At 35.4% G+C, this 144179-nt stretch overlaps 2 protein-coding genes across 7 annotated transcripts in view; both read left to right on the forward strand.

Annotated features, from left to right (window-relative positions):
- Nucleotides 1-3583: 3583 nt before the first annotated feature.
- LOC123531449 (uncharacterized) lies at nt 3584-110791 on the forward strand. 6 transcript variants are annotated; one of them, XM_045312433.2, is made up of 25 exons: nt 3584-3989; nt 22139-22431; nt 25106-25921; nt 33951-34222; nt 35049-35242; nt 35719-35825; nt 36371-36467; nt 37312-37378; nt 38648-38806; nt 39165-39212; nt 40130-40231; nt 41271-41438; nt 46726-46770; nt 49587-49727; nt 50115-50238; nt 56298-56412; nt 56839-56997; nt 60024-60152; nt 60436-60504; nt 60829-60917; nt 64807-64947; nt 91334-91415; nt 93239-93390; nt 99165-99252; nt 110605-110791. In XM_045312433.2, the coding sequence occupies exons 2-25, from the start codon at nt 22190-22192 to the stop codon at nt 110734-110736; spliced, it is 3738 nt and encodes a 1245-aa protein (XP_045168368.2). In that variant the 5' UTR covers nt 3584-3989; nt 22139-22189; the 3' UTR covers nt 110737-110791. The 6 variants fall into 6 exon arrangements, with proteins under 6 accessions (XP_045168368.2, XP_045168360.2, XP_045168387.2 ...); XM_045312425.2 differs by having other exon boundaries at nt 3585-4001; XM_045312452.2 differs by lacking the exon at nt 40130-40231 and having other exon boundaries at nt 3585-4001.
- Nucleotides 110792-138282: 27491 nt separating this feature from the next.
- The window catches only part of LOC123531445 (bone morphogenetic protein 2-like), a 15367-nt gene continuing 9470 nt past the window's right edge, over nt 138283-144179 (forward strand). Inside the window, exon 1 of the mRNA XM_045312411.2 lies at nt 138283-138900. The gene's annotated coding sequence lies outside the window, so the exon portion shown is untranslated. The remainder of the gene's footprint in view (nt 138901-144179) is intronic.

Here is a 144179-nt window from a genome sequence, read left to right on the forward strand (position 1 = left end):
ACCCATTAATGACTCTAAACATGCTTCTCTGATATCGTGTTATAATGTTCTATTTTAACTCCAATATTAAATATGTTCTTCCAGAGTTTTGCTAAATATTATCCAAAATTCAAATTTATGTCCGCCATATTCACGCATGTGCACTTTTAACAAAGGTTTCAGACCAACACCTGTCAAGAATTAAGAGGTTTTATGGTGATAAAAAATTGTATGCAGACTATTATTGTCCAAACATTTTTATTGTATAGAGGCTTAACAGGAAATTATGAAGTAACACTTGTTTTGGTTTGAAACCCTTGAAGATTAATGTCGTTACAAGAGGATGCTGATATTTCACTGGTTAATGTAAATTTGCATATTTAGTTCTGAAATGATTTTATTGGTGAAAAATTCTAAGCCTTGTATATTATATAAATACCATATGGCAGCGTGTGTGACATTGATATTGTCAACCCGAGGGCAGAATGTCACCCGAGGCGATAGCCGAGTGGTGACATTCTGTTCCGAGGGTTGACAATATCAATGTCACACACGCTGCCATATGGTATTTATTTTATTATACCGAACAAAACTAAACACATAAAAAAGTTTTAAAAATGTTTCTGGTTCATTTAATTCAACAGTTTCATCTTTAGCGCGGTAATCAGTTGTGTACACACTGAATAGCGACGTCATTACAATATGACACTGTGTACAAGGGACGCAATCATATGGCTAAAAACCTGAAGCAGTTATTTGCCCTTATATGACATTCAAAATATCAGCGCGGTCACATGACCTGACAGTCACTTTTGCTTGGTCACGTGTCAAAAAGACTGAAAATGTTTCTGATAGTCAAAATATCTCCTTTTCGGGTAATGGGATTTTACCATTGTAGACAAAAGTGAGGTATAATAATATTCAATATAACATTGTAGTCAGTTTTTTTTAAACTTGGTTCCCCAAGGTGTTCGCATCAATGATTTTCCATAAGAATCAATAGCCAGTATTTAAAGGATGTGTTTGATTTACCAACATAGGAATTATTTTGATTGTTATTACTTCTGTTGGACTGTTTTATGTGTAATTTATGGGCTTGTGATATTTCTCACATAAAATAATATAGAAACAAGAAATATAGACTGTGTTAGTTGTATTTCTACGCAACGGTATTTATGCCGGATATCCGTGCATGGATGGAGAGTAAACGTGTGTTAACAGAAAGATTCTCGCGCTCACGTGCTGTTAAAACACCTTTTTATATACGCACGTTCCGTGGCAAAGCGTAAACGTTCAATGGTCCCATAACGGATAATTCAAAAGGAAATGACGTCAGCGTGATAAAATAACACTGACATTCTCACATTTAATGACGTTGATGATCAATGCTTTCATTTTTTCAGATTTTGACACGTTTTATGCTAGAATGTTATCGTTAGTGCATGTTCATTTCAATCGGCCTGCCGGGCTCGGACACCAATCAATCCCTCTGGATTCTGCAGATGTTAAAATATAACACGAAAACAAAACACATGCGTTATCTCTATATTGTAATCCAGTACAGAATAACATACAGTGTGCTATAAATGAAATCTTAGAATAAGACAAAATTCGAAGGTAGTCTTAGTTTATATAGGTAAAATCAGATAATTATTTTGATTATGAGTAAATTGTACAAAGACATTTTATTCTTTTGATATTTTTAACTGCATTCATGATCAAAGAATCAGTTAACCTTTAAATTTCTTTCACTGTATTTGAGTGTAAAAATCACACTTAATTGATTCTGGTGTCTTTAAGAAGATGTTAATGTATCTTTAATTATTATCGATCAATTGTCATTAAAACATCAACGATCATCGGCGTAGCGCCCTGTAGGCCCTATAGGCCCGGGCCTACATTTTTCCAGCAAAAATGAAAAAAGTTAATAGAACTATGTAAAAATGCAATAAAACCAGAAAGGGTGTGAGCTGAGGGACTTAATTTATAGGCTTTACCACCTAAATAATATAACTCAACAACTGAATAATGCTGTAAAAGATATCATAAAATTAAGCAATTCTTAAAACAACAACCGCGCAAGTATTTAAGGCAGTAATATAAGCATTTCGTGCTTATACACATAATAAGTATTGCACGCGTAGGTGTGGATAATATTTGATCGCTGGAACATCTCGAAAATGGCCCTTGCATCAAGCCCGGATTTACAGCGGTTCGTAGGAACGTTTCTCCAAGCCAGCTCGCAAATAATGTCTATTAAATGCCGCCATACCAATGTAAAAATTCATCTGCAAATTTTATTCCTTGGCCTGTGTCGGTCAAAAGAAGACATTCCGGCTTGCGTTTCTAAATTGGGTAAAAATCTCACAGCAGACATAGTCGGCCGTGACTCGACCCCCTAATGATGAATTCAAAAGATATCCATATAAATTGAAAAAGGAAAAGAATTTCTGTTACAATTCGTTTGACTTCTTTAGAATTAGTGTGTGACAGTGACGAAAAACATTGAACGGAACAGACGCGTGTAACAGATAACTTAAGTTATAACTTAAGTCGGTATTTTTTTTTTCAAATTTCAAAATTTTCTGACAATGTTGAATGGTTGTGGTTTTTGTTTTCGAAATTCTACACTTGTGAGATTGTTGTGCACACAACTTACAAAACTATGTGAAGTCTTCTTTACATTTCCTAGCTTAATTAAATGCATTATTTTACTTGTTTGAATTCAAATTTTCCAGAACCCCCTCTCCACTACATAACTGCCACCACGTGCCATGCTTTTTATGCGCTAAGTTAGCTACTGTTTTCTTCAGACAAACAGTTCTATATTTTCAAGAAATTTCGTGGACGCCGTGTACTTTTCAACCAGATTTGCAACATAAATCACAAATAGTTTTGTTCAATATATCTTAAATAGCCTAAAATGCACCATTCTACTTCTAAGATTTCAAAATTAATCACAGCCCTCCCGTACCTACCCCACCCTGGCGTCTCAATTCGTCATGCTTCCGGACTCAGGCTTGTTGCAAAAACACGTTATTCAGATTCAGAAGCAAGCAGTAGCATAATGATAATGAAAGTTTCCAATTGATAATTTAGAAACAGTTATCAGTACACTAAAAGTATACGTCGTTGTCAATGCTTGTCACGTTAGGGTCATGCGAACGAATAGTCCATTTGAAAATTCAGAGGCTGAGCGCCAAACTTGTCATACATACAGTAATTCGCTACTTAACATCAAGTCGAAAATAAATCAGAGAAATTTTAATCCGAAATGCGCTAGACTGCGCCATTTGAAAATAGATACGGGGGAGCATGCCCCTAGCGAAATCTTCTCAGCAGGCCTACAACTTCAAAATTCTCAGCTACGCCCCTGACGATTACCTTTAACAAAGAACTATAGCTCTTTGCCTTTAAGCATGTAATTTTTTATCATTCGAGCTTGTTAAACTTTTTAAAATAAGGTTTTTAGATTTACAGTTCTGAGTAAAATAGTTATGAGATATGAAAAAAAGTTATAAAAATAATATAAAACCGTGGACATTACTCCTCCCTTTTGGCAGGCGGAGTATAAAGTCTCGTGTTTGGGAGGAGTTTGGACTCAGGGTGCAATGACCCGGAAGTGTAAAGACCTGAATTCATGGGGATTCACGGAAACATGATAGTTTACAGCTGGATACGACCAAAATTGTCGAATTTTATATAAATTTGTTTGTTTGTTTTGGGTTTAACGCCGTTTTTCAACAGTATTTCAGTCATGTAACGGCGGGTAGTTAACCTAACCAGTATTCCTGGATTCTGTACCTAATGGCCTAGGTAATTCTATCTTTTCTTTTTTTTTTTTTTTTTTCTTTTTTAATCACTTTTCTCTTAGTGGTCTCTTACCTCACGAATAAGGTACGAAACACATGGGTACGAAATATTGTTGCACGAATTAACATGGAAACAAAATGGCGGATGAAAACAACTTTTCCGTAATTTGGTAAAAAATGAAAATGCAGTTACTGCCAGTTAGTACTAGCGTAAGTTAAGCAAATTAACATAAGACCGAAACATAGAAACGTGTTGAATGATGATTACATGATTGTTTTTATATCTTTATAAAAGCAGGTGCTCGTTTTTTTTTCGAACCAAAGTTCTGGATGGAGCAGTTTTGGACATAGGCATTCGGCACATTTGTTTGGTCAATAATAATGCTATATATATGTTAAAAACACAAATAAACAGTCGAAGACCTAAAATAAATCCAGCATCCATTTACTATATATTGATTAATTGAAGGTGAACAAATCATTAGTGCTGTATTTCACGGCCACCTTCATTTCACCCTCATTTTTCAACCAAAGAAGATATGGCCAAATGTTCACATGCCAACAACACCCATTGCATATATCTTTAAGTTCCTGAGTACTTTGTTTACATGTTGTCGTTCATTTCTGAGAAATAAGTTTGTAAAAATTGACCAAATTTGACAGTTGCATTAATTAGTCATAAACGATTGTGGTTATGCGACTGCCATGTTTAAACGGGGGAGGACGTATGGTGGTATGCTGTAAGGATTAAATGAGCGAAATGTATCACTGTAACGAAAATGGCGGAAAATTTAAACAGAAAATACACATGGCAGAGATATTTTTGACTGGTAAGTAGGTTTTTGCTTCACAATTCACGAAGTAAATATGCCAGTGCTGTGGCACAAATGTTAATGTGGGTAGTTGAAGTAGAACCATCAATTTTGGTAAATAGGCACAACTACATGAACGGACACATATAACATGCAGAAAAGTGTCATATTTACAGGGGCATAGGGACGATTTGAGCATTGGGGTGGCGGAGGGAGTGGGTTTGGGAGGGGGTATCCCCCTCCTATCAACGGGGTACTGAGAGGCTCCGAGAAAAAAAATGCATGTATCTAGAGTAAATGGTGCAATCTTGCGACTTCTTGGACTGCTCAGTTGCTGTTGAACATACTCGTTTATTTTTGAGTTTTCAACCCTATTTACAGTTTACTGTGTTTAAACACTGTAACAGTGGTCAGGGTTGGCAAAAACCCGGGTTTTAAGCATAATTGCCCAGCCCAGTGGGTAATACTGGGAAAACCCGGGTTTTACTGGGCAATAGTGGTCAATACTTGGCAATATGATATTTCAGTTCAAACTTCAATACATAGTTCAACCCTTTAGTTGACTAACAACCAGATATAGTGATAGCAGTGACACCTGCATGCCTAGTGCTATAATATCTATAAAAATCTATTGAATAGACATTATTATGATAATGATTGAGCAATTATAATATTGAGCAAGATTAGGGGATTAAAGTTAGAACTTAGAAGTGTGAACAACTTAAATCTGGCCATTTTACTCATGAAAATCAGTTTAGATCACATTTTCATTTCTATCATATAACCATAAAACCTAAGGACCCCATGTGGAATTGTTTTAATGTTACTGTGGATGATTAAAAAGACTGCAAAATGTAAAGACTGTGGTTAGTGCCAAAATTTTAAAATACGATTAACTTTCATTAATCAATGTATCCCCTATAATCAGAGTCGGCGGGGCGTGAAAATACACCAACCTTGGTCGTTGCGGATTGTCGATTTTGTACAATACCCTGTCACCAAGGTGATCCATTAAGATGTCAGCGATATGACAAGATTCCATGTACATATCGCTGACATCTTACTTTTAAAAGACAATGTAGCTAAAGAATAGGCTTTGTGTCACAGCACTGGCATATTTATTTCGTGAAATGTAAAGCAGAAACCCACTTACCAGTCAAACATATTTCTGCCATGTGTATTTTCTGTTTAGATTTCCGCCATTTTTAGCTCGACTACTTGAAAAATAAGTAGAGCTATCCTACTCACCACAGTGTCGGCGTTGCCGTCACACCTTGGTTAGGTTTTTTGTACCAGTCCACTTTTTGACAAAGTCTTTGAGATAAAGCTTTGAAACTTTCAACACTTGTTTACCATCATCATGTCCAGTTTTAGGCAAGAGTACATAACTCCATCAAGAATTTTGGCTGAGTTATGGCCCCTTTTAACTTAGAAAGCTTGGTTAAGTTTTTCGTACCAGTTCACATTTTGTGTAAAGTGTTTGACATATGGCTTTGAACCTTTTATCACTTGTTTAATATAACAGTCTCTATCTGTAGGCAAGAATACATAACTCTGTCAACTATTTTGGCTGAATTATGGCCCTTTTTGGACTTGGAAATTGGTACAATTTTTGTACAAGTCTATTTTTTGTCAAAACAAATTGACATATGGCTTTGAAAGTTTGAACAATTGTTTATCATCATGATTTATATTTTTAGGCAAGAGTACATAACTCTGTCAACTATTTTAGCTGAATTATGGCCTGTTTTTGACTTGGAAATTCGTTCAGTTTCCGTACAAGTCCATGTTTTGTCAAAATTATTTGACATATGGCTTTGAAACTTTGAACACTTGTTTATTATCATGATTTCCATCTGTAGGCAAGAGTACATAACTCTGTCAACTATTTTGGCCGAATTATGGCCGTTTTTGGACTTGGAAATTGGTACAATTTTTGTACAAGTCCATGTTTTGTAAAAGCTATTTGACATATGGCTTTGAAAGTTTGAACAATTGTTTATCATCATGATTTGTATTTGTAGGCAAGAGTACATAACTCTGTCAACTATTTTGATGGCCCTTTTTTGACTTGGAAATTTGTTCAGTTTTCGTACAAATCCATATTTTGTCAAAATTATTTGACATATGGCTTTGAAACTTTGTACACTTGTTTATCATCATGATTTCCATCTGTAGGCAAGAGTACATAACTCTGTCAACTATTTTGGCTGAATTATGGCCCTTTTTTGACTTGGAAATTGGTTCAGTTTCATACAAGTCAACGTTTTGTCAAAGCTATTTGACATGTGGCTTTGAAACTTTTAACACTTGTTATCATCATGATTCCGATCTGTAGGCAAGAGTACATAACTCTATCAACTAATTTGGCTAAATTATGGCCCTTTTTGGACTTTGAAATCAGTACCAGTCTGTATTTTGCCTAACCTGTTTTGTCATATGGCTTTGAAACTTTGACCACTTGTTTACCTTCATAGTCTACTTACCTAGGACAAGGACTTTAGCTCAGTTATGACCCTTATTTGGACATAGAAATTAGTTAGGTTTCGCATACCATTTGATATTTTGTCTATTAACTGTTTGATATATGACTTTGAAACTTTGAACACTTGCTTACCAACATAGTCACACATTGCCATATAGTGCAAGACTTATCCAGTTCCACAAATGCAGGTATATTGTTTGTCTTATCTGTTCCTTTTCTTTCGTCTGAAAATCTCTGGTAATATTTTGACCCTATACTTCTGTCAATGCTTCGAATAGTCGAGCACGCTGTCAACAGACAGCTCTTGTTTTGTTACAGCGATACATTTTGCTCACTTAATCCTTACAGCATACCACCATACGTCCTGCCCCCTGACTAAACAGCCATTCAGCAGGTTCCAGAAAAGTCACAAAGTAGCTATATAGCACAATCTGGCTGTATATAGCTAAAAATAACTATAAAACGATAACAGTTGTACAAATATGGCAATATCAAATAGAAAACAGTCATTATACCATCCAATTGTTTTATGTGACAAAGGACAGTCACAAAGAACTGAGACCTGTACCGTCTCAATTTCAATAATGTTGCCAATTTGTGCGATAAATCATTACTAAATTAGTCTTAAGAAACAGTGATTCTCACAAGTGACACATATTCTTTAATGATTTATTGAAAAAAATTCCTACATTTATTGAAAATGGGACATCAAAGATCTTAGTTTAGTGTTCTTTCATCTTGTAAACCATTGGGATGCGATTATGACTATTTTGCATTCGATTTTGACATATTTTGCATTATTCTAGGACCAAATTCCTGGACTGACGTACCATCACATAACTTAAACCTTTTGTTAAAAGAAAGCAAGAACACTTCTGACTATATAATACCATTTATTTTTCGTTTCGGGTAAGTGTGGATTTAAAGACGGTCATAGTAGCATCAAACTTCAAACGTTAAATGGCGAATGAAGTTGAAAATCCTCACAAAGGGAGCGACCAGGGCATGCCTAAAAGAATTTGAACCTTGTTGCGCTAAAACTATGGCACAAGCATTATGCCATAAACTATCCCCGTAACCCTTGGTACGATTAACCAGGTAGAACCAGGCACCCCCTTTGGTACCATGCAAGAACCAGGTACTGTCATGTACCATATATGGACCAGGTACCCCTTTGGTACCATACAAGAACCAGGTACCCCTTTGGTACCATACAAGAGCCAGGTATCCCTTTGATACCATACAATAACCAGGTACACCATGTACCATATATGAACCAGGTACCCCTTTGGTACCATACCAAAACCAGGTACTTCCATGTACCACAAACGAACCAGGTAACTGTTAGTACCAAGGTAACACCATTAGCGCAACATAAACCTAATAACCATAAATGTAAAAAATATAACCTATGTAAATGGTTGAGCAACTATAAGAACGCCTAGCCCTTTTCGCTCTCTGGCCAATTCTTATATGCTCGAAAAAACGAACCAGAAAAATTGAATTTTTGAACCCATGAGTGTCACCAACCCCGTTGAATGGCGGCGGCTGGTCAGGGACCCATGAGTATGCAAAAGAATTTAGTATTTGACATTATTAACAGCTCAGTATGGCATGTCCTCAGTCGCACCCAGATGTAAGAATTTTCCGCCACGAAATAAAAAAGAAACGACTCAAATTTCTTTTTATTTTCCCCAAAATTCTTATAATACAAGTTTTAAAAGGCACTCTCTTAAAGAATCCAAGTAAAATTCCAGACCAACGTCCGAAAGATGAACACCATCGACACGAAAGAAACCCGGTGTCTGCTCATCGATGTCTATTTTAAGGACTTCATCCGCCGAACTGCGCCCGAACTGATTGATCCGTTTACGTTTCGTTTGTATGCTCCTAAATTTATTGTTCGGGACTCCCCATTGAAGCCGTGGTAAAATGTCTGTCCACAGTATTCGGGTCTCAGGAAAGGCTTGTCTTATGTATTCAAAAGAGTCCTTTATAAGTTTGAGTAAGAACTTTACAGAATGTTTGGTCATGTCATTTCCCCCCCCACGTGTATGACAATTACCTTAGGGGAATTCCGAAACAGAGCCGGCAGCTGCATGGCGTGCATAAGGTCCTGCATATCCCATCCCTCTCTTGCACCACCAAGCGATTGACAAATTTTGGTAAGTTCAAATTGACCATGTCTCTGTCACTGGCTCTTGACCCGGCCCAGTAAGGGATAGAGTCCCCGACTACCCAGATATCTGAAAGAGCCATTAAAGAGTGACGTTATTACTGGACATATATGCCTTGTTAGAACCGAATGTATGACTTATATGAAGAAGACCGCCATCTACCTAATTTCATAATGGCGGATCCCGGAATTCCCCTACTAGCTAAGTCAGAAGCCCTGCCAATACGAAAACTGTGAGTTTGAAAATGATTAGCCCTAAACCTGGAATGAGACATGCACTTGCGTAATATAGCCGAAAACTGGTATCGAGTAGCGTGATCACCATTTTTGTGAACAAATAGTGGGCCTTCCAGACTCTGTCTTGCCTTCAAATAGTTTCGTAATGAACAGACGGGACAAACTAGCTTGTTGTTTTCGCACGGTATCCTGATTGTAACCGGGATATGACATTGGTTTGTTTTAAATGAATGCATTGTGATCTGAACCGAATTATTATCTTTGAAAACAATGTCTTTAAACTGAATTGTATTACATTGTGCTCGTGATACAACCATTTCACCAACGCGAAATAATCCGAAAAAGGCTAAACAGAACATGGCCTGGAAAAGCTTGGACTCGTAACCATTATAACAAATAGTAGGTAATAGTCTACACATTTCCTCTAACATGTTAAGAGTAATAGGTGCTCTATTATTGGTTGAAGGGCGTGATCTGTGACAGCCTTCTAAAAGTTTTTTAACAATAAAACATTGTGTAGAATCTTCCCAATTGTTAATTTTGTGGAAAAAAGCTAAACCGGCAACATACGTAGAGATAGTTTTTGCTGAGTAAGATTTTTCAAAGCAATATGTGATAAACAGTGATACATGACTTAACGGAGCTGGCCATAAATTCGGCAAGCTATAGGTTACTCTAAACGAATGAAACCTATTTAAAGCTGTTTTATAAGTCAACGCAGTATTTCTCGCTAATCCTGCAAAAACCAACTTTTTACATCTACTTTGAAGATGTTCCAAAGCATGTTGGGTACTGGTGTCAGGTTCGGGTCTGTGTCTGGAGCCAACACTTTGAACCGGGACAGCTGAAATCGAGACAATGCATCACTTATTTCATTCTTTTTGCCCGGAATATGCGACACCTTAATCAAACAGTTGAAACGAAGGCACAAAACTGTCAGTATTCTAAGTAAAGTCAGTACTGAAGAGGTTTTAGCAGTTTTACTGTTTAAAATATGTACGACTGCTTTGTTGTCGCAATTAAATCGTATTTTCTTGTTTTTTAATTGATTGCCAAAAATGCATAAAGCCGCTACGATAGGGAACAATTCCAAAAACGTTATGTCTTTTGTAAAACCGTTTTCTTTCCAATCTGTGGGCCACCGAGCCTGACACCAGTGACCTTTGAACCAAATGCCGCAGCCAACACCACCTGCACTATCCGCGTTAAATTGTTCGTCATCATTGGAAACCCAGAATTGATCATGAAACACTGACATACCATTAAATCTTTTAAAGAAATGTAGCCATAACTTCAAGTCTGTTTTTATCTCCTTATTGACACGGACATAATGATATGCGCGTTTCACACCCCATATGGAGTTAATCAACTTTCTGCAAAATGGCCTGCCAATCGTAATTGCCCGACAGCAAAAATTCAACGACCCGATTAGGGACTGCATTTCTTTCAAGGTAACTGACTTTTTAGATAATGTGTATTGAATTTTCTGGATGACTTCATGAATTTTTGTTAATGGTATACGAACTTCCATTTTAATTGAGTCCAGTTCTAAACCCAAAAACACAATAACCTGTGTCGGGCCTTCTGTTTTTTCATCTGCCAAAGGCACGCCTAACTCCTGCATAACAAATTGAAATATTCGCATCAAAGCCTCACATGAAAAGTAATCTTTCTGGCCGCCTAGGAAATCATCTAAATAGTGTAGGAGGCGGCCTGATTTCATTTTGCTTTTAACGCAATACTCTAAAAAAATTGAAAATTTTTCAAAAAGACTTGGAGAGATACTACAACCAAATGGTAAGGATTTATCATAATATATTTTGTTTTCAAGCATAAACCCTAAAAGTTCGTAATCTGTTGGATGAATGGGTAATAAATGGAAGGTGTTCCTGATGTCCATTTTAAACAACAAACAATTTTTTCCAAGGCTTTGGATCATTTTAACAGCCTCGTCAAATTCGGTATATTTAACAGAACATAAATTTGGGTCAATGAACTCGTTAATAGACCGACCATCAGGGTATGACATAGGCATAGTACTAGAGCCGATTTACGCAATCGAATACCGCCGGAAGTAGAACATTTATGTCAACACCGGTTTCGTATTTTCACGTGAAAACGGCCGAAAACTGAGAGGTTATCAACAAATTATAAGTTTACGGGTACCATGAGGATTTTTCATGCATTTAAACGGTAAGTATAATGTTTATGGATTATTCAATACAGTATGAAAGTAAACTGTTACGCTTTAAATGGAAATTATGAAAGAAAAGTCGATAAGAATATATTGACTTTCTACTTTCACTTTCATTGTCGCTTTTTAAATTGCCCAAAAATGTTCTTTCTATTAATTTGTTTTTTCTTGTTTTTTGTTTGTAGATACATAATCCTATGGCAAATTAATGTGTGAAGTGACAGCTTATTTAAAGCATCTGTTATTAACTGGGCCTAAGTTTACCGATTTTTCCTTTTAGAGTGACCTTTGACCTTATATTAGCTTATAGTTTGTTCTATGTATTTTAGCTGTAGTCAGAACAGAATGTAATTGAGATACAATGAATTTTCAAAATAAACTGTTGCAAATTGTAGGAAAAGAATAATATAATATATTTATTATAAGTTTTTGAAAATTATATTATAATTACCTCATTTCAGAAAGAAGTACAAGCGAACAGATGACACATTAAAGTGGCAGCAGAAGCTTGAAAAGTTAAATAGAGCAGGGGCAGTCAAAACAGTGGGATAATGCTTCTATGTAATTTCTTTTTAAAAGGCAATTTATACAGGATGGAAGGGTATCTCATACAATGTTTTACAATTTACATGTAGATCTAGTTTTATCTCTCTTTATGATGTTGAGAGTAAACAAGTCAGTGACATCTAATTAACACTTCGTCATGTAAACTATTGACAGTTAATATATATATATATTAGACAACATTTGATAAAATGCAATTGCCTATCAATATTAAAAAGAGCAAACAGTTGACAATTAACAGGCAGGTCATTCTTTAAATGACACCATAAATAAACTTTCATAATTTGTTTTTCTTCAACTTCTGGATTTAGACTGGAAGCCATTCCAAACTATGAACTGGTGAATTATATAAGGAGTCATGTAATGATTATGGATGGGATACATTATATGTTAATGGACAATAATAATTTGAAATAATAATATTTTTTAAGATCAAGGTGTTAAGGTGATTTTATAAAGATGGTGTTATGGTTTTTACATGATGATTGTTAACTGTTCACAGATTTTATCATTTATATATTTCAGAGGGTCCAACATGTCTAGTAAGGCTGACAGAAGTGAAAGATGGTCTGATGGTACAATGATGTACAAATGATACTCTTTAACAAGTTGAACATGTCAAGGGTAATAAAATGCCAGTTATTAAAATTATATTCCCCTAAACATTTAACAGATACACATTGTAAATGTCATTAAAATGATTTTATGAAGTTTCATGAAGGATGGTACAGCCAACCATTTTGAATCGAGAAATTTTGACTTAGGTAAAGATATCTATTCAGACTTCTTATCTCTTAGCCTTTCATATGATACAGAGATAAAAGAACTTCTATTGTCAGCCACTAACCGTGTTTCAAAGCTTTTAAATACACTATAGCATTAACCATTTTGTTTAAATATCTTTTTAATGCAATGTTTTTTTGATTTCTGTCACTTGATGTTTTCAATGGATTAGAGTCCTAATTTAATGTAAAATCTGTAAATTTCAGTAACTGAATTACAAAATATGTAGGAAGCTGTTTCTTTATTTCAGTGTAAAATGTTCTGTGGATTCATATGATGAGAATGCCAGTGTTGATCTGTATGACTTAATTAAACACAGATATTGATACCTTCAGGTAATTGTTTACAATATTCAAAGAGTTACAATGTAATTCAGTTATTGATTTGGTATATATCACTTCTAGAGGCTTGTGTAAAGTTTATTTCACATGAGACCAAGGGTCAAGTATGATATATAAACTTTACACTTACAAAAAGAAATTATACAGTACCAAAACAAAAAGAAATTATACAGTACCAAATAATTACAGACTTATGAATGTAACTTTCCAAATATCTTACATTTTTCTCCTGAAATTAATCAAAAAGGTAAACACAATTCTATTGTTATAAGCTTAAAAAGGTGAATGTAAGATATAAATTATGAAATGTCAAGTAAAAGGTGTGTTTTTTTCAAAGTATTTAAGATATAGAATAAAATATAGCCTGCCATCATAATATTCCAAAATAAAAAGTGTCATACATATATTTTAGGTCAAATAGTAAGGTCAAGTGAGTGACTTAGGGTCACTATTGGCCTCTTCATATATTGTACTAAAATGGGTCTTATACATAAGATATGTTGAAGTTTTATTAATCTAGTAACACTTTTATTCTACCTTATACTCAGAAATATACATATTTTGAATATTAAAGAGCTGCAGACACCTCGAATACAGAGTAACTACAATATGCATTTCTTTCTTCAGATATATACCTGTGAAATCTTCAGTGTCACCGTTCAGCTATTGTTCAAGATCAGTGTCTGCAGCTTGCACAGTTTAGTATAGAGGAGCCTTCTGAATCAACTTTGTTACATATTTGCTGTTATTGTAGGACACGCATGTAGAGAGCAGCAAGTCCTGTTCAGCCGTGCATGTAAATGTGATTCAGAAACTTTGAGAATATGTAAACATTACACTGTTATAATTTTCAAAATACTGTGTCTTGTAGTGTATCAGTACTGTTTTGTCTCAGTTTATAGCACAGTATGTTCACAAATCAAACATAAGACCATAGTGATCAGTATTATTAAAATCATTAATTATTTGTATGGTGACAAAATTTATTTTCATGCAATACCACAATAAAATGATTGATAATTTTCGCTTTTAAAGTTGTAAGTTTAAGGTTGGCATAAATTGTTTTTTTTTTCTTTCATAAATCTAAAAAGTGATTGGTCATTATAACTGCAATATTATTTTAGTATGACAAAGTTTATATTGAACTAAAACACTTATGTAAATTTTTTAACTAATCAATACATTTTCTTCAGTCTTAAAACATTTGTTTATCGTACGTGTCATGGCCCATAACTCCTCCATATTACTTGTGTTTTTGTACTTGTCCTTTTTCATTTCACTGAAGAATAGGTAGAGGTATTGCACATCCATTTTTTAGCATCCTGATTTTGTAAAGTGTTGTATGTAAGGTTTTCTCTCGGAATAATGTCTCATCTAAAGGTGGGGAGAGGTATTGTTTATGCCTTCTCGTCTATCCGCATTAAGCCTGTCTGGCTTAAAGAGGACAAGCTGCTGGCCAGATTTTGATGAAATTTCACAGGACTGATCAGTACCAAGCATAGTGTTGGCATATCGCTTGCATGTTTCGTTTTGATGCACTAAATTGCAGCCATAGCTAAAAATAGAAAAATCTTGTCGGCTTTCACAGGTTAAAACTACTTAACAGATTTTGATGAAACTTCACAGGAGTGATCAGTACCAAGTATTTTTTGCATATCACCAACACTTTCCATTTTGCTGCACAAAATAGCCGCCACAGCTAAAGGTATACATAGGTGGGAGACATGTTTTGTTATAAAAATACCTAAAGCACCTTCCACTTTGTTAATGAAAAATGTAACAAACATCTTACAATTGCAAACTGTAATAATTTGACATTAAATGCACTATCTATAGCTCCATAACTACATTTGGCTTTTTTCATAATTATTGCCCTTTTCTTACCATAGCAATATTTTGTGTAACATGTTACCTCATTAAGCATCATAAGATCAGAAAGTTCTATGACTCAGACATGTTGGCCCTTTTGTACTTGTCATGAGTATGTTTTCAGTATTTTAAATTGTCATTACTTTTTGTTGTGCCAGTTTGCGGAAATGAAGACTTAGTTGTCCAAATGGTGTGCCTGTGCCTGTGCCTGTCCTGATTTGTTTGTCTGGACAATATATTATTGATTAGTCTTCACGAAACTTTGCAGGTTAATTTCCTGAAGTTCCCTGTCAACTTGGATAGTGGCATGGTTACTTTAGAAACACTACAGTGATGTAACCCTGAAACTGAAACTGTTTTATTTGATTAAACGCCTATTTTTACGGAAAACATATTCAATGGCGTTCTACAAATACTTAAAAATACAACAAATAATTAAGATATTTAATGACATATAACATAAATGAGCATAAATATCATTGTGAATAAACTATTTAGTAAGCATTAAAAAAAAAAAAATATTAGAACATTAAGATACGATAACCACTGTACTAGTCAAACGTTTTGTATTTCAGATTTTATATCACATTACAGGCTACTGGTCTTCAGCAGCCTCCATAAAACTTTCATTAAAGTTTCCAAAAATGTTGTATTTTGATTTGAACTGGCATTATTCAAACAGTAAGAAGTAGTACTATAAGGCAACATGTGACCTCTTTTCCAGTACTTTTTGATTTTCTCTGTTACTATGAAATTGCCTTTTTCTAGAAATTGGTTGGCTTATTTTTGATGATCTTATGTTTTTAATCAATTGTGGCTATGTTCTTTATCTCATGAAAAGTTCCATTTTTGTATAATTCATATTTTTTACTGTCAACAAAGTGCAATACCACATACTTATCACTTTCATTAACATACCTGTACTATTTTCATAAAACATTATATAAATCATTATATTTCATATAAACAGAATTAAATAAATATTTAAGAACATCAGTGTTTTCTTTGATTGCTACATGAAACAGACCATAGGTCAATTTAGGGTCAATTCTGACACTTTATATGCAAATTGATAAGGGAGATAACTAGTACTGTCTTAAGTAACCAATATTTAGTTACACAGTTACCTTTCCTTTACACAGGTAGGACTATCTGTTGTTGATCATCTTTTGAACATTATCCATTACTGATGACAGAACATTGAAAATAAAAGTTGTTGTATCATGCAATGACATCATATATGACAATATTTACTTTTTTATTCCATTTTTTAAATATTCTTTAAATTAGGTACAATGCCTATATGACAGGTGATGAATTAACCTGTATTCACCTGGTGTTTTCTTTGGCACGACGCCAATAGGCGAAATTTGTAAGTTTTCTAACGGTGAAGTAGTGAAAGGGCCAGCTACACGCCCCGCATTGATTTCTTTTTGAATTTTCTTTTTTGCAACTTCATGTAGTACTTTTATGGATTTAAGATTTTTTGACCAACGTGCTTGGCGAGGACCAGAATAATTTATTTTAAACCCAAACTTAAAACCGTTAAGGAGAATATCTGCATCGGCTGATTATATAATTTCAACCAGGATTCCAGGGCATGGATATTTACAGGAGAGAATGCTAGCTGGTTTTCGTGCTCTACAGGTAAAACTTTAGTTTTTGCTTGTGCCTCGTTGGAAGCGTGCACGACCCCGCTCGCGCCCGGTTCCAAAGGCCCGAAAGGAACTAGATTGCCCGGTTTGTGAAGTTTTGTCGCCTAACTTCTCCTGCAATAATACATTTTGCGCGGTTTGAGGCTTCGAGCCTGTATAGCAATTCAAAATCGGGTGAGAGCGCCCACAGTGGTAACACACATGCCTAAACTTACAGTTCTGCCAGTTGCAAGAGCCTTTATTGAACGCTACACAAACATTTGCAGGTTTTTGCGCTGCTGGCGCTAGGTTCATGGTAACTTCGCTTCTAAAAGGCAAGCATCTAATCCAGAGGTCCTGATTGATAATAGCCCATGAAGAGGGCATAACGGCCTGACGTAAGCAAAACTGCTGGTCATAAATCTTCCAAAACTTGCCCCCATGCCGAGACGCGCATTCACGAATGATGAAGGAATAGTGTAATAGTTCATGAATTTTGTCAGGATGAACCGAGAGGTATATCGATTGAACCAATGTCGTCTTTACACTCGTTCGGACGACATTCTATCGTACCGATGTTTGAAAGTTTTAAAGTGCTACCGGAAGTGAATTCCGCAAGTTCCACCGCACCCTTCAAAAGTAATGCTAAATTTACGTATTCACCCCTACATATTTTCTGTTTTAGACTTGAGGGAACATGCAAAGTGATATCGTCCTGGGGTAAACGTGTTATATTAATATTTTGCATCATTGAACTCGAGGCGAACGAAGCTTCGTCAATGAGTAATGGAGTCTCAATTCCTTGGTTTGCAATAGGCCTTTCGCGGTCCGAAGTACCGCAATTTGAAGCAAAATTCTCACCGGGCACATTCGCCCGAGTACTACATTCAGGAACAGCATTTCCAGACTATCTATTCTGAATGTCTGCCGACACTTGAGACTCGCGAATAATTTGTTGGAAATCAATAACATTACCTCTGTCTTCCTCTGTGCCATCATCTGGCGCCGGTCTGCGGCGTTTCTCTCGACCCTGGGCCTGGGCCCTTGTCTCCACCCTACGCTTAGCACCTCTGCCACGTGGCATTTCTTTAGCTAGTTTGCAGAATACGACTTGTTCGTTCAACGTGCTCGTGCTGAATGGCCAATACGGAAGTATAGTAAACACGTGACCTTTTTTTTTTTTTTTTTAAATTTTATTTAAATTATCGTCTGCTACGAAATTTCGCGATACTAGCCATAGCAATGATGCAGCGTTGTGGCAACTAAACCTAAACTATAACTAAACCATACTTTCGGATTTAGGCCAGAATAAACAAGATTAATAGAAAGAATTAATCTCTGTTATTGTTATTGGTTTTGTAGCTAATTCTGTATATAGCTAGATTTAGCTATATTGCTAATTTATGACATTTCTGGGACCTGTTTAGAAGCTAGGTCTACAAATCAGATGCAACCACATACATGTAAGTTATAACAAATACTTATAATTCATAAAAGCTTCTCTTACCTGGCATGTGCCTTGCGAATGAAATATGACTTTGTTATAAATATTGTTCATTTTTGAGAGAATCGGAACGTTTGTTTTTTTAGCTCACCTGAGCAATGCTCAGGTGAGTTTTTCTGATCGCTCGATGTCCGGCGTCTGTCGTCCGTCGTCTGTCGTCTGTCGTCCGTCGTCTGTCAACATTTAGCTTGTGTATGCGATAGAGGCTGTATTTTTCAATTAATCTTCATGAATATTGGTCAGAATGATAACCTTGATGAAATCTAGGCCGAGTTCGAAAATGGGTCATCTCGGGTCAAAAACTAGGTCACTAGGTCAAATCAAAGAAAAACCTTGTGTATGCGATAGAGGCTGTATTTTTCATTTAATCTTCATGAATATTGGTCAGAATGATAACTTTGATGAAATCTAGGCCGAGTTCGAAAATGGGTCATCTCGGGTCAAAAACTAGGTCACTAGGTCAAATCAAAGAAAAACCTTGTGTATGCGATAGAGGCGGTATTTTTCAATTAATCTTCATGAATATTGGTCAGAATGATAACCTTGATGAAATCTAAGCGGAGTTCGAAAATGGGTCATCTCGGGTCAAAAACTAGGTCACTAGGTCAAATCAAAGAAAAACCTTGTGTATGCGATAGAGGCTGTATTTTTCAATTCTTCTTCATTAATATTGGTCAGAATGATAACCTTGATGAAATCTAGGCCGAGTTCGAAAATGGGTCATCTTGGGTCAAAAACTAGGTCACTAGGTCAAATCAAAGAAAAACCTTGTGTATGCGATAGAGGCTGTATTTTTCAATTGATCTTCATGAATTTTGGTCAGAATGATTGCCTTGATAAAATTTAGGCCGAGTTCGAAAACGGATCATCTCGGGTCAAAAACTAGGTCACTAGGTCAAATCAAAGAAAAACCTTGTGTATGCGATAGAGGCGGTATTTTTCAATTGATCTTCATGAATCTTGGTCAGAATGATTACCTTGATGAAATTTAGACCAAGTTCGAAAATGGGTCATCTGGGGTCAAAAACTAGGTCACTAGGTCAAATCAAAGAAAAACCTTGTGTATGCAATAGAGGCTGTATTTTTCAACTGATCTTCATGAAATTTAGCCAGAATGATTACCTTGATGAAATCTAGGCCGAGTTCGAAAATGGGTCATCTGGGTAAAAAACTAGGTCACTAGGTCAAATCGAAGAAAAACATTGTGTATGCAATAGAGGATGTATTTTTCAATTGATCTTCATGAAATTTGGTCAGAATGATTGCCTTGATGAAATCTAGGTCAATTTTGAATATGGGTTATCTGAGGTCAAAAACTAGGTCACTAGGTCAAATTAAAGAAAAATCTTGTGTATGCGATAGAGACTGTTTTTTTTAATTGATTTTTATGAAATTTGGTCAGGTTGATTGCCTTAATGAAATCTAGGTCGAATTTGAATATGGGTCATCTGAGGTCAAAAACTAGGTCACTTGGTCAAATCAAAGAAAAAACTTCTGTATGTGATAGAGGCTGTATTTTTCAGTTGATCTTCATGAATTTTGGTCAGAATGATTGCCTTGATAAAATCTAGGTCGAGTTTGAACATGGGTCATCTAGGGTCAAAACCTAGGTCATGTCTAAGAAAATGCTTGTTTTATCACAAGAGACCAATTTTTTGGTCCAATCTTAATGAAAATTGGTCAGAATATTTGTTTCCCTGAAATCACTAGGTCAAACATGTTTTACACTGTTATGGAGTGTTTCTTAGGTGAGCGACCTAGGGCCATCTTGGCCCTCTTGTTTGGTTTTTCTTGTTCAAATATCTGAAGGGAGTAACTCTTACGTTACTGCGATCGGAAAAACGAAAGTGAACATGACTTGAAACAAATTAAAACTACATTCGTTAAAGGTGTGCAAGGTAAGCATAGCTTTATAAATTATAAGTCTTTAATGTAACTTACACGCATGTGGCTGTATTTTATTTGAAGAAATTTTGAATTGCTGTTTAGTCATGACATTTGCATATCATACAATTGTTTACGACTAACACAGTTGTCAAATTTTGTCAATTTTACAAACATTTGGCCATATCTTGATGATTGGTGCTTTTGGATTTTTTTTTTCATTGAGATGGGACCCATATTATTTGTCAGGGACAGATTTAAAAGTTATGAGTCCCTAAAAACATTATTTAGATATATCTTAAATTATTACTGAGAATCATATACCAGTATTTGTTAAAACCATAGGTGATAGTTCAGTTTTTCTGTAATATCTTTTTAGCAGGACTAGGCTAAGTGAAATGATTATTGTTATCACCCATTCATCAGTGTCCTCATCACAAAAACATTTGCATGTAAGCAGATTTCTTAGAAACTACAAGGCTGAATGCTTCAATTTCCACACTTTAAGTATTTAGCATTAAGAAGATGGCCCTTTAGGGCAAGTTTTAAGTTTACAAAATTATTTGCCTTATTAACTTATGAATTTTGTTAATTTTGATTAAAAGTTTTGCATGTAAGATAAAGAAGGTTTATCCCAATTCTTTCAAGTTTCACACAAGTCTTTGGCATCATGAGTTGATCTCACATGGCCAGTTTCATAACACTCGATTATATTAAAATAGTAACCATTTTTAACATAGAAATTTTGTGAAAGTTTTGCATGTAAGCATGTTTCTCAGAAACTACTTGATAAAATTTTTTCAAACTCAACACAAATCTTTTGCATCGTGATTTGATTTCTCCTGGCAGATTTCATTCATAACTTACTTAGATTTTGCCAAAATTGTGCTTGTTTTAAACTTAGAAACTTTGTTGAAAGTTTTGCATGTACGTATGTTTCACAGGAATTATTGTACTGAACATGCTGAATGCTTAAAAAATCTTCATAAATTATTGCATCGTGAATTGACCACTCTGGGCCAGGTTTCTTGACTCCAATATAGTCACTGTCTTTAGCAGAATGTTACTGGATATTTAGTTACTGCCTTAGGCAGATTGCTACTATAGATATAGTCACTGCCTTTAGTGGATGGATATTGGATATGTAGTGATTGCCTTTGTCAGATGGATACTGAAGATGTAGTCACTGTTTTCAGCAGATGGATACTGGAGTTTCAGGCACTGCCTTTAGTGGATGGATACTGAAAATGTAGTCACTGCCTTTAGCAGATTGTTACTGAAAATGTAGGCACTGCCTTTAGCAGATTGTTACTGGAGATATAGGCACTGCCTTTAGTGGATGGATACTGAAAATGTAGTCACTGCCTTTAGCAGATTGTAACTGAAAATGTAGTCACTGCCTTTAGCAGATTGTTACTGCCTCTAGCATTTATGCATACTAGAAATATAGTCATTGCCTTTAGCAAATTGTTTCTGGAGATTTAGTTACTGCCTTTAGTGCTTGGATACTGGAAAAGTAGTCCCTGCCTTTAGTGGATGGATATTGGAGATGTAGTACTTGCCATTGGAGAAGTACTTACTGCCTTCAGCAGTTTGATACTGAAGTTGTAGTCATTGCCTTTAGTGGATAAATATTTGAGATGTAGTCACTGCATTTAGCAGGTGGTTATCGGAGATGTTGCCATTGCCTTTAGAAGATAGTTAATGGAGTTGTAGTCACTGCCTTTAGTTTTTATTTATCAAAGTGTCAAAGAACTGTCTTGAGTGTATAATGGAAGTGACTCTGTATAATTATACAGATAATACGCTGGTAGTTACTTCTTTAAATCATTAACAGTTCTGTTTTCTTCTTGTGTATTTTCAGATGAAACAAGTGACTTGATCAGTTATACCTCTAAATCAAAGCCCATGCACAATGCCAGCCTTCATTGCCCCCATAGAGCATACACGGGCGGCCTTCTTAAAGCACCCAGATGGACTGAGGTTTGGCAATTTTGAAGGGGTAGTACATTTACCACCTGTGCCTGTGGATAGAAAGCAGGTGTCCCGGAGTTTCTCCACTCTCAACAATCAGCAGATATACAAGACTGTATGTGAGTGGTATGAAGTCTGGAGACCATGGCAACAGAAAGTCTTATTGTGTGGCATTGTGGACAGGTAATTAAAAACTCAGTGTTTTATTAAACGATTTACTGTTTATTTAAACAGTGTACATTATAACAGTCGGACATACTGATATGTCAAACAGTAAGAAGATTTATGATTAAATTGCTGGGAAAAATTTTTTTCCTTCTTTTGTTTTTTAGTTACAGCAGAAAATAAGAATCTGTTAAAGAATAAAGACGATATAATTTTTAATTGTGTTTTACACTCTCTGTCATTGTAAATTTGCACTGATATATTGTTTAGCTATAGCTTACATAAGTATATTTAAAACATTGTCATAGTTATGTAAGGACCTTGCTGTATATTTTGAAGTGTTTGAGTATTATGAACAAATACAGTTGATGTACTAGAAAGAAATACAAGTAGAGGAGATTAAGTTACATAACTTTTGATAAATTAATAGCTGTTTTCTTGGCTGTTATATTAAACAGATAAAACTACAATTTATTTCTTATTTTTAGCTCACCTGTCACAAAGTGACAAGGTGAGCTTTTGTGATCGCGCGGTGTCCGTCGTCTGTCCGTGCATCAGTGCGCCCGTGCCTCCGTAAACTTTTACTTGTGACCACTCTAGAGGTCACATTTTTTGTGGGATCTTTATGAAAGTTGGTCAGAATGTTCATCTTGATGATATCTAGGTCAAGTTCGAAACTGGGTCACGTGCCATCAAAAACTAGGTCAGTAGGTCTAAAAATAGAAAAACCTTGTGACCTCTCTAGAGACCATATATTTCACAAGATCATCATGAAAATTGGTCAGAATGTTCAACTAGATGATATCTAGGTCAAGATTGAAACTGGGTCACGTGCCTTCAAAAACTAGGTCAGTAGGTCAATTAATAGAAAAACCTTGTGACCTCCCTAAAGGCCATATTTTTCATTGGATCTGTATGAAAGTTGGTCTGAATGTTCATCTTGATGATATCTAGGTCAAGTTCGAAAGTGGGTCACATGCGGTCAAAAACTAGGTCAGTAGGTCTAAAAATAGAAAAACCTTGTGACCTCTCTAGAGGCCATATATTTCATGAGATCTTCATGAAAATTGGTCAGAATGTTCACCTTGATGATATCTAGGTCAAGTTTGAAAGTGGGTCACGTGCCTTCAAAAACAAGTTCAGTAGGTCAAATAATAGAAAAACCTTGTGACCTCGCTAGAGGCCATATTTTTCATGGGATCTGTATGAAAGTTGGTCTGAATGTTCATCTTGATGATATCTAGATCAAGTCCGAAAGTGGGTCACGTGCCATCAAAAACTAGGTCAGTAGGTCAAATAATAGAAAAACCTTGTGACCTCTCTAAAGGCCATATTTTTCATGGGATCTGTATGAAAGTTGGTCTGAATGTTCATCTTGATGATATCTAGATCAAATTTAAGGTGGGTCACGTGCCTTCAAAAACTAGGTCAGTAGGTCAAATAATAGAAAAACCTTGTGACCTCACTAAAGGCCATATTTTTCATGGGATCTGTATGAAAGTTGGTCTGAATGTTCATCTTGATGATATCTAGGTCAAATTTGAAACAGGGTCATGTGCGGTCAAAAACTAGGTCAGTATGTCTAAAAATAGAAAAACCTTGCGACCTCTCTAGAGGCCATACTTGTAAATGGATCTCCATAAAAATTGGTCAGAATGTTCATCTTGATGATATCTAGGTCAAGTTCGAAAGTGGGTCACGTGCCATCAAAAAGTAGGTCAGTAGGTCAAATAATGAAAAAACAATGTGACCTCTGTAGAGGCCATATTTTTCATGGGATCTATATGGAAGTTGGTCTGAATGTTTATCTTGATGATATCTAGGTCAAGTTTGAAACTGGGTCACGTGCCATCAAAAACTAGGTCAGTAGGTCTTGAAATAGAAAAACCTTGTGACCTCTCTAGAGGCCATACCCTTGAATGGATTTTCATGAAAATTGGTCAGAATGTTCACCTTGATAATATCTAGGTCAAGTTTGAAACTGGGTCACGTGCCTTAAAAAACTAGGTCAGTAGGTCAAATAATAAAAAAACCTTGTGACCTCTCTAGAGGCCATACTTTTCATGGGATCTGTATGAAAGTTGGTCTGAATGTTTATCTTGATGATATCTAGGTCAAGTTTGAAACTGGGTCAACTTTGTTTAAAAACTAGGTCAGTAGGTCTAAAATTAGAAAAATCTTTTGACCTCACTAGAGGCCATATTTTTCAATGAATCTTCATGAAAATTGATCTGAATGTTCACCTTGATGATATCTAGATCAGTTTCGAAACTGGGTCACGTGCGGTCAAAAACTAGGCCAGTAGGTATAAAAATAGAAAAACCTTGTGACCTCTCTAGAGGCCATATTTTTCATGAGATCTTCATGAAAATTAGTGAGAATGTTCACCTTGATGATATCTAGGTAAAGTTCAAAACAGGGTCACGTACCTTCGAAAACTAGGTGAATAGGTCAAATAACAGAAAAACCTTGTGACCTCTCTAGAGACCATATTTTTCAATGGATCTTCGTGAAAATTGGTCAGAATTTTTATCTTGATAATATCTAGGTCAAGTTCAAAACTGGGTCACATGAGCTCAAAAACTAGGTCACTATGTCAAATAATAGAAAAAACGACGTCATACTCAAAACTGGGTCATGTGGGAAGAGGTGAGCGATTCAGGACCATCATGGTCCTCTTGTTTAAATTCAGGTGTTCTGTGCGGCAAGTGGATATGCTGGCAACCACACTAGAACCAATCCGTCACAGAGACTACACCGTAGCAGTAAAACATCATTACCCCTCCACCCCACTGAAACATATCCAGGATAAACAGGGCAGGAAGAAAAAGAAGAAAAAGGTGAAAAAGAAAACTGTACGGAAGGAAGGTAATGAATATCAAAGATCACTTAATGTTGACGGAACTTTAGCTGGTGCTGTGACTCCGGAATCTGTTATTGATACCAACCAGGAAATCCTTGCCTCACATGATCAGAAAGACTTTGAAGATAAACTTGCTGATGGTAAAACACATCAGAAGAAACAGTTATCTACCATACCACAAGAGAAAACAAAGGAGTTTACTAATGTTGACGATGAATTCAGTGATATTGACTCTTATGCTGATTCTATAGCTAAAAGGATCATAGAAGAATCCATTCCAAAGACTGTACAAGTGTTTGAACCATCTGAACTTTATGCTCAGGACCTTGCAAGTAGCATAATGCAACAGGCAATGGCCCATGTTGTTGATCACATGGATGAAAGAGAGAAATCTATTCAGAGCAAAATAGAAAAGACAAGACTACCAGAATTAGAATCTGAACAGCCTGGCCACATTGATGGCCCCAAACCAAATGAAAAACGAAAGGAAGAAGTCCCAGTAACTGAAGCAAAGGATGCTACTGCAGTAGTACCACTGCCCAAGCATCACCATAGTCAGAGTTATAAAGACAACTACACAGAGACAACTGTAACAGTAGCAGAAGAGAAACCAGTGGATATGTCAGTTCTAGACAAATACAGGAAGTAAGTTAGAAATAGACTTTTACATTTATCTTGTCATTTGATAGAACATCACATATCAATAGGTGTTTATCTGGCTTTAGCTCATATGTGCTGCATTGTTAGCTCAACCGTTTTAAGAACAGGTAGAGCTGTTGCACTCACTCATTCATCAGTGTCCACATCCTCGTCCCAATTTGGTTTGAGCTTTGTGTGTAAGCTGATATCTCAGTGACCACTTGTAGGAATGGATCAGATCTTAACACTCTTGTTCACTGTGTTGATCTGATAAATTGATTGAAACTTCATGCACTTGTTCACTATGATGATATGACTTGCAGTGCACAGGTCCCTTAATTTTGTTTTACCTCTTCACAAAGTAATGCCCTTTTTTTTTTTTTGGTATTCATCAGTTTAACTAATAACTTAACTAGTAACATGGGTTGTGAATAGTAAAGTGTTGCTGTCCTCCAACAACTCTTTTGATTGCTATTTAATAATAAGAATGGTGTTGCTTGTATCTTAAACTTGATTTACATATAGACTTTTACTCCACTTCTTTAATTAAATATACAGCCTTTCTATGACTCAAAGTAGCCTTGTTTTACAAATGTGTTAGATACATAGATTCAGAACACTATATTTTCAGCTGAATAACAAGTTAAGCTGTAAACAAAAGTAATTCTTTAATTATTCAATTATTAACTATAGTTTATAAACATCAAAATTGAATATGTTTCAATTATAAACACATTGTATTTATTTTATAACTCCAAAATAAATGACTCAAAACAAACGTGTAACACTTGTTTTTTATTCTGTCTAATACTTTGCTTTTAGGGAATATACAATATCAGAATCCAATACATTAATCATTGATACAACAATTAAAGAGTGGCATGTTGTGGTCACTCAATAAATCTGTCGGGGTGCCCCGCCAGATTGTTAGAAATTCCGTCGACCGAAAGGAGACCGGACGATTGCTTTAACATCAACGCTATCAAAGTAGGAAATTAATATGGTGGCATGACCTTGACAGCTATTGGAGCGGTTCACTATACAGCTAAGCAACGCGATGCTAGTTTAATACCGATGCGACACTTTGGTATCACCCAGGCCAACTATAACGGACACAAAGGCTATGATTTCATCAGGCAAAGCTAAGTAGATATTGTCTCAGTACTAGGACAATACCTATGCAACAACATTATTATGCAAACGTCGGACTGATACAGCAATTATAAACAGCAATACTACGTCAGCAGCCATAAAACAACAACAGCAATACTACGGCAACAGCAATACTACGTTAACAGCTATGTAATCCACGCATTAGCCACCGGACAAAATATTTCGCGCTACCCGGATTGTAGATCCCCGACCCGCGCGGGTGCCCGGCGCCTGATCAGAAACCTGAATCCGAGAAACATTTAGATTCATGATCTTAATTTTGGCGACTACTAACATTCAGATTTTAACAAAAATATAACACATTCGGTCACCCTCCGATCGACAGAATTTTTTCGGCTAAGATATATATATGTACAGACAGTTAAATGAGTGACTTAGTTCATAGATCTTATAATTATCCTTAAGAAGATGCCTGTTTTTAAAGTTACTTCTGTTACACACTAAACAAAAAGTAATAATATTTCACAATTAACGTTTTTCAGCTATAACAAACTTATATTGTCTTTGACACTGCACGGCACGGAATATATGAAGTCACGTATAGTAAAAACATACTGCACCAAATGAAGTTCATGATTTAAATCCAAATGAATGCTTAAATGTTAATAGATTTTATCTCTCATGGACACATGTTCTTCTGAGCACATCCGATTCATCTCTGCAGTTTAACGTCATGCATCAACATTTGACTGGATTGTGTGTGACGTCATTATCTCCTAATCTCAGTTCAACAGCAACTTCCTGGAACATACAAACTAACAAAAACAGTAAATTTGTTCAAAACAACTTTATGATTAAACTATTACTAAACATTAATGTTGTTAAAATCAACAGAAAAGTTTGGGGTGTGGCGGGTGGGTTAAAGTTTAGAGTGTCGTACTAGACTTCTGTCTTGTGAAAATTCGACTGAGACATTACACGTGTGCTCGAGTTTTTCTTTACATAGACTGGTTCCCACATACTACGCTCAAAAGATCAAAATAAAACAAGCCGGGAATCAAAACCGGTTTTGTGACTACAAGCGTGACAATCGCTCTGCAGTGGCGTAGCTAGTATTACAATGGAACACTATTTTTCGCAAAAATAAAATGAATTATTTTTATTCAAAATAATTTTAATTATTTTATAACTCCAAAATAAATGACTCAAAACAAACGTGTAACACTTGTTTTTTATTCTGTCTAATACTTTGCTTTTAGGGAATATACAATACCAGAATCCAGTACATTAATCATTGATACAACAATTAAAGAGTGGCATGTTGTGGTCACTCAATAAATCTGTCGGGGTGCCCCGCCAGATTGTTAGAAATTCCGTGGACCGAAAGGAGACCGGACGATTGCTTTAACATCAACGCTATCAAAGTAGGAAATTAATATGGTGGCATGACCTTGACAGCTATTGGAGCGGTTCACTATACAGCTAAGCAACGCGATGCTAGTTTAATACCGATGCGACACTTTGGTATCACCCAGGCCAACTATAACGGACACAAAGGCTATGATTTCATCAGGCAAAGCTAAGTAGATATTGTCTCAGTACTAGGACAATACCTATGCAACAACATTATTATGCAAACGTCGGACTGATACAGCAATTATAAACAGCAATACTACGTCAGCAGCCATAAAACAACAACAGCAATACTACGGCAACAGCAATACTACGTTAACAGCTATGTAATCCACGCATTAGCCACCGGACAAAATATTTCGCGCTACCCGGATTGTAGATCCCCGACCCGCGCGGGTGCCCGGCGCCTGATCAGAAACCTGAATCCGAGAAACATTTAGATTCATGATCTTAATTTTGGCGACTACTAATATTCAGATTTTAACAAAAATATAACACATTCGGTCACCCTCCGATCGACAGAATTTTTTCGGCCACAATAAATTGACGCCAATTTATCCCCCAAAATTCTGAGCACTTATTCGCAGAGTAAGGAAAGTAAAAGTATGACACATACACCGACAAAATTGAACAAGAAGCCAGTTTAATACGTATATACTATTCAGTAACTTATTCATTTATTATGAATTTATTTTTAATTAGGATATATGTTTTACAATAATGTCCTTAACGTAGTCTAAGTAAAATTCCAAGCCTACATCATTCAAATGCACACCGTCTGCACGAAAAAAGTTAGTTTTATCGTCTATATCTGGAGATACATAGTCTCCATTGCCCGATTCTAGAACAATCCTGCGTGCTAAACGGTTTAGTCTTTTCCTTTTTTGTTCAATAGGTTTGTAGCCCATATTGGTCCCCCTCCATGACTTTCTTTGGAGAATGTCTATCCAAATGATAACTGAATTTGGTAAAGCATCTCTAAGGTAGGTTACCTCCCTTTGAATGATTTCCCTGATAGCTGGTGTTTTTAGGTAAACTAAATCATTCCCACCTAGATTGATTATGATCATTCTTGGTGGTGAGCATAGAAGGACTTGTGATTCCACTTGGTGTCTAAATCCCTGCCAGCCAAGACCTCTCACACCCCACCAGCCTATCTTCACATCATTTAATTTCAAATTGGGTTTGCCAGTAGCCATGGCACGAACTCCAGCCCAATAGGGAATGGAATCCCCTAAGATCCATACGTCTATAGAAAGATAAGACAAGATTAGTTGAGCCCTAATTGTTAACATAACAAAGGCAATAAGAAACACGACCAACACATTCTTAAGCTGTACACATGGTTGAAAAACTGAGGATTTTGGCATATATAAGTCTGGTAAGGATCTGTGTAAGTGAAATTAATTTCGAATATATAATTTGTAACAATTAGACGACCACCTTCCCATCTTCATAATTATCTCCGAAGAAACACCTTGAATTGCCAGATCAGTAGCCCTGCCTATTCTAAAACTATGTGATTTAAAATTACCCCCTCTATAACATGTTCTGCTTATAGCTTTCGACAAAACGTCAGTGAACTGTGACCTCGTGACTACTGCACCATTCTGGTGACAAAACAGTGCTACTTGATACATTGGTCGTAATTCCAAAAAAGCTATGAGCTTTAAAACCGGACATATAGTCTCATTTTGCCTTGGAATTTTTATCAGAACTGGCTTTCCTCTTTGATTTGTCTTGTAATGGCGAAGTTTGATAATGACATAACAGTTATTATGCATGAACGATACATCATCACGAAGCAATGCATTACCTAAATGGTATGTACGTGGCGCTACTAGTTCACTCACACGAAATAAGCCAAAATATGCTAGCGTAAACAAAGCTGAAAATAGTTTTGTTTCATAATTGTCGTTACAAAATGTTGATAGCACATTACAAACTTTCTCCAGAACATGTTTCCTTAAAGGGGCTCACTCATCCCTAGTGTGCCTATTTCTGTGAGTCCCCTCTAAAAGTTTATTTACTATAAATACTCGGCTAAAATCAGTGAAACCACGTAGTTTATGAAAATAATTAATACCTGCTAAATAAGTTGCAATTGTTTTAGGGGACAACCCTCTTTCAAAACAGTTGGCTAGAAAAAGTAAGACGTGGGACACGGGGATCGGCCACAACTTTGGAAATGTATAGTTTGATCTAAATCTTTCGAATGAATTCACCGCCGTATGATACGTCAGTAATGAATTATGCGCTACAGCTGTGTCGAGGAGCTGTCTAGCTCTGAATCGAAGACGTGCCATAGAAAACTGGGTATTTGATGCGGTTCGGGATCCGCCTCTGGTGCCAAGTCCCTGAATCTCTGTAAATTAAAGCGAGATAAAGAGTCGCATATGTCGTTATTACTACCTGGGACGTGAGTAGCCTTTAACCATATGTTTAGTTCTAAACATCTCAATGTTATAAGTCTAACCAAACACATAACCTTTTCAGATTTTGAAGTCAGTTTGTTTAAAATGTGAACAACTGCCATATTATCACAGTTGAATTTGAGCTTTTTGTTCGCTAACTCGGAGCCCCATATAAATAATGCTACCATGATTGGAAAAAGTTCCAGAACCGTAATGTCTGTGGTTATGCCCGACTCGTGCCAGTCTGAAGGCCATTTAGCTTGGCACCAATGACCCTTAAAGTATATGCCAAACCCAAGACCTTCACCACCTGCACTGTCTGAAAAGAGTTGCACATCTGCGTTCGAGACCCAAAATTTGTCATGAAATAATGAGATACCGTTAAAGTCTTTTAAGAAAGTAAGCCACATTTTCAGATCTAATTTGATTTCATTTTTTAGCCGTAGATGATGATAGGGTTTTGTTAACCCACAAATAGAGTTTATCAAACGGCGTGAAAATGGTCTGCCCATAGGTATTGCGCGACAGCAGAAATTCAAAGAACCTATGAGAGACTGCATCCTTTTCAGTGTTGTATTCCTATGGGGAAGCATTTCAGTGATCTTATTAATAACTTCCTGAATTTTCGATACAGGAATTCTAACCGTCATCTGTATTGAATCTAATTCCAAACCCAAGAAAACGAGTATCTCAGTAGGGCCCTCCGTTTTTTCATCCGCTAACGGGACACCTAAATCAGACATAGTGTCTCTAAATATTTCCAAAGCACGGGTACACATTTCTGAATTTTTTGCCGCCCCTAAGAAATCATCCAGAAAGTGAATACGCCCACCTGACTCTAATTTTCGTTTTACACAAAATTCTAAAAATCTTGAAAACCTCTCAAAAGTGATGCAGCTAATGGATGCACCAAAAGGTAGTGCTTTATCAAAATAGAAATTACCTGAAAAACAGAAACCAAGTAGTTCGAAGTCTGACGGTGTAATAGGTATCAGTCTGTAAGCGCTGCGAATATCTGTTTTAAACATTTTACAGTTTTGACCTAGATCTTGGACTAGCTTGACCGCCTCGTCAAAACTAGTGTACTGAACCGAACACAATGCCGGATCAATATAGTCATTAATAGATTCGCCCGGAGGGTATGATAGATGATGAATCATCCTATAATCTCCGGGTGTTTTCTTAGGGACAAGACCAATAGGTGAAACAATCAAATTTGGCAGCGGACGTTCTGAGAAAGGACCGGCAACTCTGCCTGCTTCTATTTCTTTATTAATTTTGGACTTGATAATTTCCGTATTCAACAACGAAGATCGTAAATTCTTAGCATCTCTAGGAAAACGCGGACCTGTATATTGGATAGAAAAACCATGTGTAAAATCGTTTAAAATAAAATCTGCCTCAGCCTGATCGTAAAATTTTAAATAATGCTTCAAAGATGTGATTTTTATTGGAGTTTTGGCTAAATTATGAATATCCAGATGACTAGGAGACGTTAGCGGGGTGACCCGCTCAACGTCTTTTGTCCGAGATGTGCATGCCTTAATTTTTTCTTGGTCCTCTAAATGAGCCGCGCCTAGCGAAAGGCCTTCCGCGAAATGCGTTTTGGCTTTGGTGTGTTTGTGCTCGAAACTGATTTCCTGATGCGCCTGACCTTACACAATTGATTTCTGGGTGTGGTGCGTTACATTTTGCACACAAATGGGCAAACCTACAATTAGGCCATGAGCATGTACCTTTATTGTAGTCATTACAAGTGTACCTGTATGGATTTGAAGCATTTTTAAGGACCGGTCGCATTTGCATGCAGCGCCACCAGAGGTCGTTATTTATCTTTGACCAGGATGAAGGAGAAATGGCCTGGCGCAAACGAAATTGCTGGTCATATTCCCGCCAGCTGAACCCACCATTTCTAATAGCGCTTTCTCTGATATTAAACATGTAATGCAACATTTCATACACTTTGTCCGCGTGAGTTGACAAATAGATGGACATGTAAATAATGAAAGCATTCGTCCATTTTTCAATATCCTCAATTTTCTCCCTACATTCTTTTTGCGCCGTTTCAACCCGACCGTCTGAGCTAAATTTAACTACTGTTCCATTGCAATAATCTAAAAGTTCAATTGCGCCCTTCAATAATAACGCTAAATTGACATATTCGCCCCTACAAATTTTTTGTTTCAACATAGCTGGCACGTGCGCTGCAATATCATCATCAGCCGTGCGGACTGAAGGTAAACAGGTAATAGAACTCGACACGGTATCCCTTGCAAATTGTGATAAATGGTTCGGTACATTAACATTCGCCACGTTAGCATTGCCACACCCTATTTGACAAGTATTCCCTGGAACTTCATGGTTTCTGGTAGAACCTGTGTTAATAAATTGTGATTCCTGCATTAATTGTTCAAAATCTATAATAGGGCACCTACCGGTATCGTTCTGTAGCAAGGGATCATTGCCAAAATCGTCCAGCTCTGCATCATCTGACCTTCGCTTCCGGCCCCGGTTCAAGTCATCCGCCGACGGGGTGCCCCGCCCGGCGTTCCTCGGTTGTGGGACTCTTCCTGCCGCCTCTAGGCCTTGTTCGTCATCAGTGTCAGGTCTTTCAGGTACTGGTACTGGTGCTGGTGCTGGTGCTGGCGGTTGAACACGAGCTTGTGCTCTCGTCCTTCTAATTTCTGGAGCCGGCGCCGGCATTCGTCTATTTACCGGCACTGGTGCGTGCTCTCTTCTATTTACCTCACGCTGTGGTGGTCGTCTTCTCTCTCGCCCGCGACGTGGCATATTTAGCAAACAAGATCGAGTTTGAATTTTTTAAAGTTTAGAGTGTCGTACTAGACTTCTGTCTTGTGAAAATTCGACTGAGAGCGTTACACGTGTGCTCGAGTTTTTCTTTACATAGACTGGTTCCCACATACTACGCTCAAAAGATCAAAATAAAACAAGCCGGGAATCAAAACCGGTTTTGTGACTACAAGCGTGACAATCGCTCTGCAGTGGCGTAGCTAGTATTACAATGGAACACTATTTTTCGCAAAAATAAAATGAATTATTTTTATTCAAAATAATTTTAATTATTTCATTTCTAGGTTTAAACCACCAAAAGAGGGAGACAAGTCAAATAGGTTTTACAAAATGGAAGGTAGGCCCAAATCTTTGGTACGAATATTGATACCTGACGGGAATGGTGAAAATGGCGAAGGGGAAAGTAAACGTGCTGACAGTCCTCGGTCAATGGTGTCACGGAGCTTCTCTGCAGTCACACACAGTACACTAAGTAACCTTAGGTATCACCTGTTTGGTTCCCGGTCTTTGAAAACTCCAGACTACTTCAAGAAAGATGGTGTTGCCAGTTTAGAAGGTATTTTACTCCACTTATTGGAATGCATATATATCTTGGTTACATATTCAAATTGATTTTTACTTGCACTGTAGTCCGGATACTGACATCAATGAAAAAATGATTGCGTTTAAACTACAATGTAAAAAGTAAAAACTGTATTTATCTAGCATTTTGTATTCTGCTTTGTTAAGGTAGTTCTGCACATTTGATAAACCGGAAGTGATGGCGTAATGTCATTTATCTGGAAAACGTAGAATAAAGCCTGGATTTGGGGGACGGAAATGAAAATCATTTTATAAATAAATGGCAACCCGCAACTAAATTTATTGCAATGGCACTGTTACTATCTTCCTAAAGTTAAAATATGATATTAAAACATCTGACACGTTCATTAATTCAAATAATGTCTGAAAAGTAGCTTGAAATATGCGGTTCACTTTTAATTTATCATGGTCAGGTATCTCAAAAATAACCACACAGACCTATACATTTTATTTCATCACATTATAGGTCATATGTTTATTTACAACTGAGAAGTTTCATTTAAATTACATTGTAGAAAAATTTCTATTTGCGAAAAATGTTATGGAAGTTGAGATTTTCCCATAGACTCCCCTATAAAAAAATTGCGTGATGTCTGAATTTTTCAGATTAGTCTTGCAAAAAATCAAGCACAGGACTCTATCTTTTTTATTTGCTGAATTTTCTAAGTATATTCTGAAGTTTTGATAATTCAGAGTTTTATAAAATTCTACATTGTAGAAAAAATTTGATCTAAACATGCAGAACTACCTTAATTGAACAATACCACCATATAACACATTTCAAATGTAACTTCTTGTAGGTGGCTTGCAGCATCTACGGTCAGGTATTGTTAGAAGGCCTGTTGGGATGCACAGTCTCCCAGTACCTATCTCTAAAATGTACAAGAGTGTGAAATGGTGGACAGAGCTACCAGAAGATGGTAAAAATCTTGTTCCAGCACAGAAACAGGAACTTGGTGCTTACTTCAAGGACCAGCTTGAACAAGTCTGGAAGGTAGGTGATTAACCACCTTAAATCAGTGGTTAACAGTTATATTAAAAGGTTTTATTTTCAGTACTAATTGTGCAGTTTTTTACAAATCATTTAATTTTGTTAGCATAATACTTTGCACTTATGACCTTATAACTGTTTCATCTGGACATGAATTTATGAATTTAAGTATTTAAAGATAAAAAGATTAATGTGAGTTAGTTGGGATTCAATTTTGATGGTAGGTGAAAACTAGTTTTCCACACAATTTTATACTAATGATTTCACAGTAAATTCAAGTGGGTTTTTTTTTCAACTGAAAGAATTGGTTGACAAGTGCTGCAAATTATAAAGGATTGAGATCAGATCTTCACTGCTAAATTAGGGCAGGGACAGACTGACTCTTAGATTTGAGGCAGATACTTTTACTATGGAACTTCCTGTACACTATTAAAATCAGTAATTATTTAATCTCTATTACTTTATCTTTGATAATTCAGTGGATGGAATTATGGGAGGATTTTGAAAAAATAGCTTTACTGAAAGAATTACTCAAGTTGTGTGGACCAGAGGACTTGAACTTCCTGTGTGGACATCTCGAACAAAAGTAAGATCAGTATTTGGTTTAGTCCCTGTGTTTTGGTTGATCAGTTTTTCAACAAAATTGCAAGTTAGAGTGGCATGAAATGTTATCACACTGTCAGTATAAAAGCCTGATGGACAATTCGCTGTTAGTGCTTAGCAATATCTTTATTTGAGCAGTGACAGGGAGCTTCAAAATGCAGTGTGTTTTTAGTTTGTTTGTTTTTTTTCTGGAAAATAATCAGTTTTGGACAACATTTCTATGTTTAAGCAAAATTTAACTTTGCATTTTAAAGTTGCTTCATTTGGTGTGCAGTTAACTAAACAAAAGCCAATAAAAGTCAGGGAAATCTTTCTTAGAAGATACTTCATTATTGTCAACATTTTTAAAAAAGCAGAACATCTTAAAGTGTCCATAATAATATAAAATGGCTAGATCTGCTCTGTGATGCAATTTATAAAGTTTCTGTATGTCATTTCTTCTTTCTGTGCAAGTTTGATTTTGGTAGTGATTTGACTGATATAAATGATAAAGTAAGGGTATGAAAAAAATATATAAATTCTTTTCAGACTGAGGAATGCCAGAGATATCAATAGGATGTCAGACAAACTTCTGCTGTACATATTTTCATTTATACCAGCTGATGAAATATCTAGAGTCAAACGGGTAACACTTGTTTTATTATTGTACACAGATAAGACCACAGGAATATTCTTTAGATTGTACCCTTTCCTTCAGGTCTATTCCATAAAGGTGTCGGCCACTCAAGCCGGTGGTCATGGGTTCGAGCCCCACTAGGGTCATGACCATGACCTCTCATATGACACCAGTATTAGTTTTTCCAGGAACTGGACTTGAGAGTGGTTCAAATAAGCTTTAAGCTTTTATAGCAATCAAGCTAAAATAAATTAGTACAAACTAATCCTACCAAAAACTGCTGGTGTAATATTGAAATAGTTTACAGAAATGTTCCTTGGGTAGCCCTCGTCAAGATTCTTGTTTTAATTGGAAATGTTTGTTGGATGACTCTGTACCAAAATCCTTCAGATCATTTTGCTTTGCTACAAAACGTGACCACCAGGGACGGGACAGGTTTTCTCTATATAGCTATAGTGGAAAATTTGAGAGTTGTCTTTATAATATCATGAAATACTTCAAAATATTTACAGAAATGATTCTTTGGTGACAACATTTTACCTTGTCATAAAGTGCTGGCTTGGTTTGAAAAAATGCTTGCCCGATTTTAAAACAATTTTGCACAAATGTTCCTTAGATGACCATTTACCAAGATTGTTCAAATTATTCTGATTTGTTAAAAAACGTGCCATTATGGGACCAGGCTAATTTTCCCTGTATGGCTGTAAGGAATTCTAAAATGCCCCCTTGATAATGATACTAATGGCAGTTTTGTGCTGGAATGCCTTTAATAGATTTATTGATAATGTATAACTAGATTATAACTTTGTAAGGTCTACTTAACTTCATAGAATATGTGTGTGTATGTTTGCAGGTGAGTAGAAGATGGAGATACTTGTGTGCCACAGATGATCTCTGGATGGTGAAATGTCATGAGTTAGGTATGTACAAGATAGTGTTGTTTTATGTCAATCACAACTTTCACAGCTGTCTTTTGAGATCAGACATAGTTATAATATTAACATTGACATACAATGAGATTTTAAGAGACCACTAGTAGCTACTGTAACATTTGCAACTTGAACCAAGTCTTCCAAACTAAGGTATATGGCTTCTGATTTTTTTTTTCATACGAATTGAAAACAAAATGTATACCACTTGTTTACCAATTTTCATTTCATTGTTTTCATATTTTTTACCTTTCTGTTTTTAGCTCGTCTGATTTTTGAAAAAAATCGTAAGCGGTATTGTCGTCACTTGATCATCGGCGTTGGTTAAATTTTTGTTTAGGTCCACCTTTTGTCAAAAACTGCAAGAGCTACAGCTTTGAAACTTTCCACACTTGTTTATCATCATTAGGGGACTATGTAGGCCAAGAACCATAACTCTAATATGCATTTTGTCAGTATTAGGCCCTTTTTGTACTTAGAAAACTTGAGTTTCTAGGTTAAAATTTTTGTTTAGGTCCATCTTTTCTCAAAAACTATAAGAACTACAGCTTTGAAACTTTGCACACTTATTTATCATCATTAGGGGACTATGTAGGCTTAAAACCATAACTCTGATTTGCATTTTTTCATAATTATGGCCCTTTTTGTACTTAAAATGTTAAATTTTTTGCATACCTAGGTCACCTTTTCTCAATAAATTATAAGAACTACAGCTTTGAACCCATAGGTGATGCTCTTGTTATGAGCTCACCTTTACTTTGAATGGAGTGCTATCCTGTTTTGATGCACTTAAATTTTATCTCTCTTATTACTTGATGGATTTTCTTCAGACTTGAATAATTGTACCTTATCATCACCCGCATTATATGACAAAATGGCCATAACACTCACACCAGTATTTCATGCATTATGCCCCCATTTTACTTAGAATTATAGGTTAAAGTTTTATGCTTTCTTTCTATCTCTGTCATTAATGAATGGATTTGATTCAAACATAAAGTAGTGGTTCCACATAATTATCCATTGTTTCTGCTTGACTGTATTCAGGGGCTATTCAAGCTTCAAAAGAAAAAACCTACCCTAATTTTTTAAACAATGTCTTTTTATGAACTTTTTTATGGATGTTTTTATAGTTTCTTACCAATGAAAAATGTAGTGTGAAAATACCAGATATATTACACTCTTCTATTTCAGTTATTCACTGGAAAGCATGTAATAAAATTCTTGCTTACACTTAACATTGTATGGCTTTATACATAGGATTGGCTGAAGGCATCAAGAATTTAGACAAGATGATTGTAAAAGCTAAAGGCTATAGAATGGTTATCGACTGGAAAATGGCATATGATGAAATCAAGAGAATTACCTACAATATGAAAATGGGCATGAAGAAGAAAAAAGTGAAACCAGTCCAAAAAGGTAAATTTGTTCCAAAAAAATTAGTCAAAAAATGAATAAAATGTAACTTTTCTGAAAGTCAGTTAAAGCTTCAACCATTCGAACAATTTGAATTTATACATGATCCAATTCAGATGCCTTTATTAATGTTATGCTAAATTCAAAAGAATATCTGACAGAATTCTTGGAACATAGTTTGCCTGTGTTAGAAAAGCCTTCAGTGTCTGTTGAAAATACATCTGCATGAGTTTACAGTCATGGATAATTTCATGTGGTTAAACGGTGTTTGGCAATATATGACTCATTTCAACAGTTCATTAGAATGTGTGCATTGGATGAATAACATTATATATGTTCCATGTTATTGTTGCAATTCTAGGCCGAACTGTTGAATTCAAGGAACAGCTGGAATTGTTGAAACAGAAAGGTAGGGCTTGTCTTTAATTAACAAGACCGGCATAAAATTATTTCTAGATTAATATACATAGATGATAATAGCATAATTTATCCTGGACAAAGTATTGAAGATATTCCACACTGCAAAGGCAGAATAAATTATTGTGGTAAAATATCCTTGTTTTTATTATGAGATTTAAAATAGTCATATAATGTTTTATTCTCATAGTCGTGTATGGCCAAGTGAACCATTTACAGCAACTTTTTAACAAGATTGACAGTTACTGAATAAACGTTTTTGAATGATAATTGGATGAACTGAAGTGTCTTATTTTTCCCTATTGCTGAGAAATACTCAGAGGCTGTGATAAGGTCAATCATTGCAGTGAGATATTTTAGTCTAGAAATTATTTCATACTGTTGTTAAAGATTACTGTTTGATCCGCCTGATCTGTTACAAGGTATTTTGTGAATTTCTGCATTTTAAAGATCTCCATCAACATCTAAATAGAACAGCTGAAAAGACCTGCCCACGTTCAATTGTAATTCGCCTTCCAATAAAAATTCAGTTCCTGGTTTTTATTTGAAATATCATTATATTTAGTCAAAATTTTATATAGTTGTGTCCATTCAGATTTGAACTTTACATTTAGAAAAAATTTGTTTAAGCCATAATTTACAGTTCTTATTGACATTTTGGTGTCTAATTGTGAAAGGAATGTTGTTTATGCGAAAATACAAGTCTTTTTCTTTCCACGCAAAATATATTGTGTATGTAATATTCTAATATAACTGTTTTGTATCAAAACATATATGTTGAACAGACAGTCCAATACTGTATATGAAATTACTGTCACATGTGTGAGGTTAGAATTTGACTGTTGTATAAAAGGTTATAGTGCTAATTGTATTATACTTGGTATAACTGTATTAGATATGTTGCTATAGATACTACAGAGGATAATCACCCGAAACCTGTTGTCAAACAAAAGCTGGTACACCCTGAGATCTTTGAGCTTCCAAAATTTGAGAAACCTAGACAAGTAGCGTGTGAGTTACGATACAAAATCACCCTTCCTACCTCATTGTGCCACACCCAGTCTTGTGCTCACAGTAGCTGTTTCTCTTTTATAGGGATGTCTTTTTCAGTTGCACAGTGTATTAGGATGTTTTATGAGCTTTCTGCAGACATGTGATATTTTGTATTTGTAAACTGACATAAAACTTTCATTACTTTTTTTAAACATTTACTCTCTGATACTTAATTATTGAACAGAATGAACCTCCAGAAAACTTAGAAAGGAATAGCAAATAATAATGTTGTTTATATTGGAGAAAATCAGTTGCTTCTGGTGTAAAATTTAGAAACACTTAGAGAACAACTGAAATGTTCACAAAAAAAAATGCATTTAAACCAACAAGTCAAAAAAAAAAAAGATATCCTGATATTCTTTGGATAAAGAGTTCAACAGTTACTGTAATGCAAGATATCACATGTCAGTCTTCGTGTTTCAGCACTATAGTATATGTTTGACATTTTGTACTTCCATACCTGTAAAACAACAGTAAATCCATTTCTATACCTTTTGTTAACTTACAATATTTATCCTCTTATTCTACCATGAAGTTATTCGTGGTGAGTTTCTATGTATAAATTGCCTTTATTAATCAATTTGTGTTTGAAGTAACATCCTTAACAGTTCTTTACTAACAAGTTTTGTCTTTCTTATTTATCCTGTATTTATTACAAAACTTTTATCTTAAATATATCTTAACATAAGTAAAAGACATAAGTAATGATTTTCAGGAAATGTTTCAAGTTTAAACACTATTATTTCATACAGATTCATAATTAAACAATAATGTGGAATTGTTACAAGTTGCTGTTGTAGTCAGTATAATGTAGATTAACACAAAATGGTTTGTATGAACTGTTGAAAATAGATTATTCTGTCTGTAAACTGGACTATGGGCAAGTTACTCTTGTAGTGAAATATTTTTTTCTGTTTTAATCCCCATATTATTTGCATGCAGACTTTGTGTAAATTTTGCTGTTGTTTTCAGTGTGTTTGTGTTCTTGGTATTTCAGCTGAGTGTTCGTCCGACAGTCTGTTTTCTGAGACCGATCTAGACACTTATGATCGACCTAGATTTGAGTTTAGAAATCGTATTGTCCCTACACATGAGATTCCTAGAGGATCTCTAACACGGGATGAACTCCATCAAATGATTAAGAAAATGATATTTGAACCTGAAGGTATTCAGTTTAAAACTTGATGCACACTGCTTGTTGCAACACCCTGTTACATCTAACTGAGAGAGAAAACCTTTGTTTTTTCCATTTTAATCAAACCATTGTTTTATCCTGTATAATCTATTTTATATTTCAGGTGTCTTGTTAATATTAACATTTTCAAAATTATTTAAATTTCTCTTTTGCACAATGCTTGAGTTTGCATTTTGATGTAATCATGACTCTTTATTTAATCATGAGTTTTCTGGCCTGACTGGCTCTTTCTGTAATCATGAGTTTTCCAGCCTGATTGGCTCTTTCTGTAATTATGAGTTTTCTAGCCTGACTGGTTCTTTCTGTAATCATGAGTTTTCTGGCCTGAATGGCTCTTTCTGTAATCATGAGTTTTCTGGCCTGATTGGCTCTTTCTGTAATCATGAGTTTTCTAGCCTGTGACTGGTTCTTTTTGTAATCATGAGTGTTTTTTAAGTAATCATGAGTTTTCTAGCCTGACTGGTGCTTTTAATTTCAGATTAAATTGGAAATCATAAAATTAAGTCTATAAAAAGTCTTAATTATTTTTCACCATTACTTTTAATCAACTTTTTTTACATTCATTTTGATATAAGAACCATTTGATTTTTGGGGAGGTCTTAACCATGTTTAAAAAAATCTGATTATTAAAATGGGGTATCTAAGTGAGCTGGAGGGTTTGGTGGTGTCAAAAAGATGGTTTCCACTCAGTAACTTTAGTTTTGATGGAACTGTTGTCACCAAACTTAGTTTGTAGGTAGCTTTTATAGAGAAAGTGGTTTGGATTGTATGTATGGTTACTCAGGTCAAGGTCACTATTACTGAAAACAGGAATATGGTGGCCACTCAATAACTTTAACTTGGTGTGAGATATGTTTGTAAAACTTGGTATGTAGGTAGTTTAGGTAGAAATGACAATTGGAATTGCATTTGGGCTGCTGGAGTCTAAGTCATTATTACTAAAAATAGAAAAATCTTTAATTTTGGATACACCTATTGTCATCAAATAGGTGAATAGATAGCTTTTAGCAAGACAAAGGTTTGGATTGTATTTGGGATCATGGCTCAAGGTCAGGGTCATTGTAAAAATGGAAAATGGTTTCTGCTCAGTATTTTTAGTTTTGACAGCTTTGTGATCACCAAACTTGGTGTGTAGATAGCTTTTATTGAGACAAAGTCTGGGTAGTGTTGTGAACTACATTTGCTCATCAATGGTGATATACAGTACAACTGTGCATTTGCTTGCATTATGTACATTTATTTTCATACCAAAGTGTCATATGTCAGACATTGAAAACTTGGGAATTGTTCCCACTTTCTGGTATGTATGTTGCAATAAGGGTCAAGTAGGCTGCTCTTTTTTTTCAGAAATACTTCTATTCTTTTCTTAAGAGATGAATGATCAACAAGCTTTAAAAAACATGTGTATTTGATAAAAAAAAGTGTTAATGGAAGAACTTTGAGCATAAACTAAAATGATAAAGGTTAGAAGGAAATGTTGGGTTGTTTTTTTTGTTTTTTTTTTAAAGAATCAAATTGTACATTTTTAAACAACCAAAAATAGAGTGGAGGTTTGTAAAACATCTTCCAAAGGAATCTTCGGTATATGTATAATGATCGTCACCATCCAAGATGCCAAACCTACCTTTTCTGCAGTTTTTAGGATACCGCAAGAATTCATTTAGCATATCGCTCGAAATGGACAAATCCCTGATTGCTAATCCAATCTTAAGAGCATAATTTGATCATTTAATAAAATGCTAAACCACAATTTGTTGGTCAAAAGTAAATGCAAAAAAGCAAACTTGCCAAGGTATCTTAAATATGAGCTGGAATAAAGAAAGTCAGAGACAAGATTGTACATTTGTGAAATGAACATTTACTTGCTACCAGTTTATGATTTTTATTTAAAGCCATTCAGAATTTCCCAAACCTTCATTTATTTAACTTTGCCTTTTTTGCATATTTTTGAGAAAATAACAAATTTGTTTCTCTGGAAAACTGAAGATTGTGTTAGTTTAGCATCTTGAATGTTGACCATCAGCAAGCAGATCATTTCTAACATATTATCCTGCTTATTAAGCACGTTTTTATTTCACCATGTGTTGTTTAGAAGCACCCATTTTTGCACCTCTATTGTGACAGTTGATGTCTTTCTATCTATATCTCATTTCAGACCAGTGCTAGGATGGTTCAGTGTAATATTTATTTTTTTGTTACCTGCTTTTTAGAGATATTTTCAGACTGTATATCTACATGCCAGTTTTAGAGTGTAGAGACATTATGCTAGTAGTAACAAGAAGAAATATATTCACCAGTGTCACTGTTACTATGACTACAAACAGTGATTACAGACTTGGACTTAATAGCCTTTAAGCTTTTCAGCCAGCAATTCTGTTGGAATATCTATAAATAAATTTGAGGATTATTCAAAAAAAAGATCAGCACCTACAACCAGATTAACAGAACAATTTTACCTTCAAGACCTGTATTATGTTTTGTATCCAGGACATCACAAGTGCTTGAGTCAGACATTTCGGCTTGAGCTTCTTATGTATACTAAGTTTTCAGTTTGCACCATTTTCAAAAAATTATTACCTTTTTCACAAAAAATGAATAATAATTTCTTATAAGTAAAAAAATATGTTTTAAGCAGTTCATATCAGTGTAATATGACAAAGAGTAACAGCATGAATTCTTAGAGATTTCAAGTCCAAAGTCGCAGTTCCAGGCCAAGAATGTTGCTGAACCTGGGCCCATGTCTTCTTAAAATGCAATTTATTATGTCTCCCACACCGCTGTGGTGGAAGACATATTGATTTACTCCTGTCTGTGTGTGAGTCAGTCGGTCGATCTGTCACAAATCTTGTCTGCACTCTAAGTCGAACATTTCTCATCCGATCTTCACCAAACTTGAACAAAATGTGTTTGTCAATAAGTCTTCAGCCAAGTTCGATAACTAGCCAAATCGGCCCAGGCACTTCGGAATTATGGCCCTTGAATTACCAGAAATCGCTAAAAATCGCTGCCAGTTTCCGCACTTTAAGTCATTGGTGTATGGTTGATGCCAGTATCCGCACTCTAAGTCATTGGTGCATGGTTGACTCAGATACATAACTATTCAGATGATTAGGCAGTTGTGGGAGACATGCGCTTTTCTCAAAAGCAGCTCTAGTTTTCATCACTTTTTATGACAGGATTAAGCACCAGAGTAGAAATGAATAAATATGTTTTCAATACAGGAAAATTTTCACTATCAACATTTGTTTCATGCAGTTTTATCTCGATGAAAAGATGTAAGCAGAAATCTGCTAGTAAATTTTGAATGTAATTTTATTATTTTTTGTTCAACTTTGCTTTTATTAGACATACCAAAGTTTAGGCATTGCTTTTGTTTTTTATCAGAACTTCTATCTAGGAGATAGCATGCAGAATTCAAATGAAAAAAGAGAGTTTTAAAATCACCACAAACAGTGTTTTATATTCCTTGTTATATCAAAAATTGTAGATACAAATTTACACTAGATCATATTCTAGCATAAAACTGCTGTTATTGTCAATTTTTGGGGGTGTTTTAACAAGAAAGAAAACGTGTGTTAACAGAGAGATTCTAGCGCTCACAAGCTGTTCTAACACCTTTTTATATATGCGCGTTCTGTGGCAAAGCGTAAACGTATTACGGCCCCAAAACAGATAATTCAAATGGAAATGACGTCAGCGTGAAAAAACAACATTCCCGCGCATTTCATGGAAATTTAAGGATGTTGAGGTAGAATGAATTTATTTATTAGGTTTTTTTCGCGTTTTATGCTAGAATAGCGTAAGCGCATGTTCATTTCATGTTATAACATCTGCAGAATCCCTTGGGTACCAACCAATCCCTCGGTATTCTGCAGACATTATAACACGAAAAAACGCGTTATCCCAACATTATATTTATTTAGGTATACATGTCTGTTTCAATTTCATAAATGTAGAGAAATAATTGTAAGCGCTTATTATGTAGAAAATTTGTAACATACCTTTAGAGTAGTGTTTACTAGATTTTAAATGTACTTGATATAGAGCAAAATTACTGCTTATTATGATTTTGAGATTTTAAAAGCATGCCTTTTTTGTAATGAAAATGCTTCTCTTAAAGTTTTTAATCATTTAGCTTATAATATAGATTGATAAATACTGCAGTATTTTTAGCTCATCTGATTTTTTGAAAAAAAATGATGAGTTATTGTCATCACTTGAGCGGTTGTCGGCGTCGGCGTCGGCGTCTGCGTCAGCGTTGCCTGGTTAAGTTTTATGTTTAGGTCAGCTTTTCTCCTAAACTATCAAAGCTATTGCTTTGAAACTTGGAATACTTGTTCACCATCATAAGCTGACCCTGTATAGCAAGAAACATAACTCCATCTTGCTTTTTGCAAGATTTATGGCCCCTTTTGTACTTAGAAAATATCAGATTTCTTGGTTAAGTTTTATGTTTAGGTCAATTTTTCTCCTAAACTATCAAAGCTATTGCTTTGAAACTTGGAATACTTGTTCACCATCATAAGCAGACCCTGTACATCAAGAAACATAACTCCATCTTGCTTTTTGCAAGAATTATTGCCCCTTTTGGACTTAGAAAATCAGTTTTCTTGGTTAAGTTTTATGTTTAGGTCAGCTTTAATCCTAAACTATCAAAGCTATTGCTTTAAAACTTGCAACACTTGGTCACCATCATAGGCTGACCCTGTACAGCAAGAAACATAACTCCATCCTGCTTTTTGCAAGATTTATGGCCCCTTTTGGACTTAGAAAATATCAGATTTCTTGGTTAAGTTTTATGTTTAGGTAAACTTTTTCTCTTAAACTATCAAAGCTATTGCTTTGAAACTTGTAACACTTGTTCACCATCATAAGCTGACCCTGTACAGCAAGCAACATAACTCCATCCTGCTTTTTGCAATAATTATTGCCCCTTTTGGACTTAGAAAAATCATTTTCTTGGTTGAATATTATGTTTAAGTCAACTTTTCTCATAAACTATCAAAGCTATTGCTTTAAAACTTGCAACAGTTTTTCACCATCATAAGTGGACACTGTACATCAAGAAACATAACTCTATCCTGCTTTTTGCAAGAATGATGGCCCTTTTTAGACTTAGAAAATCATGGGTAGGACAATATTTCTATTATACAAAAAAAATCAGATGAGCGTCAGCACCCGCAAGGCGGTGCTCTTGTTTTGGATAGTATTAAAATCTAGATTGCATGGTCTGTATACATAATATTTATTAACACAGAAAAACAGAAGCAACAAGCAATAAGTCGGGGAACACCTGTCATAGGTAATGTTGCTATGGTTACAAGAGTGATGCTTTGCTGCTTAGTGTCCTTTAGAGCTTATATATTAATGCTTCTTTATAATATATTGTATTTACAGCTTTATATATATGCATGAGCTAACAAAAAGGTTCTGAATTGTCTCTTATTTCAGCTTCTCACATCAGAAAGCTTCTTTTCTCACCTATCCTAAACTCTCGAATTTGCTGTTTTAAAGCTTTTAACTGCATCACAATGTCTTTTAAGAGACTGCAAGGAGATATTTTAAGCAATGCATGATTTACTAACATTGAAAAATAGTCGAAAGCTTATTTTTGTCGGACTTTCCTATCTTTGTCTTTGAACTTCTAATCTTTAAATGAGCCGCGCCATGAGTAAACCAACATAGTGTGTTTGTGACCAGAATGTGCGGATGCGCAGGCTGGTCTGGATCCATGCTGTTGGCTTTCAAAGCCTGTTGCAATTAGAGAAACCGTTAGCGAACAGAATGGATCCTGACCAGACTGCGTGGATGCGTGTCCACACAGTCTGGTCAGGATTCATGCTGTTCGCTTTCAAAGCCTATTGCAATTAGAGAAACCGTTAGCATACAGAATGGATCCAGACCAGCCTGCGCATCCGCGTAGTCTAGTCAGGATCCATGCTGGTCGCAAATGCACTATGTTGGTTTTCTCATGGTGCGGCTCAAATGGTTTAAAGCCCCAATATCTAGCATATGATATAGCTAGGTTAGTGACTGATAGCTTGTGATTATTCTGATAGTTCTATGCACCATTAACCTGTTTCCCACAATTCATTCACTGTTTTAGTGTAAAAGATCAGTAAACTGGTAATATTCACAATCTTTCAAAGATTACAACAGAAAACCTTAATCAAACAGAACACATACATGTTAATGATGTATCTATGAGTGTAAATATCTAAACAAATACTGTCCACAGACATTATCTTACTGATTACCGTACAAATATGTCATTGTATATACATAATCCTACGGCACCTTGGATATCTTCGTCACCACAGCACTTTATTTTCACCCCGAATCATGTTTAAGCACTTGACTCAATCACGTCAGCAGTTTATGCTCTAAAGAGATTTTCTCTGTCTCAATAAATCACGAATTCTTTAAACATATCAACAAAATTTATGTTTTTAAGACTTACAGGCTGAGGATTGTGTTCTTTATGAATTAAAAATAAATTTTAACTCTTGAGTGTTGTGAAGACCCTGTACTTTGTACTGATCCTTGTTTATTTGTTTGAATGCAACTCAAATATGGACTGATTTTTTTCTTTTCAATTTTCTGTGCTTTGATGTCTGTTAATATTGTTTGAACCAAAAATCAAAATGTCCAAGATAACATTGTTTAACAACTAATATATAGTAAGTTTGTATTAAGATGAGACATTTTTGTAAACAAATAATTCTAGGATGTAGTAATAAGGGTACAATAGTATACTGTTATATAAAGTACAAGAGTGTTTACCAGTAGTGATGTAATGTACTATAGAGGTACTTTGATATTATGAACAAGAGAGATACTTTGAGCCGGAAAAGTAAGACTTTTTCTCTTTCATTTGTGTAATTTCATCGCTTTTGTTTCACATGATTAGTGTCTTTTGTTGTTCATTTTTATGCCCCCACCACTTTGGGGGGGGGCCATATAGATTTGCTCTTGTCCGTCCGTCCTTCCGAAAATGTTGTGTCGCGCGTAGCTCTGAAAGTATTTGACTTAGAGTCACAAAACTTTACAGGAATGTTGGTCAGCATGTGTAGTTGTGCACCTGGGGTTTCGCGTCCGGATTCATTCAGTCTTGTAGAAGTTATGGCCCCTGACTTTGTAAAAATTGGTCATTTTAATGTTGTGTCGCGCCTAGCTCCAAAAGTATATGACCTCGAGTCACAAAACTTTACAGGCGTGTTAGTCAGCATGTGTAGTTGTGCACCTGGGGTTTCGCGTCCAGATTCATCCAGTCGTGTAGGAGTTATGCCCCCTGACTTAGTAAAAAAATGGTCATTTTAATGTTGTGTCGCGCATAGCTCCAAAAGTATTTGACCTACAGTCACCAAAGTTTACAGGAATGTTGGTCAGCATGTACAGTTGTGCACCTGGGGTTTTGCGTCCGGATTCATCCAGTCATGTAGGAGTTATGGCCCCTGACTTAGTAAAAAATTGGTCATTTTAATGTTGTGTCGTGGGTAGCTCCAAAAGTATTTGACCTAGAGTCACCAAAGTTTACAGGAATGTTGGTCAGCATGTGCAGTTGTGCACCTGGGGTTTCGCATCCGGATTCATTCAGTATTGTAGGAGTTCTGGCCCCTGACCTGGGAAAAAATTGTCATTTTTGGCCCCTGACCTGGGAAAAAATTGTCATTTTAATGTCATGTAGTGGGGGCATCTGTGTCCCATGGACACATATCTAGTTTCTATTACAATAGACTGTTTAACCTTTAGCCTGCTGGCCGCAAGTGGTTTTGCCTTTGCGACCAGTTGCTATTCAGTCAGTAAATTTTCAGTGAACACCACTTTCAATAATAAGTGGTACTACCCAAATTGAATGATGGACCAGTCCATTTCAGAAATTTAGCAGGGTAAAGGTTAACAATATTAACTTTATTCTATTCATGTTTTAGCATTATGCTTTTTTCTTTCTAAGGTTGTAAACATTATCATTTCTTTATTTTTACTTTGTGCATTTGTTAAAAAAACTAACAAATATGACTAATTTAGTATGATACGTGCATGGGTGTGACGCAGTAACAAATTGAATGCTTGTTTTCATCATAGAACATATTTGACTGTAAGATTTGTGTATTACAGTTGAGCTAGAGGTACACAGGGGAACGGTATCAGCAATACGGCGACTTGAGAAGGGAGAGGATGATGACGCACACAGTGTCCTGTCCGAGGATCTCAGGGAGTTTGATGATGAATATAAATTACAGTGGGAGAAAAAAGCAGGTGGAGAATTACATTTTTGCTCTGTATTAATATAAATTGTGAATCTCAGAATGAATGAATATTTTATTTTGAATATTGGAAGTTGACTTTAATGAAATATGTTATAATGTTATCAATGGACACTTATGATAAATAGTATACTTCAGCAAAGTGTTGTATTTAATCTAATTGTTCCAGAAGTGTCATCAAACATCTGAAAAACTTTAGCAATGATTTGAAACAGCAATACTGAATTTGAAAAAAAAGTTCTTATGGTCAGTAGAGAAAAAGATTTAAGCGGATTAAAAAACTCTGTAGCAAAACAAAAGATCATGACATTTGAAAAAGTATCAGTTTCATGAAACTGGCATTTTCACCATTCAAAACAAATAAATTTTATCATGTCAGAGAGAAAACCAGGATATTCAAGTCAGGAACCTCTGCGAGCTGTATCTACTGAAGGTGGAGTGGAGATTTTATCCAAATCTGAGGACAGGTTTGATAGGATCAAAAGAATGCAAGCAGGGATGACGTAAGTTCAGGTCTTAAAATCTGTTCAGGGCGGGGGGTTTAGATTCCAGGACAGGTTGGATAGGCTGAAAAGAGTGCAAGCTTGGATTATATTTGATGCGTAAAAAGTCTTTTGAGGTTAGGGTTGAGATTTAATCAAAGTCTGAGGACAGGTTGGATAGGATTTAAGTTACACTAATTTCCCTTAGTGATAACATGCAGCTGTTCTGAAGATGCCCATGTGTAGTCAGGGACAACATTTCTTAGATGCTTAATTATGGATTTGCCAATCATATTCTGTCATTCATTTCCCATGAGCTCAGAAAAAATAATTTAATTTCTTAATTTATCCCCCCGCCAAAGGCGAAGGGGATATTAGAAATGCCCTCCGTCCGGCAAGAACAATAACTCTACCTTGCCTATTTTTTGAGTTATTCCCCTTTATCATATTTTCTTAAAAAAATTTGTCCGGAGCAGAACTCCAAAACTACTGGAGGGATTTTCTTTAAACTTCATACACTGATAGAACACATTGGGAGGAAGTGCAGTGTGCAAGAACAATAACTCTACTTTGCCTATTTTTTGAGTTATTCCCCTTTATCATATTTTCTTAAAACATTTTGTCCGGAGCATAACCCCAAAAGTACTGGAGGGATTTTCTTCAAACTTCATACACTGATAGAACACATTAGGAGGAAGTGCAGTGTGCAAGAACAATAACTCTACCTAGCCTATTTTAAGCTCACCTGTCACAAAGTGACAAGGTGAGCTTTTGTGATCGCGCGGTGTCCGTCGTCCGTCCGTGCGTGCATCCGTCCGTAAACTTTTGCTTGTGACCACTCTAGAGGTCACATTTTTCATGGGATCTTTATGAAAGTTGGTCAGAATGTTCACCTTGATGATATATAGATCAAGTTCGAAACTGGGTCACGTGCCTTCAAAAACTAGGTCAGTAGGTCTAAAAATAGAAAAACCTTGTGACCTCTCTAGAGGCCATATATTTCATGAGATCTTCATGAAAATTGGTCAGAGTGTTCACCTTGATGATATCTAGGTCAAGTTCGAAACTGGGTCACGTGCCTTCAAAAACTAGGTCAGTAGGTCTAAAAATAGAAAAACCTTGTGACCTCTCTAGAGGCCATATATTTCACAAGATCTTCATGAAAATTGGTCAGAACGTTCACCTGGATGATATCTAGGTCATTTTCGAAACTGGGTCATGTGCCTTCAAAAACTAGGTCAGTAGGTCAAATAATAGAAAAACCTTGTGACCTCGCTAAAGGCCATATTTTTCATGAGATCTGTATGAAAGTTGGGCTGAATGTTCATCTTGATGATATCTAGGTCAAGTTTGAAACTGGGTCACGTGCGGTCAAAAACTAGGTCAGTAGGTCTAAAAATAGAAAAACCTTGTGACCTCTCTAGAGGCCAAATATTTCATGAGATCTTCATGAAAATTGGTCAGAATGTTCACCTTGATGATATCTAGGTCAAGTTCGAAAGTGGGTCATGTGCCGTCAGAAACTAGGTCAGTAGGTCAAATAATAGAAAAACCTTGTGACCTCTCTAGAGGCCATATTTTTCATGGGATCTGTATGAAAGTTGGTCTGAATGTTCATCTTGATGATATCTAGGTCAAGTTTGAAAGTGGGTCACGTGCCATCAAAAACTAGGTCAGTAGGTCAAATAATAGAAAAACCTTGTGACCTCTCTAAAGGCCATGCTTTTCATGGGATCTGTATGAAAGTTGGTCTGAATGTTCTTCTTGATGATATCTAGGTCAAGTTCGAAACTGGGTCATGTGCGGTCAAAAACTAGGTCAGTAGGTCTAAAAATAGAAAAACGTTGTGACCTCTCTAGAGGCCATATATTTCATGAGATCTTCATGAAAATTGGTCAGAACGTTCACCTTGATGATATCTAGGTCAAGTTGGAAACTGGGTCACGTGCCTTCAAAAACTAGGTCAGTAGGTCTAAAAATAGAAAAACCTTGTGACCTCTCTAGAGGCCATATATTTCACAAGATATTCATGAAAATTGGTCAGAACGTTCACCTTGATGATATCTAGGTCAAGTTCGAAACTGGGTCACGTGCCTCAAAAACTAGGTCAGTAGGTCAAATAATAATAAAACCTTGTGACCTCTCTAGAGGCCATACTTTTCATGGGATCTGTATGAAAGTTGGTCTGAATGTTCATCCTGATGATATCTAGGTCAAGTCTGAATCTGGGTCAACTGCGGTCAAAAATTAGGTCAGTAGGTCTAAAATTAGAAAAATCTTTTGACCTCTCTAGAGACCATATTTTTCAATGGATCTTCATGAAAATTGATCTGAATGTTCACCTGGATGATATCTAGGTCATTTTCGAAACTGGGTCATGTGCGGTCAAAAACTAGGCCAGTAGGTATAAAAATAGAAAAACCTTGTGACCTCACTAGAGGCCATATTTTTCATGAGATCTTCATGAAAATTAATGAGAATGTTCACCTTGATGATATCTAGGTAAAGTTCAAAACAGGGTCACGTACCTTCGAAAACTAGGTCAATAGGTCAAATAATAGAAAAACCTTGTGACCTCTCTAGAGACCATATTTTTCAATGGATCTTCATGAAAATGGTCAGAATTTTTATCTTGATAATATCTAGGTCAAGTTCAAAACTGGGTCACATGAGCTCAAAAACTAGGTCACTATGTCAGATAATAGAAAAAACGACGTCATACTCAAAACTGGGTCATGTGGGAAGAGGTGAGCGATTCAGGACCATCATGGTCCTCTTGTTTGAGTTATTCCCCTTTATCATATTTTCTTTAAAAAAATTGTCCGGAGCATATCTTCTTCATGCATGGAGGGATTTTGATATATCTTGGCACAAATGTTTACCACCACGAGGCGGAGTGTCATGCGCAAGAACCAGGTCCCTAGGTCTAAGGTCAAGGTCACAATTAGAGGTCAAAGGATACAAGAATGAAAACCTTGTCCGGAGCATTTCTTCTTCATGCATAGAGGGATTTTGATATAACATGGCACAAATGTTCACCACCACGAGGCCGAGTGTCATGCGCAAGATCCAAGTCACTAGGTCTAAGGTCAAGGTCATACTTAGACGCCAAAGGTCAGATACAAGAATGACTGTCCAAAGCATTTCTTCTTCATGCATGGAGTGATTTTGATATTACTTGGCACAATAATACACCATCATGAGACGAAGTATCATGCGCAGTTCCCTTCTTTAGAATTACTTCCCTTTGTTGTTACTTTAAATAGCTTTTATTGTAACTTTTTCATTACTAGTCATAGGGAAAAATCGAGACCACTTTTCTGTAGTACAACATGCATGCTATATTCAATTTTGAGGTGTATTTTGACCGATCTCTACCTGATAAAGATTTTTGTGTGGACTTGCAATTTTTTTTTTTTTTTTTTTTTTTTTTTTTTTTTTTTTTAAAGATTAACTACCCTTAGTTGTTACTATAAATAACTTATATTGTAACATTTTTATAATTGACTGTAGGGAAAAAAACAAGACCACTTCAGTGGTACAACATAGATGTTACTCTCCAATTTTAGGTGTATTTTATTATATATAAGGTATCTCTACCTGGTAAGAAGTTTTTTTGTTGCTTTAAAAATACAGAAGACTTACAATGATTACTAAACAACCACAAAATTAACATTCCATTTGCAAATACAGCTGCTAGAGTAAAGAAATTTGTCGCTGTTAGCTTTCCATTCCTTCTTTTTACAGTAGCCATATAGAAAAACATCATAGCTATACTGTTCATGAAAATAAATAAAATTTAGCAGTAAACCACCTCACTACTGACTTATTCTTTCTTCCACATCTTTAAAACCCCTGATGCGGACCACAACTAAACAGTTCTTCAAAGCTTTCCCCAAAATTAATACTTTCAGACATTATAACTTGCCAGGAACTTTAGCTTTCAATTATAATATGCCCGGCAGGGGAATTAGCTATGTGTAACATGGCTTTTGTTACATTGTATATTGCATAGTGTGTATTTAAGGGGACGCATATTGCTACATTCACAGTTCATACAGCAATGCGGAAGGGGTGCATATTCAAGAAATCGATGGTGGGAAAATAAAAAACATATTCCTAAACTGATATAATACTGATGGACACCTGTAATATTCAGTATTTTGTGGATAAGGATGTGGTACTATGAATGTAATAGGAAAACAGAGGTCATTGTGAAAGTACATTCAACACAAAATATTAAGCTTTTGTATAAGGAAAATACAGGTTTTTTACAATAACAGTGTTCCAAATAATGTTGAAGGGATGAGATTTTCTTTCTAACAGACCAGGTTTGCTTAAACATGTAAAAATTTAACGCCACGTCTTTTCATCTCGGGATGGACGCCATATTTCTCATTGATAAAAAATGTAAACAAAAAAATCAGAGTGGGATTAGCATTGCAAGGGCATAACATGACATTCTACACAATGAATACCTTAGAACAGATATCTAAGATGCTACACAGGTCAGGCGGGTTAAATGCATAATGTCGATCACTTGAAATTCATCTTGAAAAGGTGGTTAATTTTAGTTTGTTTACATGGTTTTTAATTTTCCCATGACTTCTCGGCGATTCACTGCAATTGTATTACTGCGCCGGACGAAAGGTAACTCTAATAAACAACGGGAGACAACTTAGGTGTCAGCACGTGTACTATTTTTAAAAAAAACATGTCGATGATTATAATTTCTTATCAAACAATGAATCCTATTCAGATATTCATCTTTAATATTAGAAAATGATTAATTTCTGTGGACATTTGTCAAATAATATTACTTACAGTGGACTACTTTGCGCATCAAACTGGTTTCCGCTTCAGTTGTGAGGCACTTCCATTATACTTTTTGACAACAATAACAAAACTCAAAATGAGTCAATAAAGTCACTTATAAACCGACTGCTATTTAAATCAGTGTAAGTAAAGTTGTTGTTACAACATTATACATGTTCGTTACGTTATGAGATAAAGTTTATCTTGAACTGCATAATCCATTAATTACGTTTAGATGATATTGCATTTACAACTTATTTGACCCCGTTTTTTTACGTGAATGACAGCATTCTCGTGCAACTCGTGCAAACAGAATTATGAAAAGTATGGTGGAGAATTCAAGGACAAATTATAAATGACATTAAAGTGAGGATAACTGTATTTTCGTCCAGTTTTGATCATTGACATTCCTGCTGTTTATTAGTAACTTTTGTGAACAAGATTAGAATGTTGCTTTTGCACATATACACATTGATTGGACCTCTCAACCAAATTTCATACCTTATTTTAGGGATTTTTAAGACAATACAATTCAAAAGTTTCTTGAATGTGTTTTGATATTTAAGTGCATTGTAGTTCATGAATACCAAGTTAAAAATTAATAATGGCAACATTTCTAGGCCTTTATTGTAAGCCACTAGACTTCTGTAATGATAAATGTTTAATGTATTAAGGGGAATATACTCTTTTAGTTTTGTAATGTGGCATTCCTTGACCACCGTATCTTTTCTTATGCACTACTTTGTAAACAAACTAAATAATGTGTTTTAGCTCACATATGGGAAATGAAAAGCAAGACAGTGAACTTATTTCACATTCTTTCTTTAAATTAGAATCTGTAGGACATTGATAAATGTTTGGACAAAGTGAAGCACTATTATTTTCGCACCAAAAAGTCTTAATTGTTGACTTTGAATGTACACAAGAAGTCTTATGTAATTCAACAATAACTTTCTTGTTTCAGTTTTTCTCATTTTTATTTTAGTGAGCAAGCCTTTGTGTACTTATAACAGTTGAAACAGTATTCATTTCATTTAGCAAAACCTTGTACTTTTTTGCAGGTAAATTTTATAATACCCCACCCACTTTTTTCTAATTTCAAAGTATGCGTCCCCTTAAAGTCAGAAACTTTATGGTGGTATTGCAGTGGTTTGTCAGTATCTTTTTAAGTTTATGCTATGAAATGAAAAAGTGCATCTAAAGTTCTAAACCTTTTTTCTTAGTTCAAACTTTTATCAATATGAAGAATATTATTTTTTGGGCAGGCCAAGAGCAGGTCCGTCAATTCTAAGGCGTCGGAAGGAGATGGCTGATGATGCAGGGGGTGATGACGCAGCGTATGATATCAGACCTGATCTAGTACCTGCTGATGATATACTGGTAAGCAACCTACAGTATTTCTTGTTGCAAAAAAGGCTATAACTTAAAGACATTTGAAATTCAATACAATGTATTGACTTTTAGCTGAGTCAGATGTAGGTTATTGTTTGTTTGGTTTTGCTGTTACTTACATAAAGACCAAGAGATAAAAGATTTAACCTTTAACCTGTTAAATTTCTAAAATGGACTGGTCTATCATTCAGTTTGGGCAGTACCATTTATTACTCGAAGGGGTGTTGACAGAAAATTTTCTAACTGAATAGTGAACAGTGCAGACACCATGATTGGTCTGCACAAAGGCAGAATCACTTGCCGCCAGCAGGCTAAAGGTTAATCAAGTTGTGAATGTGTTTCTTTCATATAGATCAAACCTTAAATAATAAATTAGATGCACTTTTGGATGATAATAAGATCCGGATTTTCTAGGGTAAAGCAAAGCCTCATATGAGTTTGGAGTGGCGAGTAGAAAGTAAGAAATCTCCAAGAGATGATGAAGATGAGGAAGAAGAGGAAAGATCCAGAAGGAGAAGGCAGCCTGTGTTTGTAGGAGAAGTTAGAAGTGTTCTCAGGGCGAGAAAATTACAGGTAAGTGGTACACAAGCTGTGTTTATAGAAGTTAGGAATGTTGTTTGAGGTAAGAAGTAATTTTTGAAGGAAATTAGAAGTTTTCTTATTGCTAGAAAAATAGAGGTAAGGAAGAGACGGCCTGTTTTGTGTCCCCCAAAATTTGGGTGGTTGAAGGGTGGCGTCACACTTACCTTTTCCATATTATGTCTGTCTGTCAATCTGAAAAAAGTATTTGCCCTAAAGTCATCAAATATCATAGAATTGCTATTTAGCATGTCAAGTTTTGCACCTAAGGTTTGATTTTGGATATCACTTAGTGAAATCAGAGGTGTACATGACCCTTAACTTAGTCCAAAATATCTTTTAAGGTCTAAAAGTTTGTGTCATATGTATTTCAAAAGTATTTTACCTAGAGTCATGAAACATTGCAGGATTGTTTTCAATGTTATGCACCTGGGGTTTTGTTTGGAATTTCACAAAGCCAGACCAGAGCTGAACCCCTTGAGTTAGTCAAAAATATGTGTAAAGGGCATAGATATGTGTTGCATTTATTGCAAAAAAATGACCTACAGTCATGAAACCTAATAGAAATGTTGTTAAGCATGTGAAGTTGTGCATCTTGGGTTTTATTTGAGAAGTTTGGAATGTTAGAAGGGCTAGAAAGTTACAGATAAGAAGAAAAGAATGTGTGCTGAAGAAGTTGAGTGATGATAGGGCTAGAAAGTTGCACATACAGGTGAAATGAAAACAATCTTTATTGTTTGTCTGAGAAGTTAGGAGTGACGTAACATGTTAAGGGGACACAGTCTGTGTTAGTGGAAGTAGTTATCATTGTTCTTAACTCTTACCCTGCTAAATTTCTATAATGAACTTGTCCATCTTTCAATTTGGACAGTTCCAGTAGCTGTTAAAAGGGGTGCTTACCAAAAAGGTAAAGAGGAAAAATCCTGTTTATACGACTGTTCTCTGAGCAAGAAAATAGCAGAAAATGAGAAGACAGCATGCATTTTCTAGGGGTAGTTATAAATATGCTGAACCCAAAGAAATTAGAGGTTTTAGCTGTACAGTCGAGACTGTTTTAAGATACTTCTCTTAGGAGACAGCAAAAAAGGTCACATATGACAGGCAGCCTGTTAAAACAGTCTCACTGATAATCGCTCAACCAGAGATTTGGTCTGTTTGAAATACAGTTTCTTTAATTACATCTTAAAACATTAAGCATACTTTTTACCATTCATATTTTGCATTTTAAAACATTAAAGGAAAAATCCTGATTCTTCAAAGAAATAAATATGTAACTGTCATTTTAAAATATTAAATTTTCTATATGTTGCATTTTAAAACATTAAATCCTAGCGACGTCGTTTTGTTAACCTGGGACATTGTATCACCTACAGCTTTCTTTTTGAAGATTCTGAATCTGTGTCTTGCCAACCCCAAATTCTTCAGCAATTTTGTAAGCTGGTTATGCAGATATAGCAACTCTAATGCATTAGCTCGCTGTTCTAATGTCTAAACAGTAACTGATTTTTGCCTTTTTTATGCCCCCGAAGGGAGGCATATTAGTTTTCAACTGTCTGCTCGTTCGTTCTTCACAACGTTAACTTTTTGCATGAAGGCACTTTACGCGCGAACCACTGCACCCAGGACCTTCAAACTTCACATGCTGATAGTACTTATTGAGTACACGACCCCTACTGACTTTGGGATTACAAGGTCAAGGTCACAGGGGTCAATGTTAACTTTTTGCATGAATGCACTTTACTCGCGAACCACTGCACCCAGGACCTTCAAACTTCACATGCTGGTAGTACTTATTGAGTACACGACCCCTACTGACTTTGGGGTCACCAGGTCAAAGGCCAAGGTCACAGGGGCCAATGTTAACTTTTTGCATGAAGGCACTTTACTCGCAAACCACTGCACCCAGGACCTTTAAACTTCACATGCTGATAGTACTTATTGAGTACACGACCCCTACTGACTTTGGGGTCACCAGGTCAAAGGTCAAGGTCACAGGGGCCAATGTTAACTTTTTGCATGAAGGCACTTTAATCGCAAACCACTGCACCCAGGACCTTCAAACTTCACATGCTGATAGTACTTATTGAGTACACGACCCCTACTGACTTTGGGGTCACCAGGTCAAAGGTCAAGGTCACAGGGGCCAATGTTAACTTTTTCCATGAAGGCACTTTACTCGCGAACCACTGCACCCAGGACCTTCAAACTTCACATGCTAAAAGTACACGACCCCTATTGACTTTGGGGTCACCAGGTCAAAGGTCAAGGCACTGCGGGGGCATTTGTCACCATTAGTGACAGCTCTTGTTCAGCTGCCATTTTTGTAAACATAGGAACATCTTGCCTCAAATAGCTTCACGCGAGATCAAGAACTGAACTGTTGTTGTGGCAGAAAAAAATCTGAGAAAGTCTCAAAGTCACTAAAAACAGTGTATTATAGATTTGGGAACAGAAAATCACGGTCGCTTGTCGCATAAGACTGGGGGTCGCTTAATTCAGTCAATTTATGTAGTAAATTCCGTTGGGAGCATAAAATAAAGTTGTATATGACAGGGAGTCGCTAAGGCACACTTGACTGTATTAAGAAGTTAGGAATATTCTTAGACTCGGAGAACATTCATGGATCAATAAGGCATATCATCAGGGCCAAGGATATAAAGACAAGTTGTCAAATGCAAGTCTGAACATTTCTTAATGCATGATATGAATACAAGGAACTTCAGTTTTAACACTTAACTTGCTAAATTTCTATAATGAACTTGTACATCTTTCATTTTGGATAGTACCATTAACTGTTAAAAGGGGTGCTTTCCAAAAAGATACTGATTGAATGCCAGACAGTGCAGATCTTGATCAGACTGCACAAATGTGCAGGCTGATCAAGATCTACACTGGTTGCAAAGGTAGAGTCAATCCTGTCCAGCATGATAAGGGTTAAAGAACATAGTTAAATGGTAGTCCTGCTAGTAGACAGTATTGGAAGATTTATGTTTCATTGTCATATCATTGATTCATTTTAGGGTCACATGAGTGGTATAACATGTGTACAGTTTGACCAACGTAGACTGATCTCAGCTGGACTGGACAGGGTCATCAGAATGTGGGATATTAGGAGTGGACGCAGTCTACACAAATTCTTTGGCCATAAGGTTAGTTTACATTTCATTGGAGAAATTTCAGAAGAATACAAATTGTTACATATGTACTTACGAAAGGAAAATAAAGATTTTGAACCGATTAGCATAAATCATATCCTTTGTAAAACTGTTTATTTTTGGAACATATAGATGTAAGTATTGTTTATAACTGAATCTATAAAAAGATACTTTGAAAGCTTAGAACACGACTAAGCTAAAAAAAATAGCAGACTTGGTTTGTTTTTGTTTATGTACAAGTCAGTCCTCAATTTTCAGTGCCTGTTGTGTATTTCAGGGTGGTATTAGATGTTTACAGTTTATTGGTAATGAGCTAGCTACAGGCTCCTGGGATACTACAGTCATGGTATGTTAGTTAATTTCTTCTCTTAGGCTAATGTATAAACTATAAGGGAAATAAATTTATATCAGGAGACATTTAAAAAGTTGGTTTTTCTGTTCTTGAAGCTAGTTAAAAATTGTCATCAACAAATCAAGTAGTCAACGTCAAGCACATGTAGAAAGAATTACTGAAATTTTATGCAGAGATCCAAATTTGGACTGGAGTGTTGTGCAGAAAATGTTTTATGATTATTTAGCTTCAATGCAGATGCCAGTTTGTCTAATTCATGTATCTTTTTGGTGATAGTGACTCCCCAAAATCATGCAAAAGAGTACTTTCTACTTGTAGATTTGGGATTTGCGGAATTTAAGCCGTCGCTACATCCTTACCGATCATACAGACAGTGTTACATGCTTGACTATGAATCAAGACTTCCTGTAAGTATTCTTTCTAGACTGGTTACCAAGAATATCTGTAAGTACTCTCTCTAGACTGGTTACCAAGACTTCCTATAAGTACTCTCTCTAAACTGGTTACCAAGACTTCCTGTATGTATCCTGATTGTGTTTTGATACGTAGCTAGATACAGAAATTGTGTGGCTTTCACAGAGCGCATGTTCCAGATGACTCGCTTCAAGATCAAGGTCACACTTAGGGGTCAAAAGTCATATCAGTTTGTTTTGTGTCCGCTCTGTAACTCTTGAACTGCTTGAAGGATTTCAAAGAAACTTGGCAGAAATGTTCATCACACTGAGACGATGTGCAGAGCGCATGTTCTGGATGACTCACTTGAAAGTCAAGGTCACACTTAAGGGTCAAAGGTCACATATGACTTTGCTTTGTGTATATTGCTCTGCATTGCAGTGCTCTTGTTTTTATTTGGCAGATCTCATTTTTGTACTTACAGTATTTTTTTTTTAATTACTTCCCTTTTATGTTACTATAAATAGCTTATTTTGAAACTTTTTTATTATTGGCCGTAGGGAAAAACTGGGACCACTTTTCTGTGGTACAACATGGATGGTACTTCCAATTTTTAGGTTTATTTTTACATACCTGTACCTGATAAGGATTTTTTTGTAGACTTTGAATATTTTTTTTGTGGTCTTAGATTTGTTTTTTGAAGTTTTCCTTTTGTTGTTCCAGTCCTTTGGGCTACAACAGTCAAGTTCTTAAAATTTTCCACCCATCCTATGATGTAAGCCTTCGGGCATATATTGCCCCGCTTAGCGTCGCTCTTGTTTAAAATTGTGGCATATTCTTAGTTTATGAAAATGTTATAGGCTACAGTGTAGTGGGTGAGTATTAAACAAGAGCTGTCGGATGACAGCGCGCTCGACTATTCGAAGAATTGATTGAAGAATGGGGTCAAAATATTTCCATAGATTTTCAGACTAAACAAAAAAATGGATTAAACAAAAAATGTTCCTTTATTTGTGGATTTCGATTAGTCTTGCGCTAAATGGCAATGTGTGACCATGATGGCAAATATGTTAAGTTATATGTTAGGCAAAACATGGATTTATATGAAAAATTTAACTAATTTCCAAGTCCAAAAAGGGCCATAATTCAGTCAAAATAGTTGACAGAGTTATGTACTCTTGCCTACAGATGGAAATTATGTTGATAAACTAGTGTTAAAAGTTTCAAAGCCACAGTTCAAATAGTTTTGACAAAATGCTGACTTGTAAAAAAAACTGAACAAATTTGAAAGTCCAAAAAGGGCCATAATTCAGTCAAAATAGTTGTCAGAGTTATGTACTCTTGCCTAGAGATGGAAATCATAATGATAAACAAGTGTTTAAAGTTTAAAAGACATATGTCAAATAGTCTTGACAAAACATGGACATATACAAAACAGAACCAGTTTCCAAGTTCAAAAAGGGCCATAATTCAGCCAAAAAAGACGAGAGAGTTACGTACTCTTGCCTATTGATAGAGACTATTATACTGAAATAGATATAAAAGTTTCAAAGCTTTATCTCAAAAGACTTTGTCAAAATATGAACTGGTACGAAAAACTTAACCAACATTTCTAAGTCAAAAGGGGCCATAATTCAATCAAAATGCTTGACAGAGTTCTGTACTCTTGCCTATAACTGGACATGGTGATGGTAAACAAGTGTTGAAAGTTTCAAAGCTTTATCTCAAAAGACTTTGTCAAAATATGAACTGATACGAAAAACTTAACCAAGATTTCTAAGTCAAAAGGGGCCATAATTCAGTCAAAATGCTTGACAGAGTTATGTACTCTTGCCTATAACTGGACATGGTGATGGTAAACAAGTGTTGAAAGTTTCAAAGCTTTATCTCAAAAGACTTTGTCAAAATGTGGACTGGTACGAAAAACTTAACCAGGGTGTGACGCCGACACCGACGCCGACGCCGTGGTGAGTAGGATAGCTCTACTTATTCTTCGAATAGTCGAGCTAAAAATCATAGTTATCCAAATTGCTGTTCGATGTATGCGCGTTAGTTAGTGCATTAGTGCGTGCATGCGTCCGTTTTTTTTGTCCGGACGATAACTTTGACATACATGGAGCAATCTTGTTCATATTTGGCATGTCAATGAAACCGAGTGTTATGCGCAAACCCCAGGTTCCTATCTCAATGGTCAAGGTCACACTTTGAGGTCAAAGGTCATTTCAGATCTTGTCCAGGCCGTAACTTTGACATGCATGGTGCAATCTTGTTTATATTTGGCATGAATGTTTACCTCAATGAGACGGAGTGTTTTGTGCAAATCCCAGGTTCCTACCTAAAAAGTCAAGGTCACACTTAGGGGTCAAAGTTTGTCCATGCCATAACTTTAACATGCATTGAACAATCTTATTTTCATTTGGCATAAATGTTTGCCTCAACGAGACCGAGTGTCATGCGCAAACCCTAGGCCCCTATCTCAAAGGTTAAGGTCACACTTACAGGTCAAAGGTCATATAAGATATTAGGGCATAAGTATCAATCAATCTTTTTTAGCTTAAATTAGCTCGACTATTCAAAGAGTAAGTAGAGCTATCATACTTAAAACAGCGTTGGCGTCTGCGTTGCATCAGCGTTACACCTTGGTTAAGTTTTTTGTACCAGTCCACATTTTAACAAAACCTTTAGAGATAAAGCTTTGAAACTTTCAACATTTGTGTACCATCACCTTGTCCAGTTTAAGGCAAGAGTACATAACTCCATCAAGGATTTTGGCAGAATTTTGGCCCCTTTTAACTTACAGATCTTGGTTAAGTTTTTCGTACCAGTTCATATTTTGTGTAAACTGTTTGACGTATGGCTTTGAAAATTTTATCACTTGTTTATTATAACAATCTCTATCTGTAGGCAAGAGTACATAACCCTGTCAACTATTTTGACTGAATTATGGCCCTTTTTGGACTTTTTGGTACAATTTTCATACAAGTGCACGTTTGTCAAAACTATTTGACATGTGGCTTTGAAAGTTTGAACGCTTGTTTATCATCATGATTTCCATCTGTAGGCAAGAGTTCATAACTCTGTCAACTATTTTGGCCAAATTATGGCCCTTTTAGGACTTGGAAATCAGTTAAAATTTTCATACCAGTCCATATTTTGCCTAAACTGTTTGTCATACAGCTTAGAAACTTTGACCACTTGTTTACCATCATAGTCTACATATGTAGGCAAGACTACATAACTACGACAAGGACTTTAGCTCAGTTATGGCCCTTTTTTGACATAGAAATTAGTTTAAGTTTGGCATACCATTCCATATTTTGTCTAAACTGTTTGATATATGGCTTTGAAACTTTGATAACCAGCTTACCATCATGGTCACACATTGCCATATTGTGCAAGACTTATCCAAATCTGCAAAAACAGGTATATTGTTTGTCACCTATCTCTACCAGACTTTTTGTGAACAATTGTTGCCATTAGATAACTTTAGTTTGGGTCAAGATATTGAAATGAAACTTGTTTTAATTGGCTGAAATGTTTGTGTGAAAAGGCGGTGTGTCAGCAGATAATGGGCTCAACATTGTTGCCCTTCGGGTTGTAACATTCTAGTTTTGTTTTAGTCCGTGCTGTTTTTTAGTCCACATCCCTTCTCTCTGTCCCATTTAAAAACCAACTAATAATTTTAGCCTTCCTTTCTATGTTTCTCCATTACTCAGTTTTATTTTTAGTATCCCCAACAAACTTAACCTCGCTTCCCTCCCCATTTTCATTCAACCTCTAAAAAAATTTTGTTTGCATTTTTTTTTATCAATTTACTGTGTTTTCTACATATTGTTTCTGAGTACCCTTCCACTTTTTGTTTAGCTACCTCATAGAACTTATATTTTTTTCTGTTTATTATAGAATATCAGGATCTGTTGATTGTACAGTTCGGGTATGGAGACGCAGTTCATATCTATGCTGTAATGTCATCAGAGGACACAAACAGGCAGTTAACAGTTTGGCCTTTGATGGAACACATGTTGTCTCTGCCTCAAAAGACAGGTAAGTCAGTAATTCTGGAGTTTTGTTTATTGTCATAACTACCATCTTTGAAAGGTTTTGGAAAGAACTCGGCATTAATGTTCACCATTAGCTGCTTTGTCATATGCTAAACCACGCTGTTAGTTCTAATGTCAAGGTCTTATCTGGGAGTCATAGGTGTATAGCTTACTGTTTATTGTCCTTTAATGTAAATGCAACTTGTAAAGGAATTTGGAATAACTTTGCGTAAATGTGTTCAATAAGAAGGCATGTTATGCTAAGCAAAGAAGCTCATAGCCTAAAGTTCAAAGGTACTATTCATAGTGTTAGCTTTGCTTCATCAACAAATTTTAAAAAAAAAACTACTTTTAGAAGATGAATTAAAGACTGAATTTCTGTTTCTAAAACTAAAGTTCGAGGTTGCACTTTGGGAATAAAGTTATGTTGTTTTTTTTCCATTTTCCATGATAAAAAAAGGTCTAAGACATTTATCGAAACATTTTTTAACCTGCTTGTTGTGGAGTTCATTTGCTATGAGCCGACCTTTGTCCTCACATTGGTCCTTTCACCTAAGTCACCTTAAAACAAATAGGATGCTCAACATTGTTGTCATTTTGGTATCCAGCCTCATTGTTTAATTTAAAAGAACTCTGAACTGTATTTGAATAATTTTACTAAAATGCGTTTTTTTTTTAAATAAATAATAGTTTCTTAACAACCCATATTTATTTTCCACAATTTTGATTGTATGTAAATAGATTATTGCAAAATGGTATCCCTTCTAACTGTCCAGTGTAGTTGTGGCATGTGGTCATAAACAACTAAAAGAAAAATGTTGCCATGCATTTATCTTACATAATTATATTGAGAATAGATTTGAACAAATAGTTATGTTTAAATAAAATCAATATACTGGTATCATTGGAAGTAAAAACAATATTTTTATGAATGAAATTATGATAAAATAATAGATAAAAGTCAGAAAAGTAGCATAGCTTGATGAGTGGAGAACTATTAATCAGTTTTGTCCTGTTGTAGGTTGTGGGTATAAGAGTTGCCTCCCTTACATAGTGCTTTGTGTGATATATTTGGTTAGTTACCTGTGCAGCTGTTGGAAGGTGATTAACCATGCATGATCTTTCATCATAAGGTTTCTGTTACTCCACAAACAACATGTTATATCAATACCAATTATATACCACTTATTCTTAATTGTTTACAACTTCTTTCTACTTATCTTGTACCAATATTTACATGGTCAAATGTCAAACAGCATTCCGCCCTGCTGATTATGTTCCCAGGTACAACTCATGAAGGCTTACCACCAGATTATCATTCTTTCCAGTACATTTCATTAAATCTAATGAATCATTTATTTTCATAAAAAAACATGATTAAATACACCAAGTATTTGGCATGAGGGTGGTTTTGGGTAGTTACAATATAAGATCTGTTACGGGAACAAAAGCCTAAGAGCTTACGAGATTTTTTTTCTCCTTATCTTTCCCTTACATTTGGGAGAATACACTGTCCAGATTAAAGTTAATCAGAATTTAATTCTTAGTTATTATAATTGTAAATTGAAGAGTGTATTAACAGACAAGGATGTTTACTCTAGACATAATAACAAATGGAGGGTCGTAATCAGGCTGTACTCCCAGTATTGTAAATGTATCCAGATTATGTGTATGTGTTTTTGTGAAGCAGAAGTCTGGGTTTCTCTAGGTTGATAGATTTATGTTGATTAGAAACTCCTTACTGATTACATTTCTCTCTAAAATATACTTCAAAATTTTTGTAAAATGTTTTAGACCTAAACATACACAGTGCAGATATCTATAATTAACTGTTAATTTTCCATCAGAGATTGTTTACCCCATAGAAAAACAGTTAGAGATTTTTTTACTATCCAACAAAATTTTATGTATAACATTGTAAGATTTCTGTAAAAATATGTTCAGTAATTTGATTTTTTTTATCAGAAGTTTATTTATGACTCATGAAAAGAAATATGGTAGCTAAATATTGAGTATCTTAGATATTGATAAAAAGTTAAGATTATTTTTTTTACTTTCAAACTAAAACGACATTCCCAAATTCATTTATTTTGCAATACAGTTACTTTTTTTTTGTTTAATTAACATAAAAAAATTACCCAAAACAACTAATGTGATTTTGTGATCAAGATGTCAGCAATAAATTATTTCCCTTTAAAAAAGATATTTATCTATGATTTTTAAGTTTACAATAATTGTTCCATTAGTGTAAACAGTTTGTTATAAAACCATGAATGAAATACTTTACTGTAAAACTTGAAAAAATGCCATGTCTGATGTAGATTTATCATGAAGATCAGTTAAAATGTATGTATGTGATAAAAGGTTGATATGATCAGATATACCATTGCCTTCAGGATAAACCTTGTCTGTACAGCATGGTGAATTCTTTTTCAAATATAATCTTAAAACAAATGACATTGGCCTAACATCGTTTAATGTTTTTGTGGCAGTATTACAAATTATGTATGTAATGGTAGGTAGATAATCCCTGCTTTGTGCTTGTAAACATTTCATCATTCATTGATAAATTAAAAAACTCCTGTTACAGTGAGACTTGTCATCAAACAATAATTACAGAGTATACTTAAAAGTTATTTTAAAAAACTGTTTGTAATGATCCATGTTAGAGGATATGTTTACTTTTGTTTTAAATGATTTTGTGTAAGAAACGTAGAAACTAATCTTATAATGTGATCTAAGATTGTATTTTCAACTTACCCTCATAAATTTGAACAGTTAAACAAAAAAAAATAACATAACTTGTTTGTATTGTAGAACAACATCTTCTCAGTGGTTGCTAGCTTTTGTAATCTAACATAATTTTAAAACTGAAATAAAAGGTCATGTATATGTATATAAAATTCTCATTTCAAACATTGATGCATTTATCTAAAGACGTAAATTATTACTAGTCAGCTGGAAACTAACTTGAAAAGATTATTTAGCATACTAGCTTACTGGTACACACCAGTGTCTGGTAGTCTCAGACTAGGTTATTTGTGCACATCAGTATTGTTGGACTAACTTACTGTCATGGACAAGCTTACAGGGGCACACTGGTAGTCACAGACTAGCTTACTTGTGTACACTGGTAGTCATGAACTAGATTACTGGTGTTGAACGGTAGTCATGGACTAGATTACTGGTGCACACTGATAGTCATGGACTAGATTACTGGCACACACTGGTAGTCATGGACTAGATTACTGGTGTTTAGTGGTAGTCATGGACTAGATTACTGGTGCACACTGGTAGTCGTGGACTGGATTACTGGTGCACACTGGTAGTCATGAACTAGATTACTGGTGTTGAGTGGTAGTCATGGACTAGATTACTGGTGCACACTGGTAGTCATGGACTAGATTACTGGTGCACACCGGTAGTCATGGACTAGATTACTGGTACACACTGGTAGTCATGGACTAGATTACCTGTGTACACTGGTAGCCATGGACTAGATTACTGGTGTTGAGTGGTAGTCATGGACTAGATTACTGGTACACACTGGTAGTCATGAACGAGATTACTGATGTTGAGTGGTAGTCATGGACTAGATTACTGGTGCACACTGGTAGTCATGGACTAGATTACTGGTGCGCACTGGTAGTCATGGACTAGATTACTGGTGCACACTGGTAGTCTCGTGCTAGCTACTGGTGCACACCAGTCTTGTAGTCTCGGACTAGCTACTAGTGCACATCAGAGTCTGCTAGTCTCAGAGTAGCTTACTGGTGCACACCAGAGTCTGGTAGTTTCAGACTAGTTACTGGTGCACACCAGAGTATGCTAGTCTCGGACTAGTTTATTGGTGCAGACCAGAGTCTGTTAGTCTTGTACAACAGAGTCTGGTAGTCTTGGACCAGCTTACTGGTGCACACCAGAGTATGCTAGTCTCGGACTAGTTTATTGGTGCACACCAGAATCTGGTAGTCTTGGACTAGTTTACTGGTGCACACCAGAGTCTGGTATTCTCACATTAGCTTACTGGTGCACACCAGAGTCTGGTAGTTTGAGGCTAGCTTACTGGGGCACACCAGAGTCTGGTAGTCTCGGATTAGCTTACTGGTGCACATCAGAATCTGGTAGTCTTGGACTAGCTCACTGGTGCACACCAGAGTCTGGTAGTCTCTGACTAGCTACTGGTGCACACCAGTGTCTGGTAGTTTTGGACTAGCTACTGGTGCACACCAGAGTCTGGTAGTCTCAGACTAGCTGCTGGTGCACACCAGAGTCTGGTAGTCTCACATTAGCTTACTGGTGCACACCAGAATCTGGTAGTCATGGACTAGCTTACTGGTGCACACCAGAATCTGGTAGTCATGGACTAGCTTCCTGGTGCACACTAGAATCTGGTAGCCATGGACTAGCTTACTGGTGCACACCAGAATCTGGTAGTCTTGGACTAGCTTACTGGTGCACACCAGAGTCTTGTAGTCTCGGATTAGCTTACTGGTGCACACCAGTGTCTGGTTGTCTCGGACTAGCTACTGGTACACACCAGAGTCTGGTAGTCTCACGTTAGCTTACTGGTGCACAGCAGAATCTGGTAGTCTTGGACTAGCTTACTGGTGCACACCAGAGTCTGGTAGTCTTGGACTAGCTTACTGGTGCACACCAGAGTCTGGTAGTCTCACATTAGCTTACTGGTGCACACCAGAGTCTGGTATTCTTGGACAAGTTTATTGGTGCACACCAGAATCTGGTAGTCTTGGACTAGCTTATTGGTGCACACCAGAGTCTGGTAGTCTCACATTAGCTTACTGGTGCACACCAGAGTCTGGTAGTCATGGACTAGCTTACTGGTGCACACCAGAGTCTAGTAGTCTTGGACTAGCTAATTGATGCACACCAGAGTGTGATAGTCATGGACTAGCTTACTGGTGCACACCAGAGTCTGGTAGTCTCGGACTAGCTTATTGGTGCACACCAGAGTCTGGTAGTCTTGGACTAGCTTATTGGTGCACACCAGATTCTGATATTCTCTTTCAGTACAAAATCATTTGAGCTTAACCTGTCAAGGTTATTTGAGTACAGTGCCTTGAATGGTGATTTTTTAGAGAGTTCTCCCTGTATTATATCTGTATCAGAAAGACCAGTGAGTAACTATTAAGTGACAGTCATTTAGTGTTAAGAAATCAAGTGTTAAAAGACAGAAACAAATAAGACTTTTCAGACTTCATAAAATCGGTAACAAATTAAAAAAACAACTAGGATTTATTGTAATGACTTCCTGGAACTAATTACTTACACAGAGTTTTATATGTCTTAATTATGACAGTGGAACAATCATCTTATTTCATTTAATTTCCTCCAAGAGATTTTATGTGCTAGTAACAGCATGTAAGATATTCAGTAGAAGGTAAACAATTAATCTGTTTGTGGCCTATGGGTATAAGGTGTGCACAGTATCTCTTTTGAATAGCATTAAAACACCTGTTCTCTTAACTTGATTTTTTTTTTCTCAATTAGTGTTCAGTTACATAATAATGGGTAGAAATATTTCATGTATTTCAAAGTGGTGTGTACTGTATGTACAAGAATTCTAATATTGATGAGAAATAAATGACCTGACACAAGTAGGAGCAATTATCTCCGTGGCTCCCTCAGTGGTACCAGCGACACCTGGGGATGCTGTATGTTAGCGTGCCAGAGAACATCAAACTTCATACCTATCTCATTCAACATCACAGACTGCATGTCAGAAACTATTTTATCTTACATGTCATTAGTGAAAATAATTTTAGCTTTCAAAATTCAGGATAAAACAAACAAAAAATGTTTTCAGTCAGGCCAGTGTTTGTTTGTTGTTCAGTGTCCCACTAGATAGGATATTATATTCAACTAGAAATAATTACTGTCAATTTATAATAGTGCAAGTAATCCATTTGAAAGCATCAGTGTTCTCAGTTGAAGGCAAATCTGCCTTGGTGGAAATTTAAAGCAGCATATTCCAATTTCTTTGTTGAATGGTGAAACAGTACCATTTGCTTATTCTTTGATGAAGCAGTACTGTTTCCCCATTCTTGGTGAAACACTTCTGTTTCCCCATTCCTTGATAAAATTATACCATTTCCTCATTTGTTGGTGAAACATACCATTTCCCCATTTTCAATCAATCAGTCTATTTTACCCACTCTTGATTAAACAATTCCATTTCCCTACACCTTGATGAAAAAATTCCTTGGTACAACATGATACAATGTCCCAATTCCTTGATGAAACTTAAACACTTCTTAATTCATTGATGAAGCATTACCATTTCCTCATTCTTTGATGAAGGAATATCATTTCCCCATTCTTGATAGATTAATCCCATTTACCCATTCTTTGATGATACAATAACATTTTCCCATTCTTTGATGATACAATAACATTTTTTTCCATTCTTTGATGAAGCAATTCCATTTCCCATTTTTTATGAAATCATACCATTTCCCCATTCCTAGATGAAACAATAAAGGAAGATTGACTGTGGTCAGTAGATGACCCCTATGATTTTGGGGATCAGTATGTCAAACATCAAGGTCACAATGACCTTGTCAGGTTGAGGCTGAAAGTGGTTTCTGCTCAATAACTAAAGAACATTTTTGCTTATAGTTGTCAAAATTAATAGGATAAGATGATTGCATGTGGTCAGCAGATGCCCATTTTGTTTTGGGGGTTAGTAGGTCAAAGATCAAGGTCATAGTGACCTTGAGACTGAAAACAGTTTCTGCACAATAACTAAAGAACATTTTGGCCTAGTCATCAGCACATGTGTTTCATAAGCAGCTCACGATTGTGCATCAGCACCAGTTCTGCATTCCTCTGTGTAACAATGCCATTTCCCTATTCCTTGGTGAAGCAGTACCATTTTCCCATTCTTTGACAAAACAGTACCTATTCCCCATTCCTTGGTAAAGTATTACTATGTCTCCATTCTTTGATGAAGTTATACCATTTTCCCATATGTTGATGAGGGGGTATTTTTCCCCATTCCATGGTAATTTCCCCACTTCCCCATTCCTTGTCGACACAATACCATTTACATATTTCTTGATGAAACAGTAACATTTCCCCATGCCTTGTTGACACAGTACCATTTAGCTATTTCTTGGTGAAACAGTAACATTTCCCCATTCTTTGTTGACGCAGTACCATTTACCTGTTTCTTGGTGAAACAGTAACAGTTCCCCGTTCTTTGTTGACACAATACTATTTACCTTTACCTGTTTCTTGGTGTAACAGTAACATTTCCCCATTCCTTGTTGACACAGTACCATTTACCTGTTTCTTAGTGAAACAGTAACATTTCCCCATTCTTTGTTGACACAGTACCATTAACCTGTTTCATGATGAAACAATACCATCTCCCCATTCCTTGGTGAAAAAAACTATTTCCCTATTCATTGTCGTTATAGTACTATTTCCCCATATGTTGATGAGGGGTATTTTTATGCCCCCAAAGGTGGGCATTTTAAAATCGCACTGTCCGTCTGTCCGTGCGTGAGTGCGTGCGTGTGTCCGGTAAATTCTTGTCCGGGCTGTAACTCTACCATCCATAAAGGGATTTTGAAATAACTTGGCATAAATGTTCACCATAATGAGACGAAGTGTCATGCGCAAGACCCAGACTCCTAGCTCCAAGGTAAGGTCACACTTAGAGGTCAAAGGTTATCATGGTCTGTTTTTTGTCTGGTCCATAACCACACCATCCATGAAGGGATTTTGAAAGAACTTGGTATAAATGTTTACCATAATGAGACGACGTGTCATGCACAAGACCCAGACCCCTAGCTCCAAGGTCAAGGTCACACTTTCAAGTCAAAGGTTAACAGGGTGTGTTTCGTGTCCAGTCCATAACTCTGCCATTCATTAAGGGATTTTGAAATTACTTGGCATAAATGTTCACCATAATGAGACGACGTGTCATGAGCAAGGCCCAGACCCCTGGCTCCAAGGTCACACTTAGAGGTCAAAGGTTAACATGGTCTGTTTCTTGTCTGGTCCATAACTCTGCCATTGATGAAGGGATTTTGAAATACTTCGCATAAATGTTCCCAATAATGATATGAGGTGTCATGTGCAAGACTCAGACCCCTAGCTCCAAGGTCAAGGTCACACTTAAAAGTCAAAGGTGTTTCTTGTCTGGTCCATAACTCTGCCATTTATCAAGGGATTTGAAAATGATTTGACACAAATGTTAACCATATTAAGAAGATGTGTCACACTTATGACCGAGGCCTCTTAGGTCAAGGTCACAAAATGATATGTGATTTTTTGCGAATACAACTGTGGCATTCTTGGGCCTACTTCGGGGGCATTTGTCACCAATAGGGACAGCTCTTGTTTCCCCATTCCTTGGTAATTTCCCCACTTTTCCAGTACCATTTCCCCATTCCTTGTTGACACAATACCATTTATCTATTTCTATGTGAAACAGTAACATTTCCCCATTCTTTGTTAACACAGTACCATTTACCTGTTTCTTGGTGAAACAGTAACATTTCCCCATTCTTTGTTGACACAGTACCATTTACCTGGTTTTTGATGAAACAGTAACATTTCCCCATTCTTTGTTGACACAAAACTATTTACCTGTTTCTTGGTGAAACAATAACATTTCCCCATTCTTTGTTGACACAGTACTATTTTCCAGTTTCTTGGTGAAACAATACCATCTCCCTATTCCTTGGTGAAAATACTATTTCCCTATTCCTTGGTGTTATATTTCCCCCATTTGAAAGGACATCCTACTCCTAGAATGCAGATATGATTTAAACAGTGCTATAAATGATGCTGGTACCTGAGGCTATGAGAGAGATTGAACCATTCTGAGTTTCTTGAAGTCTGTTTATCCATTTATTTCAAGAAGTAGCCATAATTATAGCCCAGTCTTAGTAACTAGTACTGTTCAGTAGGAACTAACGTTGTTTTTATATAATCTAATTTCATTTTGAATAGGGAGAGCGCCGATTTACAGATTGTGGGGTCGTGAGTTTGATCCTCTGGCGGGTAGTATGTTCTCTGCGACGATTTGATAAAAGACATTGTGTCCAAAATCATTTGTCCTCCATCTATGATTCATGTGGGGAAGTTGGCACTTACTTGCGGAGAACAGGTTTGCACTGGTACAGAATCCAGGAACACCGGTTAGGTTAACTGCCTGCCATTACGTAACTGAAATACTGTTGAAAAATGGCGTTCAGCCCAAAACAGACAAAATAAAATTTCATTTTAATGATTTTAAACATTGAAACTAACAATATTTTTATGTAACCTTATTTTATTTTTAAGATGGATTGCCAGAGTCATTATTTCATTTTGACATTATTATCAGCAAACAGTAAGTTTTCTGTTTAACATCAACCATTCTAATGAATTTGATAAATGCTATCTTTGAAAATCTACCAACCCTTTCATGAATACTGTAGTGGTTTTTTAAAATTATTAGAGAAATGTTGAATTTGGTGGTGCTATGGAAAAAATGAAACTGGAAATTATATTTGGATATACCCTGTACACTGTAATGCACACAAATTTACAAAGGATTACCAGTATTAGTTCTCACAAGTGATATGCAGTTCACAGTACCAATACAGTATAGCCTAGTGGTAGAGCGTCCGCTTCGAGTGCGGGAGGTAGTGGGTTCGATCCCTGGCTGCGTCATACCAAAGACGTGAAAAATGGTACCAGTAGCTCCCTTGCTTGGCGCTCAGCATTAAAAAGGGAAACTGGCCTCTTCTCTCATACCCTCGTGGCAATGGATTCCATCAGGAATGAGGTGTCAAGAGTGATTAATATAAGTTGTAGAACTTCCTTCACAATCGACCAAAAATAAATTATGTATAAACTAATACAGTATCTGTACGTGCAGTTAACTCACTATAAAATCTATGTCTTTATTACAAGAATTTTCCCATTTTAGTTAGAAGTGAATTCTTTGTGAATTAGAAACCGATATGGAGGGAAACGGATTGAGCGGAGTGACCAACCAAGGTTTCTTTTTCACAAAGAATTCACTTTATGGACTCTATCTGACAAAGTGTGAAATCTACGTTTGACCAATCTGAATTGCAGAGTCAGTTGTGTTCATTTAATTGAGGTTTACAAATTGTATCAGATTCTCCACCTACCTTTGACTGACACCTCAAAGTAACAAAAAATGTGTTGGCTTCCTTTGAAATATTAATGAAAGGGGGTCATTGGTATGCATGCGCATTCAGTAGACGCTCTTCAGCATGTAGAGCCATTCTTCAAAAATTATTGCTACAATCGGGAAAAAGAAGCCACATTGTTTTAAAAATAACGTGCTCTGATTGGTCAAAAAAGTAGAATGCACACTATGAATAAATAGGGCCAAGGTGTCATAATTGAGCCCTTACAAAGGACAAATAGAATCCAGGTGATTGAGTCCCTTGTAAGAACATATAGGACAAAGGTGATTGAGTCCCTTGTAAAAATATATAGTCAGTGTGATTGAGTCCCTTGAAAGAATATACAGGGCTGCGATAATTGTGTCCCTTGTAAGACTATATAGGGCCAAGATGATTGAGTCCCTTGTAAGAATATAAAATCCAAGGTGATTTAACCTCTTGAAAGAATATATACTGTCAAGGTGATTAAGTTTCTTGAAAGGATATATAGAACTGAGATGATTGTGTCCCTTGTAAGACTATATAGGGCCAAGGTGATTGAATCTTTTGAAAGAATGTATAGGGTCAAGGTGATTGAGTCCATTGAAAGGATATATAGGGTCTTAATAAGTTTTACCAAGCATCACTTTTACTAATGTTTTAGTATTTTCAAACTTTGGAAGTGGTCTTTAAAAAAGGCAATACAGTGCAGGTTAAAACCTTCTTGGCGTTGATGTGTGTGCACATGTTCACTATAATATAATTTGACTTTTACTAAATTTTTTCAAAACGCATTATCTTTCAATCAATTATGCGTTTCTTTGATACAAAAAGATGTAACCCTTTTGACTTTTTGATGAAGGAAATATGTTTTTTCTCTAATTCTTTCATCATCTAACATAAGTTAATATATATTTAATGATCAAGAGCCAGCTTGCAGAGAAAATTGATTTTAACTACTGCACATATATCTCCATCCATACACCACTCATAAAAACCCTAAACTGATCTTGTCATGCCCTTGTGATCACAACATTTAAAAGATGGAAAATTAAGATGTTACAATGTAGCAAGAATGTTGATCGAGATTTCTTTATGTTGTATATTATGTTACAGTTACGATATTTCATTTGTAATTGCATCAACTTTTAACTCTTCTGTTTGATTTAATATACCTTGAATAGTACATTAAAATTTCATTTTTGATGGATAGATGTGATTAAAGTCATGTAGGTATTGGTTGGGTATTAAATGGGTTAGAAACTGGGAAGGTAGAAGTGCAATGTGTTGGGGAAATGACAAGTAAGACAAAAAATCTTGCCGAAGGACATCTTAATGTAGCATCTGTCAGAGGAAGGGTATACCAAGAGCATTCAGCAATATATGAATAGGATCACCTCCAGCAGAGGTCAAGGTTATGCTGCAAATATTTATGAAAAGGATCATTTACTAGCTCAGATATGTCAATGTCAGTTGTATGGATTTTGTCTGTATGACCTCCAGCAGAGGTCAAGGTCATGCAACAATTTATAAAAAGGATCCTTGACTAGCTCAGTTATGTCAAGGTCATTTGCTTGGGTTTTTGTATGATATCCATCATAGGTCAAGGTCATGCTGCAAATAGTGCCTTAAATGAATAAATACAGAATAAAATTTGTTTTGACTTTAAAACTGCGGTAGTTTTTGTAGTTATTTTAGTTCATCCTATATGTAATGATAGGCATACAGCAGAAATATGCAGAATTGCTTATTTAATATTTCTTGTGACTGACATCAGGTTGAGCCCCTTAAAAACCTCGAGGAAAAAACTATTCCTTAACTGAAGGTGTTGCACTTGGAGAAATCCACATGAAATGTCAAAAATATTAACTAAAATGTCATTAAAGCTGTATGTTTTCAGGATCTTGGAGGCATTATCCAGGTGTTAGTGTCTCATTTATCAACATAAATATAAATATGCCAAAATTTTCCTTCCCACCTGTGTAAGGTCACTCTGTCCTTAGCAGATTTTGTTACATATGTCACTTCTTTTTTTCCTTTGTACTTGGTAGTTGTTCTGTACTGTATGATTTATATATCACAATTTTCCTAACATCTTTTTTTTTTTCAAATTTTATGAAGATAAAAGTATAAAAAAAATCAAACAAGCAAAATACAGAATATGTGATTTTTATTACTTCAGAGAAATTGCTTTTGCAGTCTGAAGTTGAGTGAAAAAATGTGTATCTCAAACATTTTCTATGCCAAGCCTCATATCAGTGAATTTATTAAAGGTCCAATACTAAGGAAAGTGAACATTTTAATTTCTTTTAAAAAGCACAGAAACTATTTCATTTTTTTGGAAAATGAAAGTTGGTATGTAGAAATTTGAAATAAATCGCAGTATATGTACAATTATTTTTCTATGAAGTATGAAGAAAGTTAAAAAGACCTGGGGGGTCATTCTGTCGATTCATTGAAATTTCAACATAATACACATCCATTTCTTTGAGTTCCAAAGACCTTCTGTAAATTTTGACCTGCCAATCTTCATTATTTAGTGTCTTGCAGAAGTCTATGCACTGGCTATGAAAAAAATTGCCGACTCACTTTCCCTTAGTAATGGACCTTTAAATACTGGAACTTAGGTACTTTACTTAGTTGTCAACTTGTCATTTCTAAATAATTTTGGCGTAGCTTACATTCTCCAGTTTAGTAGTGTTAGGTGGTTTAGTAATGCACCTTCAGTCATTTTCAACAAAGAAGACTTTATAAAATATTAATAATCCACCAAAAAAATTCGAAACGATTTTTTTGCTGAGAAATGGTAATAAAATAATGTTGTTATACCTGGTATGAAGCAAGACTGTGAGAAAAGTAATTGTTTTATTTTTTTTAAGAAAAAAGGTAAAATGGCATTAAAATAATATTATTATACAATGTATTTACATACTGCCTGTTGAAATTTCAGGGATTATAAATTTTGGATTGCTTGTTTGAATACAGGTTGAATTGCATTGGAAATCTGTTGTGGCAGCACTATGTTTTATGATTTTTTTCTCCTTGTAACTGTTAACTATAGGATATCTAGCCATATCTCCAAGAGATTATCAGTTATGTTGCTTGCATGATACCTATCAAAACCCAGAGATGTTCTAACAGATTTTTATACATGAAGACCACCCTTCAGGTTATGTCACTAGAGGACCAACTTTTGAAAATAATAGAAAAAAAAACAACTTATTTTGCTTGCAAAACTTAAACTACACCATGATTTTGAGTCAGTATAATATTTGACATAATTGTTTTTAGTTCACGACCCGGTCATATTGTTTTTATCCTGCCATTATCTTCATCTTAAAATGATATCATGTGGTGGAAGTTGATGAAACTTGGCAGAGATATTCCTTAAATAGATTTCTTCCAAAGCTGTTTAAACGTTTCTGCTTGCCTGCACATATGGGCCTGCAAGGGTTAAAAATAGAAAAAAATCTTAAAAAACATCTACACTATTGACCAGGTTTTGAAATTGTATTTCACAGAAATGCTTCTAAGTAGATTGTTCAAATTATTATGATTTGTCAGAAAACATGGTCACTAAATGACACGGTCACTTTTCCCTATAATTAGTTTGTCTCATTTTTGAAAAAATTCTACATGATCATTGGCATTGGCATTGGAGTTTGTTAAGATTTTTGTTTAGGTCCACTTTTCATAAATACTATAAGAGCTATAGCTTTGAAACTTTGAACATATGTTTATTGTCATTAGATTAGTAAGTAAATCAAGAACAACAGCTCTCTCTAGGTTTTTGAGTCGGCTAAACGATGTAATCGTTTTGACGAGTCCTTGCTATCCAGCGATTCTCTAAGTCTAAATGGACCAAATAACACAGTGAAGCGATGTAGTTCCATTAGATTTCTCAAACTTCAAACAGTTCACTGCAAGAATGAAATTAAGTTGCGTGAATTCCCTTTGCTATGACCAATATACGATGTAATCTGTCATATTTATGACTTGTAATTGTGCAATACTCGAATGTAACTCATTAAGCATAAATGTGCATTTTATGAATTGCGCAGGCTTACAAAGCTTGCGTAACATCCAGCGAAAGACAAAAAATAGTTCCACAGGGCTCCAGATAAGATGCGTATTAGCGTAAATTACGTATAGAAATAATGCAAATACGCATGTCTAATAATTTCTAAACGTATATTAAATTACAGAAATGCACACAATGCTTTTTTAAAAACAAAATCTGAATCATCTGGATGCGTTAGGTAACATAGCCGATCCCGATCAGCCTTAATTCTCCCACATTGAACGTATACACGCATCGTATGATTTCTATAAACTTTGCGTGGGTTTCTACACACACACATGAATTTTGCAGTCAGTAAACGGATAAATTATCGGAAAAAGAAGCTCTTACTGGTTTGTTTAGTTACTACAGATATTAAAAAATGATTTTAATTCTTATTTTTCGAGAAATAAACAAATCGGCGAAACATTAAATTGTATTTTCTTGTAGTTTTTGAAATCGAAAGTAGATCGTCTATGTTTGGCGAAATGAAACAACTTTTTTATGAAAAGATTTAAATAAGAGGTAATTTAACCGTAAACTTCAATGTCAGATACTGCCAATTGCTGCTAAATGTCTTCGTATCATCACAATTTGTAAAATATATTGTTCAAACTGGAGAAAAGTGTAATCGTATCCGGATATAATATTTTGGGTAAATATCGAGCTGTGTTGTGAAATTTTAAGAAAAAAAACTAAAAACAAACTGAAACTGGTAGACTATACTGTCAGTACATCAATCATTAGCCGACTCAGGCCATTCAGGCCTTTGATTGTTAGAATTATATCCGTTTTTATACGCCCGTGTCTGAAAGAGCGGGGCGTATTGCGAGTGGGCAGGCAGTCGGCGTCCAAAGTATGTCCGCTATCTAAGTCGAACAGTTTTCATCCGATCTTCACCAAACTAGCTGACAATGTTTGTGGGCAAAATATCTCTGCCAAGTTTGATAACCACCTAAATCGCCCCAGGCACTCTTGGATTATGGCCCTTGAATTCAGAGATCGCGAAAGCCGTAGGACATGTCCAGTAAATTTTGATCCGGTCCACTGTGATATATCTAGTTCACAAGACCGAGTGTCCGATAAAAATTGCAGGTCAGTATGATAAAATAAGAAGAAAGTCCTCCAGATTTCGCTAAAGTTTGAACAAAAAAAACTTACTTTCATTATTATTGTAACATGGAATCCCAAGAAAATGTCAAACTATATTTTAATAAGTGCTTGTTTGATTGGTCCTTAAAATAGAAACAGTGGAAACCCCTCACAACAACACGACAATTTTAAGAATGCACGAATCATTGGATGCGTTGTTCCGACTTATTGTGGATGGTACTCGATTTATGTACGCATTCAATTTGTCTACCGATAGCGCGGGAACCAGACGGGAATTCCCAGAAATTGCAAGGTCATCTTTCTCTTTCAATGTCAACATTTTGAGGATTCTATTCAAACAATAGACTACATAAATGAACTTTGTGGGGGAAAAGACAGCGATGATATAGAAAATGAATATGAAAACTTAATGTCTGAAATCTGTTTTAATTAATAGATCTATGTGGAAATAAACTTAAGAGATGTAATTTGTGTAATGCTGTCTATATAGACTATGGATAAATACCAGTTTTAAAGATCAGATATCAAATTTATCACAAAAAATTCGGTCTGGTAAAATAGTATTCGGTCCTGTCAAAAAATCATGTTTACCAGACTGACTGTCCTGTGAATTTTCAGGGTCTTTCTTGAACACTGTGAATAACTCGAAAAACTGCAAATTTAGCCTTGTCCGCTCTCTTAAGTCGAACAGTTTTCATCCGAACTTCACCAAACTTGCTGACAATGTTTGTGGGCATAATATCTGGACCAAGTTCGATAACCACCCAAATCGCCCCAGGCACTCTTGGATTATTGCACTTGAATTACTCAAAAAACTGGGAATTAAGCCTTGTCCACTCTCTGAGTCGAAGAGTTTTCATCCTTCGGGGGTATTTTATGACAGTCTGGCACTCTTGTTAACTAATTGTTATTTCTTGGCTATTTCTTGTATAGGTTCTTTTTTAGCTCACCTGAGCACAAAATGCTCAAGGTGAGCCATTGAGACCGTTCATTGTCTGGCAACGCCCATTGTGCGCCGTCCGTCAACATTTGCCTTGTTGACACTCTAGAGGCCACAGTTGTGACCCAATCTTTATGAAACTTATTCAGAATGTTTGTCTTGATGATCTCTAGGTTAAGTTTGAAACTGGGTCATATGGGGTCAAAAACTAGGTCAGTAGGCCAGATATAAGGAAAAATCTTGTTAACACTCTAGAGTCCACAGTTTGTTTGAAACTCATGAGAATTGGTCAGAATGTTGCCTTGATGACCTCTAGGTCAAGTTTGAATCTGGGTCATGTTGGATCAAAAACTAGGTCACCTGGTCAGATCAAAGGAAAAGCTTGTGAACATTCTAAGGCCACATTTATGACCCTATGTTCATGAAACTTTGTCATAATGTGTATCTTGATGATCTTTAGGCCAAGTTTGAAACTTGTGGGGTCAAAAAGAAGGTCAGTAGGCCAGATCAAAGGAAAATCTTGTTAACACTTTAGAGACCACATTTTAAGTTTGAAATTCATGAGAATTGGTCAGAATGTTTGTCTTAAGACCTCTAGGTCAGTTTAGAAACTGGGTCATGTGAGATCAAAAACTAGGTCATTTGATCAAATCAAAGGAAAAGCTTGTTAACACTCTAGGGGCCACATTTATGATTCTATCTGCATGAGACTTGGTCAGAATGTTTGTCGTAATGACCTTTAGGTCAATTTGGTATCTTGATCATGTGGGGTCAAAAACTAGGTTACCTGATCAAATCATTGAGGACAAGTTTGTTAATATTCTAGAGGCCACATTTATGACCCTATCTTCATGAAACTTGGTCAGAATGTATATCTTAATGATCTCTAGGCCAAGTTCAAAACTAGGTCATGTGGGGTCAAAAACTAGGTCATTAGGCCAGTTCAAAGGATAATCTTGTTAACATTCTAGAGGCCACATTGTAAGTTTGAAACTTATGAGAATTGGTCAGAATGTTTTTAGTTCACCTGAGCAATGCTTTGGTTTGTATTATTCATTGTTGCTTATTATCTGTGACTAATTAATTAATGTTAAGGTAGATTTAAATCTCACCTGGAATAAAGCATTGAATATATTTCCATATAACAGTAGCTTTTCACATGAAATGATGTCAAAATATTAAAGCTACTCGCCCACAGTTTGGGTGAAATTATTCAACATGTTCATTTCCACCAAGTTTGGCATAGAATGTGTATGTATGACAATAAAAATGATAAAGCGAGTGAAAATGAAAGTTAGATATTGGCAAAAATGCAAGAAAAATGTAAATTGTCTGCATTATTTCAAAAGTGGTGCAACTGTTGACTACCTTCTGCACAATATATTTGGTTATTTATAAGAATATCTTGCAAAAGTCTTATGTCAATAAGTTTGTACCACTAGTCGCTTTAAGAGTTCACACTTTTATGGATTTTTGAGAGAAATTATTTTTGCCTAAAATGTGTGGGTAAGTTCCTTTAAAGGTGGTCAACATTTAATGACATTTTTTACTTTTATATTTTTATATTCTGGTAGAGAATTATTTAAGGAACAAAAAGACCGATTACATAGAGTTAGATTCCTATTTGAAATGTTTATTTTATTATTTTTATAAAATTTTGTAATTACTCCCCTTTAATATGAAAGTATATAAAAAGCTGGGTATTTCTTTTTATTTCGATACAATGTCTAGTTTTACATTAATTATTTGCATTTGATAGACATATCAACTATTGAACAATCTGAACCAAAATGCAAGTTTTAAAGCTGTGTGTAACTTCTGAATTCATTTATTTCCAATCTATCTTGGTTGCGCAACCAAGATAGGCAAAGGGAGGTAATAATAATTTTTCAAACTTGCGTTTCTAATGAATTCCATCTAAATACATAATTTTTAATGCAAATATTTTACAAATATATTACAATATGTCTAATATTTATACATTTCCTTAGGCAAAGTATGTTTATCAAATTTATACTTATGATAAAATAACTCTATCTTGGTTGGGCAACCAGGATAGGAAAATGAAATTTTAGAAATACCTCCAGTGAAAATCTAATTTGTATTAAGTGTTAAGTGAACATAAATGAGTGTAAACGATCAGATGCTAAAGTTTCGAACAAATCCGTTACATGGCCAAAATCTGATTATCCACCTTTAAGAGATACAAAACCTTTTTGAATTGTGTTTGTAGAAGAGTATGTGTAGCAGGGAGGGAAGTGGGCTTGTTCTAGTCTCATGTCAATGTGGTATAATAATGTCTACAGGAAGTGAGTGCTTTAATCATAAGAACATTAAGAATTAATTAATGCTGTAATTAGTTAAATGAAATAACGAAATGTTTTGATTAAATATTCATGTATTGAATTATGCCCAGTAATTGTTTATAAATACAGGCGTAGGAGGAAAATACATGTTGATTTGAGAAAGAAAGGGGAACAGCTGTAAAATCATATTTTATCATAATAATATCAAGATAAATTTTTCCATGAAGCCTGACTTATAGATGGTAGGTTATTTGGAGAATGTGCCGGTTCTTTAGTTAAGTTTCCCCTTGGTAGCTGAAACCTTCCAGTTGGAGATTCTTGTTTCTGGACAGTAGTCTGGTTTTCCAGTTTTAATTTGTTGCAGTGACCATTTTTATAAGCGGGAAGGGAGCGTATTATGTTATGACGCCGGTGTCCATTCTTCCGTCCGTTAGCAATTTCGTGTCCGCTCTGTAACTCTTGAACCCCTTGAAGGATTTCAAAGAAACTTGACACAAATGTTCACCACATCGAGACAACGTGCAGAGCACATGTTTTGGATGGCTTGCTTCAAGGTCAAGGTCACACTTAGGGGTCAAAAGTCATATGACTTTGTTTCGTGCTCGCTCTGTAACTCTTGAACTGCTTGAAGGATTTTAAAGAAATTTGGCACAAATGTTCACCACATCAAGACGACGTGCAAAGCGCATGTTTCGGACGGCTTGCTTCAAGGTCAAGGTCACACTTAGGGGTCAAAGGTAATACCTTCGAACATATATTGCTCCGCCTTCCTGTGCTCTTGCTAACCTTTAGCCAGCCAGCAACCAGTGCAGACTTGGTCTTCCCTTTTTGCTATTCAGTCAATAAATTTTCAGTGAACACCCTGTTAATTAATAAATGGTACTGCCCAAATTGAATGAAAGACCAGTCTATTTTAGAAGTTTAGCAGGGTAAAGGTTACAGACTACACTCACAAAGTGACACTAACTTTAACATCCCTAGACAGCGAACAAAATTAGCAGACAGATCTATGGCCATCGTTGGTCCCAAATGGTGGAACGATCTACCTAGCTATCTGAAAGACATTCAGTCTGAAACCAGCTTTAGATCAAAACTGAAAACACATTTGTTTAGTCAGTTTCATGAACAATGAGACAGTGCACTCTTGTTAAAATACAAAATATCAGTTGTGGTATAAAATAGTATTTATACGTGTCTAAATCTCTAAATCTAAGTTCTAGAATCCTGTTCATATTTTGAATGTATATATTTTAAATGTGTGTTATGTAATTGTACCCCCCGACAACAAAGTTGTAAGGGAGGGTATACTGTTTTCAGGTTGTCTGTCTGTCCGTAGAAGCAATCTTGTGCGCACCATCTCTCCTTATCCCCTTGACAGAATTTAATGGAACTTCACACAAGTGATCAGTACCAACAGTAGTTGTGCATGGGGCATGTTAGGTTCTTTTAGAAAAAAAAATTGCAGAGTTATGGGACTTTGTTTTTTTTGTTACTATACTGTATACATAGACACAATCTTGTGCGCACCATCTCTCCTCATCCCCTTGACACAATTTAATGAAACTTCACACAAGTGATCAGTACCAACAGTAGTTGTGCATGGGGCATGTTAGGTTCTTTTAGAAAAAAAATTTGCAGAGTTATGGGACTTTGTTTTTTTGTTACTATAGTATATACATAGACACAATCTTGTGCGCACCATCTCTCCTCATCCCCTTGACACAATTTAATGAAACTTCACACAAGTGATCAGTAACAACAGTAGTTGTGCATGGGGCATGTTAGGTTCTTTCAGAAAAATTTTTTGCAGAGTTATGGGACTTTGTTTTTTTGTTACTATACTATATACATAGACACAATCTTGTGCACACCATCTCTCCTCATCCCCTTGACACAATTTAATGAAACTTCACACAAGTGATCAGTAACAACAGTAGTTGTACATGGGGCATGTTAGGTTCTTTCAGTGACAAAAATTGCAGAGTTATGGGACTTTGTTTCTTGTTAACATACTATGTACATACAGTCTGCATATGCAATCTTGTGCGTGCCTAATCTACCAAACCCTTACACACAATTTACTGAAACTTAACACAAGTGATCAGTACCAACCCTAGTTGTGCATGGTGCATGTTACATTCTTTTTGATAAATATTCTGCATAGTTATGGGACTTTGTTTTTTGTTACTATACTGTATACATACAGTCTATATACATACAGTCCACATAATTATGCAATCTTGTGTGCGTCAAATTGCAATGTACTGTGTCAGTGCATGCGGGGGGTACATTCATCACCTTTAGTGATAGCTCTAGTTTTAAAGCGCAATAGAATATTTTATAATTTTTGCGCCATGTAAATGCCATGTATTTGTATATTTATGTCTCCCCCAGGAGACATATTGTTTTTGCCCTGTCCGTCCGTCCGTCCGTCCGTCCGTCCATCCGTACGTCACACTTCATTTCCGAGCAATAACTGGAGAACCATTTGACCTAGAACCTTCAAACTTCATAGGGTTGTAGGGCTGCTAGAGTAGACGACCCCTATTGTTTTTGGGGTCACTCCATCAAAGGTCAAGGTCACAGGGGCCCGAACATTGAAAACCATTTCTGATCAATAACTAGAGAACCACTTGACCCAAAATGTTGAAACTTCATAGGATGATTGGCCATGAAGAGTAGATGACCCCTATTGATTTTGGGGTCACTCTGTCAAAGGTCAAGGTCACAGGGGCCTGAACATGGAAAACCATTTCTGATCAATAACTAGAGAAACACTTGACCCAGAATGTTGAAACTTCATAGGATGATTGTACAGGCAAAGTAGATGACCCCTATCGATTTTGGGGTCACTCCATTAAAGGTCAAGGTCACAGGGGCCCGAACATTGAAAACCATTTCCGGTCAGTAACTTGAGAACCACTTGACCCAGAATGTTGAAACTTCATAGGATGATTGGTCATGAAGAGTAGATGACCCCTATTGATTTTGGGGTCACTCTGTCAAAGGTCAAGGTCACAGGGGCCTGAACATGGAAAACCATTTCCGATCAATAACTAGAGAACCACTTGACCCAGAATGTTGAAACTTCATAGGATGGTTGTACATGCAAAGTAGATGACCCCTATCGATTTTGGGGTCACTCCATTAAAGGTCAAGGTCACAAGGGCCCGAACATTGAAAACCATTTCCGGTCAGTAACTTGAGAACCACTTGACCCAGAATGTTGAAACTTCATAGGATGATTGGTCATGAAGAGTAGATGACCCCTATTGATTTTGGGGTCACTCTGTCAAAGGTCAAGGTCACAGGGGCCTGAACATGGAAAACCATTTCCGATCAATAACTAGAGAACCACTTGACCCAGAATGTTGAAACTTCATAGGATGATTGGTCATGCAGAGTAGATGACCCCTATCAATTTTGGGGTCACTCCATTAAAGGTCAAGGTCACAGGGGCCTGAACATTGAAAACCATTTCCGGTCAGTAACTTGAGAACCACTTGACCCAGAACGTTGAATCTTCATTGGATGATTGGTCATGCAGAGTAGATGACCCCTTACGATTTTGGGGTCACTCTGTGAAAGGTCAAGATCACAGGGGCCTGAACATTGAAAACCATTTCCGGTCAGTAACTAGAGAACCATTTGACCCAGAATGATGAAATTTCATAGGATGATTGGTCATACAGAGTAGATGACCCCTAATGATTTTAGGGTCACTCTGTTAAAGGTCAAGGCCACAGGGGCCTGAACTTGGAAAACCATTTCTAATCAATAACTTGAGAACCTCTCGACCCAGAATGTTGAAACTTCATATGATGATTGTTCATGCAGAGTAAATGACCCCTATTGTTTTTGGGGTCACTCCGTTAAAGGTCAAGGTCACAGGGGCCTGAACATTGATAACCAGTTCCGATCAATAACTTGAGAACCACTCGACCCAGAATGTTGAAACTTCATAGGATGATTGAACATGCAGAGTAGATGACCCCTATTGATTTTGGGGTCAGTCTTTTAAAGGTCAAGGCCACAGTGGCCTGTTCATGTAAAATCATTTTTTGGAAATAACTTGAGAACCACTTGACCTACAATGTTGAAACTTAATAGGATGATTGGACTTGCAGAGTAGATGACCCCTATTTATTTTGAGATCACTTGATCAAAGGTCAAGGTCACAGAAGCCTGAACAGTGACTTGAGAACCACTAGGCCAAGAGTGTTGAAATTTAGGGGGATGATTGGACATGCCAAGTAGATGATCCCTATTGCAACCAACCATCAGTGTCTCTTTGACTTTTGCTCCTGACCCCTATTGACTTCTTGCCTATAGGACTTTGCATTGGGGGAGACATGCGCTTTTTTACAAAAGCATTTTCTAGTTGTATTTGTTTAACCAGTTATATCAACCCTCTTTCCAATTTCTAAATATTGATACACGTATATATTTTCATGATGCTACTTAAAATTTCAACATTTCAGCTGTAGTATAAGTTATGAAAGACAGCTGTTTAAAATTCAACTACAACAATAAACTTTGTTGAAAACATTAGTCTAAATTGTTATTAGCTTCTAAATGAACTTGTTATATAAAACACTGCTGAAGCTACTTCGCAGTAAAATTTGAACTTACAGTTGAAGATGATTTGAGCCGTGCCATGAGAAAATCAATATAGTGGGTTTGCGACCAGCATGGATCCAGACCAGCCTGCACATCCGCGCAGTCTGGTCAGGATCCATACTGTTCGCTAACAGTTTCTCTAATTGCAATAGGCTTTAAAAGCGAACAGCATGGATCCTGACCAGACTGCGCGGATGCGCAGGCTGGTCTGGATCCATGCTGGTCGCACACCCACTATGTTGGTTTTTTCATGGCGCGGCTCATTTCATCTTCATAAATTGTTGCAAACATTTGAAAACATTTATCGAGTATTGCAGTATTTTAAACTTAATTTTGAACATTTGCTACTGGTTGTTACTTCATTCTGTGACTGTATGAAGGTGAATGATAATAAACCTCTTGCCCTCTCACTGATGAAGGTTCAAAACCCTGCTTTGGATAGAAAAAAAAAAAACAGTCCATATGGGGAAACTATCCGGATGTCTTGCAGATAGTTTTCAGTTGTATTAAGGACGCTTGCGGCAGTTTTGGGTAAAAAGTTTCCCAATAATAGAATTTGTTCAAACTTTGTATATGAACACAGTGTCCTGTTAGAAACAGAATTATGGGGAAAGAAAATCGAAGGTCACCATGCTTGTTCAGGAGTTATCTGCCCTTGAATATGCAAATTTGAAGAAAAATCCAGTTTTAATGGCAGATAACTCCTAAACAAGCATGGTGATCTATGAATGTTTTTGCATTTTTCTGTTTCTAACATGAGACTGTGTTCATATACAAAGTTTGAACAAATTCTATTATTGAGATCTCTCATACAAGAAACTGCAGCGAGAGTCCATAAGGTAAGAAATAGCTTTATCTTTGCTGAATTCACCTGATGTATTTCTTCACTATTAAAAGCCTTTTCTTGACTTGACAAGAAGCAACCTTCTAACAAAGTGAGTGTCATAAATAGAATAGGGACTCTAATTAAAACTGATTTTAAAACGAATCATGGATTATTAAAGTGTCAAATGTATCTTATTAAGAAAAATAAACGAGCACAATAGCACTGTCTTATTAAATTTGATGTACCATCTTATTTAATATTGATGTTTACCGCTAAAATGAATAGTTTTAAAAGACAATGAACTTGATGACATACCCTTTTCATTACGAAAGTATACTACATACAATTAAAATTGCATAGAGGATATCGGAATAGTATAATTAATAAAGTAATTACTTATAATTGCTGTTCATAATTATAATGTACAGTCTGTATCAGAGTCTTCTACGATATTGGGTTTACACAAACAATAACAAATATTTTCACTGCTATATACATGTTTGATTTTCCTACAATACTGGGTTTACACAATCAAAGAGAAGTGACATACATTTTTAATTGCTTGTGTAAAATTGATATCTGAGCCTGCTGTAATATGGACTATAGATAACAAGCTTCCGTGATGTAACATTTTATTAAACTGTTGCTTTGAAAGAAGGAAAGTACATAGTAATAAGTAATTTATATAGGTTATTAGTTTTGTATCGAGAAATATGAATGAGTTAGTTCTGCAGCGGAAATGTTGCACGACTTTAGGAGCACAATATAATTCTGCTAAAGAACGAGTGCATATTTCCCGATGCAAAGCTAATAACCATTTTATTACATAGTGTTTACACTTAGAAAATATTATATAAATATTATATATATGTTCAATTGCCTGAATAAAATTTACAATACTAACGTAAATAAAAAAAAATTAATTCAATGACACGCACCCAATATGAAGTCCAGATGTCAGTATGGAAAAAATTGAAGTTTCTGGTTCCACTGTATCTTAATGGAGAGTAAATACTAATATGTAATAATAAACAGTACAAGAAATACTTAAATCTGCATGTTGGACAGAGATATACACTTTGCAATAGATTATATTCAGCTAAGCAGCCCGTCAGCTAACTTAAGTTGAAATTGATTTAAGCAGCCACCTGCCTTAAGCAACCAGATTTTGCTGATCCCATAGCTGGCTGCTTATAGTACAGGTTTGGTTGTTTGACTGTATAGTAGAACTTTTGGAGAGCACTATATCCAGCGGGGACAATGATGTATAGTTCACTTGTTCAATTTGAATGACAATTCATTTCAATTATTTAAGATCTGATTGAATACCATCAGTGTTAAGAATGTTATGTGCATTTTTGCATGATTATGATAAATTATTACATATTTACATTAAGCGTTGTACACATATTTCACTTATATGATGATGATGTATTAAAAGGTACCACCTTCCCTTTTGCTATTTATATATTTTCCCTGTCTATATGTATGGGAGGAAGGATTGTTTGTTGGTAGCTAGTGCAAGAATCAGTGCCAAATAAACCATACATTTACCATAATATTATAATACTCCCACAAAACATTGTATATAGGAATCACTGTCAGGTCCACCTCTGTCCTGTCCTGTCCTGCCCCGTCTTGAGAACCCTGGAGATATGAGCCGCACCATGAGAAAACCAACATAGTGCATTTGCAACCAGCATGGACCAGTCTGGTCAGGATCCATGCTGGTCGCTTTCAAATTGCAATTATAATATAAATAAGAGAAACCGTTAGCGAACAGCATGGATCCTGACCAGACTGCACGGATGTGCAGGCTGGTCTGGATCCATGCTGGTTGCAAATGAACTATGTTGGTTTTCTCATGGTGCAGCTCAGTTATCAATTTGAAACTCAGCATGCCAGGTTCCATAATTCTGAAGTTTGTTGTGAAATTCCGCTTGAAAAAATTCCCAAATTTGACATTTCTTTCGATATTTCTCAAACATATTGATATTTTTAAATAAACTTTACCCAAACCTTTTAAATAACAATGTAAGTTTACACATCACGTTCCATAACTCTGCCTTGTATTTTGACAAAATGATTTCCCTTTTTAACTTCGAAAATTTGTCAAAATTGTTGTTATGTAATCTGATCTGCCAGATTGATAATAAAAGGTACAGTGAGTAGTATATCAAAGGATACTATGAGTATAACCATTATTAATTTTTAGTTCAGGGGTGAATCACCTTTAGCAACAGCTCTAGTTTTTGTGTGGGTTTTACCTGTGTGTCTGTTTGTCCATGCATCTGTGCAACTATCCTGAAATCTTATATGTTTTAACTATGTAAATGTATTACCATATTCTTATTATGCATCATTTCAGGACATTGCGTCTGAGTAACATAGTGACTGGAGAATGTGTACGCACGTTTGATGGTGCTGACTCGGAGATTGTCACAGTAACGGTATGTTTTATTGTTCTTGAAAACTAGAAATCAGAGTATTAGATAGCCATAGTTTAAATAGGCAGCTTCAAGCATGGGAGGTCGTAGGTTCACTCCCTGGCTGTGCCATACAAAGGACATTCAGAGTGGTACTAGTAGCTTCCTCTCTTGGCAATCAGCATAAAAAGTATGGTTCTAGGACTGGTCAGCCAGATGTCAGTATAATGTGACTGGGTGGGGTATCATGTCACATGTCTACAGCGGGAAACTCCAGTGAGGCACCACTATAAAGTTGGGCACTGTGCTCACTGCTACAAGTAGACACCGTCATTTATATGACTGAAAAGACGCTAAACCAGAACACACACATTTATTATTGAAATTCAGTTTAAACTATTTTATTGATACAAAATAAAGGTTCAATGAGGCAGATTTTAGTAACAAACATGAATTAAACACATAAAGGGAGATAATTCAGTGTTATTTAATTTCGACAACAATTTGAGATACACAGATAGGCATTAAAATGGTATCAAATGAATTGCCCCTATCAACAAATTACAGAAAATTGAAAGTTGATCGGATATAAAATGCAGATTTATCCTTTATCTGCGGCTAATATTTCTTCTTCAGCGGAAATTTTCTCTCATTCATTAATGTGTGCATAGTATTAACAGATTGTACAAATACCGGCAATAAAATTACAATAAAGCTCCTCTTATCCTTTGAATGCTTAAATTCAAATGAATTTCATTTAACATTTACGACTGATGTACTTTGAAATATAAAATTCATCAAAATATAATTTTATCTGGTTATATGCAAACCCATTAATATTTAATGATAGTCGATTTTTCATTTTCTCCCAGTTTTAGTGCCTTTTGCTTCTGCGGGATTTTTGTGACATGAAATAAATATAAAAAATCTGTTTTATTTCACTGTGGCCGAGAACATCTTAAGTTTCCTATATTGTCAATTTCAGTGATCTGTGAAGCATAGAATCCTTATTGTAGCTATTTATTTCAATTCCCACACAGTGCATCTCTTTAATCGGATACAAACTCGGCTCTAAATCAAAATATAACAATCAAAATGTCCAATTATTAAATTATTATAACAGTTTTATGATGTAGCTTTGGTCCAGGTGTGTTCGTTTTTTCCCAAAGTTTTTGTGAAAATCTTCACAGAATATATTTCATTAAAGCAGCATAAAAAACACTTGTAACAATAATTAGATCAAATAGATTGATGGATGGTTTAATAGATTAAAGACTGTAAAACATTTTGTAATTTACAGGTGCTCACAGTTATTGAAAATCAACCCCAATTTTACAGTGAAACAAGGGGGAAATTTATGTATGGTATATCAGGTGAAAATGTCAGGCTGGTTCATTTTGTAAACTGTGAAGCCTAATTTACTGTTTAAAACACTTTAATGTTTACTACTGATGTTTACTAGCCTTTGAAATAAGACTCCCACACCTCAACTTTGTTAGCTGAGAGGCTACATACAAAATTTAATTTTCATTAGTGTCAAATTTGTCTGTGGTAACCAGCAGTGAGCTTTGATGTACTTAGGTACCCCCAATTCTATAAGAAATCTACTGATACTAAAATTACATTAGGGTCTGTCATCAGAACATTCAGTTTGAAAAGTTTCTTATTGCTATTGCAAAGTCCCTGCTATGAGGCTAGTTTGCTGATGTAAGTCCAAATGTACCGCTATAAAACAGTTACACATACCAAATTTCTGGCCAAGCTGAAGAGAAATTTTGCAAGCATTTTGGTTGATTGAAAATTGTACTGATACACGCAAAAACCAAACCACTAACTGTTGTTTTCAGATGAAGGGCAGCTTGATTTTGAGTGGTGACCTGGCTGGCCGGGTATTTTTCTGGAATAAGTTGTCTGGAGAATGTGAAGCAGCCATAAAAGCTCATCCAGAGTCTGTGAACAGAGTAGTGTACAGGGAAGGCAGATTCTTTACAGCTTCAAGGTGAGTCTTTGAACTCAGTAATAGGCATGGAGAGCGGATGATTTACAGCTTCAAGGTGAGTCTTTGAACTCAGTAATAGGCAGGTAGAACGGATGATTTACAGCTTCAAGGTGAGTCTTTGAACTCAGTAATAGGCAGGGAGAGCGGATGATTCACAGCTTCAAGGTGAGTCTTTGAACTCAGTAATAGGCATGGAGAGCGGATGATTTACAGCTTCAAGGTGAGTCTTTGAACTCAGTAATAGGCATGGAGAGCACATGACTTACAGTTTTAAGGTGAGTCTTTGAACTCAGTAATAGGTAGGGAGAGCGGATGATTTACAGCTTCAAGGTGAGTCTTTGAACTCAGTAATATGCATGGAGAGCAGATGATTTACAGCTTCAAGGTAAGTGTGTGAACAGAATAGTATGCAGGGAGAGCAGATGATTTACAGTTTCAAGGTGAGTATGTGAAAAGAGAGCTGATGTTTAACAGCTTCAAGATGAGCCTGCAGGGAGAGCTGATGTTTTACAGCTTCAAGGTGAGTCTGTGAACACAAAAGTATGCAGGGAGAGCGGATGATTTACAGCTTCAAGGTGAGTGTGTGAACACAAAAGTATGCAGGGAGAGCGGATGATTTACAGCTTCAAGGTGAGTCTGTGAACACAAAAGTATGCAGGGAGAGCAGATGATTTACAGCCTCAAGGTGAGTCTGTGAACACAAAAGTATGCAGGAAAAGCTGATGTTTTACAGCATCAAGATGAGTTGTAAACAGATTAATATATGGGGAAGGGCAGATATCTTACAGCCTTGAGGTGGGTCTGTGAACACAGCCATGTACAAGAAGGTAATCTACTTACAGTGACACTTTGAAAGAATACTTATTGTCTGTCTTCATTAAGTTTTGATACAAATAGATGCTTATTTAGCTCAGTATGTTACAACTTGTTGTGATGTATTGAAGTAGGATCAGGAAAGAAGCACTATATATCAGTTTTAGTGTTTTCTCTACATCAACAAGTAGCAACATTCCACCATATTATCCCAGTAGCTTTATGAGTATTTAATTACTTGTGCCAGGATCCCCTCTCACATTGTATTTCTTAGATGATTCACGGGCGAGTTGTATGCCCTTATGACAATACGGCAGAAATCAGATGTATGAAGACATTCCTCCACATCCTCTGATTCATGTAGAGAAGTTGTCAGTTACTTGCAGGGAGCAAGTCAGCACTAGTACAAAATTAAGGAACTCTGCTAGCTTTACTGATCTCCCTCGAATTATTTATCTACTTTTAAAATATGATTTAAAATCTAGTACGAAACTATAACCATATCAAAACTACGAAATGATTTTGTAACATTGCCTTATTTATTTGATTGTAAGTACCACCAACAGGCAAGAACAAATTTCACTAATTAGGTAATTAATTTCTACAAGTTGGAAGCCTTTTATATGCTGAGGTTTATAATTATTTCAGCTATAATTAGAAGGAACATACAACACTTGCTGTTTTATTGGTTATTTACAGGCATAGCATATGGGGAACATATTTCATCATCTTAAATACAACATGTGTTCTTAACATGTCAGATTTAACTGTAAGTGAAGGAAGCCAACAAGCAAAATGCTCCCCTAAGATAAGCATTATATTGTTATCATTCAAGGTGCAAAAGTGCCCATAAAACATAACTTATCTTTAGAGGCCTATAAAATTATAGAGAGAATTTTTTATTATGTTTAACACAAAAGAGATTAACAGGGAATTAGCAATACAGTTGAACCTCAGTACAATAGTTCCTCAAAAAAACTACAACACCAGCTTTTTTCTTCATTTATAGTGCAGGCTGCATATTTGTTGAATGCAAAATTAACATTGTTACACTGTGAAAAGTTGAAAATTTGTACTCAGTAAACATCTTTATAAGCCATATAATTATAAAGTTGTGTTGGTCAGGTTGCCATCTAGTTTGAACAGGTCCCTGTGTAATTACGGTGTTTATGTTATGAATTTTCAGATTCTTTCGATGTAATATTGGGAATGTAAATAACATTCCATTCCAGTTGTTTGCCATCTGAAATTAATAAATTGATTCTCCAAGAAAGATGGGGAACATCCAAGTCTTACAACTTTAATAATTCAGTTGATACAGCTGTTCGATTATTTTTACAATTATAAAACTATTCCAGTTGTTGTCCCAGTCTCTTCTTATTCTACAAGTCACTGATGCAGAATCAGGTAGTAAAATTGTTCTCAAGTCACTGACACAGTGTGAGGTAGTGATATTGTTCTTCAGGTCACTGAGACGGTATGAGGTACATGTAATAATATTGTTCTCATGTAGTTATATTGTTCTTCAAGTCAATGACACAGTGTAAGGTACATGTAATAATATTGTTCTTCAAATCAATGACATGGTGTGAGGTACATTTAATAATATTGCTCTCATGTAGTTATATTGTTCTTCAAGTCAATGACACAGTGTGAGGTACATGTAATAATATTGTTCTTCAAATCAATGACACAGTGTGAGGAACATGTCATAATATTGTTCTCATGTAATAATATTGTTCTTCAAGTCAGTGACACAGTGTGAGGTACATGTAATAATATTGTTCTCATGTAGTTATATTGTTCTTCAAGTCAATGACACAGTGTGAGGTACATGTAATAATATTGTTCTCATGTAATGATATTGTTCTTCAAGTCAGTGACATGGTGTGAGGTACATGTAATAATAGTGAGGTACATGTAATAATATTGTTCTCATGTAATGATATTGTTCTTCAAGTCAGTGACACAGTGTGAGGTACTTGTCATAATATTGTTCTCATGTAGTTATATTGTTCTTCAAGTCAATGACACAGTGTGAGGTACATGTAATAATATTGTTCTCATGTATTTATATTGTTCTTCAAGTCAATGCCACAGTGTGAGGTACATGTAATAATATTGTTCTCATGTGGAAACATTGTTCTTCAAGTCAGTGACACAGTCTGAGGTACATGTACTAATATTGATCTCATGTAATAATATTGTTCTTCAAGTCACTGACACAGTGTGAGGTACATATACTAATATTGTTCTCATGTAATAATATTGTTCTACAAGTCACAGATGCAGGATAATGTAATAATATTGTTCTTCAAGTCATTGACACAGAATGAGATAGTAATATTGTTCTTAAAGTCACTGACACAGGATGAGGTAGTAATATTGTTATTAAAGTCACTGACACAGAATGAGGTAGTAATATTGTTATTAAAGTCACTGACACAGGATGAGGTAGTAATATTGTTCTTAAAGTCACTGACACAGGTAGAGGTAGTGATATTGTTATTAAAGTCAATGACACAGGATGAGGTAGTAATATTGTTATTAAAGTCACTGACACAGGATGAGGTAGTAATATTGTTATTAAAGTCACTGACACAGAATGAGGTAGTAATATTGTCATTAAAGTCACTGACACAGGATGAGATAGTAATATTGTTCTTAAAGTCACTGACACAGGTTGAGGTAGTGATATTGTTATTAAAGTCAATGACACAGGATGAGGTAGTAATATTGTTACTGAAGTCACTGACACAGAATGAGGTAGTAATATTGTTCTTAAAGTCACTGACACAGGATGAGGTAGTAATATTGTTATTAAAGTCAATGACACAGAATGAGGTGGTAATATTGTTCTTTCAAGTCACTGACACAGAATGAGGTAGTAATATTGTTCTTAATGTCACTGACATGGGATGAGGTAGTAATATTGTTCTTCCAAGTCACTGACACAGAATGAGGTAGTAATATTGTTCTTAAAGTCACTGACACAGGATTAGATAGTAATATTGTTCTTCAAGTCAATGACACAGGATGAGGTAGTTATATTGTTCTTAAAGTCACTGACACAGGATGAGGTAGTAATATTGTTCTTCAAGTCAATGATACAGAATGAAGTAGTGATATTGTTCTTAAAGTCACTGACACAGGATGAGGTAGTAATATTGTTCTTAAAGTCACTGACACAGGATGTGGTAGTAATATTGTTCTTAAAGTCACTGACACAGGATGAGGTAGTAATATTGTTCTTAAAGTCACTGACACAGAATGAGGTAGTAATATTGTTCTTAAAGTCACTGACACAGGATGAGGTAGTAATATTATTCTTAATGTCACTGACACAGGGTGAGGTAGTAATATTGTTATTAAAGTCACTGACACAGAATGAGGTAGTAATATTGTTCTTAATGTCACTGACACAGGGTGAGGTAGTAATATTGTTATTAAAGTCACTGACACAGAATGAGGTAGTAATATTGTTCTTAAAGTCACTGACACAGGATGTGGTAGTAATATTGTTATTAAAGTCACTGACACAGAATGAGGTAGTAATATTGTTCTTAAAGTCACTGACACAGGATGTGGTAGTAATATGTTCTTAAGTCACTGAACAGATGTGGTAGTAATATTGTCTTCAAGTCACTGACACAGGTGAGGTAGTAATATTGTTATTAAAGTCACTGACACAGGATGAGGTAGTAATATTGTTCTTAAAGTCACTGACACAGGATGAGGTAGTAATATTGTTCTTAAAGTCACTGACACAGGGTGAGGTAGTAATATTGTTATTAAAGTCACTGACACAGGATGAGGTAGTAATATTGTTCTTAAAGTCACTGAGACAGGGTGAGGTAGTAATATTGTTCTTAAAGTCACTGAGACAGAATGAGGTAGTAATATTGTTATTAAAGTCACTGACACAGGATGAGGTAGTAATATTGTTCTTAAAGTCACTGACACAGAATGAGGTAGTAATATTGTTATTCAAGTCACTGACACAGGGTGAGGTAGTAATATTGTTATTAAAGTCACTGACACAGGATGAGGTAGTAATATTGTTCTTAAAGTCACTGAGACAGGGTGAGGTAGTAATATTGTTCTTAAAGTCACTGAGACAGAATGAGGTAGTAATATTGTTATTAAAGTCACTGACACAGGATGAGGTAGTAATATTACAAATACTTTTAATTCTGTTTGAAAATTACAAATATTAGGAGGCATAAACTCATTAATGGTAAAAGAGTGAAGAACATATAATCTGAAATCTAGAGATGTTTGGTTCTGTTTTTGCTTTCTTCTTGCACATGAGCAGTCACTTACCATTACGACTTGGAGTGGTTAGGTTTTACTAGCAAATACCTGATGGGTGCAGATAATTTTGAGAGAACAATTTAATACAAGGGTTCAGGGTGTGCAATACACTAGCTTTTTGGTTCTTTAACTTGCGATGTGTAAAGCATTGCTAGAGTTGAATCCCTCTTTTATGGGTAGAATTAGTACTGGCCTTTTAGTTCTGGGATGTTGGGGAGATACTGACTTGTGTCTCAGAAATATCCAGAGCCACAATTTGAACCTTGGACCTCTGAATTAGCAGTTATGTGTGTTACCACTAGACCATCAGTTTGTCACATTTTAAGGCTTTTAGATACCACATCTTGAAAGTCAGCAGTTTTGTTTGAATTCTTAATTTTCTTTGTTTTCTGTCTTCTTGAATCTTGACCTTAAGAAAAGTAATAGAAAAGCCAAAACATATATAATGTCACTTCAGCAGTTTAAAGGTTAGACTATTGTAAAAAAAAATGGAAATAACAGCATTTGAGGCATACAGCTCACAGTATAAAATTAAATTTGTATTAAGAAATAAATAATAAGAAGAAATCACCCCTAATTTGCTTATAATTTGAATACAATCTTGAAGAGATCAAATTTTATTTATTGTATTTTCTTCTTTTTTTCAGTGATGGAACAATCAGAGAATGGGATCTTGTTACAATGACAAGTGTTAGATTGTTGCAGGGCCACAAGGGGCCAGTAAAAGACCTTAAGGTTTGTATTTTTAAAAAAAAAATATTTTAAGATTTTTTTTCTCCAACAGTGAACAGATTACTATAGAAAAAGACATGTCTCCATGCTTTGACAACATATGGATGATAATATATGATTTAGAATGAAGCAAAACTAATATCGGGTAATAATTTTTCTACAGGTATGTTATTTAAATACTTTGCATAACATGTAATAGTTTCAAACAAGGCCGTTGACAGTGGTACCCCCCTGCAGTGCCGGCAAGATTTCCTATATATCTTCCAAGTTTTATCGTACACTTGACACTAGATCAAAGCTGACTTTTGATCCTGCATGAAATTCAACCTTACTTTGTATCATATGACAAGTTGGTATACCCAGGTGAAATATACCTCAGATAAAACCTCATTTGTTGGACAGAAATACCTTTTTACAATATTGGTAGTGTTGTAAAATCATAATTGATATGGCTCGTAAATTACGGTATGTGACAAGGCTAGGATCTTGTCAGTTTCGGGTCTTGCAAACATTTAACTTCATTCTAATTTTGTTATATTTAACAGGGTAGATGGGATAGAATGTCTTTAAGTGTGGTACAATATGAGATACTATTAGAAGTTTGTGTGCCTAGGTGGACATAGATATACATAGTCGATACAAGAATCCTTTCAGCTTTGACCTCGCCCCACCACTGTGAATTGATCTCCTTTATCTGTTAGAAATATACCCATTTGAAATTGAGCACTCATAGAAAAAAAAACAAGAGTGTTAATTCAGAAGCTGTCAAAAAAGAAGAAATATGTATTTCCTTTCAATGTTGGTTAGGCGCTTGCTAGCACTCTACAAAGTTCTTCTCTTAAAACTCCACATAGAGTCCACAATATACACTAGAAATAACCTTCAAAAAATGTTCGTTACTGCAGTTTCATGATGAGATATTTACTATTCAATGACAGGATGAAAAATCCCTACTATGGTCAATCTTGTTAAAGCAACCTTTTGTTGAATTTTTTCAGTTTTGTTAGTCTGTGAAATAATGTTCAGGAACAAAATGGTTTATTACACGGAGCCTGATTCTGTCAGAAAGTCTTTAATTAAAAGTCCTAAACTAAAAGTGTAAATACTGAAAAGGCAACATATTTTTATTTCAATAGAAATGCCTGTATCAGATTTTCATTTGGTAGCTATTTACATATTTCTGCAGTCTTAAAAATTATAGGCAAATTTCAATATTGGTTGCATAAATTAGATAGACAAAAGGGAGGTATTAATAAGTATTAATTTAGGTATTTCTGTTACATTGTTGCTATATATATGTAATTTTCAAGGGAATTCTTTGGCAGGTGTAATATAAATGTTTTTTTATATTTCAGTTATTCTGTAATGAAGGCATCTTTATCAAATTTATTTTTATTTTATTAAAATTAAAAAAAATACTTTCACTCAATATCTAACATGCTTTAAGTACTCACTGCTTAGTTAATATAATAATGAGTAAGGGTAAAAATGTTCAGACTTTCTAAATGTTCCATTATTTGACCAAAATCTGACATCCCACTTTCTTTAAAAACTATGCATTTTCAAAATACAAAAAGAAAAAAGAAAAAAACAACAAATAAGAAATATTATTAAAACAAACTTTCATGTCATACAAGTTTGGCATTTTATGCATGAAGGAATAACTTAGAGGAGAATAAAGTTTTAGGAATGTAAAATAGAAACAAAAAATATGTATGACACCAGAGGTATTCCTCAGTACGGCCATAAACACCCACTTGATGTCTGGTAGAGGCCCAGACATGGTATGATCTATGACTGTTCATCATGACACAAATATGTAAACATATGAGCCGCGCCATGAGAAAACCAACATAGTGGGTTTGCGACCAGCATGGATCCAGACCAGCCTGCGCATCCGCGCAGTCTGGTCAGGATCCATGCTGTTCACTTTCAAAGCCTATTGGAATTAGAGAAACTGTTAGCGAACAGCATGGATCCTGACCAGACTGCGCGGATGCGCAGGCTGGTCTGGATCCATGCTGGTCGCAAACTGACTATGTTGGTTTTCACATGGCGCGGCTCATATGTACTTCATACTTCAAGGAAATCTTAATGTCTAGCTATATTTTTCAGTTTTGTCAATAATGATGTAGGCATGATACCAGTTAGAGTGGCCAAAAACAATAGTGGCTTTTATGAGATAACAGTTTCAGCTTTTGGAATGAGTGTATATCATGTTGATATATAAAAAAATAAAGAACATCATGATACGTCTTTTAAGTTTGGTCGTAAATAAGGGAAAAAAAATAGATACCTTTGGGAAATGGTAGCAGTCTTAACCTTTACCCTGCTAAATTTCTGAAAAGGATTGGTCCATCATTCAATTTGGGCAGTACCACTTGTTTATCAAAGGGGTGTTCACGGAAACTTTAATGACTGAATAGCGAGCAGTGCAGACCATGATCAGACTGCACGGATGTGAAGGCTGATCTTGGTCTGCACTGGTTGCAAAGGCAGAAGTCCTTGCCACCAGCAGGATAAAGGTTAATTCAGCGCATTTAAATGATTAACTGTAATTAAATTTGAAATGGAAAATAGAATTTTGTATCACAAAAGGTTTCCTTTGATAAAATCTCAACAATATGATGTTTGTATAATTGGTCCAGACAAAAACATACAGCCCTTAATATCTGCTCTCTGTCTCTAAACAGTTGCAGACACTTTTTTGTTCAACTTATTAATAAATTTCTTAGAATTTATATCCTGATAAATAATTGTTTTGCAATCAATTAATTTTAAAAGCCGACATACACCTTTGTGGTTTTCTTTTATCTTAAGGTATTTATGTATTTATTTTTGTTGTTTAGTTATGTTTTAATTAACTTCTTTCTTATTTATATATGAGCCGTGCCATGGGAAAATCAACATAGTGGGTGTGCGACCAGCATGGATCCAGACCAGCCTGCGCATCCGCACAGTCTGGTCAGGATCCATGCTGTTCGCTAACAGTTTCTCCAATTCCAATAGGCTTTAAAAGCGAACAGCATGGAGCCTGACCAGACTGCGCGGATGCGCAGGCTGGTCTGGATCCATGCTGGTCGCAAATGCACTATGTTGGTTTTCCCATGGCGCAGCTCATATTTTGTTTTATGTGAGATTTTAATTACTTTCTTTGAAAAATTTAGCTATGAAACACAACAAGGTAAAATGAGATATATGGTTGAACAACACAAAGATATCCAATGGCCATCTTTCACTAAAATATTTTATCTTTAAGTATTAATTACTTCAAATGTAGAAAATCGTCTTAAAATGAATTTTAATTTACTAAATATATATATTAATTGTATGTATAGAGCTGAATTCATAATTAAGTGTCATATGTTAGAAAAGTCTTCCTGTTTTATAGCGGCTGTACACATTTATACTGTGTTTAGCTGTACATATATACAATGTGTACTATTTAAAATATAATGCATAGTACTGTTGATACACATAAACTTGTTAGGTTTATATTTAAATAAACTATATGTAGTAACTGATCATGTTTTCAGATATGAAATTTGGGTCTAATATACCTTTAATACTCTTCCTTATATGATGATATTTACAGACACTGTATATTTTGTATAGAAAGAAAAAGCGTTTATTTTGTTTTTTAACAACATTTGTGCAATATCAAGGATATCCCTTTCTGCAAGATTGCACAAGAGATCTGACATCAACAAAAAGCCATGAACAAAATGGCTTCACTTCAAAAAAAGACTTTCAAAACTGGAACTAAAATTTCAAGAAAAAGTTATAACTACTTTATGAATTTTTCCTGAATTTAAAGATATATTAAATAAGCATGAGGAACTTGGGACTTTTTTTTTATCTGAAGCCGAATTATACCATTTAACATGGATGGGTCTTTTTTGGTCTTTGTAGTTTTATACTTTCTTTATAGCTGTAACTACTATTTCAGACTGTATTACTATATTGGGTTTCTGCAGTATTGTCTGTTGGGTCAATTTAGTTGTTGCAAAGCTTGGTATTCTGACATTTATTTTCATTTTCGGATATTCACACCACTTATTTTTGTAGTAAGCAAAATTTAATATACAAATGTAAATATAGGATTGAATGCTGTTTTTTATGCATTCAAATGGGTAAAAACTACATTGAGACTTCCTGCATATCTGTGTAATGGGCTAGTGGAAGCACTAAATATACTTTCATATTTCTTTGGTTTTATTTCATTCCATTTTATCACAATGTCTCAACAGCTTTCTACAAACACAAAGATGAAAAATTTGCCAGTCAGAAATTATGCCAATAATTCTATGTTGCTCTTACACACACATGTGGTTGTTTCCTGCAATTAGTTAACGAGGAATGTAAAATGCGGCAAATGTTCAATGTACCTTTAGTCAAAATAATTTGAAATATTAGTACGCATTGCCATAATGTAGTTATTTTCACATGAATTTTAAGTAGATTCATTTATCATTACAAAATTACTCTCAAACTCTGAATGGAATTTTTAACCAAATTATCGTTGGCATGCTGCTTACACTAGCTTAACTTCTTTCTTCCTGTCATAATGTCATTACCAGAGAGGTTTGAACAAATAGAGTTGGAATATATGAAGTTTTGACTTATGTTTCACTAGAATTCAAATGAGCTTGCACCTGTTATACAGGTATTTAGCAGTTTTCAAGTAGTTAATCATGCTTTAATCATCCATATTTAAATGTCATGGTAGGGGGTGTTGTAATTCAATCTGAAACATTGGATATATTCCTTTCTTTATAGTTGTACCTACAATTTCAGACCCTATAACCATATTGAGTTTCGGCAGTATTGTCTGTTGCATGTTTTTATGAGGTACCTTTCTGACCTGCGAGTAATACTATCTTAGGATCTTCGGTTACAATACAACACATACGCAGCTTAAATTGATTTACACCTAGAGTTATGCAATATGACCATGTGTATCATAGTTAAGAATGTTTTATTGGATAAAGTCTTTTTCTATTTTCACAATCTTTACTAATAAACATAGATCAAATCAACAGTTATTCAATTCGCTCAGTGCATTATAAAATTATATTGCGTTTTTTCACCGGAAGCAGTTTGAGCTTTTGTACTTATCTTAGATGAAGTTACAGTCCTTGCCCCATCTCTCACAATAAGTAACACAATTTTTCCACGATAGCCATAGAAAATGCAAGTCATACCCAGTCACTTGCAGTAAATAAAGCTTTCTGTGATATCCATAGAAAAAGAAAGTCTTACCCTGTCTCTCACAATTAGGAACACTCTTTCCATTACATCCATAGAAAAAGGAAGCCTTACCCCATCTCTCATAATAACGAACACTCTTTCCATGACATCCATAGAAAAAGCAAGTCTTACCCCATCTCTCATAATTAGGAACACTCTTTCCATGACATCCATAGAAAAAGCAAGACTTATTCTGTCTCTCACAATATATTACACTCTTTCCTACCCCATCTCTCATAATAAAGAATGACATCCATTGAAAAAGCAAGCCTTACCCCATCTCTCATAATAAAGAACACTCTTTCCATGACATCCATAGAAAAAGCAAGCCTTACCCCATCTCTCATAATGAAGAACACTCTTTCCATGACATTCATAGAAAAAGCAAGCCTTACCCCATCTCTCATAATAAAGAACACTCTTTCCACGACATCCATAGAAAAATCAAGCCTTACCCCATCTCTCATAATAAAGAACACTCTTTCCATGACATCCATAGAAAAATCAAGCCTTACCCCATCTCTCATAATAAAGAACACTATTTCCATGACATCGATAGAAAAAGCAAGCCTAACCCCATCTCTCATAATAAAGAACACTCTTTCCATGACATCCATAGAAAAAGCAAGCCTTACCCCATCTCTCATAATAAAGAACACTCCATCCATGACATCCATAGAAAAATAGAAAAAGCAAGCCTTAGCCCATCTCTCACAATTAGCAACACTCTTTCCATGATATCCAAAGAAAAAGCAAGTCTTACCCCATCTCTCACAATTAGGAACACTCTCTCCATGACAATCATAGAAAAAGCAAGTCTTACCCCATCTCTCATAATAAAGACATCTATAGAAAAAGCAAGACTTATTCTATCTCTCACAATATATTACACTATTTCCTACTGACAGAAAAATCAATTCTTACACCATCTCTCACAGTTAGGAACACTCTTTTTATGACATCCATAGAAAAAGCAATTCTTACCCCATCTCCCATAATAAAGAACATCCATAGAAAAAGCAAGTCTTATTCTGTCCTTCACAATATATTACACTCTTTCCTACTCATAGAAAAATCAATTCTTACCCCATCTCTCACAATTAGGAACACTCTTTTCATGACATCCATAGATAAAGCAAGTCTTTCCCCATCGCTCATAATAAAGAACACTCTTTCCATGACATCCATTGAAAAAGCAAGTCTTACCCCATCTTTCACAATTAAGAACACTCTTCCCAAGACATCCATAGAAAAAGCAAGTCTTACCCCATCACTCACAATTAAGAACGCTCTTTCCAAGACATCCATAGAAAAGCAAGTCTTACCCCATCTCTCATAATAAAGAACACTCTTTCCATGACATCCATAGAAAAAGCAAGCCTTACCCAATCTTTCACAATTAAGAACACTCTTCCCAAGACATCCATAGAAAAAGCAAGTCTGACCCCATCACTCACAATTAAGAACACTCTTTCCAAGACATCCATAGAAAAGCAAGTCTTACCCCATCTCTCATAATAAAGAACACTCTTTCCATGACATCCATAGAAAAAGCAAGCCTTACCCCATCTTTCACAATTAAGAACACTCTTCCCAAGACATCCATAGAAAAGCAAGTCTTACCCCATCTCTCATAATAAAGAACACTCTTACCATGACATCCATTGAAAAAGCAAGTCTTACCCCATCTTTCACAATTAAGAACACTCTTCCCAAGACATCCATAGAAAAGCAAGTCTTACCCCATCTCTCATAATAAAGAACACTCTTTCCATGACATCCATAGAAAAAGCATGTCTTACCCCATCTCTCACAATTAAGAACGCTTTTTCCATGACATCCATAGAAAAAGCAAGTCTTACCCCATCTCTTATAATGAAGAACACTCTTTCCATGACATCCATAGAAAAAGCAAGTCTTACCCCATTTCCCACAATATATTACACTCTTTCCTACTCATAGAAAAATCAATTCTTACCCCATCTCTCACAATTAGGAACACTCTTTTCATGACATCCACAGATAAAGCAAGTCTTTCCCCATCACTCATAGTGAAGAACACTCTTTCTATAACATCTATTGAAAAGCAAGTCTTACCCCATCTCTCATAATAAAAAACACTTTTTCCATAACATTCATTGAAAAAGCAAGCCTTACCCCATCTCTCACAATTAGGAACACTTCCCATGAAATCAATAGAAAAAGCAAGTCTTACCCCATCTCTCACAATTAGGAACACTTTCCATGAAATCAATAGAAAAAGCAAGTCTTACCTCATCTCTCACAATTAGGAACACTTTCCATGAAATCAATAGAAAAAGCAAGTCTTACCTCATCTCTCACAATTAGGAACACTTTCCATGAAATCAATAGAAAAAGCAAGTCTTACCTCATCTCTCACAATTAAGAACACACTTTCCAAGACATCCATAGAAAAAGCAAGTCTTACCCCATCTCTCACAATTAGGAAGCATTACTCCGTCTCTCACAATAAATTACACTCCTTGTCATCCATAGAAAATGCAAGTCTTACCCTATCTCCGACAGATATTAAAGTTTTCACTTTATTGTTGTGTAAGAAGTTGAAAAATCTGATTACTGTAATATATCCCTCAACTTAAAAGATATATTCATGTTCAAATTTCATATTTGAAATTACAAACATCTATGGAACAGTATGTATATAAACATGAAGTAAACATTTTTTGTACATAAACAAAACTTATTAAAAACAGTATAAAGTTTTATTTGTTGATGATATGACTTGGGTCATTAGTTAATCTTTGTGAATGTGTTCTTGTAACATTTACACCCAATAGATAAAATGCCTATTTTAAAACTTGATTACCACAAACATGTTCACCACTGTTCTGATGTTGGTGTGTCATCAGATAAAGCTAGGTGTCAGACAAACTTCATTCTTTATGAAACTGCTGTATGGAGGGGCAACAGTAACATGAATGAAATCAAGAATGAAAAATAACAGTTGAAGAAGTGAAGCAAAATAATGTGGCCATGGTATGAGCTTGCTGTCAAATAAGTGAAACAAGAGTGTAGCCTGGAATGAACTTGCTGTCAAATAAGCGAAATGAAAGAGTGTGGCCTTGTATGAAATTACAGATAAATAAGTGAGACGTGGCCTTGTATGAAATTACAGATAAATAAGTGAGACAAAAGTTTGTGACCAGTTACGAAATTACAGATGAATAAGTGAGACAAAAGAGTATGGCCTGTTATGAAATTACATATGAATTACTGAGACAAAAGAGTATTGCCTAGTATAAAATTAGAGATGAATAAATGAGACAAAATAGAATGGCCTGATATCTGATATGAAATTACAGATGAATAAGTGAGATGAAAAGTATGGCCTGGTATGAAATTACAGATAAAGACAAAAGAGTATGGCCTGGTATGAAATTACAGATAAAGCCAAAAGAGTACAGCATTGTATGAAATTACAGATGAATAACTGAGACAAAAGAGTATGGTCTGGTATGAAATTACAGATAAAGACAAAAGAGTACAGCATTGTATGAAATTACAGATGAATAACTGAGACAAAAGAGTATGGTCTGGTATGAAATTACAGATAAAGACAAAAGAGTACAGCATTGTATGAAATTACAGATGAATAACTGAGACAAAAGAGTATGGTCTGGTATTAAATTACAGATAAATAACTGAGACAAAAGAGTATGGTCTGGTATGAAATTGCAGATAAATAACTGAGACAAAAGGGTGATATGGTATGAAATTACAGATAAATAAGTGATACAGAAGAATTTGACCTGTTATGATGAGAACTGGTATGAAATTACAGAGAAATAAATGTGACGAAATAGCGTGGCCTGTTGTGAAATTTCTAATGTCTTTGTTCTTACTGGACAGTTACAAGTTCATTTTTTGGAACTCTTTGCTGTCTAAAGTATAAATCTATAAATATTTTTGTCCTCTGGTGTTCTATCACTTTGAGAAAGTACAGTCATTCCTAAAGACAGGAAAACCTCATTTAAAAAGGTGCTCATCAGTTTCTTGAATGAGACTTAAGTGAATAGATTAGTATATTACAGATTAGTTGACATTTATTGCTTAATTATCTATCTGTCACTTAATCTAGTGAATGAAACCCAAACACTAGTTTTCTGTTGAAGGGGGAATTGTTGCAATAAAAATTGTAAAAGTTTTCATCAAAATCTGGGCAGTACCACATTTAGATTGATCAGGACTGTTTTTATATTACAGACAATCATTCTTCTTTCATAATATATTTTAAAAAGTGTGATTCATCAATTGCAGCAGGAAGTGACTTATATGTAATATATTAGTAGCATTGTTTTGTCTGTGAAGATCAGTCACTTGTGTCAGGGTCCCAGAAAGCTGGGAACCAGTCTCAGAACTTCAAAATCTGATTGGTTGTGTCTGAACACAGTTTGAAATTGACCAATGGCATTGTTAAATTCTTAGACTGGTCTTCAAACTATTATTTTTGAAGCAGATTAAAATTGCAGTCATACAAGGCTGTTGATGGAGTAACATTGTTGAATTGTTGCTTAACTTGAAGCTAATTGGTGTATTCAACTCCAAACTCTGTTTACCTTGAGGTTTTTTATTGGCTAAATATAGTTGCAATACAGTGGTACTTAAAAAGAAACCAGTAGTTATCAGAACTTACTGTAAGTTTTGACCTTTCAGTAGATATTACATGGTAATTTTGTTTCCTTGACCCTGAAATTGGCAATATAAGGCATCATGATAGAAATGTGCTGATACAAACACATGGAAAGCTTTGGTCATTTAAGAAAAATTCAAATGAATACAACAACAACAATATGCTGCACTTAGCTAAATTGGATAGAATAGGTTCACAAAACTTTAACACAACACATACAACCTAATTTTTTAATTATGAAATAAATCTCGTGGATGCAGACCATACAAAAAGCAGTGTCACCTTCTGGGCCTGATAAAATCATTTTGTAAAACACATGGAATTTTTTGATTTATTACCTCTGATAGCTCATTTACCAAATATCAGATTTGTTGTTGGATGTGAATACATTTTGTGATAAATCTTTACATGAATAATGAGCCTGTTAACTATTTACTTTATTCCTTATTTGAACAAATGCTTCTGGTTATATGATATACCCAGGTGCTACTGACAAATTAAAGATGATGTGCTTTCACCTTGTAACAATACAGGTTTAAAATCTCTTTATAATACTAGTTTTAGTCTTTTGATAATACTAGTTTAGATTTCCAGGGTGCTTTTTAATTGATGGCCAGAGCTTATGTGAATAAGATTTGGTAAGCATTAAACATATTACAATGTTTATAACAAAACAAATTTATTATCCAAATTAAGAAGTTTTATAGCCATGCTGTTTTGACAGCATTTTTTTGACAATTTTTACACAGCTTAGCTTGTTAGAAATGCACAGCTTTATAAACTCTTGCAGTAAAATATGACAAAAAGTACACAGTTTCTTAGAACTATAGACAGTTTTCTAGACATGGATAAGAGCCACAAAGAATAAGTAGATTTTGTTTCCTAGTCTCAGATGTTTACATGTCCTGGCCTCTTATGTTTGTATTTCCTGGCTTCAATGTTTACATTTCCTATTCTCATATGGTTACATTTTCTAGCCATATATGTTTACATTTCATGGTCTCATATGTTTACATTTCATGGTCTCCTATGTTTACATTTCATGGTATCATGTTTACATTTCATGGTCTCATATGCTTACATTTCATGGTCTCATATGTTTACATTTCATGGTCTCATATGTTTACATTTCATGGTACCATGCTTACATTTCATGGTCTCATATGCTTACATTTCATGGTCTCGTATATTTACATTTCATGGTACCATGTTTACATTTCATGGTCTCATATGCTTACATTTCATGTTCTCATATGTTTACCTTTCATGGTCTCATATGTTTACATTTCATGGTCTCATATGTTTACATTTCCTGACCTCATGCTTACATGTCCTAGTCTCATATATTGTGCCTGATATTGTTTTCCCTGATAGAGTGCAATATATTTTATACAATTTCTCAGAGGAATGACCTTGACCTTTATATATTGCAGGTGAGTGGGGATCGTATTGTAAGCTGTAGTGATGATGGTAGTATCAGAATCTGGGATCTGTTTGACCCAAGGAAGAAAACTACAGAGGAAGAGCAAATAAAACAGCTCCACCAGGAATGTCCTACACTTTGACCTTCTGTGCTGAAAATAAGTTGCTGACCTTGACCTCTGACCTTGCCATTGAATTAGAACTGTAGATTGTGCAGTTGAGGATACTCGAGTATTTTCTGTGATACAGTATGCAATTTCAATGTGATGTTATAGATGTTATTTAATAGGTTTATTGTTTTATGCCCCGAAGGAGGCATATAGTTTTTGAACCGTCTGTCGTCTGTCAGTCTGTCGGTCTGTCAGTCTGTCGGTCTGTCGTCTGTCCGCAATTTCGTGTCCGTCCATATCTTTGTCATCGATGGATGGATTTTCAATACTGGCATGAATTGTACACGTAAGACGACGTGCATGGCAATGACCAGTGTAGCTCAAAGTCAAGGCCACTTAGCGTTTAAGGATAGTGCATTGATGGGTGGTCCGGTCAATATCTTTGTATGATGAGGGATTTTCAAATAATTGGGCAATTGAAATGTGTACCACAGTAAGACGACGTTGCATGTGCGCAAGACCAGGTCCGTAGCTCAAAGGTCAAGGTCACACTTATGACGTTAAAGGATATGCATTGATGGCGTGTCCGGTCCATTCTTTGTCATCGATGGATGGATTTTCAAATAACTTGGCATGAATGTGTACCACAGTAAGACGACATGCAGTGCGCAAGACCCAGGTCCGTAGCTTATAGGTCAAGGTCACACTTAGACGTTAAAGGATAGTGCATTGACGGGCGTGTCCGGTCCATCTCTTTGTCATCGATGGATGGATTTTCAAATAACTTGGCATGAATTTGTACCACAGTAAGACGACATGTCACACGCAAGACCCGGGTCCGTAGCTCAAAGGTCAAGGTCACACTTAGACGTTAAAGATCATTTTTCATGATAGTGCATTGATGGGCATGTCCGGTCCATATCTTTGTCATTCATGCATGGATTTTAAAATAACAATGCATGAATGTGTGACACAGTAAGACGATGTGTCGCGCGCAAGACCCAGCTCCGTAGGTCAAAGGTCCTAAACTCTAACATCGGCCATAACTATTCATTCAAAGTGCCATCGGGGTATGTGTCATCCTACGGAGACAGCTCTTGTTCTGTGATATAAAGTGTTTAAATTACATTGTTATGCCATATAAGCAAGCTTTTTACTGTGATATATTTGCTATGTATAAATTTTTTTTTGATAAGTAAAGCTTTTAAGAAGGACAAAGTTGGAAGATTTTGAAAATATATTAACAGACTATTCTCAAGATGTAACTTGACTTTTTGTAAACTGTTGCTTGTTTTCTTTAATTGTTTTTTGGGGGATATTTTAAAAATTTGACATAATTCCCAATTAGTTTGTGGCATTACACCAGTACTAACAAACTAAATGAGTAATTTGTTGTCATTTCTCAGTTTTAGATAAATTATATATTTTTTATGCTTACAGATGGTTGTGAGACATCAAGAATTTTTGTGATCATGTCAAAAATGTTTCCAGGTTCAAGTTGTGTTGTTTTAGGTTTACAGTATTTGTGTGTTTTGCTTTTGTATCATTAAGAATCCACAGTGGTTCCTTAATGATAAAGATTTCACTTTATTGCCTCTATCACACTTAGTGTTTTTATCACTTGTTCAATTCAGCTATAAATAGATCAACCTCTTTATATATCTCTTCACAGATATTGTAGAATTTGTTCACTCTTTGCAAATAAGTCGTTAGGAAAATAAGAAAATGTCTTGCATGTGATTGACTGAAAATGAAGGGTAAACACTAAATACAGTAGTTATTTTTTTTTTGTCAGGAGTCACTTTTTGTATAAGTAAAAATACACTTTTCCTATTTAATACGCATTTTATACTTAATCAAAAAATTATAATCAAAAACTTCCATTGAGCCGATTACTCAAAGGGGGGTTATATTTGTTGAAATGGTGCAAGTATTAAACCATGTTTTGTTTTTTGATAAGTTTTGATGAATTTATGCTGTTTTGTTTTGATGAATTTGTTACTTTTTGTATTATTTGCATTTATTTAACAATAAAATGTTACATTATAAATGAAGAGTGATAATGGTATATGCAATTTAACTTTTATGCAGTGTGATATGTGTAATGCAAAAGAAGTATTAAAATTACATTGCTCTATTCTGTTTAACTTTAAGAGTACAATATATTATATGTAAAACAATATTTTACTAAGGAACTGTTAAATTGCATTGTTTAAGGGTTGAAATGAAATAAAGACTGAAGTTAATAAGTTCAAAGTAGATTATAATCAGGGAAACAGGGCAGTTGATACCCTTACTGACAATGTAACAGACCGTCTGTATTAAATCACGGGATATTAACCATAGCTGGACAAAAAGCGTATGAAATATTGAAGGATGTTAATAGGTCCAGACGAGATTTGATTACCTTGATAGACTACAATTGTGGGCATAGTGAAATATATGATATGACAGGCAGGGTGTGATGGCCAATAGATATATTTATACAAATTTTGCTGAATCAGTTTTATACATAAAGATTTGAGCCGCACCATGAGAAAACCAACATAGTGCATTTGCGACCAGCATGGATCTAGACCAGCTTGCACATCCGCGCAGTCTGGTCAGGATCCATGCTGTTCGCTTTCAAAGCCTATTGCAATTAGAGAAACCGTTAGCGAACAGCATGGATCCTGACCAGACTGCACAGATGCACAGGCTGGTCTGGATCCATGCTGGTCGCAAATGCACAATGTTGGTTTTCTCATGGTGCAGCTCATTTTTGTTGTCATATGAAGGGTTCATCGTGGAACACGGAACTAAAAATTAACCTAATGATATTTTCGGGACCGTACTTAGATGTATAATTGAAAGTCTGTGATATTTTTCAATTGTAAATGCTGATACAAGCAAACAGAAACAAATTATTCATAAACTTAAACATTACAATATATTTGAAGTAGTGTTTTACAAGGTTACAATAATGGTGAAATTGAAACCGCTAATTTTGTAAAGAAGTTGTGACAGGGCATCTTTTGCCGAGCACACGGAATGTTATCTATGCTCTCTCCACCCGTCACAATACATCACCCCACCACAAAATGCATATCAATTTTGTTTTCTGTCAGTATCATGTATCAGTATTTGTATGAATTAGTGCATTTAATCACTGATGGTTAAACAAACTTATTTCAGGTGTAGAATGCTTTTTCTGTTTTCACCTCACATCGCTAGTGACCTCAAACATCATATCAGATGTACCCCTTCATTTGTCTATGATAAATATCATCTTGTATTTCATGTTGGTTAGCAGGGTTATTTAGACTGTGTATTAATCTGTTTTGCTGCATCATGATGTTATTCTATTCTCCAAAAGTTAAGATGTATTTACTAAATAGTTGCAGGGATTTGACATCATAAAAGATAGAAAAATATTGTACTGTTTTGTAAAATAAACATGAATATCTTTGTTGTACAGTAAAGCAAAGCTTTATCATTATCAAATGGTCAAAACTAAGCAAATCGGTAGACCTTTTGGTTTATGAAGAATAATTAGAGAATGCTTGGTCTCACAATGGTCAAATTTCATAGAATGATTGCCTGTTGTCAAAAGATGACTCCATTTATTTTGAGGGTCAGTAGGTCAAAGGTTAAGGACACTGTTGTCTAGAGACTGAAAACAGTCTCTGCTCAGTTACAAAAAACACTTTTGCCTACAGTTGTCAAACTTCACAGGATGATTGCCTGTGACCATAGATGACCTCTATATCAAGGTCCACAGTAACATTGAGACTGAAAATGGTTTCCATTGAATAACTAAAGAAATGTTTGGTCTACAGCCGTCAATCTTCATGGGGAGATTGCATGTAGGTAACCCTAAATGTTTTTGGGTCAAAGGTCAGTGTCACGGTAACCTTGATACTGTTAACTGTTTCAGTTCAATAACTAAAGAATGACCTATAGTGGTCAAACTTTATATGATGATATCTTGTGCTCAGAAGATGAACCAGTTTGTTATTGGGGTCATTATGTCAAATGTCAAAAACCGCAGACTGAAAACAAATTCTGCTCAATAAGAATGCTGTGGCCTACTATTGTCAAACTTCATTGTATGATTGCCTGTTGACAGTAGATGTCCCCTAATGTTTTGGTTGTCAGTAGATAGAAGACTAAGGTCACATTGACCATTAGGCTGGAAATATCTACAGCCTTTAAAATTCATAGGATGATTGATCCCCTAATGATTTTATGGTCCCTGATCAAGGTGACAGTGATCTTAAGACTGAAAACAGTTTCCACCCTGTAACTAAAGAGCATTTGAGCCGTGCCATGGGAAAACCAACATAGTGGGTTTGCGACCAGCATGGATCCAGACCAGCCTGCGCATCCGCGCAGTCTGGTCAGGATCCATGCTGTTCGCTAACAGTTTCTCTAATTGCTGTAGGCTTTAAAAGCGAACAGCATAGATCCTGACCAGACTGCGCGGATGCGCAGGCTGGTCTGGATCCATGCTGGTCGCAAACCCACTATGTTGGTTTTCCCATGGCACGGCTCATTTAAGCCTACGGTCCACAAACTTCATAGGATTATTGCCTGTGGTTAGTACATTGCCCCTGTTGTGTTGGGGTCAATTTGTCAAAGGTCAAGGACATAGTGATCTTAGAATTAGGGACAGACCATCATAGATGACATACATGTTTTACAAACATCTTATTAGTAAAGGTTTGTGTATGGACCGAAAACAAGGAGTGCAAATAATGTTTTGTATTTGTTAAATAATGCAAAGCTTTACTGTTCAAAACAAGTCAACTGCAGTGAACATTCTAGCAACATAAACACTGTAGCTTTTCAAAACTTTTATTATATATCAAGCTCAGTATTTAATGGCTGACAATTTTAAATCTAAGTTGTGTGTATCTTGGCTTTTTGTACTGTGTTTTTCTCTTAATAAATAATGACTTGTTCATCAATATCATGAACTTTCTAGTTTTGTATCTATATGCTTCTCATTTTTTTTTATTTCTTGATTGTCATGCAGTATCTTAAATTGAGTTTGAACTAAAATTTGAAAATAGGAGTTTTGGAATTCTGGTTTTTACAATTGCAATGAGTTTCTTTACTGAATCAAATATTTATGTGCATTTATATTATATTTATTGACAAATGATCAAAACTAGCATTTTGGAATTAATTTTCAGGTATAGATTAACTTAATATATATATGTATTGTGTTTTATGTTTAATCAGTATTCTATTGTACGCTGAATCTCAGGCTTTTGAATGGTGGTATTTTGTTGTTTTTATTTTTAAGCCTTGTAGTGATGTAAAATATTTATTTTTCTGTTGGTTGTCCTGCTGTTTCTTGCTTTATTATAGTTTATTTTTTTACCCTTACTCTGCTAAATTTCTATAATGAACTTGTCCATCTTCCAATTTGGACAGTACCATTAACTGTTAAAAGGGGTGCTTACCAAGAAGATACTGACTGAATGGTGAACAGTGCAGATCATGATCAGACTGCACAGATGTGCAGGCTGATCATGATCTACACTGGTCGCAAAGGCAGAACCAATTGTGTCCAGCATGATAAGGGTTAAAGCAGCAAGACTATAAATCAACCCTTGTTTCAAGAAAATAAGAAACTTACTGTAGTTTGTGTAAGGAATATATATTTTTAGCTCACCTGTCACAAAGTGACAAGGTGAGCTTTTGTGATCGCGTGGCGTCCGTCGTCCGTGCGTGCGTAAACTTTTGCTTGTGACCACTCTAGAGGTCACATTTTTCATGGGATCTTTATGAAAGTTGGTCAGAATATTCATCTTGATGATATCTAGGTCAAGTTCGAAACTGGGTCATGTGCGGTCAAAAACTAGGTCAGTAGATCTAAAAATAGAAAAACCTTGTGACCTCTCTAGAGGCCATATTTTTCAAGAGATCTTTATGAAAATTGGTGAGAATGTTCACCTTGATGATATCTAGGTCAAGTTCGAAACTGGGTCACATAGGGTCAAAAACTAGGTCAGTAGGTCTAAAAATAGAAAAACCTTCTGACCTCTCTAGAGGCCATATTTCTCAATGGATCTTCATGAAAATTGGTGAGAATGTTCACCTTGATGATATCTAGGTCAAGTTCGAAACTGGGTCACGTGGGGTCAAAAACTAGGTCAGTAGATCTAAAAATAGAAAAACCTTGTGACCTCTCTAGAGGCCATATTTTTCATGAGATCTTCATGAAAATTGGTAAGAATGTTCATCTTGATGATATCTAGGTCGAGTTCGAAACTGGGTCACGTGGGTTCAAAAACTAGGTCAGTTGGTCTAAAAATAGAAAAACCTTGTGACCTCGCTAGAGGTCATATTTCTCAATGGATCTTCATGAAAATTGGTCAGAATGTTCACCTTGATGATATCTAGGTCAATTTTGAAACTGGGTCACATGGGGCCAAAAACTAGGTCAGTGGATCTAAAAAAAGAAAAAGCTTGTGACCTCTCTAGAGGCCATATTTTTCATGAGATCTTCATGAAAATTGGTCAGAATGTTCACCTTGATGATATCTAAGTTGAGTTTGAAACTGGGACACGTGGGGTCAAAAACTAGGTCAGTAGGTCTAAAAATAGAAAAACCTTGTGACCTCTCTAGAGGCCATATTTTTCATGGGATCTTTATGAAAATTGGTCAGAATGTTCACCTTGATGATATCTAGGCCAGGTTCGAAACTTGGTCACTTGGGGTCAAAAACTAGGTCAGTAGGTCTAAAAATAGAAAAACCTTGTGACCTCTCTAGAGGCCATATTTTTCAAGAGATCTTCATGAAAATTGGTCAGAATGTTCATCTTGATGATATCTAGGTCAAGTATGAAACTGGGTCACATGCGGCCAAAAACAAGGTCAGTAGGTCTAAAAATAGAAAAACCTTGTGATGTCTCTAGAGGCCATATTTCTCAATGGATCTTCATGAAAATTGGTGAGAATGTTCAGCTTGATGATATCTAGGTCAGATTCGTAACTGGGTCATGTGCGGTCAAAAACTAGGTCAGTAGGTCGAAAAATAGAAAAACCTTGTGACCTCTCTAGAGGCCATATTTTTCACGAGATCTTCATGAAAATTGGTGAGAATGTTCACCTTGATGATATCTAGGTCAAGTTTAAAAGTGGGTCACGTGCCTTCAAAAACTAGGTCATTAGGTCAAAAAATAGAAAAACCTTGTGACCTCTCTAGAGGTCATACTTTTCAATGGATCTTCATGAAAATTGGTTAGAATTTTTTATCTTGATGATATCTAGGTCACATGTGCTCAAAGACTAGGTCACTTTGTCAAATAATAGAAATAATGACGTCATACTCAGTTCAACACTGGGTCATGTGGGGATAGGTGAGCGATTCAGGACCATCATGGTCCTCTTGTTTTCACATTTTATGTAATGTTTTCACAATATAATGAACTTGTTTAGGTACCTGAAAGCTACAAACAAACTGACATTTACTTTGATATGATTTATATAAAAGATAAAGACTTTCACAAGTAAAGGCTGATGTTTTTATGTTTAAAAATGCAATATTAGATATAGGGATTTTGAGGAAAATGTCAAATTGGCTCTTGTTATATCATAATGCTTTTTATATTTCTTATATTTTTCTAATATAATCATGAATCACCAAATGACTGTGTTGTTATAAATTCAGTAAGGTAGATAGTTCCTTACCTGTTTTGTGGAGTAATATCAGTATGGCAATATGGTGGAAATATGGCATCCTGCTGCTTGTGTGTATGAATTTTAATGTAAACAAGAACTGGCACTATTAGTGACAAATGCCCCTGATGTTTTATGCCAAGTAATTTTAAAATCCCTTCATCGATGGCAGAGTTATGGACCGGATAAGTAATGGACCATGTTAACCTTTCACCTCTAAGTGTGACCTTGACCTTAGAAATAGGGGTCTGGATCTTGCACATGTCACGTCTCATTATGGGGAACATTTAGGCCATGTAATTTTAAAATCCCTTCATGGCAGTGTTATAAACTGGACACAAAACGGACCCTGTTAACCTTTGACTTCTAAATCTGACCTTGACTTTGGAGCTAGGGTCTGGGTCTTGTGCATGAGACGTCGTCTCATTACGGTGAACATTTATGCCAAATTATTTCAAAATCCCTTTATGGATGGCAGAGTTACAGTCCGGACAAGAATTTACATTGACGTACAAAAACACGGACGGACGGACCGTGCAATTTTAATATGCCTACCATCGGGGGCACAAAAAGAACAGGCCGTTCAAAACAAATTGACTCAGCTCACGAAGAGAGAGATCTATCTTTTTTAAAAAGCCAGACCCGAGATTGAGGGAAAATCTTTATTATTGTTTTCTTTTTGTAATGTTGACTGACTGTACCTGAAAAGAATTGTTATTTAGTAACATGCATTTTCGCATACCAGAGGTCTACCATGGTTCCGGATTTTGACGAACCTCTGATGAATGAGAATGCGTAACATGCAGCATTAGCACTTCTGGTGGTTGCTGTGAATTGTGGTAGTTGTTAATAAAACTCTATAAAAGGAAGGTCGAAATGCTTAAAGGAATGTAATTCCTTGCGTAAGCGGTCCAGTAAGTATATCCATCAACCAGATTTATTGATGTTTAAAACAGTATTACTGACCTTCACTTGCATACTGAGATATTTCTGATCTAGTAACTGATCTATTTTTTCCAAGGTGTGTTAACTATCGTTGAGGATTATCTTCCGAAATCATATGCCACGGAATTCCTTGCTTTGAAATGTCACAGAGAGAGATTGTTTATGAATATTATATCATAGTATAAAAATCCAGACTATCTCAGTATGTTTGCAATATATTTGACAATACAAGTTGGATGGCCAGTGACCCGTCGGATAGCGCGATCAGATACTGTCAATATACGGTCTATAAATATCGACAAGACAATGTTTCCCTGTAATTATATTGATATGAAGATATTTTATCATATATAGATATAGGTCTACTAATTACCTTAATAATACTGTCATTGATTTCAAGTTGACAACTAGAATTTCAACACGACGGCTCCCACGGTCATTTTCGGGCTTTCCCGTAGCTCTTGGAGGTTCTGACATGTTTTCCGTCTATAGCCTACATCTGTAGTACTCTAGTAAAGATCCAACAATTGATTTAATGGCTTTGAAACAGGGTCTGACCTTAAACACAGTATTTTATGGCAGTAGCCTATCAATACTGCAGAATGTTTAGGTGTATATTCAATACATGCTCCGCAAATGGAATATTAAGCAGTTTAAAGTTTGTAAGAAAAAAAATCAGAAACTAGTCAGAAATCTGCTGGTATGCAATAAGGCATTATTTTCTAATTGGTGCAGTTGTTTTATTCAGTTATAGTAAAACTGACAATAACTGACAGATTTTTAAAACGTCAGCACGACTCTTGACTGAAACAGGTTTTAGATAACGATTCATGAAAATCGTTAACAATTACTGCGAAAAATCTTATTTCTAAGGAGTTTTTTTCGCCAGATAATCCCAAATACCAGTATTCCAAAAGATTCCGAATTCCTTATTTACGTGCGTATATTCGATCGGTTATATAGTAGACGCAACTTGACCGCGATGGTTGACCTTAGGCTGATTATTCATATCGATTATTTCATTATAGTAATCAAGGGTGCTTAGGGCAGCCATGTATATTTATATTGAATAAGTTTGTATACATTGCAGTATCAAAGTAAATATACTTACATTTGATCAATTAAAACTTTCAAATACACTAATTTTTATTTACATAAATTAATATTTCCTTTTTCTCGTGCAGCTCGTGTTTTACGTACACTCCTTTTCAATAATAGGTTGTGTCTCATTATGTATTATAATACAAAGGTTAACCATCGGGGTCAAGTTGCGTCCACTATACGCAGACCAGTAAAAAACAAACATTAATGTAAATAAACTTAAAAATTACCAAATATTACAAACTGACCCTGTCAAAAATCTGCGACATTACTCTGAAATGTGATATATACAGTGGATCGATTAATATTTTGTCAAAAACCTTAAAATGTGCACAGGTGGTTAGGCCAGGTGTGCCGTGATAAACTAACGTTAACCTATAATCGTTTGCTGTTTGCTCAAAACTAAACATCTGAGCGGAAAAAGGTCAACAGTAGGTCTGTTGTTGACTTGCAACAAATAAACCATAAAATAACATATCAACAACCGTGTACCAGTCTTCCCGTCAAGTTGCGCATTGGTTACACCTTTCACATGGTGTACAATTAGGACCATCAGATATTTTGTCCATGGACTTCTAGGAGAGTTTGGGAGTGTATCTCTCTCAGGACTTATTTAAAGAAACACTCCCACGGCAGAATTCATGTTGCCTTGACAACTCCCTCGTCTCGTTCATGATAAAAGTGATTATTCAGTATTAAGGCGTGGCCCTCAATATGAAAGCCTTTAAGCAACAATATATTTTGCAAGTACTATTGACTTATTGTATAAAACAGAAACTATATGAACTTTTGCATTGTTTCTTCCTTAATAGGCCACTCGGTGCATTCGAAAAGCATACCTTAAATGATGATTTCAACGAGTCCTCTACATTACATGCACGGAGTTTCCGGCAAACAAAAGCACGAAGCTGGCGATGTAGTAGTAGTTCTTAGCTCTTTTACAAAACATTCTGAAACGCTTGAGTTGAGTAGAAAAGTTTTAAGAAAAAGCTGCAACATTCTTGTCTTGAACATAAGTATTCTATTCAATCCTCCTACTTACAAAATTACTATTTCAGAATGTTAAAAATGGTCAACATTGATAAAGTTTCATTTTTACATTCTTGAAACAATGGTTTTTGATTCCTATTAATCAAACAAAAATGAATTTTGAAGCACTCTTGAATAGAAATAGCTCGCGTAGAGTATCGAACACCTGTATGCGATAGCAGACGATAAAATAAACATAAACCTACATTAACCTAAAGCATATTGCTGATTACACTCTAATAAAGACATTCTATAGATACTATATAATATTATTTATGAGGAATCGCTGCTCAATAGATCCGTCCTGGAATCATGCGAGATCATATAATTTAGTATTGGATCACAGAGTAATTAACTTTACTGTGGGTTTATAATTACAGTCTCGGATCAAGCTGAGGCCCCACCCCCAGTCTGGAAAAAGTTCTATCAAGGCAAACAATTTAGATTGTTAAGTACATTAAAAGAACACTGCAGTGGATTTAGTGCTAATCTTTTAGACGCAGATGCCAAACAAGTGTTAACGTCAATTCGAACAGGTGGAAATGAATAATCTCGGAATTCAGCGAACCTCTATTACCTCAGTCAACGTTAATCTTTCAGGAAATCATGTTGAATTAAACCTCGTAACAACTTTATTTTAAGTAATTTCTATTTTCCACAGATGCCATTATTCTGTCATTTGACGAAATCGCGTTTTGATATTTTTTGCTATTTAGACTTTAGAGCTTTGATTTTTTCACATCATTACATTGTTGACGAATAAAATATGTTTCTTTTCTCAAGTTAACTTTAAATTTAAGTAACATCATGATAAGACGTTACTTCTGTGGAGTAACGGACCTTTGGAGGTCTTCAAATTCGAAGATTTTATAAATCTTATCTGTATGTTTATTTTTGATTTAACGCCGTTTTTCAGCAGTATTTCAGTTATGTAACGGCGGGCAGTTAACCTAACCTAACCAGCGTTCCTGGATCTTTCTGTACCAGTACAAACCTGTTCTCCCTAAGTAACTGCGAACTTCCCACACATGAATCAGAGGCGGAGGACGAATGGTTTCAAACTCGATGTCTGTTATCAAATCAATACAGAGATCATACGCCCCGCTCGAGGATCGAACTCACGACCCCGCGATCCGTAGATCTGCACTCTCCCTATTGAGTTCAGTGAGCGGATTTTTATTAATCTTAGTATAAGTTCTTCGTTTGCATATAAATATAATCATTGGCTAATTCCATTCATTAGTAAACTCAAAACGCTGGTCATAGACCGTGCATAAGGGCCAGCGGCAAGTGATATATAGGCACGTACACTCTCAGTCAGTTCTTGACAGGGCTTAACTATAATCGCTACAGATTATTTTTGCGTTTCGGGGACAAATCATAGTTGTATGATTTTACTATATACATCAGTATAAGAAATTCGTTAGTCTATGTCTACCTTTTTGTTTATTAAGGAATTGTTTCACGTATTTTCCGTGGATTTGGATGGGAAGGAATTAAGCGCTTATCAGTTATATTGTTAATAATTGCATAAAGTCCAATATAGTCCCATAATACAACTATTTATATACGTCTGAACAAAGACCACACAGTTCGACATAAACATAGATAATGTTATCATAATAAATAATAAAAAATATTAACAAATACGCCATAATCTTGATCATCTGCATTTCAGTGATCTGACATATCGGTCATATCATTATTTTATTATAGATTATCCCAAATTTAATTCCTCTTTAAACCGCAGACTTTACGCTGATATTTTTGACACATTTTGCGCATGTTTTATCTCGCACCTACATTATATTTTATATTTTACGATTGTTTTCGAGAAACAGAATGATATACAATATATACTCTACGATTGTATGTAATATGTTCAACTGATGGAACAGGAGATAAAATTCCAGAGCCTTCCACAAACCATATACTGCCAAAAACTGAGAAGTTTTATGAATGAAATAATTTGAAATTATTCGTCCGCAGGTAACTTGACAGCTCACAAATATGGTGAGAATGAAATGGTGACGGAAACTGTATCACGAAATACTGTCACGCAAAATACCTACCGTTTGTAAAACGGTAAGAAACGGATGAAGTTTTAAAAGTCATATTAATTTCTAAAATTAAGAAACAGTTTTACAACTGCAATTTGAATTTGCATTAAAAGATCGGGTGATAGTGTCTTTCCATAAGGCGACTGTGCAAAAGCCCGGATGTACCAGCTTTGATCAGAGTTTTTTTTTAGACAAGACCTGACACAGTTCCTAACTCTGTTATGGATGTCACTAAAATTTGCGCTTATTTATCGGTGTATTCCATGATTATATTAATCTACTTTTAGCCAATGCGCAAATCAAATGACAAACGAAGAGTGTAACTGTTACAGAGTACACTTACAGTTGAAAATCTAAACAAATTTTCTTTTGTACTATTATGTCTTTTTCAATGAAACACACCTAATTTCTTTCCTAATTTGAAAATGTTATCAAATGTCATCACTGAAATCAAAGTAGAGACAGACCAACGCAAATTCTTAAACTGCCGAATTCGCGTAAAATGCAAAAGGTCATTGAATTTCCGTTATTATGAGCCCAACGCGTAGACACAATTTCACTCAATATTTTGGATATGTAATTTACCACATCTACGCAATAGTTGACAATATTCTGTTAGTAAACATTCAAAGTTGAAAACATAGTGTATAGATGCAGAAAGTGAGAAAGGGACGGCGCATACTGCAAAGTAAGAATTGAAGTAGTGCGGCGTGGGCGAAAGAAAAGCAAAACATCGTGCTATCGCCCCCATGAAGAAAAGACATCTTCGTATTTTCATTGTGTGGTCCTTTACCATGCCATAACGACAGAAAACTAAACTTAAATTGTGGCCAGGGAGCGACAAAACGATTTCTTTATATCTTCTGTCGACAACTTTATTGGCACCGTTATTGGCATATCGTTTTATATGTCTTTTTGGCGCGGACACAGAACACAGGCAACGGAACGTCGAAAGTCTTTCTGATGCTGTGGCTGGGGAGTGGCTGGTGGTAGTGATTAACAACGACAAGACTAAAGCTGCAGATATCAGTCACCATAGAAACTACATATTTATGTAATGCTGTTTATTACAAACACGATGAAATACATATCCTCCCGCAATAACGACTATTTCAAGTAAACTGTTCAGAAAAAATACATGAATTATTTCGGTAGGCAGCCGCTCAGTATGGAGTGTTTGTAACATATACTAGACAGAAACAATATGTAAAGTTTCAGCATTTACAATCAGCAAGATGTGCAGTCTCTGTGATGATACTGTCTCAGATCTGTCCATGATTTCGCTTTGATGTTACCCAGAACCTCACGTTTCTATCTCCTCTATCAAGAAAAACATACAAGTCGTAAGTACTTTCGCTGACATAACTATTCCTCATCATCGCTTTTGTTTTATCAACAACATAAAAAAGAAACACCGCCAAACATTATTTATCAAACTTTACTTACTTTCTTTCAGTATTGCTTGATAAAGTCCGTATTTCGCCAACTATCTATATTGCAATGTGTTTTTATAATACAAGAATATATCGATTGACTTTTTGATTTGTGGGTATAAGCAATTCGAACCATCAAAATGTTGTGTTTTTTTTCTTCACATTCCTTATTCTTTCCATATATTAACTGGGAATTCGAAAAGATTGTAATGGCAGAAAAAAAATCTTCAGTTTATCATCTGTTAAAGTGGCATTTTAATGTTTTATGTAAGCCACTTCCTGTTTTTATTTCATTGTGGACATATACTTGACATTTTGGTAGCATTTCCAAGGAAATGTTTTGCATTTATAGAAATGTAAACACACCCTGGTACACAATCATGTGTTCATACCCTTCAGTATGGAATATATTCCAGTGTTGACCTGTCAGACAAGATCTCTCACTTAGAAGATACATGACTCCTACTTTTCTTGGATGTCAGTTATGAACATAGGGCTAGTATTTTTGATGGGCCTGGCTATGTGTTAAAGCTGTCAGAAATGAGTTAATTTTATATAGGACATATAGCAAATTTATTTACTACTGCATCACCTTAAAAGGTTTACAGAATAGAATATAACTGACGCTAGGAATTCAGGCTCTTCATACCACTCATCAGAAATTATTCATGTACATTGCAATAATACAATATCTTATTGTACTATTGCTTTTCCAACGTCGTTACAGAACGAAATACATATTTTTATGTTCTCTACCTATTCATAGCGATTTGTAACATATTTTCGCGAAATCTTACATTGACAGAAAATAGTTTCTTTTGATTTCTTTTAATGGCCAAGGCAAAATAGTACCAAATGTAAAGCGATTCATTACATCAAAATACTTGCATTATGTGTATCGATTAAGAAGTATTAACTAGAACCAAGTATTCTTTCTATAGATTAATACAATTCCTGAGATGCATTACATATTACAGTAATTGTGACTCGCACGTGCCCCACTCACTCTATTAAACAGGTGTAATTGAAAATCTTTCGCGGTTTCTTCTTTTTTACTTTCTGATTATCGTTTATTTATGTATCTCATATTTTATATCACGAAAGAAATGCCAAAATGAAATAGATTTCTTTGATCAAGAAATTTCCATCGTTAGAGACCTATGTTGTGGGACAGACTCAAGCACGTGTTCATTTACAAACAGTATTACTCTTTAAAATACCACCTTTGTACGTTATGACAAATTAATAAAGCATACACCATAGATTACTGTTGATACAAGGTAATTGTACCCGAGAGAGAAGTTAGCGAGAGTTATCACCCCTTAAATCTTCCTGGCTACCTCTGATCCTGGCAGTGTTCATACATTTGTTTAGATATTTCTTCTCTCTTCAAAGGCTTGTAATACCTTTACAATACACTATTCACTTCTACCACGTACTGGATGTGTTTAACAAACAGAAACATGAGTTTAGTTTCACGTATTCCAGTCCGATGTCATTCCCGATGGATTAACAAAATTGTCTTGTTAAAAGTGTATGACCATATTTCTGACCAGAACATTTAATATGAATACAAGTCAGTACAGAAAAAAGGGACAATATAACCTTTAATCATTATACTAGTAGGTATTTGGGGTACAGTCAGAAATCGTTGCCCCGGCAAAATTTATGAAATTCTATCGAGATACATCACTCATGTACTTATGACTCATGTTACGTGTGTCTTTAATTGAGAAAAAAATCTTTTGTAAACGTGTTACCTGTTGTTTTTTGTCTTTGGTTGTTTACATATAAAGTAAAATTAATTTTTCTTCATAATCTTAACACAATTTTTCTGAAGTGTTTTGTGATAGTGGTTGGTGCATTTTACCTTTGGCACGCGTAAAAACTATGGACGCTTCTGGAATTGGAGCGTCTTCTGTATCTTGCACTATCCTCCAACGAATTACTAACAATCTTCTGGAGGTGTCGCCAATATTGGTATCCGATGGCGACTATAAATAAACTTACAAACAAACAAACAAGTAAACAAACGGCATTGCTGTTGAAAAGTGATCTACCGGACAACACGTGAACTCGGTGGACTTTTTTACTGATTGATTGTGTGTGAACAGGTGGTTTGTTTTAATAGTTTACGACGATGATAAACAGAAAAACAGAAGATGACAAAAAAGTAAGACCTACGAACATAAGACGTTAATTTCTACCTAAGTACTCGTCAGAATGCGTTTTCTCGATCACGACAAGTATGAATTATATCGCCTTACTTCCGCATTCAGCACGAAATCTCGAGCACTTTTAGTGGAAAACAGTGTACTCATTGATCAATGTCAAGTACTATAGATACCTTGAGTACAACTTAAACTTCTGTTTCCTATCTTGTTTAGAAGGTGTTTTCTCTCCCCAGAAGAGAGAAATGTAAAAATCTGTACGATCAGTCATGACTTAATTAATTATCAATTAACATTGATAGTCACATTGTGAATGCGGTCGGTGGCGTGTCATTTAGAATGTTAGGGCGGGGTTTGAACATGAAACATCTGCATCTGTCAGTTTTATTGCTTGGGACTCGAATTAATTTGATCTCGTTTGATTAATAGAAATAAATATATTTTGATAATTCAACATGAAATTCTGAGTCATGATCTTCAGAGGTATGAGCCACGGCAAGTAGGGCTTCATTTTCTTCAACAAATTAGAAACACAAGTCACTTTGCAAGAGCTTTGCCACTGCACTAATTGACCTTGTCACTGTAAAATTAAATTTCGCTCTTTTGTTTCTGTTGTATCGTTGTACAAAACCCTCTCTGTCCCTTGTGAGTTTACTTTTAGTAGGTAATTCCTTTGATTAACTTCCATTGACAGAGGGGAATCACTTAATACTGTGCTGCCATTTTATAAACATCTTCAAAAGTCGTTTTAAGTGGGGGCGAAATATGTTTGGAACCTTACCAGTTCAGTGTTCGAAATATACCAGAGATGTCTGCGGCTCGCATCTGAAAAAGGGAAGTGATATCAAAAACTTCAAAGAAGCTTTTACAATTGGATTTGAGTACGATAGACATTACAGGAAAAATACGCATGCCACAGCTCCATTTAATGTTCTTTAACTTCGGTGTTACTTATGTCTAACATCCGTGTCACTTCGATGCAGTAGCTGTGTTTGTCGATGGCTGTAGATACTTGGTGTCACTGTACATTAAGCTTTTTACGTCGTGTTCTTCACAGGTGGAAAATTGGAATTTGAGAAGAAGTTCTGGCAGTCGATTGAACTGTCTGGAAGAATTATTTCACCTTTCAATGTGAACTATTTCATGGCTCTTACAAATATGCATACTTCACGACAGGTGGGGAAAAACATTTATTATGTCTCAGTAACAGGCAATCTGCAAGATTCATCAGTAACGTATAATAGTCAGAGTAGTTTGACTGTTGGCGGTGTGTAGGTATGTCAGTTACCTTGGCCGCCGTCGGTAAGAGGTTGGCACGGAATCTCGAGCAGATGTTATATTGGACGGTTCTCAACGTGCAGTATTGAGGTATATTTCTGTAACCGGGGTGTGGTACACCAGAACTGATGTGATATGTACAGTGATAAACCAATGATAGTCACATCTGATGATGAAAAGAACTGAACGACTCATATGAAAGAAACGAAGTTTCTTTTGAGTTTTTATAGTCTTCAGTTAAATGTCGCGAACATTTCTGAGCATCTATAGTTCATCTGCAAGCCAATAATATTACAAGTAGATGAGAAACCATGTTGCCAACAAGGAAACTTCGTGCACTGAATTACTCAGAGACTATCGTATACACTTTTTGAATTGCTTATCGGTAAATAGTCAAAACTATCTAATGGAGGTCCGAAGTTGTACCAAGGCAAAATACTTTTGACTATTGACTAGCAAATCATTTAGTGAGTAGAGTGTTTTATTACATGATATTAGTTAGTACTAAACACAGATTTTTTCATCAAGTGTTGACTTTAGCCTGCAAAATATAGACCTATCATTACAGCACAAACTATGCAATTGTAACGATTAAAGCTATTAAGCGTTATTGGTAATTCTTTAATTATCTATCATTAATAAATAACTTAGTGTTCATGACGTAATCTAGAGATAGTTGTCACGTCAGTATAGTTCATTTCATTTTCCAAACTTATCCATCATGAACCAATAAAATTAAAATGATACAGGAAAGCCTCTGTGTTGACATTAATGGAATGCACAGTCGGTGCAGTTTGAGGGCGGTACTTTCACGAAACATGTTCGTATGTTCAAATCTTGAGTAAAAACAGCCCTAATCTCAAAGGTCAAGTTATATAATCACATAATTGACAATGATGTTTTGGCAGAATCCCGGCATATAAGAAAGAACAGTTGGTTGTATGTTGACAGCATATTTGGTCATACAGAAATTGAAGGCGTGAACTCAGATCTATGGCTGCAATCCGTATTGATGCAACACTAAAATTAGACGAGTTAATACTTTTTTTCGCGCATCTTTTTATATCTAACCTGATGCTTATGTCTTTGAAAATTGTGTCGAGAATACACTTGCAAAACGTCGGAATTCATGTGACTGCCAACCTAATATCAAAGAGCCAGTATATGAAGAAATTGTCAACACCTTCCAATACACTATGGATACAAAAGATTACTTTGAAAATAACTAATTGTATTGCCTACCCACATATACATTTAGAGTGTACATGTTTTAGAATTTAGGCTAATTATGAACTGAGTTTTCCAAAATAATAAATAAAATTTTTATTGTCTCATTCACTGCATTTATAGACCGGCGTCTTAACTTTTAGATCCTTTATTCTGCTGAAAATTTCTTGTATTTATCATTTCAGAAATTGTGTATTTTGTATATATCTTGTTGACATCTTAGATCTTGTTTTCACATGTTTCATATATCCATGTATCGTGTTGACGTCTCAGACCCTGCACGATGGTGTATAGAGATATCTGTCAGTTCACACGAGGCGCATGCTTCCTCGGGGAGGTTTTTCTTGCCACCGTATTTAATTTTCTGTAAAATTTTTGTAACAGGATAATAATGGGTTTAGCACACGCAGGCATCATAACGAGAGAAACAGAACCTATTTATCCACACCTTTACTGTGCCAGCTTCCAGCGTTGTAAATATCTTACGGTACAATGTTATAGTCTACAATCCATCACTATTACATCTAACTGACGCTTCATCGTTTTCCCGGTATCTGTATTGAAAATTCGTAAAAATACCAGTCGGATTGCAAAATAGATTTTCAGTTTCATTTGCTAGATGTGCATGAGTAATGGTCGGAAAATTAAGAGATTAATAATATCTCGATTTCAGTAGACAATTGATATAGTGAAAACAATAACATAAACAAACCTTTCTGGTGTAATCATTTACTGTAATGGTGCAGTAATCTGTCTTTCAAATGATCTGTTTTATATGGTGCTTCTAACGTTCTATTTGTGTGGCTACAATGACGTGAAACACACAACTTCTTACAGGTATCTTGCGCTCATAAAATCTCAATCAAAGGAATTGATTCACAAAGTATGTTTTTCTGCAATCTTTATCGATTCTGTCAATTGAAATTCCAGACTTCGGCAATAAAATGATACGCCATTACTTTACGAGAGTAAGCTTCCAGCACGTGATTTTCTTGTTGTTGATCCAGTCTGACTTTAAGTACAGTGAAACTTTTTGGTCTATGGACCACACATATGATAGTTATAGTCTTAGTAGTGGGCGGTACGTTTTGAACACGATAACGCACAACAAATATACAACGTAAACCGTAACTACTAAATCATAAGCATAATGTCTTTTTGGATTTAATAATATTTTATTACATTTAATATATACAGTGGAATTGGGCGCACGTTATATCAACAATATAAATACACTCTCCCAGAAATAATGTCTTATCGACTATATTAAAAAAAATCAACAACGTATTGTACAGCAAAACATTGGTAAATCATAAGTAAAATGTTATTCGTGTTTGTCGGTATTGTTGTAATTTTATAAGATTTTAAATGTTGTTTTATTTTCTTTCCCTTAGAGTACTTCAATGTAGAGAATCTCTGATACTTTCTGCTGGGGTCAGCTAGGATCAGTATGTATTTCAACATGTAGCTCAATATATCTCTAAGGTCTAGACTACCTGGCTGGCAGGGCTAATGCTATAATTTATGAGGTAGCATTCCATATTTGGGGGATAGCTTTCAGTATATTGTAGCTGGTATAAAAGGGGTTGTTTTCATGTTCTCTGTGCTTTTCTAGATTGTTTTCTAGGCTGTTTGGAGAGTTTTTGAGGTGAAAAAGTCGCAGATATGTGAGAATAAAGAGAACTTATCATTTTGAAACAATTGCTGTACATATTCGTTAAAACGTGGCTTTAGTGTAGATTTAAAATGTAATCGGAGTTGAACTGTGTGCTGTGTATATCCACAAGTTTTTATTACGGAATTTTATTATCGGAGTTACCCTTTCATTAGTTTCTGTTTATTATACACATGTCTAAAAATAAGTTATTACGTCACATAATTATGTCGAATTGTGATGCATAACCCTAAAAATAGCACATTTCTATACATTTTGTTTTTCTTTATTTCATTTCGTCTCCCATATGTATGTTTTACTGTATTATAAAATAAATAATCGCATGCGTATGTGTGTGTTATGAAATTTAATGTATTTCTCGATTAACATACTCAAATGTGATGTTAATATATATGGTACTAATGGTGTCCCTTCTTGGTTGGAAAAAAAGGCTTGACGGGTTTTATGTCAAAAGCCAACGATATATTGCGTAATCAATAATTTTATTACTCTATTAATGTTTGTAGCGATGTATGTGGGGCGAGGAGTTGAACTTTTTGTCAGAAATTAATGTAACATTGAACAGACCCCAGATAATGAACGGCTCATCTTCCTTAATGCCAAAACGAAGTATATCAATATATAAACAAACTTTAAACCAATCACAAATTTATACCCAGGCATCTGTTCGACGATTCACTTGTTTACTTTGCTTAGAAATAAATCCTAAAGGATATAGCAATGTGAAAACTGATTTCAAGAAGTATGAAACCTAACACGGGTCAGTTTTTTGTTGTTTTTTTTTATATCAAGAATTCTTCTCGTGGCTTTGTCTATCGTCTATGTTGTAAGTAATATTTTAAAAACATGTGACGTTCGTTATGATAATAATTATATATTGTGACTGAACCACTGGTCGTTAGACCAAATATTTACAATGAAAAAAAATATATGTGCGAAAGTTATCTCTGATATGGTTTAGGCAGCAACCAATTAAAAACGATACGACGCGATGCGATGCGATGCTGCAATAATGAAAATATTATGTAACTGGCAGTGACTGTAAATCAGATTAGTAATTATACATTAAGATTCTAGATTTAGCTGCCATAAACCTCAGACAATGGTATAAATATCATACAACCCAATATTACAGCAACGAGTTTCCGTTGACTTTAATCTAACCTTTATCTAAATATCTTTTATTTCAGTTCAAAATTGGAACATTGTCTCTAACAGGTTTCCGTAGATGTTGAAAAGTCTGAGAGACAGTGTTAACTCGTGCACACCTGGGCGCGCTTATCTCTGTTTATACAACAGTTTATTTAGCTGCTACCCCAGGCCAAGACAAGGCATCTGTAATATGCCGACAGGGCCGACATCCAAGCGATTTGTGTATTCGATTAAAAGAAAGATACCGATCAAATTCAATTAAAAGGTTTTGTTTCTGGTCAAATGTCAGCTAAACAGCCAAGGGCGAATCTGTTTTGTTGAGTGATTGTACGAGTATGAGAGGGAACACACCGGTTATGGTTTAACGTTTGTAAGCATGCCGTGTGTTTGATAACCTCCCAATTTTACGTCATTCTTTCCTTTTCAGTCTGTGGTATGTTTAGTGCTTGTTTTCCAAATGACTGTATAATGTTGCGCATCTGCTGCTTCTCAGTTATCACCTATACAGCGAGTGGAAACAGTTCGTTCCTTTCGGTTCAGTGCCGAATCCATCAGTATTTCAATTATGTAATAGCTAGCGGTTGCTGTTAACCTGACAAATCTTACCAATGTTACTTACTTACAACATCCTACATAAAACTACGGTTAGGGCAAATGAAATTGCACCCTTTCTCTTTGGACAAAACAGGAACAGATGTTTTGCGGCTCGCCGCTAGGAAGATTCATGTGACACCTACAGAGTCTTCGTTGGCCTATGAGTACTCAACACGTCAGCTGGTGCACAATATGCACATAGAAAACAATCAAGAAAAAATGTTATAACATGTCTTACTGACACATTTTCTTCATCGACTCACTTTCGTTCTTTTCATAAGACTCAGAAATATTGTTATCCATCTAGATATGCGTGTGTATATAGGCAGATAATTGTTTCATCCGTCCAGAGTATGTTGTTGTTCTGACAGCGCTGCCAGAAGCGCTCTAAAATAGCACAGCAGATAACCACGTGTTGATTTCTGTATTATTAATAACTCCGCCGAGAAATTGTTCGTGAGTGCAAAATAATCTGCTTGAAGCTGTTTTTAGATGTGGAGTGACACCACGAAATAGAATGAACAGAAGAAACAGGAAGACTGTAGAGTTTGCCGCCACCAAAAAACAGCAACAACAGTAATTGAGACAGGTGCCCAAACCATACCGGCTAAGTCAGTGTTTGGTCTGTTTGTTCTTTAAAAATCGCAATGGCAGAGATCTTTTAACTCGAAATATTCTCCAAAAGTACCCAGTATGGCGACAAATGATCTTCATTTCCAACTTAAAACTTTCCAATGAATTATACGAGTTTAGAAACGTGCTTGAGCAACAAATATATGAACTTTGATTTCTGAAGGAAATTTAACTTTTTAAATCATTACAACTCATTTACTTTCTTTTTAATGACTAAATCGGTGGCCAAAATCTCTTAATCCGGTAACGAGGGTATTCAACCTGTTTCAGTAAAAAGATACAAACAGTGTTAAACGTTCAACTATATATATATCAATAAATGTTTGAAAGCAAAATTTTAAAATGCATGTGATATAAGATTAAATCACAAATACGAATTGTGCTAAGTAGTGAATGGTAGTACATATGGTATTTGATGCATATTGAGTGAAAATGTGTTCACATAATGTTTTTTTTTATTTTTGCAAAAATGACAAAATGTAGAATAAAAAAAATAATTTTGACGACAAAACCCAGTTTCTTTAAAAAGATAGTTAAACGATTTTGACATTTTCAAATGTGTTCCTTATAACTATGGAACAAGTTTCATACATTCGGGCGCAATTAATTTGGATATATATGTAACTTACTTCGCATACCATTTCAAAAGCAAGCAAACAATCAGAATATTTACGATTTACACATCTTAGATATTTTAATGGAGTCTTAAAGCGTCTGACCGAAAACGTTAAGTTCGATCTATTGTGTGTTTACGATAACTAGGATGTACTACAAATGGTTTAATTGACAGTTTATGAGATAAAAGAAGTTTGAAAATCGGTCCAACACCTGTGCACTGGGTTTTACCATATTTTCTGCAAACGTTGTCCTCAAACACAAAGGTCCCCAATGCGATAAAAAAAAAAGCCTTGAAAAAAAAATCAGATTAGATATCTTAAATATTTTTGTTTTTCGGAGGAAAGAAAAACTGTAGTATTAACTAGGGTGTTGTTGTTTTTTTCAGCAATTATGTCAAATTTCTCGATAAATATAAACATACTGCTGAAGTTCGGTCTGAAACCGACTGTTCGTGTTGCCGCAGGTTTGACCGCTCTTACATATCCCTCTTTGTCAATCCTTACATTCAAATGTGCAGACTGATTGTTGTCTTTTTCAGATGTAACTTCTAATTGCGTTATTTACCCAGAATTGTTCCTCTTTAAACACTGCATTTCATGAGATAGTGTTTCAGTACCATAGCAGAATGTCCGCACTCCACTCGCATAGTGCCAGTGCGATGGCTTTTCTGCCGTTGATAAATATAAGTGAAATATTGGGCAGATTCCCGTTTGTTAATCAGGAACAATACGGTAACCCTTAAGTGGCCAAAACTTTGATTTTACCTTTTGTGGGAATATGAGAATGGACCTGACATTGCCCAGGTGTGTGGGTATTTAAATACCGTGAATCTTGTCGCTAAATCGCGGGAATCTGACATCCGGGCATTTCAATCCGTCATCAGGAATGAATTATTTTTACGGACGTTAATCTTGCTCATGGGTTGTCCTTTATACAGCTTACTGGGAGCTTACCATTTCGTTTGAGTGGTTGACAATAACATGTTAAGTCAAATTCAAGGGGGAATCAAGTAATAATATGGTGATAAAATGTAATGTCCGCGGTCGTAAAATGAAACTTTGTAATGAATTTAAATATACATCCTCCTACCGTCCAGTTATACTGACTGTCGGCTCGGCAGGTTTTGTAGGATTGGGTGGTTTTCTGTTTTTGTTGACTTAGCTTTTTCGTCTGAGTTTATTTCAACCTATGAGCGGTTATAGTACGAATGCACGTACTTACAAAGATGCAAATACTGTTAAAGAAATTTTACTCTAGATGCCATTGCTTGGAATACGGACGCACTGCCCTTGTTATAACAGTATGAGTCAGAAGTAGCAAAATAAATCTAAATTTCACTGTTGGGTCATAATAAAAAAATGCGTATCTGTTTCCAAAATCCTTAAACAGCTTTTATATGGGCAAAAGCCTGTTTTAACATTTTAAATAAAATGAAAAGCTTTTTACATATTGCTAGTTTGTGACTCTTATGTAATTGTACATATGAACAGTATATTGTTTTAAGGCTAGCTTTAAATTGTAGTATCATCACCATAGACATATTGCAGCATCAATGTAAAATATACACATAGTCTGTCATTTCTGTACAGAAATGTTTTGATAATCAGATTGCTTTCTACTCTTGTTTTACTAAATGTATCTTATAGAAAGTTACAGGAAAACAAACATATGAGCCGTACCATGAGAAAACCAACACAGTGGGTTTGCGACCAGCATGGATACAGACCAGCCTGCGCATCCGCGCAGTCTGGTCAGAATCCATGCTGTTCGCTTTCTAAGCCTACTGGAATTAGAGAAACTGTTAGCGAACAGCATGGATCCCGCAGTCTGGTCTGGATCCATGCTGTTCGCAAACCCACTATGTTGGTTTTCTTATGGCGCGGCTCAAATATAGAACGGAAAAGTCTAAGTGTTTCCAGCATAAGCCCATGACCGCCACCAGAAAAATTATGCAAATAGAAATGTTAATTCAATTTATAGCAAGACAATAGTGTCCGGTGGTTTTATTAATTAGACATGTTACAATAAACAGCAATTAACCAAAATACATAATTTAATTAATTGACCATTGATTGACAACGTCGTTGATGGCCCTTGTCATCGCCAAGGGCCGATGGTCATGTTACACGAGGCGAACTGTCAATGTTGGTGATTGACAACTGTTCTAGAGAGACAGGTGATGTAACACTTGATAGTCCCAATCATGACAATGATGAATACCTCTTTACTGCCGTTCTCTAACATAACATTGATGACTTTATGAATAATGTACATGTCTACTGGCACGTGACTCGAGATAAATGGCCATCTCTTGCACCTCTCTGGAGCCGTAACACAAATTTAGCAAAAGTGACTGTTAAAATACACGCAAAGTAGCACATTTCTGTCTCCACAACCGTGTTCATACTAATTATTATTTTATTTGCTGCATATTTTAATGGCCTTTAATTAGAACATGCCGAAGTAATGAACAGTAAGCGCTTTACTAAATGTTGGAATCAGTTTCATCTTTACAGTGCATCCCTAATGTTTGAAACAATAGCTCATTATCGTGTTTATGCTGGTGAAGACTAATTCTATTTGACCGTTCACTTCGTGCGTGCGTGCGTGCGTGCGTGCGTGCGTGTGTACGTGCGCGCGTTCATTCCTTCTTTCGTTCGTTCCTTCCGCCGTGAAATTGTTAAAGAAATTGAGGATAGAAATGGAGAGAGCATACACATTTTTGCAAACATAGAAACTTGACTTATTTTATGTAATATGACTTTAACTTGTTATACAGAAGTTTTCCTGCATGACTTCTACGATATCTATGAAAACAAACCCACAGCTCAAGTATTTATTTCGTTATACAAATGAAATGAGCTCCAAATAAAAGGGATTATTTTGCAGATGAGATAGTTTACACCTTGAAGTACACTTTATTAATGGAGATAAATGGATTGAAGAACGTTCCAAGTGACACTTCCACTTGAACCGCTGTCACAGGTTAACTAAACTGAAACGAACATTCCTACTTAAACACCTGGGTGATACTTGGGCTCTACAGAAAACTTCCTTTATAGAACATTGCCTTCGCATAGTAATTCATTTTATAACTGCTGACATTTATCATTTTTTCATTGCTAAACGTAATTTGCTAAATGAATGCGATTTGTCTATAAATGCAAATTGTCAAAAGCGACCAGGTTGTACGGACTTACAAAACGTATTAATTAATTTGTGGACCACAATGAACAACTAAAATACTAATATGTCGATAAGCATAAGAAAAATAAACACCTGTATATAAATTTATACCAATTAAATGAGCGCGAACGGAATAACTTATAACGTCACATTCCGGTAATGGTGCCATATTTTGACCGACAGAATCTCATACCCACAAAAACAAAATGAGATACTGCCACCTGACCGACCTTCTGAAATTATACATCAATGTCAGGACTACTTAGTTAAATAACTGTTCCAGTAAACATGATATCATATCAGAAATGATTCTCCGTAACTGCTGATAGACCCGCAAAAACAGAAAGTCTTAATTAAATGTTGAAGTAAATACCAAATCATTTTAAATTCAACATATTTTAACTTCTTCATAATGTCTTCAGCTAACAGTGTTAAACCGTTAGCAAGCGAGACACGTCTTAAGCAACAAGTTCGCTAAACAGTAAGCTATTTACAGGTCGTGCTAAAAGTCTGCTGTAGAAATTCTGTAACATCGCGTGTTTGATAAGATTACGGGAATGATAAAAAAAATCCAAGTTTTCTATCTCTAGCACACTTCTTACACTGGTCTAAAATCAATTCACTTCAGTTAGTTTAAAATAACAACATCTAACGTTATGATCAAATATATAAAAATAGGGTCTAGCATTTCGTATTATGCGCGTTAACTGTTAGTATATTTTTAATATATAAAACCATTCACAAGTTAGTATGATCACATTTGATAGTTTACAGGTGTGTTGTAAGTGGGCCGTCCGTAGACCGCCTAACCAACCAATAGCGGGCCGACTGACTGTGTTCACTTCTTTACTTTTAGCTTTTCAAGATTAGCATTCATAGACGAATACTAAACGGGCGATAGACAAGCAATATCATTATACACACTACTTCATTGAAACTAATTGAAAATTTCAGCTTGGATTTAAATATTATAATATCTACTTTTATAGTTAACAAAGTTTCATGAATTATTGGATTTACTGAGTCGTGAACCGAAGTTAAAAAGTTAAAAGGCGTTTTAAACATGTTGATTGTTAACTAGTGTGGTTCGCAATATAGTATAAACAAGAGGAAATTGTGCGTTTATTCTTAAGAGATTTTCTGCTATATCCCTTACTTTCTTCTAAACTGTTAAGTTAAATATCTTAAATAATCTGTACGTGGATTTTAACAAACGACGGCTGGTGGATATTTATACAGCACGAGTTTACGGCATCGACAGTTACGAAAGGATTACAGCAGATTTTATTTTTATTTCGGATATATAAATCACTTCTGTTTGATGTCCAACTTTAAGAGCAGACACATTGTGTCCGTGGGCTAGGGCAAACAATGTTGAGGACAGCTTTACCCGTGCGGCACGGGACTGATATCAGATAGCAGCGTAAGTATTCAACTCATTTGTGTCCTTGTCTGACAACTATTAATTACTCGAAAAGTATAATATCTCATTTAAAACACAACAAATTAGCAGGTTTAGTCTTAAAACCAGATCTGCGCCGTGTTCCACCCTAACGGTTTGCTGTCGTTATGTATTTTTGATGTTAAAATTGTACTTTTAAAATCAAGTTTATTTTCTTGTACTTCTTTCTTCCACCATTTGAGTAATCACTTTAACAGTAATCGTGTTCTAAATGGACATGTACATAGAATCAAAATGTATTCATGCGTTAGCTATTTCATTCTGAATCCAACAAAATTTACAGCACGATATTTTGCCAAATTTCTTCTTGTCTCAACAATCAATGTTCATTGTAGTTAGCTACCTGGTGGCGAGATGAGTACGTTCCATTTCTCAAGTACATGATATACAAATTCATACTTAAACAATAATAATCACTGTTAAAACATTTAAATACATTTCAACATGCTTAATTATGTCTTCTCCAAACATTTAATAGTGACATTTATTATTATAAATCAAATATCTTGACACTGAAACAAGCTGAGCGTACGTTTCAGTCCTCCGTAGTAGATTCTTTTCCCCCATGTATTTACGTTCGCAATTTCGGCCATTTATGAAAACTTCAAACTCTTTTGCCATAGCCCATTTGTCACACACGTATAAAGTATGTAATAAACATAAAACAGTAAAATTATGCTCATTTAGTTTTGAATACGTCCACGGCAGGTGTTCACCACAAGTTTGACAAATATAAATATATCAAACTCTTCCTTTCCTAGTAGACGTGTTGCGAAGGTTAAATGCGTTTGTTGTATATCATTCATTAACATGCCTGATAAAACATCAAAACAGAAACTTAGCTTTTCCCGCTCTGTATATTAATATTTGAAATGAAATACACTTCTATAGTTTTCTTCTTCTATAGTTTTCTTCTATATTAAGGCACTGGCAAGCGTTAAAATGATATAAGTAACAATTAATAACTGCAAAATTATAAAATTATATAGTTTATTTAGATATAAGGGCAAAGTTCGAAATTTCTACGCGTGCACCATTAGGCATCGTTTTAACCGTCTGAAGCGTCCCGGTACGTAACGGCACTACATATTCCTTAACCTGAGTCTTGTTTTCGGAATCTGGGAAAGCCATTTCCATCGAGTTTCATAGTTCTTGAAGAGGACAGAAATTATTTCTTTCAATCATTTTGTATGATTGTTTAGTATGACAACAGATGGTAGAAATATTTGTAGTGAGGTTTTATATGTGATTTATGGCCAGTTGTTGTCCGTTAGCCGAGTGCGCCCAGAGGGCAGAGGTTTCTGACAAGTTGCAACCGGCGGCCACGTGAATTGATATAAAAGATCTGATATTGTCACTGTAACATAAACATTCTGCATTTGTCATTTTAATGTAGAAGGCAGTACGTTAAATGTATATAAAAAGAAGGAAAAAAAATCAACAGATGAAGAGTCATTAAAAAGACAAGTTATTCGCACGATGCAACACGGTCGTAAACCTATTTATAATAAACTAAAACTGCACTGAGATTTGAAACTATTAAAAATAAAATATATGACATTAACTGTTGTTTACAAGAAGAATGCTTGTCTTATCGATATTTAAAATTTTACTTTAATAGGTTTTGTCATGAAATAGCATGCGAGATTCCAATTTCTTCACAAGGGGTCTATTAAACACCGAAGTGTTCTCTCGCCCGTACCTCACGATAGAAATGTAAGACCAAATCGCGGTTTAAGACGCATTTTTGTATACTTTTGCTTGTAATTATGTACAGATTGTAGCAAGAAATAATCCGTAATTACATGCTGTGACAAAACATAGTGTAGAATTTCAATTGAAATCTGTTAAACATGCGTTTTCCGTAAAGATAGTTTGTGAATGATGAAAATGATAGGGTCCTAAATTTCATAGTATCTTGTTCAAACAGAACTTCTGCTTGAAAATTGTATGTGTCATAAACGGGGTACAACTTTATACAAAATAATTTAGATAGCTTTTCAATGAATTTTTACAATAAGTGGTTATGATTTGGAAAGATTAGTTTTCTAGCTAGAAGGGTATTTTCAATCGCTGATAATACAGATAAAGGAATAAACACACTGTGATGTAGTTACTGTTCATATTACATGTCCCATGATTTACCATTCTGCTCGGCATTTGACTTTAACCATTACCTTGCTAAATTTATATCTTCCAATTTGGACAGTACCATTAACTGTTAAAAAAAAGGGTGCTTACCAAAAAAAAATACTGACTGAATAACGAACAGTGCAGAGCATGATCAGACTGCAAAGGCAGAATCAATCGTGTCCAGCATGGTAATGAACATTACAAAAAATTATTGTAATTATGTTTTCGGTGGTTTTCTTATTAGGTATCCTACAACTGGATCGAATAAAGTTTTACGACCAACTGGCATCAAAGTGTTGTTCTTCATTGAACTTAAGTCTTTTATAACATGATTGCATGTATTTCAATTTTAAGAGAAGACTAGCCATTCCATAAAGATAATAGTATATAATGTTTAACAGCACAATTTTTCTTAATCGGAAATTTGTAAACTTGAAGACAAATATTTAGAAGCAATATAACATTTGTCTACCTTTAATAAAATGTACATGTTTTAACACCCTGTTTTCATACAATTGTTACTCTTTTAATGTATAATATATACGTTCTGTAGAGTAGAAAGGTTATTTTTTCTGACTGAAACTGAAATCGAGATATTTCTAGAATTGATACGGCTCCTTACAAAAATCCAGGAGCAAATAAATACGGGAATCGGGAGATAAATATAACTGTCTTTAATAAATAATAATGTATATATTCACGTATATCATTATACGAAAGGTATATTGCGAACACCTGCTTACGGAGATTAGCATCAGAGGGCGACTGACAAGAATTTATGTCCCTTTTCATCTATTCGTTTTGCTAACAGATTATGTTAAAAGATGTTTCAGCTAAATGCGCACTGTATAAACGTAAAACATGAAGTTTATACCATGAAATCATAAATTGAGAAAATGCTCTTGAAATAAAAAGCAAAATTTTATATGCAATAAATGAAGATATATTTTCAAATTGAACTTGTTGCGGAGATATTTTACACGCACATAAAATGTAAAAGATACTGATTATCAGACAATTTAATCAAATCTTAATAAATAATGATTCAATAAATGCTGTACACTCCGTAGACCTACTAAAATGCGATTTTTCGATGATGATTTCTCAGTGTTTATGCTTCTATTTTACAATTTTCTTTCTTGTCTGTAAATTTGCCAGCACTGTTTTCCGCGACGACTGATAAGGTTCTTATTTTGATCGAATTTCAGATATTTGTATATAATCCGTCTCATTGTTATAACCAGTGTTTTTTTTTCTTCTTCTTCTTCTTTTAATTATTATAATCATTATTTATTATTATTGTTGTTGTTGCGTTTGATAGTTTTATTATTTATTTAGTCGATTTTTTGAAAAAAAAAACTTTTTACTTAATCAACAGAATAAAGGTAAACAGAAAACACAATGGTATTATGACGGAATGCATTTAAAACGTGTACATAGGACACAAAGTGACAGTGGTTGATTAAATTTCGTATTGGTTTTCAGCTGAACTTTCAGTTACATTTTGAGACTCACTATCATAGGATCTGTGTGAGCAGATCTGTCGAGATAGGAAACAAATTTGCTCTTCGTGTTCTTCATTCTGCTATCGCATGCATTGTTCAGTTTAATGGGTTTGAACTTTAGCTATTTCAAAAATGCAAGGCCGCTTAAACATAAATAGTTGAGCAGGTTAATAACTTTTGCTTTTTGTGAGTTGTGTATTAGTTGCAGGTATGCCTCTCACTGTCGAAATACGTTGAGAATTTGTAGTGTGTAGATATTGAAAGCTATTTTGTTACCGGAAAATAACGGCTTTTATTACGAGGTAATAGCGCTGAAATGGCATTAGAAAAAAAGTAATTAGGATAAATCTGATGAGCATTTGATACTCTGTCTTTTTTTTTTCAAGTCATGACATCTTAAAAAGTAACAGTTTTCTTATGACTTGTAGTGTATGGCCTAAGCTTTTCATACAGTGATTGTGGAAATATGTAGACACATGTTTCAATGATACCACGATCGTTTTGGTATTAGTTTTATCATCTGAAAGATTCCGATAAGTACCTTAAATGTTATCGATAGTTTTAAGTCGCATTCTAAATCCTCTCGATGCCCTCACCGATAAACATTTAATCGCTGAGCACCGCTTAAGTGAAACTTAAATGTCTCTCTCTATTTAAAGCAATTAATATCGAGTTAATGTATTTACTTAAACGTTGGTTTATGGTGATTATAAATGAGAAAGCTGTATAGTTAGTTTATACGGTATTCTCTACACGGAACATTTCCGTTTCTATGCACGTTATCACGTGTTATTGTTTGGCTGTCATCTTGTCCCTATTACTCTCTATACAACTTACATTACCTGCAAGAAGTTTGCTATAAGATCTTTCACCACTAAAGATAAAGTGTAAACTAATAGAATGGGTATTTGAAGGACGGGCTGTAATTTTTAGTCCTTGTTCCCTTTTATGTGGTTTATATGGGTCACTACTTTAATAAATCGCAATTGTTATTCAAACCTCTAAATATACAGTAGCGAAAGCGAAAACAACTATTTATGATAAAATTATCAAACTGGTTTTTCCGTTTTAATAAAATCCATGCTCTCCAGATATTTATCAGTGTTGCTTATCAAAAAAAAAAATGTTACAATAAGAATTGAACAAAACAAAACAGGAATGTTTAAGCAACCTTCTGTGAATGCTGCAGTCATCTTTTCTACAAGTCCACTGTCGTGTCTTTAGCCCTCACCGTAACGTTACTCACCAACGAGGTCATTTAGCCCTCAATTTAACATTACTCACTACAGAGCTAATTTTGACCTCACTGTAACTTTTCTCATCAACGAGCTCATTTTGCCCTCAGTGTAACGTTACTCATCAACGAGCTCATTTTGCCCTCAGTGTAACGTTACTCATCAAGGAGCTCATTTTGCCCTCAATTTAACGTTACTCACCAACGAGCTGATTTTGCCCTCGCTGTTACGTTACTCGTCAACGAGTTCATTTTGCCCTCACTATAACGTTACTCATCCACGAGCTCATTTTGCCCTCAATTTAACGTTACACGTCAACGAGCTCATTTTGCCCTCACTGTTACGTTACTCGTCAACGAGTTCATTT

Source organism: Mercenaria mercenaria, chromosome 1, assembly GCF_021730395.1.
Source record: "Mercenaria mercenaria strain notata chromosome 1, MADL_Memer_1, whole genome shotgun sequence".
NCBI classification, from domain to species: Eukaryota; Metazoa; Mollusca; class Bivalvia; order Venerida; family Veneridae; genus Mercenaria; species Mercenaria mercenaria.

Bases quoted from the DNA above. Each gene is read 5' to 3' on its own strand.
- LOC123531449 (XM_045312433.2), top strand. From the start codon at position 22,190: ATGCCAGCCTTCATTGCCCCCATAGAGCATACACGGGCGGCCTTCTTA. The intron at 60,153-60,435 runs GTTAGTTTACAT...TGTGTATTTCAG, and splicing joins ACAAATTCTTTGGCCATAAG to GGTGGTATTAGATGTTTACA. The intron at 60,505-60,828 runs GTATGTTAGTTA...TTCTACTTGTAG, and splicing joins CCTGGGATACTACAGTCATG to ATTTGGGATTTGCGGAATTT.